Genomic DNA, 144,179 nt, shown 5'->3' with positions numbered 1-144,179 from the left:
CATGTCTCCCTTATTTCACACACCTGATTGAGATCATCAGCTCATTAGGAGAGAGATCCATGAACTGAACTAATGAGCTGATGATCTCAATCAGGTGTGTTAAATAAGAGAGACATGCAAAATGTGCAGAGCAGGGGGCCCCCAGGACCAGGATTGAGAACCACTGATTTAAAAGCTTGCCATAACATTACATAATTATAATTTTATGGATTAATAATGAACTCCTTACAATAGTTAGGTATCTCTCCTTTTTATTGAAGTGAATAGATTAAAAATCTACTTGTTACTTGAGAAAGTTTTTCAATTTACTATTCTTTGGTTTTATACAGCCAGTTTACCTTACTGAAGACCCTGTCTGTGTACAAATAAAATAAAGAAATTGATATGATATTTAAGAATGATTTAATTACACTGCCCTCCAAAAGTTTGGAAACACCCCTGGCAAAGTGTGGTTTTGGAGGATATCAGCATAAATCCTTATCATTTTTTGGTGCAAATACATTAAAGTAACTTGACTTTATCATTGAAGACCAGCAATAATAATTTTCATTTTGATTACATAATAATGGCAATATATACATGTCAAAGTCAGACATGCCCCTTTGCCAGCTGTGATGCCTGGTTACTGGTTTAAACTTGGCCCAGGTTTTTAAAAGATTTTTGGGTCAGCACACCTTAATAGCTTCAACAATTGATTGTCAATTAAGTTTAGAATACAATGAATTTAGGCCCAGATTATGCAGAGCTGTAATAGCTGCTAATGGTGGATATTTTGATTAATCGAAAATGTACGTTTTTTCTATGTATAAACTGTTTATGTAATAAAATATGTTTTCATAGTTTGTGTTGTCCCTTATCAGTGCAAAATTATCACAAATTAAAAAGGATTCATGCCAATATTGTCCAAAACCTCACTTTTCTAGGGCGTTTCCAAACTTTTGGAGGGCAGTGTACATTTTAATGAATGTTGCAACTGTCACCTGTCTATTCAAGGGTACATTGTATGTATATTATCATATGTGCACATGTTGCAGAATTGTGGGTGAGTAGCTGACAGATGTGGCTTTATTGTATAAAAATTTTGGCTTTCTAATATATACAGTCTCTGAGAAACTAAAGGAAATGCAAAAAATGCTACCATTCCCGCTCTCCCCTACTCAATACCAGCTTGGCTTTTTAACAAATACATCATTTCCTGCATAAAGGCATTTTCTACCATAACCAGCAGTTATGAGGAAGTGGTTTGAGTAAGAACATTTTCTGAGTTTTTCCTCTCCATTTCTTTGTCTTTTTTAGGAGTTTTATGGCGTGTCATCATATCATATGCAGGCAGGAGGCAGGGAGAAGACAGGCGAGACCAGGGGTGACTGGAGTGTGTGGCCACAGAGGGGTTATGTCAGACCTTTATAAACAACCTGATCAGGTGCATTTGGCAACCATAAAGGGAGAATATGTCCATTTGCTGTAACTTCTGCTGCACCTTACATGTTTTAATAAGGAACAGTGTATGTAATAATTTAGCAAATGTGTACACTTTTATATTAAATACCTGTTTACTGAATGTGTAGCTACACATTAGCAAACCAGAACCAATCAGTGTTTTTGAACTAAATATCCCATTTTATATACTCCTACAGTAAGGATCAAGTACACAGTCAACACCAAAATAGAAATGGGGTTCATTTTAATTAAATAATTTAAAATTGGATATTACTTTATTATTTGTAATTTCTGTTTTAGTAAACAATCCAATCAGAATATATATATACACTATATTCTACACCTTCTAGCAGTGACCTTCCAGAATAAAAGTAATCTTGACAAACAGAGATTTCAGTCTTTGCCTATTCAGACAGATAGGAGCTGTACTTGCATGAAACAGCTGACCAAGATGGCCGCTGAGTGAACTGACTTGCCTTTAAAGAATTTGTAAAAATGATAAATTCAGATTAGGACTTTCCTATATTTCAGAACATTTTAAAAGGTTTTGTTCTAGGAATGACTGATATCTGCTATTGTAAAATATCAGGTTTGTGTGCAAAAGCTATCTGGTAAAGTGCTCTGCAGTCATATTTGCCAATAGTCACCTTTTCGTAGATTAGGAAGTCACTAAAGCAACCACTCAAGTTTACATTGGTAACACTACAAAGTTGCAATGTTTACATTACCTTTATTATGTAATATGACAACATTCATATTCACCTTTCATTCACAACAATGGCCCTTTTTTTTTAGTTAAGTAGACATTTTTGTGAAATACCTAAAAAAAAAAAAAAATTAGATTTACAAAGCTTAATCTAAATCTTGATTAATTTTACTTAGTTTTTCAGTGATATGACAAGAGTCTGTAATTCTTAAAGAAGTCCACTTCCAGAACAAGAATTTACAAATAATTTACTCACCCACTTGTCATCCAATGCTGTTTAAATGCGGCTTCAAATGATCCCAAATGTGGTTGTAAATGATCCCAGCCGAGAAAGAAGGGTCTTATCTAGCGTAACAATTGGTTATTTTAATAAGAATAATACAATTTATATACTTTTTAATGCCAAACGCTCGTTTTGTCTTACTGTGCCTGGACTGTTTTTGTTCCAGTTTATGACAGTTAGGGTATGTCGAAAAACTCCCATCTCATGTTCTCCCTCAACTTCAAAATCGCCCTATATCGAGGTTTTACCTTTTTTGTTAAAGGTGTTTGATCTTCTTCGCATGTTCACTTTGCAAAGACTGGGTCGGAACTTCTTCAGCGATGTAAAATACAATTTTATTTTTTCGATATACCCTAACTGTCTTGAGACAGAATGCATAGGGTTCAGGGAGAGAAAGGCAAGACGAGCGTTTGAGATTAAAAAGTATTTAAATTGTATTTTTTTAATGAAAATAACCAATTGTTTCGCTAGATAAGACCCTTCTTCCTCGGCTGGGATCGTTTACAACCGCATTTGGAAACAACCTGCATTTTGGAAGTTCAATATCAGGGCATCATATCAATCCATTATATGGAGAAAAATGCAGAAATGTTTTTCTCAAAAAACATAATTTCTTTACAACTGAAGAAAGAAAGACATGAACGTGGATGACAAGAGGGTGAGTACATTATATGTGAATCTTTGTTTTGGAAGTGGATTGCTCCTTTAATGTCCAATTTTTTATCCTTACTTTTTCCAATGATATGCTTTCTTTGGGGGGGACCACTAATAAACATTCTATAGGGTGCCAAAATCCCATTATAATCACATTATGAGGGTGCATGTAAAATGCACACATTGTAACATTGTAAATGCACTCATTGAGAAAACATGCCTCTTCCTACTTTTTCGACCCCAAAAACTCCATACCTGCTGTATAAATACAATTCACTGTAGTTTCCAACAAAACTGTTTAAATAGTAACAATTTAATTACTTTTCACACAAATTTGGCAGATCATCTAATAATAAATACTTATTTTTTGCATAGTTCCTACAATATTATGACCTCAAAACACTTTTCCCACTGCACATGACTTGTAATATAATACATTTCAATGTTTTCATCATATAACCATGACTTTCTGATGTGGTAAACTTAGTCGGTAGCCCATCTGGTACAGATTGCACTTGGGATGTGGAGAGCTCGGGAATGAGCCCCATGAAATAAAAGTCAAGCTAAAGACTTAAAGCAAGCTACAATTGCATGGTTCGCTCAGCAAATGCATTTTATTAATGCATTTTATTTCACGTTTGCTTTTGTTAGCACTATCAGTTAGGTTTATGGTAGGGTATAGTTTACTTTCAAGCGTGATGAACATTTGAGTGCCACTCACTGGACATTTCATTTCCAAACTGCCATGACACATACAACAACCAACGTAAAATGTCGGATTCACGTTAATCTAATCAGATAAAACTGAATGCACTTTTAGTGCCACTCACTGGGCATTTTACCTTGAAGGTGTTGCGAAATATGTAAGAAGCAATATATAATAATAATCAACCACTGGGACCTAGGATGACAGTACATATGGGATTTGCAATTGATGCTGCTATATTTTAAATAAAAATACACATATATAATATTTAAATAAAAAATGATACATTTTAACCTGTGTCAATACATAATACTTTCTCTGCTAAATGAACCTGGTAAGCACATGTAACCTGAATATCACAGAGAAACCAAAGAATACAGACTATTTTATTTACATAACAAAATTAGACTCAGTTTCTATGGGCAGTCAGGGTCACGGCACCAACCTAAAGGCATCTTATTATTTGGAATAAAATATATTTGAGTACTCTGTGTTTTCACAATTTCTCCACACATTTGGGAATTGTCTTTAGTAAAAGCATAGTTATCATATGCCATTATTTTGTTCTCAATCATAATGACTTTTGGAATAACATCAGGCACTGTTGTTGTTTTCTTCTTAGTTTTGGTTGAACTGCAGGACAGAAGTGTCAGAAACACTGGGATGAAAATGATACTGTGAGCCAAACCAAAAACCATCACAAGGAACATGATCTTAAAGAAGGTCCTGAAGATGTGGTTCTTGGATGCAGCCAAAACAAGCACACCTATTATTGTTGAGGCAGCTCCTTGTAGCACCGGATAGCCCAGAGAAAATAATGCATCAACCACCCGCTCATTGGCAGTCAGTTTTTTGCTCGAAACAAATGCATATGAAATATGCGCAGAGAAGTCAACAGTGAAGCCAATGCACACCACCAAGATGATCATCGAAATGGAATCTAGGTTGACACCCCATAAAGCCATGAAACCAGTGACACCGGTTACAACTGAGCCGATGGAGAATGTGACCCACAGGGAACAGACCGGGTTTGGGATTAATAACAAGGAAACGACCAACATGACAGCTGTGGTGAAGCCCACATTCTGAATGGTGCCAGTCACAATGACTGAATATTGATCCAAGTAGATGAACAACGGGTGGAACACTAGCAGTTTAGCCGCACTACAGCTTTGAGCTGTATTTCTGAGTTCATTGAACATCATTATCTCCATACTGGCATTGGAAATGTCCAAAGTCTGGACAAAAAATCTTGAAGCATTGATTTTGCCTTCTGTGATATTAACGTCTAGCTTAAACTCTGGATAGAACAGGAGAAAAGGGGATAAATTCTCCATGAAGACATTTTCGTTGTCTAGATTTAGGCCTTTGTTTTGAGCAAATTGTAAGTAAGAGTCTAACCAGGAGACAGACAGTTTTTGATTGACAAAAGTCAAGTTGTGGAGTTTTTCCATGCAGTGGTTTAGTTCAGATCTGCTGTTTTTATTCCAGTATGGAAACTCTTCAGTCACTAAAACCATGACGTTTGGACCATACCTGGAGAAGAATTTCTGATCATCGTCATAATATTTCACTACATATGAATCATCAGCTGCCAGGTCCCTCATATTAATGCCCTGCTCTAAATGAAGACATCCATAAATGGCTCCAGCCAAATAACCCATATACAGCAACATCACACAGACTTTGGTCCAGGACTTGGTCAGGAATGGACCATAATAGGACCTGAAGAAGTGTGCTACGGGCTGTAGTTTCTCAGCACCGGTTTCTTTATCATAGTCGCCACCTACACAGCAGAGACGATACGCCAGAGACTTTCCTTCAGGAGTCTGTGTTGGGAGTTTGCAGCAGGTCAGCCAGTGTCGGTTACTCTTCTCTCTCTTGCCGTTTAGGGCTAGAAAACTTCCAAAGAAGAGGATGTTATAAATGTAACAGAATATAATGGATGTGCTGGTGTACAAGCAGAAGGCCTGAACTGAGCGAAATTCACTCATGAGCCCGATGTAGAAACCAAGTACGTCAGTCAGTGTAGTGATAGTTATAGACATGGCCGCTTCTTTAAAGGTTTCAGCCATTCTCTTCTCCACTGGATCCTTCACTTTAGTCTGCTGCCAGTTGGAAATCATGATGAACATGTCATCAACACCAATTCCTGTAAGAAAAGATTACTGTTAATAAACCCTAACTATTTTTAATAAACTCTAAACCAAAGGGTTAAATAATGTTTAATGTTTTAAAGTTTTATATTAAACATTTTGAAAATATTTTTAAAACAATGGTCTTAAATGTATACAAATATTTGTAATTAAACAATTTTAAGAAACAAAGTGGGGTTTATGTGTAAAGTTGAAAAATATGCCAATGCAACAAGAAAAGTTTTGGTTGGTAGAGGTTGGTAAGATTTTTCGTTTTGAAAGAAGTCTTTTATGCTCCCAATAATACAGTTGAGGTCAAAAGTTTACATACACCTTGCAGAATCTGCAAAATGTTAATTATTTTTCCTTCTGGAGCATCAGTGAGCATTTGAACCTTCTGTAATAGCTGCATATGAGTCCCTTATTTGTCCTCAGTGTGAAAAGATGGATCTCAAAATCATACAGTGTTGGAAAGGGTTCAAATCCACAAAAATGCTGAACAAATTTGTGGGACCTGAAGGATTTTTCTGAAGAACAGGCAGTTTAAGTGTTCAGGGCAAACAAGGGAATCATGCACAACTATCATTAATAAATATCACAAAAAAAAAAAAAAAAAAAACCTGTGGATCATCAATATTCTGTTAAACATCCCATTTCGTGTTACTCAAAAACAAGATAGGATTCTGCATAAAATAAGCAATGTTTTTCCACAAACACATTCTTACCCAGAATCAGGAAAGGTGAATTAGCCACTGTTATTACGAACGGTACTTGAAGATAGAGCAGAAAGCCAAAGCTGGAGAGCACAGCCAAACCCGCAGACAGAACTCCCATAAAAGAGACCCAGATCTTGTTCCTCACATTATCAAGACTGAAATTAAATTATGAAAGTTAAGTTAAACCAGTCATAACTACCAGTCTAAAATGTAGATATTTATTACAATTCTCCAAACTCTCCAAACATAGACTGAGTCCACTAGTAAAACACACACACACACACACACACACACACACACACACACACACACACACACACACATATATATATATATATATATATATATATATACACTGCCCTCCAAAAGTTTGGAATCACCCCTGGCAAAGAGTGGTTTTGGAGGATATCAGCATAAATTCTTATCATTTTTTGGTGCAAATACATTAAAGTAACTTGACATTATCATTGAAGACCAGCAATAATAATTTTCATTTTGATTACATAATAATGGCAATATATACATGTCAAAGTCAGACATGCCCCTTTGCCAGCTGTGATGCCTGGTTACTGGTTTAAACTTGGCCCAGGTTTTTAAAAGATTTTTGGGTCAGCACACCTTAATAGCTTCAACAATTGATTGTCAATTAAGTTTAGAATACAATGAATTTAGGCCCAGATTATGCAGAGCTGTAATAGCTGCTAATGGTGGATATTTTGATAAATCGAAAATTTAAGTTTTTTCTATGTATGAACTGTTTATGTAATAAAATATGTTTTCGAAGTTTGTGTTGGATTCATGCCAATATTGTCCAAAACCCCACTTTTCTAAAAATTCTAAAAAATTTTTTTTTTTAAAGAAAAACGTCAGATGGTCTCTCCATATAGATAGATAGATAGATTATTACAAAATTATAAAAACATTACATTTATTAGAATTGAAAGTAACATTTTTCTATTTTAATCTTTCTTTCTTTTTTTTTACTTAATGATTATTCCCTCTAGTGTCTGAATATGTGTGATATCTGTTGCTTACCGCATGCATGATAACACTGAGAAGGTGATTGCAAGTGAGTAAGTTATTGAAAACAGAGGAATGCCATCTGTTGTGTGTTTCTCTATCTCCTCTTGTCTGGAGAGTGAGGTAAAATAAGACACCTGCAGACAGAGAAAGTTATCTAGATATATGCTACTTACTGTAAAAATGGAAATATGTATATAATAACATACTGTTATACATTATTTGTAATAATAATAATAATAATAATAATAATAATATATTAATGTACTGATTTTACAGATTTATCTACAATATGTTTCCTTGCATGAATCAGCTTCTTTACATGGCTACTTACCTTGAGTTCTGGGCTGAGCCTTTTTGTGGAAAGAAATTTTTGGAACTGCTGAAGCCATTGAGATGCTCCAGGTTTATCCTGCAAAAAGTAGAAAAGTCTAATGGCATGTGCCAGCTGGATCTCACCTCCTCTTTCTTCAACACCTCCTACTGTAGAGCCAAGAAAGACATCTTTCTCTTTCCACTTATATATTGGAAAAGACAAATTGATGGTTTTATTATCAGTAATGTCCAGTATGGGATTTGGGACACAGTTCCCATTTTCTTTGGCACAAATATCTTTGAAGCTTATCCAAGTTTGATTGACATTGACATAAAGATTATGCACTTGGTTGTCAACGTCACGGATTTTCTTAAACAGGGCATCTGCTAGAATGTCTCCTTCCACAGAAAATAGCATCACTGCATAGTTTCCCTCAGCATAGAGTCTTTGATTTGAAAACAAAGAATCGTTACTTGGAAACGTTTCTTTTACAAAATGCCTGGCTTGCTTGGAAGGCCCATTGATAGGTGTGAACTGATTCTCAACGTCATTGTCCTCGTAGTCTTTCAGAAAGTACAGTCCTCCTCCCAGAGCAGCAGACACTATCAGAGGAATGACAAAAAACCAACCCGGATAAGAACCAACCAGATGGCCAAGTTTCTCAAAAAGCTTAGAAATGGGTTTCTCAACACAGTCTGTACGATAACACGCCATAGTCTTCGAGGAAAGAAAGAAAAAAAAAAATGAGGTAAGGTTAGACTGAAATCTGACATGTTCTGAATGATGTTATCATCTGCTCTATTTATGTCTACACACTTGCTTAAACCCTGCCCAGAGGTGTGTTCATACAGTATAAGGAGGGTGATTTTCCAATAACTATCCAGGCATAAATAGTGGCATTTTATATGTTTCCTCAAAATAGTTTTCATGACTAGGACTTTTGAAAAAAGGGAAAGGTTTTTTTTGTTTGTTTTTTTTTTTAATTATGGAATTATGGGAATCTGGAAGCTGGTGACTACAGTTATTCATTTACAATAAAAAAGGCTAAACATCTAAAAGTAAATGTAATATGAAGAAGCATGTCAAAGTGGTGTTATTCAGGTCTCTGACTGGCTGATCATTAAAAATAATGCTTCAGTTAAGTAAAAAACCTCAGAAAAACTGAGGCTGGGGTGTGCTTATTTATTTTGCAGTTTGCAGACAACTATTCAAGAGTTTATTTAAGGTTGGACACTACAGGCAAATTATTTATTTATTTAATATATTTATTTATTTATGTATGTATGTATGTATGTATGTATCTATCTATCTATCTATCTATCTATCTATCTGTCCATTTATTTATTTTTCTGAATGACATTTTCTAAATTAAGTAAAGAAATTATTGTGTAATTTGGGACATAACCAAGGAAATCGATCACTTTTTTTTTCATACACTGGTCAGTTTTGAGATTTTAGGCTAACATGTTGTTTCAGACTAGTGAAAAGAAAGCATGTAAAATATACTCTAGTGTTTATTTTTGCAATTTCTGCCTGTAGATTTAAATTACAGTACATATCAAAATGAATTTATCTTAGATGCACTGATCAAGAAATATCCACTTCAGTAGCACTTACACCAAATTTCACTGTATTATCCGTATCTGTATTTTGAAGGTTTTTGAATTTGGCTGATTTTATACATTTTATTCCTACTATTGTTGATAGTTAAAAAAGGTTTCTGATTTATGGCTGATAAAATGAGATATCTATATCTCTGTGAAAACCCTTGACTGTCAACAAAATGAAACAAGGATTTTAATCATGGCTTTGTTTCTGGAAATGTATGGAAGTTAATGCATATTTAATTTGATAATGTCTAATTTGCATATTTAAACAACATTTCTGGGGGAAAAATGCAATTCGTAATGTAATCAATAAACTAGGAAAGTATCATACAATACAGTATGTCAATCACATTACGTCAGGTAACATAGTTAAAAATGATTATATATGACGTAAGGATACATTGCATCATGCTTTTTCAATAAACCATAAACAGTTATTGCACATGCACATTGTAGAACATTACTTAAGATACTTACGGTTTACAGGCGAAGAAAATAAAGGTCACAGTTACCGTAACTCATGAATCACATAAGTTTTGACTACTTTTTTTTTTTTTTTTTTTTTTTTTTTTTACTTTTGCTTTTACTGAGTTGAATTATAATTGACTAAAATGCTTGGATAAAAATATTTTATGTTTTACTATAGTGATTTTGCCTTTACTCACCCTGGTTGGTGATATTGTGTAGTAAAGGGTTCTCTTGTAACCGATGACAGTATGAATTTTTGCATAATGTGTCACTAAAGGTATGGTTATGAGTAGATTATGAGAAGATAAGAAGGAATTGTGGAATATCTAACTTTTACAGCCTCCTACTGTATTATCAACATGAGGATAACACAAGTGTAATAAAACAAGTTTAATTAAACAAGAGTAATCAACAACTACTAAATGAAAACCATTAATGAAAAAGGGATAAAAGTACATAAAAAGCAAGTCATAAAATTGGGTATCTTATGAAAAGATACAGTATCTCAGTATCAGCAATCATTTTAGTATATCTTCTCAAGGGACAATACTATAGAAATGAAACTTGGATATATTTTAGAGTAGTCAATGTGCAGCTTGTATAGCAGTGTATAGTTACTGTCCCCTGAAAATAACTCAACATACAGTCATTATTGTCAAAACAGCTGGCAACAAAAGTGAGTACATTCCTAAGTGAATTTGTCAAAACTCTGTCCAAAGTGTCAATATTTTGTGTTAGCACCATTGTTATCTAGCACTGCCTTAATCATTCTGGGCATGGAATTCACCAGAGTTACACAGGTTGTTGCTGGGATCCTCTTCAAATCCTCTATAATGACATCATGGAGCTGGATGTTAGACACATGGTTCTTCTCCACCTTCCGCTTGATTGAAGATGCCCCATAGGTGCTCAATAGGGTTCAGGTCAGATCACCTTCACCTTCCTCAGCAAGGCAATTGTCATCTTGGTGGTGTGTTTGGGGTCATTATCATGTTGGAAAACTGCCGTTCGGCCCAGTTTCTGAAGGGAAAGCATCATGTTCTGCTTTAGAAATGTACATTACATAATGGAATCCATGTTTCCCTCAATGAACCGCAGCTCCTCAGTACCAGCAGCACTCATGCAACCCCAGGCCATGATGCTACCATCACCATGCTTGACTGTAGGAGAGACCAAACAAGTTTATCTTAGTCTCATCAGACCATAAGACATGGTTCCAGTAATTCATGCTCTTGGACAGGTTGTCTTCAGCAAACTATTTGCGGGCTTTCTTGTAAGCCAGCTTCAAAGAGTTAAGAGGCTTCCTTCTCGGATGATACCAATGAAAACTGACTTGTTGCGGTGTGCAGTGTATGGTCTGAGCACTGACAAGCGGACCTTCTACTAAAGCAATGCTGGTAGCACTCATGCATCTGTTTTTTGAAGCAAGGTTCTGCACCTGGCGCACAGAACGAGCACTCAACTTCGTTGATCGACCCTTGCGAGGCCTATTCCAAATGGAACCCATCTTGGAAAACATCTGTATGACCCCGGCCACAATACTGTAACTCAGTTTCAGGTTGTTACTGAACCTCTTACAGCCTAGACCATCTTTATGGAGACCAACAATTCTAATTCTCAAATCTTCAGAGAGTTCTTTGCCATGAGGTGCCTTGTTGAACATCCAGGGGTCAGTATGAGAGAATTGTACTCAAAGCACTAAATTTTAACTGCTCTAATACAGACACACAACTTTGTATGGTCCTGTCAAGCAGACAAAAACATGAACATGATGAATAGGACATGTGGCTTCGCATGGTTAAATGACATAGTGCTGTTATCACTTAGGGTGTACTCACTTTTGTTGCCAGCTATTTTGACAATAACGGCTGTATGTTGAGTTATTTTCAGGGGACAGTAAATATACACTGTTTCATTTCTGTAGTATTGTCCCTTGAGAAGATATACTAAAATGATTGCTGAAATGTGAGGGGTGTACTCACTTTTGTGAGATACTGTATACTGAAACTATAATGTGAAGAAACTTATTAGGCCTCAAACAAACAAATGAAAGATTATTTATTCATAACTGATCAGCTATATCATATATATATATATATATATATATAGGAATACAGGACAGAAAACTCAGTGTTGAAGCCCCGGAGGGTGGTTTATTAACAATGAAGATAAAACAATACGGTAAGTGATGCTTGTGGTAAGGCATGCTCTCAGTCTTCGTGCTCGGGGTGGATCCAGTGAACGGTGAGGAGGGTTCGGTCGTCAGCTGCTCTCTGTGTAGAAGAGGGAGAGAAAACGTTAGCATGTGAGCTCTTTGGAGACGTTTTTTTAGTGAGTCGACAGCACGCCGCTTATAAGGACGCCAGTTGATGAGTCGCAGCTGCGACCGATCCCGGTGTGATGAGCGTGAATGAGTTGAGCGTGAATGAGTTGAGATGTATGTATATATACTGATAATATACAATAATGCCTCAGTCTCTGGAACAGGTTTTCAAAAGTGACATTATGTTCTCTGTGAGCATTCGGTAAAAATGACTTCTTCCACTGGTTGTTTCAGGGTAACAATGCAGTGAGAGGAAAAAACCAGGAATCCGTTTTAACAGCCTTGAACATAAAGCGCTGTGAGATGCTGATCTCCTGGAGCACCAAAGGGTCCTAAAATCTGGAACACACAAATGAAAGTACCTTGCTTACTAGAGATTAACCTTTGTTGCGAATGTCTGTATGACTTCTGCCTCTCTGGGGTAGAGACTCAGAACTTTGTCAATCCGCATTGTCTCTCTAGAATGGAGACTCAGGACCTGCTGCATCTGTTGTTGTCTCACTGGACAAGGACTCTAAATATAGAGTATCTTTTTCTTTAGAGGCTGGAGGCTCAAAACGTGGTCGTATGTGTTGCTGCCTCAAAAGCTGGAGACTCAGTGTTATCTGTTGTTTTCTCTCCCCTTACAAGACTGAGACTCAGAACATTGACTATATCTGCTATGATCTGTCTGGACTGGAGACTCAGAACTGTTAGTGTCCCTTCCCTCTCAGAACTGAGACTCAGAACATTGACTGTATCTGATGCTGTCTCCTACCACACATGCTGGAGATTCAGAATGAAAGTGTCTGTTGCTACCTTCCTTGTAGTGGGCCACAGGCTCAGAACATGGAGTGTCTGTTCAAAGGGTACCCTTATCCTTTTCTGATGAGGAGGAGATTGCAATTTGGTGCTTATCAGTGTGGCCCACCCTTCTTTCCTCTTGTGGAACTTAATACCTGTGGAACACAGTCCAAACACAAAGTTAGAAAAGTGTCACTTAAGTTTTACAAGTGCATTTCTCACCTTCCAAATCACAACAAAAATACCCCTGGCAATATTACAAACACATTAAGTTTTACGGTGTAAAAACACAGCTCTGAATGGATTTGGATGAATCTTTGTGATCTCTCTTTGTTTTACCTACCGCTGCTCCATCTGGAGGTCCTGGGGAATTTTTATGGCAGTCACAGCCCAAAACCTTAGGAATCATTCTCTAGGTGGGTAAAGGCCAGAAATTGCATTCTTGTGGACCAATGAGAAGTCCTGTTCTTCTCGGCCTTGGTACCAGAGTTCATCTTCTTGACATCTAAGAGGTCATCTAAGAGGTGTCTGGCCATTGTCCTAGCTTCTTTATCTGATGGCGTTGGACAGTCTGCTTTTGTTAGTCCACCAAGATCCAATCAAAATGTAGCAAACCTTTGTCCACTGATGTGGTCAGAGAGGGGCCCCACCATAAACTGGCCATGGAATGTGCTATTCACCACATTACCAATGATAAAACCAACCTGGTCTCATTGCAAAAATGTACCTGTGGGATTTTTTGTTCAGGAGACATGAAATAGGTACCAATACCTGCAGTACAGAAATATTGACTGAGTGACGCTAAAAAAATGTTTTTTTTTTTTTTGTTTTTTTTTGAAGATGAATCTACATCTGATATGTTTTATGGTAAAGTCTAGATGGTATAGACCAATTATCTGTTTATAAACATTCGGGATGCGCGCGCAGAATGGTTGCACAAAAACCCAGGAGAGATAGCCTTTACGGCTAGGGAATTACAAGGATACGGCACAAAATACTTAGATTTAAAAAGAGTATAGATCAGGGGTGCCCAGCCCTGGTCCTGGAGATCGACTTTCCTGCAGAGTTCAGCTCCAACCTTGACCAAATACACCTGAACCAGCTAATTAGGATCTCAAGGAGCGCTTGCTAATTACAGACAGGTGTGTTTGATTAGGGTTGGAACTAAACTCTGCAGGAAAGTCGATCTCCAGGAACAGGGTTGGGCACCCCTGATCTATACTCTTTTTAAATCTAAGTATTTTGTGCCGTATCCTTGTAATTCCCTAGCCGTAAAGGCTATCTCTCCTGGGTTTTCTGCAACCATGCTTTAAATCAAATTTATGCTTTAAAAGTAATCATAGCAGTTTTCATCCCTAGTATGTCCGTTTAAACGTCTGCGTTTAGCTTCAAATGGCGTCTTTAACTACAGTATTGTATAAAAATTATTTGCATTCGGATTTTGACATCAAAAGGCACAAAAACATTTTTTTTTCTTATTCCATGGAGTTTACCCGTTTACCTCCACTTGCTACCAGTGTTTTCTGCAACCACTATGCGCGCGCAGCTGCAAGTGACGTCACTGTGACGTCTACTCGAAATTGGTCTATATAGATAGACAATAATTACAATAATTAACGTTTTTGCATTATTAAGGGGTACGTTTAGGGTTGGGGTAGGTGTACATGTTAATAAAACACAATCTAATAGGTAGAACATATAATTTATTGTTAGTTTCCGGCCGCAGCTGTATCAACCACATTTCACCGCAGTTCTGACTTGAAATGTCTGTTAAGTGGTGCTATAACTCTAATGACACGTGATGTTTTAAAACAACTTACCATCAACACTACACCTAAACCTACCCAATAGTATGAACAAAAGCAAATGTGATGTAAAAACCCAATCCCAAGCATGCTATTTTAGCTTGTTGTTCGATTAGTCATCATGTTTTTAATAGGATTCGTACCCAAGGACTCTGCATCTAAAGTCCAAGCCCGTGCCAGCTGAGTTACTGAGCAAGCTTGTTACATCTGGTGTTCTCACAATTTGTGTAAACCTACCCTAACCCTACCCTTACAGTAATAAAAAAAACAGTGTTGGCATAACCTTATAGGTAGCACTATTTATCAGAACACCGGAAACCGAAGCATTTGGAGCTGTAATCATAACTGTGTACAAAAATGATTACAAATAATCAGTGTTTTACCACCTCTAGTGTTTATTTCTATTAAAAATTGCAGTAATATGTACTTATTGGTAAGTATTTCACATCTTGCGAAAACGTTCCCACTGGTACTTTTTTGTCATGAGACCAGGTTGTATAAAACTGTGCTAGATGTTTTGTTTTGTGAAGAAGAGCCACTGGTTGGGAGCCTTTAAGTTGTGTTTATGATCACTACAATATAGTGGTTTTCATTTTGTATAACACTGACTGTAAAATATATATTTTAGGTATGGAAATGCCATATTTTTCTGATATATGAAAAATGGTCGAGTGGCTAGTTTTGTCATGCAAACCTAGAAACCCAGTTCACAGATTTATTGGAAAGGGTTTAAACAACATTTTCCATGCATACTCAGCATAAACAGTTATTGCACATGCTCATGTGGAACAATTTCGAAGACACTTATGGTTTAGGCAACAGGCAATTAAGGTCACAGTTACTTAAGAAAGGACGGAAAGACATCAAAGAGAGCTTTCTGCTGACTCTGGAAATCCCCAAACAAAGATGCCCAGGATTTTATGGTGCCTGTTTATCTTATGAAATCAGTGGAACATTTTGAAATGATTAAAGACATTGCAATGAAAAATGAACTAAAGACAATTGAGGTTCTTTTGTAATTCTTTGGCTTGCAGTTAAGATTTATTGCAGTTAGTGATATCATAGTATATATATACAGTCATGTGAAAAAGTTAGGACACCCTGTTGAAGTCCATGGTTTTCTGTATCAGGACATAATAAAAAATGATTTGGTCCTTGGCAGGTCTTAAAATTTGGAAAATAAATCATCACATGACATATCACACTGTGTCATTATTTATTTAACAAAAATAAGGCCAAAATGGAAAAGCCATGTGTGACAAAGTTAGGACACCCTATAATTCAACTGCCTGTAGATCCACTTTATCCACTTTTAGCAGCAATAACTTGAAGCATTCATTTTTTGTGGGAATTTATCAGTCTCTCACATCGTTCTGGAGGAATTTGGACTACTCTTCTTTTCAGTGTTGCTCCAGTTTATTGAGGTTTGTGGGCATTTGCTTATGCACAGCTCTCACCACAGCATTTGAGTCAGGATGAGCTCTGGACTTTGACTGGGCTATTGCAACACCTTGATTCTTTTCTTTTCAGCCATTCTGTTGTAGATTTGCTGGTGTGCTTGGGTTCATTGTCCTGTTGCATGACCCAATTTTGGCCCAACTTTAGATGTCGGACAGATGCCCTCGCATTTGACTCTAGAATACTTTGATATACAGAGGAGTTCATGGCCAACTCGATGATTGAGAGGTGCCCAGGTCCTGTGGCTACAAAACAAGCCCAAAATTATCAGCCCTCCTCTAGCATGCTTGTCTTTTGGTATGAGGTGTTTGTGCTGATATGCTCTTTAGGTTTTCACCAAACTTGGCGCTGTGCATTATGGCCAAACCTCTCCACTTCAGTCTTGTCTGTTCAAAGGACTTTATTATAGAAGACTTGTGTTTTGTTCAGATGCAATTTGCAGACCTAAACTGTGCTGCAATGTTTTTTTTAGATAGAAGAGGCTTTCTTCTACCAAGTCTTACAAACATGCCATTTTTGTCCCATATTTTTCTAATGGTATTGTGATGAACTTTATCATTTAACATGTTAACTGAGGCCTGTAGAGTCTAAGGTGTAATTCTTGGGTTGTCTGCCATTTCTCTGAGTTTTACACGGGCTGATCTTGGGGTGAATTTTCTGGGACGTCCACTCCTGGAAGGAGAGGTGTCTGTTTTAAATGACTTCCATTTGTGAATAAACTTCAAATTGTTGGAAATGGTCATATTACTCTTCTCAAATTAATGGCAGCAACAATTGCTTCTCCAAGATGATTGCTGATGTCGTACCTCCTTGGCATTGTGTTAACACACACCTGAAGGCTCCAGACCAGCAAACTGCCAAAGCTTATGCTTTTATAGAGGCGCTCAGACTTGCTGATGATCAGTTAATCAAAGGCATTTGATTAGCAGTGCTTGACAGTTATTTACCCTCTTAATTCCAATGTTAACAGTAAGGGTGTCCCAAAACTTTGCACACATGGTTTTTCCATTTTGGCTTTATTTTTATTCAGTAAATAATGACACAATTTTGCAGTTTGTCATGTGTTGTTGTTTATCTGAGGTTTTTAGCTCAACACTGCTGTAGCACACCTGCTGGTCATTTTCAAGCAATTATAAAGACCCCAATGAGCTGCTTCAGATGTATTTGATTAAACTGATGCTGCCTTCAAGTCATGTTACATGACTGTATTTATGATGAGTACATTAATGTCAATGCCCAATTCTTTGGAACAGATTTGAACAATTTAGCATTACATCACTTGCTCACCAGTGGATCATATGCAGTGAATGGGTGTCATCAGAATGAGAGTTCAAACAGCTGATAAAAACATCACAATTGTAACACTCAAAACACTCAACCTAAATGTAGGGGAGGCTACACAAATCAAACATACTTGACCCCTTTAAAAGTCAGTTTGGTATCATATAAATACAAATAGCCAAAAAAAAAAAAAAAAAAACTCCACTTGCCTGCAAACTCAATGTGTATTATACACAAAAGTGATTACAAATATACAGAGCAGCAACATATATACACAACATAAAAAAATTGAATGTGTGTGTGTGTGTGTGTGTTGGAAAGGTCCATTAAAGTCCAACATGTATTATACATATGTCTGATAAAAAAAAAAAAAAAAAAAAAACTGATAAATCATCCTCACTGGGAAAAGTGTTTCAGTCCAGGAGCTCTTGTAAAGCTGCCTGTACTGTGAACCAGTCTACAGAGGTAAATCCACAAACACTATAATCAACAATAGCAGACAGACACAGACTTGAAACAGGCAATGAAACCAGTGGCGATCTATCGTTATAATAATAGTGGTCATTGAGCAAAGCTGCTGCGAAATGAGGTTTTGACACCATGGTGAGAATATTTGCCACTTGCTAGAATAGTTACTTCAAGTAGAGGGTGCCTTAGAACTTTTTATTGTCCTTAGGAATCAAAGGTAGAAGAGGAAAAGCACACAACTCTTCTAGCATCTATCCCCAAGGGATCTCCCTAGTTGTTCAGGGAATACCATAGATCGCAATGAGTTGTCTCTGCTGTTGCAAACAGATTGATCTTTGCCATATCAAACTGTCTCCACTTTGTCTTTCCCACAAGTTTTACCACTAGAGGATGGAGACGTCACTCTACCGGAAGAGGTCCAGTTCAAGACAGCTGGTCTTCTGCTTTGTTTGCTACTCCAGGTATGCACACTGCTCTGAGAGACGGGACTTTCAGAAATGACCAAGAAAGTAGTTTCTTTGTCACATGGAGACATTATGCTGATCTGGTGCCACCCTGGTGTTTGATGTAGTACACTGCATACATATAGTCTGTCCTTACCAAGACATGTTTGCTCTGCAATAACTGTAGAAAAAACCTCAGAGAGAGGTAAACTGCCCTGAGCTCCAGCACACTGATGTGGTCTAAGGTCAAGGGAGGCTCCAGAAACCTCTGAAAGACCTGCCTTCCCAAACTGCTCCCCTCCCATCAAAGAGGCATCTGTTGTTATCACAGACTGCCTTGCTGGGATGTTCCATAAAATACCCCTTTGTGATAGTAACTTTTTGTTCTTCCAAGGGATAATGTCTGGATGCACCTTCGTGTAACACTTATCCTCACATGTCTGTCTAATTTGGGATGTAATTTGAAGCTGTTCACCCACCATTGTAGTGGACAGGCTCTGAGAAGTCCAAGGGGAATCACAATCTCTGCCGCTAGAATTTTTATACCTGCACACTGAAGAGGATAAAGGGCTGCTAAAACCACCCTGGTGAAGACCCTTGGAGACAACGAAAGGCCAACTGGTAGAACCCTGAACTGGAAGCCAAAGCGAAGAAATGGGTGATGGTCTTGACAGATGGGCACATGGAAATATGCAAAGAAATAGTCTTTGACTATGGTTATACAAACTCCTAATAAAGTAGGAGGGCGTCACCAGAACTGTATCCTGTATGCCTTCTTGATGATATCTAGGACCCAGGGATCTGATATGAACTTCTCCCAAATGCCCAGGTGTAGTTAGGAGCATGCCCCAACAACTCCAAGGCCATTATGCCCGACCTCCTGGGGTTTGGAACCCCTGGGAATACACTTTTTCTGACATCCTCTTCTAGCTGGAGTGTGACGCTGGTCAGTTTGGGTTACTAAGGTTCTGAACGAGGAAAGTGTGCAGGCTGAAAAGATTGAGGACCCTTATGGGCATATTTAGTATGTCCAAAATGAGAAAATGTTTGTTGGACTGATTCCCTTCTGTGTTTTGCTTGATCAACAGTATCCAAAAAAAAAAAAAATCTGAGAATATGAGTGAAATACTCTACCAGGAACCACTGGCATATTAGTCAATTCCTTCCTACTAGTTTCAGGCAAGGATGTCTAAGCTAACCAAATCTTGTGCTGTGTCAACCAGATTCACAACATCACAATCTTCTGAACTGATCGCTTTCCTCAAAGCAGCCAAGACTATCGCCAAAGTGTTTCACAATCAGGCTGCCTGAGTAGCTGCATTATACGCTTGCCACATTAGCTGATCTGTTTTTTTCAACACTCCCTACCAGGACACCTACAGTTATCTGTGAGCCAATCAGGTCCCAAAGTGGTTAAGGCTGCAATCTCTTGCTCCACTGAAGGCGCATATCTCAGGAGCATAATTTATCTTAACAAACTGCCTACACCCTGCATTAAATTGGGATGACAGTTTTGGATTATTCCAGGCTTTTCTCAACGTCCGAGAATAATCTTCAGCCACGGGAACAGATGCAGGGGGCTGAGCATGAGACATACCCTAATATTGAGACCCAAGATCTTTGCTGCGCTTAAAATGCAAGAAAATAATTTTGCATTTTAGTGTGGTTTCCCTTCTCTGAAGCACCAGACCTGAATTGATCCTTGTCACCCTCTTTAGCCTTCCTCTCACTCCCATAAAGAGAATCATTTGCTTGCAGTGAAATGATATCAGCAGAATCATCCTTTCCCTCCTGGTATGATAACTCATCACCAAAAGAGGCTGCAAGGGGGTATGTACAAGTTTGTGTGCTCACTGCAGTGGTACGTGTTTCAAGCTTACCAGCTGTAACTTAGTGTCATCCTTGGGTTCCTGGATTACTGTGGCCCTCCCACGTCTATTCTTAGGCATGTCAGAATGTGAGGACCTAGTAGAATTGTCTGGGGTATTTGGAACTGCAATCTCTCCTGTGTTTGACTTAAAATGCAATCAACCGATCTGGTCTCAGATGAGGCGATAAAGGCAAAGAGGAAGTAGTTGGTCCATCCAGATGTTATTTAACAGTCAATCCTTAAGGTTGTCACCTGACGTTGTTATTACGTCTGAAAGATAGGCAAAAGAATGGCGTCATTCAGGATAGGTTGAAATAGATATGTTTTATGTCACGTTTCAGAGAAGGTCAGAAGTGGGAACATGTCCTACTTCAAACCTTGGTGAACTCCAGTCAATCACACATCATGTTAACATATTGACCTCTTGACACAATGAAAGTTGTGTTAATATAAATATTTGCCATTTGTTTTGTAAAGCTTTTCAGTTTGTAAGTCGATAGTTCACAGGTCGGATGTCCGACTTCAAGCAGCGTTCTAGATGTTATTTCCAAATGGGAGGTGGAAAAATCCAAATTTCAAGTTGTCTGGAATGCAGCATTAGACCTTACTTTGAAGTAGGAGCTAATTTAAGCTGTGGATTGCCCACACTTGTGCTGAATATCCTGAATATCCACATTATAGGATTCTCATAAAATACTTGTCTTCTTATCTATACTCTATACTTCTTCTAACCCATTTCAACATTTTTTCCCCTGCATGGTTGAGTGCAGCTGTGACGGCTAGTGAAGAGTGCTGTTCCAGCCTTTAACAGGCCGCAGTTTTGAGCCTTCCAGGCCCCTGTCACTCAGCTGTCACTCCAGGCCCATATGGGCCCTCAGAGAACAGTCTCATATCATATTTCACACACAACTCGCTCGGGGTCAGTGATTTTCCAGATGCAATGTGAGAAATGGACTCTTCATCAAAGAGAAAGAGAAGAAAAAGAAAATGCAGCCTTAAAAATGTTCTAGGAAATTAGTATTTACTATTCTGCAATAAATTAAGAAACAAAGAAACAAAGAAACAAAAAAAAAAAAAAACAAACAAACAAAAGAAAACTCATTTCATGTTCCTTGAAAATAAAATGTGTTTGGAATTGCATGAAGATTGTATACACTTTAAGCTTTAGCTAAATTTTTCCCTCTCTAGAGAGAAACTTTTATGTTACAGAGTTTGACACTCTAATTTATAGTCCCAAATAACAATAACAAATTATTGGCAGCCACATCCAGTCCAGTCTTCTTGCCTGCAGTTTCTACTTTAATCCCACAGGTCCATATTAAAGAGCTGGAGACAGACTGGCACCTGCAATTATCCATGTTCATCCAGCCATGGGCCTATTTCCCTACACTTCTCCTTACGCACACACACACACACACACACACCTGCCAGTAAAGGCTAAATATTATGACTAGCAGACCCTTACAACGAATACACAAAACTTTTTGCATTCCCATGCAAGCCTAATATTCAAAGACAGCTTCACAATGTCATGTAGTGTTTAATTATTCATGCCAACACCTTGCGAATATAGCAAAAGTTCCCTGCATTGCTACATTGTACTTACCATGCTAAAACTGCACTGCCCTTAAACATCCAGTCAGGACACATTGTAGGAAAATAACTGGTTAAAGAATTGCTGAATATATATTCTGCTATATTTGTCTAAGTCTAACAAGGGCACATAAAAATATGAATGTGTAGTTATTTCAACAGATATTATTGCTGTCATAAGCAGTCCTGGAGATCTATGAAAGCCCTTTTCCTCTAGGTGTACAACTGCTGAGTTAGCAACCAGAATTCATATCTTTACACACGGATTCATTTCTGTTCCTGTCCCTGCTGAGCCGGAGGTGGTTTATTCATTATATCTCTTTCATTTAGTAGGAAAGGCAGATGTTCATTTATTTTATGGTTATAAATAAATGTATTACTTTTATTAAAATAAGTTTGTGGAGGGTCTAAAAAAAGAACTTGCATATAACTGTAAATGTATACCTGTTAAAAAAAATAGCATTGAAAACAATAAGAAATAAATGACGTGACATGACATCTCCCCGCTTTTTCCAAAAAAACTAAATATAGTCTGCTTGTTCTCTCCCCCCATACTATTACCACTATATAACAGCATATAAACAGACAGATAAAAAACTTTCAACAGCATAAACATGATATGAACTCTTACTGTAATTATGAATAGAACAAACATTTCAAATCTCCAGGAAAGTCTGACCATATTCCCCAGCACAAACAAGTTTCTGAGATTTCTTTACAAGTCAAGCCTAGTAAGAAGTCTACTAACTCTCAAAGATCTGGTACATATCAGTCCATTCTTAGGGCTTTAGGGTTGGCACAGTCTTTGTTGTGTCAGTGTGTGTAGGCTGGATGTCAACAGTACCTTTTGTTTGCAGTGAGTTGTTGTTGGTACCGCTTAAAGATGTCATCAGTTCCGTCGCAGTACTGCCCCTTGTTCCGTTTCAGTGTACAGTGCCTTGCGAAAGTATTCGTACCTCTTAATTTTTTTCATGTTTTATTAAATTGCTGCCTTATGTAAAACTGCTTTAAATAACTTTTTTTCCACATGAGTCTACACTCAAATGTAAGAAAAGACAGGTTTGTAACAACTTTGCAAATTTATTAGAAATAAAAAACTGAAATGATTCTACTGCATAAGTATTCATACCCTTTTCTGGGACACTTGAAATTTAGCTCAGGAGCATTCATATCACTTGTAGATGTTACTACACTTCGGGTGGGTTTACACTGTGGCAAATTCATTTGAATGAGTATGATTTGGAAAGGCACACACCTCTCAGAAAAAAATGGTTAAAATGCATATCAGAGCAAAACCAAGCCCAGAGGTCAAAATAACTGCCTGTAGAGCTCAGAAACAGGCTTGTGTCAAGGCACAGATCTGGGGAAGAGTTCAGAAAATGTTCTGCTGCATTGAAGGTTCAAAGAAGCATGTAGCCTCCATTATCCATAATGGAAGATGCTTGTAACAAGTAGGACTCTTCCTAGCGCTGGCCTCCTGGCCAAACTGAGCAATTGATGGAGAAGGGGCTTGGTTATACTGGTGACCAAGAAGCTGATGGTCACTCTAGTTGAGCTCCATGATCACATATGCAGATGGAAGAAACTTACAGAAGGGCAAACATCACTGCATCACTCCACCAATCAGTCTTCATGGTGGTGTGGCCAAACTCATTCCTCTTCTCAGTGAAACCCCATTTGGAATTTGCAAAAAAGCACCTAAAGGACTCCAGACTGAGAAACAAAATTCTCTGGTCTAATGAACCTCAATTCCAAGCATCATGTTTGAAGGAAACCAAGCACTGCTCATTACCTGGAGAGTACCATCCCAAAAGTGCTGGTAGCAGCCTCATGCTGTGAGGCTGTTTTTCAGCAGCAGGAACTGAGGGACTAGAAGGAAAGCTCAATTCACCAAAATAATGAGCCTTAATGAAAACCCAGTCCAGAGCATTCAGAACCTCAGACTGGACAGAAGATTCACATTCCAACAGGACAATGACCCTAAGCACACAGCAAGAGTGGCTTATAGACAACTCTGTGAATGTCAATACAAGCTGAACACAAACTAGAAAAAGCCATGAATGAATACAACAAAGCACATATCGATACAAAGTGAAGTCTGAAGCAGACAAATTAAGATTTTTTGACAATTTGACCAAAGAGGCCCAAAAAGCTTTAGGACACGGAAATTTGAAGGAATTCTATGACATTACAAAACATTTTGCAGGGAAATACAGCAAGCCAGAAAGGCCAGTGAAAGATAAAGAAGGAAGGCCAATATGGGGAATTGATGGACAATGAAGAAGATGGGTGGTACACTTTAAACGACTAGGCACAGATTTGAGGAAGAGCTCTGAGGAAGAGCTAAACCAACCTGTGCCATATTCTCAGTTTAAGGCTGTCAAGGCTATTGTATTCACTGTAAACATTGGATGAAGTAATTCTTTTCTTTTTAATGTTGCAGATGATGCTAAGCCATTAAAAATGAGTCATGACCATAACTATATACAATAATTTATTTTTCCATGAGTCTGTTTTGTTAATGATTATAATGTTACCTAACTTGTTCGGTGGCTTTTTAAACACCGTAGCTTGTTGGATAGTAAGTCACCTACTACCGCTAACATGCGTAATAAGCCTGGGCGTGATATTAGGCTATTGCACATCTACCGTTGTCCGTTGTATTGGGTTTTGCTCAATATGATGTTAAGTGGCAGATCAGTTGGTGGATTAATGTCTAAGTGATGTGCTCTGTCCAAGACGAAACTAAAATAATATGTGGAGGACACAAGATAATTTCATAATTCTAATATGACCGTGTGATGAACCGATGAACCTAACTTATATTTAAACAACTATCACTTTGTGTTGTTGGTCAGATAAAATAACAGAGGAAAAAAAAAACAAAAAAAAACAAACAAACAAAAAAAAAAAAAAAAAACAGGAAGATAATTTTTCAGTGCACCAAAATGCCAAGTACAAAAGTCCCCATATTAAGGCAAAACATCTTTGTGTCCATTTCAAAAACTGCTCTTGAGAAATTTTATGTTTATTGTCCCTCACCCCCAACTACTAGATGACATTTACACCCATGAGGAAATATATCACATGACAAGTAATAAGATGAGAACATAAGATTTACAAGATAAAATATAGTTAGCAAAGAATATCTTAGATAAGATATAGAAGATAAGATATGCCTATTATGACGTTTGTCATTAATTAGTAAGGTTAGTCAGGACCTGGTGTAATGCCACGCCAGCAGAGGGAGCCCTCACCCCAGTACTGCCTGCATGCTCCCTCTGCTGCTTCTACTGTCACTTCCTGTTTGGCAGTATATAAGGACTCACCATGTGCTTGCACCTTGCGAAGTACTGCCAGTTTCACCTGCCTTACCGAGCGTTTCTATATTTACTCTGTTGGATTACCTGTTGCTACCTTGCTTTGTTTATGGACTCTTGAGTTTACGGATTACCCCTATTGGATTGTTTGCTGTTTCTGGACTGACTTCACGGTATTTGACCCACTGCCTGCTTTATCTCTCTGCTGCTTGGATTACGTTTATGTGTTGTATGCTGTTGGACTGCTTTTCTGGTAATCGACCCTCTGCCTGTTTCCACGTTTATGTGTGCTGTCATTTGTAATAAACTTCCGCAATTGGATTCAAATGCCGCCTCAGCGTCCTCGTTACAGAATACTTCGCCTCCCCTGAATCCAGCGGAAGTTACAGCATACACAACACAACAAATCATGAACCCAGCAGTATCTCGTCTCATCTGCCTTCGTCAAGGCGACAGGACCATAGAGGAGTATGTTGAGGATTTTTGTGGACTGTGTCATCTAGTGGATTTTAATGATGTGGCACTAAAGGACTTTTTTCGTTTTGGGTTAAACGAGCCCATTAGTTCAATTCTGCCAGGGGGGAAAATTTGTTGGTCACTGGAGAAATATATCGATCATGCCCTGCTCTTAAGCGGATCACCATACACTGTTGGGATTGCGGACGAGGGACCCCGCAATCCCACAGTAACCACCACACCACTGCCTGTTCAAGCCACATCCATCAAGCCAAAGCCTGCTCACGCCACGCCTGCCGCTCCAGGGCCTGCTCACGCCACGCCTGCCGCTCCAGGGCCTGCTCACGCCACGCCTGCCGCTCCAGGGCCTGCTCACGCCACGCCTGCCGCTCCAGGGCCTGCTCACGCCACGCCTGCCGCTCCAGGGCCTGCTCACGCCACGCCTGCCGCCACGCCAGAGTCTGCACGCAAGATGGCTGCCATCCCCAAACCTGTTCACAGGATGGCCGCCATTCCAGAGCCAGTTCACAAGATGGCCGCCATCCCAGAGCCACTCAACAAGATGGTCGCTGTCTCCAAGCCACGCCACCTGATGGCTCACGTACTGGACTCGCCCCTCATGGCCGTAAGGGCAGCTAAAATGGCAGCTACCCTTGATTCCAGTCAAGTTGCCGCTGTGTCAAGTCAAGCTACAGCAGCTGCTCCAAAGTCCAAGGCTTCCAAGTCAAGTCCAGTTCCAGGGTCAAGTCCAGTTCCAGGGTCAAGTCTAGCTACAGAGCCCGGCCAAGCTACAGAGCCCGGCCAAGCTACAGAGCCCGGTCAAGCTACAGAGCCCGGTCAAGCTACAGAGCCCGGTCACGCAACAGAGTCAAGTCAAGCAACAGAGTCAAGCAAGGCCACAGTTGTTCCCCATGAATCAAGCCAAGTCACAGCTGTTCCCCACGAGTCAAGCCAAGTCACAGCTGTTCCCCACGAGTCAAGCCAAGTCACAGCTGTTCCCCACGAGTCAAGCCAAGTTACAGCTGTCGTTCCTGAGCCAAGCCATGTCATTCCTGAGCCAAGCCATGTTGTTCCTGAGTCAAGTTACGTTGCAGCTGTGTTTCCCGAGTCAAGTCAAGTTTCCAAGTCAAGTTGCAGCTGCGTCCCCTGAGTCAAGTCAAGTTTCCAAGTCAAGTTACAGCTGCGTTTCCTGAGTCAAGTCAAGTTTCCGAGTCCAGTCAGGTCACGGCTGTTGTTCCACAGTCAAGTCAAGCTGCAGCTGTTGTTCCAGCGTCAAGTCACGTTAAAGCTGTGTTTCCTGTGTCAAGTCAGGTCAGAGCTGCTCTTCCGAAGTCCAGTCAAGTTACAGCTATTGCTCCTGAGTCAAGTAAAGCTATAGCTGTAGCCCTCAAGTCAAGCAAAGTCACAGCCGTGGTTCCTGAGTCAAGCAAAGTAACAGTTGATCTTCACGAGCCAAGCCAAGTTCCAGCAGATCTTCATGAGCCAAGTCAAGTTGCTGCTGTTATTCCCGAACCAAGTCAAGCCACAGCTAATCTCCCTGAACCAAGCCACACCACAGTTGATCTCCATGAACCAAGTCAGGTTACTGCTGTTGCTCCTGAGTCAAGTCCGGCCACGGCAGGCCTCCCTGAGTCAAGTCATAAAACTGTTATTCTACCAGAATCTCACCAGGTCCCCTCTGACCTTCTCAAGCCACCTCACGTATCAGCTGACCCCGCAGAGCCCACGCTCCCAAGCCACGCAGAGCCCACGCTCCCAAGCCACGCAGAGCCCACGCTCCCAAGCCACAAGCCCATATCATCAGCACCCTCAAGGTCAACAGACACCCCATTATCTGCTGTGCTGCCTGTAATGGCCGTAGCCATCTTCAGTGTGTGGGCTGCACACTGTGCTCCCGAGGCCTCGCCTGTCCACGAGTCTGCTCCCGAGGCCTCGCCTGTCCACGAGTCTGCTCCCGAGGCCTCGCCTGTCCACGAGTCTGCTCCCGAGGCCTCGCCTGTCCACGAGTCTGCTCCCGAGGCCTCGCCTGTCCACGAGTCTGCTCCCGAGGCCTCGCCTGTCCACGAATCTACGCCAGAGGCCTCGCCTGTCCACGAGTCTACGCCAGAGGCCTCTTCTGTCAAAGAGTCTGCGCCAATGCCCCCAGAAGCAGCAGCTCTGGCTGCAGAACCTCCTAAAGGGGCGGCGTTTCCCCAAGGACTCTCTGCCTGTCCTGTCACGGCCAGGAAGGCCATTTATAACTTCCCTGCCACACCTGCCCAAGCATCTGCGCCCATGCCCCCAGAGGTGTCAGCGCAAGCTGTAGATCCTCCTATGGGGGCGGCGTCCCAGGATGAACTCTCTGCCCGCCAGGTCGCAATCAAGAAGACCCATATGAAGCTCTCTGCCTGTCATGCCATGGCCAAGAAAATCATGCATGAACACACCGCTCTGCTATGCATGTCATTAGTCCCACTGTGGATATCTCTGCTCCTGTTTGCTCTGCCTGTTCTGCCTGCCCTGCAATGGCTCCCTGTTATGCCTGCTCTGCCTGCCTCGCCATGGCTTCCTGTTCTGCCTGCTCTGCCTGCTGTGCCACGGCTTCCTGTTCTGCCTGCTCTGCCTGCCCCACCATGGTCCCCTACTCTGCCATTGCTCCACGGCCCAGGCCCTCCAGTACTACACGGTCTGCCACAGCTCCACGGCCCAGGTCCTCCAGTACTTCACAATCTGCTACTGCTCCACGGCCCAGGTCCTCCAAGGTTCCACTGTCTGCCACAGCTTCACGGCCCAGGCCCTCCAGTACTTCACGGTCTGCTACTGCTCCACGGCCCAGGTCCTCCAAGGTTCCACCGTCTGTCACAGCTCCATGGCCCTGGTCCTCCAAAATTCCACTGTCTGCCACAGCTCCACGGCCCAGGTCCTCCAGTGCTTCACTGTCTGCCACTGCTCCATGGTCCAGGTCCTCCAGTGCTTCACTGTCTGTCCCTGCTCCACGATCCAGGCCCACCTGCTCTACATGGACCTGGCCCTCCGTCCCACCCCGTTTTGCCTCTGTTCCCCCACCCACCTGGACTGTTGTTGTTTTGAGCGCCAGGAGTCGCTCCTGGGGGGGGTTCTGTAATGCCACGCCAGCAGAGGGAGCCCTCACCCCAGTACTGCCTGCATGCTCCCTCTGCTGCTTCTACTGTCACTTCCTGTTTGGCAGTATATAAGGACTCACCATGTGCTTGCACCTCGCGAAGTATTGCCAGTTTCACCTGCCTTACCGAGCGTTTCTATATTTACTCTGTTGGATTACCTGTTGCTACCTTGCTTTGTTTATGGACTCTTGAGTTTACGGATTACCCCTATTGGATTGTTTGCTGTTTCTGGACTGACTTCACGGTATTTGACCCACTGCCTGCTTTATCTCTCTGCTGCTTGGATTACGTTTATGTGTTGTATGCTGTTGGACTGCTTTTCTGGTAATCGACCCTCTGCCTGTTTCCACGTTTATGTGTGCTGTCATTTGTAATAAACTTCCGCAATTGGATTCAAACGCCGACTCAGCGTCCTCGTTACACCTGGAGAGGTAGTAGAATTGAACATGAGGTCAGTGTATTACCTAAGTTTGTAACATTATTACTATGTAGACACATAGGCTATATTTTATAAAAAAAAAACAAACAAAAAACCATATGGTTATGGTTTATAGCATTTCCCACACTAAACAAGAAAAAAAAAATATCTTCCCTACCGAAGCACTTGACCAGACCAGTGCCCAAAACCCTTCTAAATCAGACAGACCAGCATGAACAGCATTTTTTGTCACATTGGTTGAGTTAGTGCCCTAGCTAGCTTTGGAATGAAAATCACATGTTTGGAGTGACATGTGGGTAAATAAATGATGCCAACATTCATATTATGTAAATGTGACACTGGACCACAAAACCACAAAGTCATTAGGGTGAATTTGAAAAGTTGAAATTTGTATGCCATCTAAAAGATGAATATAGCGACTGCTACAAATATAGCCGTGCTAAGACTGGTTTTGTGGTCCAGGGTCACAAATATTAACGATTTCTGCGTTTTGCATAATTTGTTGTTTTTACTTCCCTTTACTGGCACAAGCAGGTCTGGGAATCCTGTGAAGTCATTGCTGGAACAAGACTTGTATAAACATTTGTAAATGTATAAACATTTACTAGGGATAGCAAATCATATGATTTGGGCATGGCCTTTATGACTGTTGCTTTTTTGTGTTTACGGCACAGGGTCAGCTGCACAGTAGAAATTGCATTCAAAATCTTTACAGAGCAAAATGAACTGCTCCTTCTTTCTGCATGCATAGTGCAATCTGAATACCACCTGACAAAAAAAAAAATAAATAAATAAAGAAAAATAAGAAAATAAAGAAACAGCATGCATTTTGACAGAACAACCTGTACAATAAGCTACAAGGATGGTCAATGACAACAATGGTTTTAGATATGTCATTATGATCAATGTACTGTCAACTTCATATTTAAAAACTCAAGTTTGGTGAAATACAACACTACCCAGAATCCTGCAAGTAAATTTACCAAATTATGTTAACAAGTCACAAAAAGAAAACATCATCAGAAAATTAAAACAAACAAACAAATAAATAATAAATAATATTGTGCCAAGTTTAAGGATGCCAGATCTGCCTGAATGACAGTAAATAAAATATAAAATATATTGTGTAAAAAATTATGTAATTGTAAATGATTTATGGTTTGTGTTTGTTCATACTTACCCTTAAATGCTTAAATTTTTTTTAGATTTTTTGGATTGTATGAAATTTATCTCAGAGGTAGTTTGTTTGGTTCAAGGTTTAGAGCTCTTTACTGAATATTGTTTTGAAATGCCTATGCAGAAAATGAATTTGGGAAACAAAAAAAAAACACTTCTGTTGCACAGGCAGCTGAAAAAAAGCACTTAAATTATTATATTATATGTTAGAAATGCTTGAATGACGATAAGGAAATAAAATTGCACTTTGGTATTATGCAACTTCCTTTTACTGGCACAATCAGGTCCAGGAAGCTCACAAATGACTACCCTTCATGCTTCAAATGCTCTTTAAACAGGGACAAGTAACTAGAGTTTACACAATGTTATACAATAACCACCCTACAAAGTGTTTTTGGACTTAAGCTAGTCAGATCTATAATAATACAAATAATAATAATAATAATAATAATAGTAACATTTTGTACTGCCCTACCTATAGGCCATTCTGCTTAGACAAAGAAACAAATTCCTTGCTTTGAGGCACTTATGATTGCACAATGCCCTCTTCTGTTCAGAACACGAACAACATTGAGTACCTAGAGTACATTTATATATTTCATTAATTTAATTTAACAAGCACAGTAAATGGTTTGGACTTTATCTTCTAAATTTGTTTCTCATGATCTGAGTGATTTTATGATGGCATAAATCTTTTGATCTAAAAGCTTATGCTGAAATTGGCAGAAAACTGTATCTATGAACGTCTTCACAAAACTAAAATTAAAAAGTGAAATTGAAACAGATACTGGGAAATGATAATCAGGTAAAGAAGTGCACCTTGTCCAAACTGCGTGTCTGCTATCCCTGCTATCCCTAGGGTCTACATTACATAGATTATCAATGACAATGAGAAGAAGCTGACAAAGATAATTTATTTCCAGTGTTCTTTTTTCTTTGCAGTTGGGAGTCACACATATCAGAGGTAAGATGAAATCCGCACACATAAGTATGATGTCATGCATACTCTCCCGAGGAATCACATGCTGGCTACTACACTGGTCAGCTCGGACAAAATATGTGACTTTTTGACAAAGGTAACATACACAAAAAAATATACACATTTAAGTTATTGCCTCTACAAAAGACCAGGGTCAAGACGAATCCAGTGGCAAAGCACGAGATGACTTAAGACTATGACTGATAAAGCAGTGGAAGCTCTGGGTCTGCTTTTGCATCGTTTTGTATAAAAATTTATTTTTCTTTTTTTCTTTTTTTTTTATTCTGATAAAATTCAGTCATTCATTCACAATACATTTTCCATATTAACAAACAACAAAATTAAGAAATGGCACCTTTCCTGTCACCAGAACTAGTTGAGAGGCACTTTTTTTGTAAGAAAAACTGAATTCCTTGATTTTATGACTTATTTGCTGTTAGGTTGTACTTTGCATTAAAACGGTTCAACATGACAATACCATTAAGCCTGGTACTGCTACAGATGTTCAGGCTCTGGTGCTTTCAATTTAGCACTTACTTTCACAATCCTGTAGAAATATAAAAAAAGATTTCATTCTTCTTCCACATTTATGTCTGGCTGTTATGATGCACTGTAAAAGGGATTTCCACAGCGCACAGCTCAGAAAACAGCCCATAACAAGGCTAACCTTCAAAATAATAATAATAATTAAAAAAAATACTTCAAGTACAGACATTATTTACATTTTTTTCACTAATGAAAAATGCAACAAGCAATTTACGTGTTAGTCAATATAACAGCAAGCATATTACATTCTTCATATGAGTAACATGAGGAGTTTTCTTTTTTTTTTTTGTCCTAACCTTGGACGAGATGTCTTATCTTTTCCTTTGATATTAGTATCCTTCAGTAACAGTTGCAAATGCATGTCTGTCCAAGTCAGAAAAACTGTGCTGTCGCAGCAGCAGAGGCAGTCAGTAAACATTGGTATTGTACAGCCTCTGAATATCAGGCCACTTCACTGTCATGCATATATTACTAGCTTTCAAGAAAACGGCTCCAGTACTGATCCAAAAACAATGAGTAAGATAACTCAAAGTTGTTAAAATTACTCCAGTTACTTTTTTATAAGCCTATACATATAGATATATACAATTTATATTTATAATATATATATATATATATATATTCATATTTATAGATACTTTGTTTAAAAAAAGGACATGGGGATGGAAAATAAAGATGGAGTAACCTTATGTCTAAGTACATTCATTCAACTTAAGACCTGTTCACACCAACACGTTCGACATGAAAATTCATCCTGATTTGCACATATAATTTGTCTTTTCAGACCAATACATAAAAACTGCAGATAGGTTGAGATGGTACTCAGTGCGGAACACAAGATCCAGGGGGCAAGGCTGGATCCAGATCCAACTTCTCCCACTTTACATATACCTAAACCTACCCGTCTCTAGCCCCTGATCCCTAAACTCACCAATCTCCACCCCTAAACCTACTCATCTCCACCCCTAAACCTACCATCTCCACTCCCTAGATGTGAATCCAACCCTGCCCCCTGGATCTTGCGTTCTGCAATGAGGGGCTACTAGGAAAGGTTGAGTGAAAATGGCAATTCACTCTTTGACAGGTGCTTATAGAAAAGCAGAAATACCCCAGTCACACTGGTGACGCCAATACACAAAGTACTTTGTCCTCACTGCAATTTAGCGAAATTGTCTGTTTGTGAGCACAACCAAGTCGCTTTATGTAATGGCAGCGTGAATCTTACTGGTTGCCCATTTGTCGCATGGATGGCATGCATACGTCCATGCCAGTCTAAACACTTTCTGACTGTGAAATGTGAAAATGTACTGAATTTTCACACCAAACATTCACTTTGGTGTGAACAGGCCTTGACACACACATGACACTCTTACACACATGCAGATTATTCTTTTCTTTTAAAGATATTGGTAGAATCGGGAGCGCACCACTTGGGCTCCTGACAATTTTTGTGGATGAGCATCAGCTCCAGAATTCAGACTGTTTCTGGATTTGCCCTTTGACGTGCCACCGTTTACTTGTTCAGAGCTGGACTGGGGACACGGAGAAGCAGAAGGAGTCAGTCGCTCAGCGCTCCCTGCATGGGTCTCTTCCATTTCTGCTGTCTCTATCCCATCTCGACCTTTCAACTCTAGACTGGCCTGGGAGCCCTCAGTTCGACGACGCTCACGAGCAATCCAGTTCCGGATAGATACGTCCTGAGAGTCACACTTGGGTCTGAGGCGCTCCACAGCAGACAGTTCGGCACCTTGGTCCACCCCGCCCTGTTCCCTCCAGTCATGAATGACATCTAATTCAGCAAAATCCCGCTGGCCACCCATAGTATGCCGTCGACGGATGCCCTTTTTCTTACCACGCGTCTCCGTAGAGCGGGACTTTTGCGTGCCAACACCAAACATGTCATCAGCAGAGGCACGTAGACGGGACTTGAGTCTCTCTGTGATTTTAAGATGCCACGCTGGCTCCACGCGGTCCGATTCAGTACGCAACGAGGCACTCAGGCTTCCGGTGGAACGGCCTCTCTTCATCACCTCCAGAACTCTAGACAGTCTATTTGATTCATTCTTGCTGACCCCTTGATTGCAACCAGCCCCCGCCTCCACAGATGAATCGCTGTCCGTCTTTTGTCTCAGGGATCGCCTCCTGGACAGAGAGTCGCATTCTATCAGCTTATGGGAGGGCAGCAAGCGGGAAGCTAGTTTGGGTGTGCTGCTACTGCCATCTTCTGTGGATTGTATGTCTAGTCCAGCGATGCCAGGGCTGAATATTGGGAAGTCACTCTCGCTGTCCGTTTCCATCGGTCGTCCCTCACTGATGAGCTCACTTCGCTCGTCATCTGCCTCATCTCCTCCCCGGCTTTCTGCCACGGACTGCACCTCTGGACTTAATGTGATGGATTCCACTCCTGTCAGAAAGGTGGTAGAGGAAGTGGTTGAGTAGTCCGATGTAATAGAGCTCACTTCTGCAGTTACCGAAGCTCCCCCAGGAGCGGGTAATTGCTCAAGGGCCGGTGATGTTGTTCCCCATTTCCGAGGTCTGGTTCTGGGTACAGAGGCTCCAGAGCTCATGGTGCCCAAGTCTGACGTAGTCTCGTCTAACTGTGAGGAAGGATCTGAGAGGGTGGATCTGGGAGGACCAGAGGTGCGGCGGTTGACAGGTGAATATGAGAGCTTGGGCGAGGGGGAGAAAGATGATGAGGGTTTGTCTTTCATAAAGAAAGAGTTTCTGTACTCTTTCTTGTTCTTCGGGGTGGACTCTGCACTTATGCCGTTCTTCTTCTCTCCAACAAGCAATTTTCCGCATGGGCTGGACCTGCCTGCCACCTCCTCCTGGCTTTGGCGGTTCTGCTTTTGAGTTGGGTTATCTTTCTTGGTGAATATGGTGTCAAGGTCGTCATCAGAGCTGCTGGGTTGCAGCTTCTCCTTGTGCTTCTTTCGTTTGCGGTTGGCCGCAGCAAAAATGGAGGAGACTCGTGGCTGAAGGAACTCGCGACTGCAGTGGTCCTTCCCTGATCCCCAGGAGCCCTGGACAGAAAAAGCAAGAGTGACGGACTCAGTCACAGGGAAAAGAAAACAAATTTGTAAACCAAGGAGCCATAAAGCACTGAGGCCTAGCAAGAAAACATGGAATAAAAAGCCCAACCGCTGCCCTTGCAGGTGGCTAAGCCTGAGTACTCCAACTGCTTCTCTGATAGCAGCACAAATCAGAGGTTGAAGGACTGAACATAGAAAGAAACATTAGAGACAGTCACAGAGCTCCAAATGAGGCCTCTTTTTCAGAACAGCCACATAGCACAAGCAGCACCAGCAACACCAACAGCACTGGCACATGGAAAAAGCTGCATGGGTTGCATTTTTAAAACAAAGCTGGAGCCAGATGACAGAAAAAGGGATGGGAATCTTAATCCATTTAATGATTCTTAGTATGTTTGAGAGTTAGAGGAAGTGTCTACATGAACTATTTTGCAGTAGATTTTAACTTTTGAGTTCATTACAACAACTTTTCCAAACATTTATCTTCATGTCAACCAACCTAATATAGTAAAGGTTCTTGGTTGGCAAAGTGATGACTTAATTCAGTGACTGTCAGTCAGATGTTAATTCAGTAACTAACAATGAATGTGCTATTTAAGAAGCTGATTCATTAAAACACTAGAACCAAGTTACACAGTCTGTTCGAAATTCAAGAACTATTAACCGAGCAGAGCGGCATGAAGATGGCTTTGGTTGCAGCATTTAAAAAAAAAATGGTTCTCGATTCCCACCCTTAGTCATAAATGGTCAGTACAACTTCTAGCAACATCGCATTTCCCTTTTACACTGAATGCAGTGCATGTTCAAAGCATGACATGATGGCCTCTGATCCATCTGTCCAGTTTCTTCAAGATGGCAACTGGCTCTCAGGTGCTGCTTTGGGAGTGGTGGAGCGTATCAGTCTGGCGCAAGAACTACACTCACCCACTGTACCTGCCCTATCAGAGAAGTGGCCATGGTCCAAGAGTCAAACTCACCTTAGATTTAGCAGAGTCACTGGTTGGTGAATCTATGGGGTAAAGAAAAGTAATACATGATTAGTGGCTTGCACACGTCCTTCTACCTCAGACAAACTGATTTACAGACAGAAGGTGATAAGCATTAAGAAAGGGTGTGCATGACGACGAGAGCATGGCAAACGACAGCAGAGAGGAATGGCAAGGAATATGGATCAAAAGCAGGCATGCATGCAAACCAACAAGTGAGCGCTGTTTTATTTAAACGCTCAGATACATATTCACCAGTTGGGAGCAATCTTTCACGTGTAAGACCATCCAGCAAACACAGACAATGTAGAAACATGAATCTGGTACAAAAGGAATTTTTGTGGTTGCAAAAGAGATCAGCTGGACTTGATGACCTTTTTATGAAGGAATAAATGCAACTAACAGGATGCATGGAGAGTGACACAAGACCACAGAGTACACACAAAATGATAAGGGTCTTGCAGGCAGTGTCATTGAGTGATGTGACGTCATTGAGTGACATGTATGTAATAATGACCTATATGGAAAATCTATAAACATCTGATTCTAACATACTAAGATCATAATCATTCTAATCATAACATATCATTAGAATGAACCATAGAGAAATTAAATTCTTTGTACGTTTTAAGTAGAATACAAGTATAATTTTAAGTAGTCAGCACAATACTGGGTTCAATACAAGTTAAACCCATCTGTGACATTTTATCAAATGCATCAGAAAATAATGACTCATCTCTCAGTTAAAAAAAAAGGTCAAAAGTGCATCTGTATATAACAGCAGCCCCACTAATAATACAACCATGTAGACAACTGTACAACTTAGATAAACATTTTTATAAAGTAGAATTAATATAAAAGCTTCAACAAAAATACAAGTTTCACATACCTTTAAACACTACTAAAGACTGCATTATAGTGCAATACTGTATATTTTTTTTCAAACAAGTCAAAATTATTTTCTGCGTGTCACAGATGTCCACACAGCTCAACTTGTTTTGAGTCTGGATGTTCCGTTAAGTGAATTCAGTGGGTTTTTTTGAATGGTAATTGGAAATTTTGCATTTTAACAAATAATTCTACAACCCTTTCCACTCTGAGCTCAAGTACATTGTGTATATTTCAGAAATTGGTAAAGTTAAGAAAATTCTCATCTGCATTAATTAAGGTGTGACTAAGGCGGCTGGATGTTTAATGAGAGTGCTGAGGCAGTTCTGATGTGTGCTGTCGTGACCACAATGAAGACGAGACACTCAAGGCATGAACCAAGGTCAGAAGTGACAGGGGTCAGAGAGGGGCTAGCTACGCAGAAAGGATGACACATGGGAAGACAGAATGCCAGCAAGGACAAGTTAAAGAACCGATTCACTACTGTCTTTGCTCCCATTTCATTTTCCATGGCAAAGACTACAAATTTTGGAGGCTTATTTCTTCCGTGTTGAGCCGAGCCCCCCTGCACACCCCTTGGTGGTGACAAATGGTATGACCGAGTGATATTCAGAGCCGAGTAGCATTACCATGCTGTCTCTCCATTTGGCCAGCATTCAGAGAGAGAGAGAGAGAGGGGCGAGAGACGGCGAAGAGCCTTTGAGACAGCAGCACTGCTCTATGCCAGGTAAACTCACAAACCACACCCCATAGAACCCAACACTTCTGCTGCGCTTTCCCTTTGCACTTTTTGCTCTCTTTTCTCAGTCGCCCACGTCATAAAAGGCGAGGGTGTCTGCAGACTAGGCAGCTACACTGCGGGCAACAGTCCTCCCTCTTCCTACAGTTCCAGCTGCCCATCACGGACACTACTGAGTCCATCAGTGACATCAAGGTGTGATAGACTCCGCCCACTTGTCCTGTGTCAAGATCAGTATGTGTGAATGCTGGGAAAGCCTTTAGGACACGCGACAGAGTGGCACTAGGGACAGAGGGATCAGAGATTGGCAAGCGTGTTCTGCGGTTTGGCTTTAGCTGTTTGTTTGTTCTCTCTTGGAGAAAGAACATGACGTGTTAGTGCAGCAGTTGGCAGAATTACAGAGACGACCCAGTGGAGTTTAAACGCGTAGAGAAAGAAACACACTAAATAGGTGAATCTCACAGAAACGGTTGTATTTCACCCTAAAATTAAAAGGACAAAAATAGAAATTGTATCTTGCATAGAGTAAATAAAGCCTATTCCATACACCATTAAGGTGTTTTGTATTATAATACAAAATTTTCATAAAAATTAAGGACATTCCAATCAAAGTTCTCAATACTGTAATACGTCTGAATGTCTCTCTCTCTTTTTTTTTTTTCTTTTTGCTTTGTAGTGAGGAGAATTTGGGGGAGGGAATAATTGTCTTCAAAAAATAATTGTCTTCAAAAAGATTTACTTTTGAGATTTTTTACTTATTTTTGGGTGAAATATGACCAGCCAAGTCTTTGACAGACTTTGTGAAATTCACACAAACATGACAAATGAGCAAAACAGAAATGGGATAAAGACAGTGACAAAATTTAGATAACTGAAAATAAATAGTAAACATTCAAACCAAATAATTCAATGTCACACCAAGCAAGCAAGCTTCTGCAGGTAAAAATGTCTAACATTTTGCCTCACAAACTCACACAGGCTTTGTAATTAAACCATTGCACTGTTTTTGTTTTAAAAAATGGGAGAAGCTGCTTCTATTTTAAGAAAAGCAAAGCATTTTTATCAATATTAAATTAAATGTTTAAATGTATTATTATAGCTTTAGTTTTAGCCTAATCACAAGGCGTGCTCTTAACCATAATTATACTTTACAGAAGGGTGTATAAGGTGAACCCGTGTCAGAGAGGGTCCAACCAAGGGCACATGTTACCTGACACTTCCCCTGGAGAGGTGCCAGTCCGGCCGATGTTAGTCAGCAGGTGGTCAATGTTAGGCACAGGCTGAGACTCCACAGCACTCTCCTCCTGGACCGTAGTCTGAGAAGCAACACAAAAAATAATTGAATGAAAATTCAATGAAAAGTAGCAGTGACTTAGACAATAATGAATAAAGCACAAACTAGATTTTCAGTGGTTTTTGTGCAAAATTCGCCTCAATGTGGAGGTGTTTTCAGTAATTTTACAGTAGGAGTTCTGAGTGGTTGGTAGCTGGTTACTTACTCAAATGAGCACATTCACAGTTCTGAATTAAAAGAGAAGTTCACTTCCAGAATTTTTATTTTTTTATTGATTTATTTTTTTTATAGATAATATACTCACCCGGTTGTTATCCAAGATGTTTATGCCTTTCTTTCTGTGGTCGTAAAGAAATTATGCTTTTTGATGAAAACATTTCAGGAATTATCTCCATATAGTGGACTTCAATGGTACCTGCGAGTTCAAAATGCAGTTTCAATGCAGCTTCAATGGGCTCTAAATGATCCCAGCTGAGGAATTATGGTCTTATCTAGCAAAATGAAAATAAAAAAAATAAATAAAAATGTATATACTTTTTAACCTCAAATGCTTGTCTTATCAAGCTCTACAAGACAAGATGAGCATTTGAGGTTAAAAAGTATACAAATTTTAATTTTTTTTAGAAAATGACCATTTGTTTTCCTAGATAAGACCCTTCTTCCTCGGCTGGGATCATTTAGAGCCCTTTGAAGCTGCATTTACACTGCATTTTGGACGTTCAAACTCGCGGGCACCATTGAAGTCCACTATATGGAGATAATTCCTGAAATGTTTTCCTCAAAAAACATTATTTCTTTACGACTGAAAAAACATCTTGGATGTCAACTGGGTGAGTACATTTGTAAATTTTTGTTCTGGAAGTGAACTACTCCTTTAAATACACTCAGTAGTTATATTATACTTAAGGTTAGGGGTGTGTTCAAATGTGTGTTTAGATTTAAAAAAAACAAACAAAAGAAAGTGGAATAAAGAAAGCAGCTGTACTAATACACACCGTAGGCTCCTTGTCACCATCCTCAGTAAAGAACCAGTCGTACTGCAAGAGAACACCAGACCGCATTCAGAATTATTTCACCAATGCTCAAATACCTGACACATTAGAGAGAGCTGTTTTCTTTTTACATGAGAAGATTAAAGAACTCACATGCTGAATGAGCGTTTCTACAATCTTGTACTGGTCTGGCATGTGTGTCACCATGTGAGTCATATTGTCTTCAGATGTTCTCACCAGTGTTGGGCCAAACACAATGGCCAGATTCCGTGGCTCCATCTGACACAATGGCAAATGAGAAAAATGAGACATTTCTCTTTTTTATATATAACAAAAACCAAAGGCAATGTACATACAGAACACATTCTTTTGAACACTAGTGCACCACATATTGCTGTTGTGTTTACTTTCTTTATTCATGCTCCTCTTCTGTAAAAATCATCAGTGTATAGTAACTTGCTCTGCCTATAAACACTACTTTCCTTTTGGTTGACATCACAAAGCCCTCCCCTCTAACAACACATGGCCAATCAATTTTTGATGCTTAAAATCAAGTTCCCCAACTTTTTTTTAATATCATATTTCACTCAGAAACTAAAATTAGTTGCAAACTTCATTTCGTGTTTACCTTTGAAAAAATAAATCTCTGGATCACTAAAAATCTGGCTTGAAAACACATCGAGAGCCCTGTATTATGTGTTCTGTTCCATTCTGTTGCACGTCATCTTGTTGTTTTTGAACGGAAGCGCACATTCTGTGTTTACATCCCTGTGGACTACCAGAAATGTTTTACCTTGTTCTTTTCCGAGTTTTCAGCCACAGTCTTGAGATGTGCCGAGAGGAACTTCAGTGTTTCGTAATGATGATCAGGCAACTCGTGAAGCTGAAAAATGAGAGGTTTATTTAGGGTTGCCATAACAAACAGTGAAATTATTACCACTATAAGCAAACGGTAATTAGGTGAGCAGCTTCTTACCAGTCTCTTGAGCACTTTGAGTCTCTCTACAGGATCCTCAATTCTGTTGCCATCAATAAAGTCTGCATACTTCTCTATAGAGGCCAGATCATGAAGGAAAATTACTTCAACTGTCAGGTGTTTAAAATGCATGTGTGTTTTGCTCACAGCCACTAGATGGCAAACTACACAATTAATGTTGAGCAAGTGCAGGATATATCAATAAAATATGAGTCATAAAGAGCCTCAAGCAAGGGAATTCCAACAAGAACTTTTACCGTTAGTGAAGAGGGGTTCAGGAAGTTTCCTGAAGAAGGATTTGAGTAAACTGCTGATCACATTCAAGTCTTTCCATTTCTGTCCAGGAAAAAAGAATGGATTTTAAAAAAGAAGAAGAAAAAGCACCTCGAGCAAGAAGCAGAGAAACTGTTACAGACGCCTGAATTTGATATATACTCACATCATCCTGAATATCAATGTCACCCATGCCTTTGTTATTAAGCTCTTCCTGCATGATGGAGATGGCGGCATTATTTCCTGGCACTCTGTAAATGCCAGTGTATTCCAGTCCTCGTTCTTCTACCAGCTTACAGCACACTTCAACTATCAGAGGGACAAACTAAAACATACAAAGAACAGTCACATGACAGCAGGCCAATCTAAATCTTTAAGATTGCACACCATATGAATGTGTCGTTTACATAGACAAATACGAGTCCAAAATCAGCAGTATGAAAAACATAACAAGTTCCAAATACAATTACATTCACCACAAACTAAACAATTATTCTTTAAACATTATTAAACACCTATATCTAAAAATATCAGTACTGTGGAGACCTTACTCCCTTGTGAAAAAGAAGTACGCTTAATTGTACTAAATGTGCACCTGTAGTGTACTTAAATGTATATTATAAAATGTACTTGCAGGTAATAAAGAGTAAATTCACTTTGTAATGATGTAAAATTAAACATTTTAATTTAAACTACATGTTAAATCAGTGTTTTAATAATCTTTTGTTGTGCTTTATGGACGTACATTTAATTCAAGGTGTTGAAAAACATACTAAAGCACACATAAAGTACTTAATAATTTTAACTGTAGCTTGTTGTACAATATTGCGGCTAATATATTTTAAATGCAATAAACTGCAACTTCATTATTACAAATGTGTCATGACACATTTATTAATATACAGGTTTTAATAAAAAATTATGTCACAGTATATTGTAGTTTACCTTAAATGCCTGTCAGTACATTCAAAAGTACACTTTAATCATATTTCAAAGACAACAGAATTAGAAAATCACATATAAAGGTAGTATAACAGAAAATGGGTCAAAAAGCAATATTTTATTATGCATTTATTCTAAAGTTAAACCATAATCTATATTTATTGAATTGCATTTAACATTTATATTCCATTAGTACTTAAGTATATTAAAGTATATTACACTTTTGAAGTATATTTCACTTCTTTTTTTTTACAGGGAACAGCTTTAGGATGTTGCTAAAATCAACAATGCCAAGAAAAACAGACAGAGAAAGAGAGAGGACGTTCTTTGTGGTCTTACTCTGTTGGTCTGGGCTGGAGGACAGTCATCTAGTCTTACTCCGAATGTGATTCCATGAGACGATTTCTTCTCAAATGGCTTTCTCATCAGACCAGGGATGCCCTTCCGCCATGTGCCCTTATCCTTGGGTGGGCTGGTTTCATCTATTTAGAGACAACCATGGTAAGAATTTGTCACAGACACCCTAGTCTCAAAGTTAGTGAGCTATGGTATATATATTCTAAGGCGGCACCCTACCCAAAAAGAAACTCACAAGTGACTAATTATGCAATCAACAGCACTAATGAAATGACTTGTGACTCATTTACAGGTGATTACAGTGAGTTTGACGTCAGCATGTTGCTAAGCACAAAAATACTTAACAAACACAAGCACTTGGTAAATTTTTATTGATACTTAAAATTATTGAATACAATATAAAGAGTAAGTGCCCTTGATGCTGTTACCTTTGTGCATGGCTTTCCTGTCGTGGTCCTTGTTTGGTGAGTGAGGGCTTGTGGCTTTATTCTCCCCTTTACTGCCCAATAACGTCTGCCTTATGCTTAGGGACTGACGGGACGCCCTGGGTGAGGGTTCTGTCTTGCTGCTGGGTGGACTGCAACACATATAAACCAAGTCAAGATCTAGAAGAGGATGAAGACTGCAAAAATTGATGGGAATCCTTCTCTGTTTCCTGCTTACCTCATTAGAGTGTTGTACTCCTTTATTTTTCGGTTGATGAGGTCTGTGCTAGTTACAGTTGCATTCTACAAAAGGTAGAAGAAAACAGAGAGAAAACAGACAAAAGCTGGTGTCAGACGAGTGGATGAAATATAAGAGTGGAATCCCCAAACACACCAGAGGGCTTGAGGATAACCCAGTGCTATAAGAAGACAGAAGAAGGTGTGCTTTAGTGAAGATGCAATGGTTTTCCAGAAGAGTTACTATTTATTTAAAAAAAGCCCTAGGTTATGTTCAGCTATTGTAAGAAGGTTCTTTAAATAGGGTCTTTTTCCATGATTCACGAGGAAGTCCAAAACATTAACCATATCTACATCAGGCACCAGACCTGGATAGACTTACCCCATAATTCAAAGATGCAGTGTGGTTTCTGTACCACTCATGTTACTAAACGAAACTGCAAAAAATTACTACTATTTCTTTTTTTAAAAAAACACATTTCCCATCTATCACTGGTCAGACAAACAGACTGGTCTTCCATAAAACTCATGGCACTGGCTGAGCCAAAGTTAAGTCAAATTTATTTGTATAGCGCTTTTCACAATACACACTGTTTTAAAACAGCTTTAAAATAAAGGCATACTGTTATGTTAGAGATGTTAGAGATCCTCCAGTTTTAGTGTTAGGTATATTGTATTTATATGGCTAACTAGAACATATATCAGTGTCACAGTGACTCAGCCCATGTTTGAGTGTTCAAGGCAATGAAGAGATTTATCTATTGGTTGGTTCTGTGAGAGTAAGTGACTCTTAAAATTTATTGATTAAAATATGATCAGTTGTCACAAGTGACAATTCTGAAACCGTTTGAGAAGTCTTCTGGTAGGACACATGTCTTAGCATTCAGAGGTAATTAAGGATTTAGATAATGCTCTTTTGGTCTACTCAAAAAGTTTAACATTCAATCATTTTATAACAACATTTATTTTTGTTTCTAGCTTTTTTTTTACCAACTCTAAAATTTGAAATTTGTACACACACTGGCAGCATCGCCTAAATATATTCTCTGCAGAAATATCATAATATACAGCTGAGGTCAAAAGTTTACATACACCTTGCAGAATCTGCAAATTGTTAATTATTTAACCAAAATAAGAGGGATCATGCAAAATGCATATTATTTTTTATTTAGTACTGACCTGAACAATATATTTCACATAAAATACATTTAAATACAGTATACTCCACAAGTGAAATTAATAGTTAAATTTATAAAAATATCACCGTTCAAAAGTTTACATACACTTGATTCTTAATACCGTGTTGTTACCTGAATGGTCCACAACAGAAACTGTCTTTTGAGGACTACTAAGGGACTCATATGCAACTATTACAGAAGGTTAAAATGCTCACTGATGCTTCAGATATAACACAATGCAAAAACACAGCTGTGGATCATTCAGGTAACAACACAATATTTAAAAAAACAAGCGTATGTAAACTTTTAAACGGGGTAATATTTACAGATTCAACTATTATTTCCTCTTGTGGACTATATGTAAATGTCGTTTATGTGAAATATCTTATTCATAAAAAATAACACGAGAGAGAGAGAAACAACTTTGCTAATTCTTGAAATGAAATATATAGTGATCGAATTCACTTTGGCACACAAGTACAAATGTTTCTGGAGTGCCATATCTGTGAACTGTGCCAGCCAAAGCATGACAATTCTCGTCTGGTGTGCGAGAATAGAGAAGGCTTGTATAGAGGAGACATGCAGGTGACTTGACGGGGAGAATAGGGGTTAATGGGAAGAGATCTGGAAGCAAAACTGTATAACCTGCATGAGCACCACAGCGCAACATGTAGGAGCATGAGTGCTAACAACTAGAGCTCAGCTCCAACAAAGCTCTCAACAAATATGGATTCAGTAAAAAAGAAAAAAAAAAAAAGAAAAAAAAGAAAAAAAAAAAAAACTTCCAAGAAAGAGATGAGTGAGGATATCTGTAACTGGGACAATGAAGGATTCTTTATTTGACAATGCTTCTTTATTTGTATGTAAGAACTGAAATTGTATTTGGATAAAAAAGAGTGTTTATGATTACTAATCATTCACCTCTTCATCCAAGTTGCTGTTCTCTTGAATGACTCGGATCCAGGACAGCATTTCCTCACGGTCTTCCGCCTGGAACAAGTATTCACAGTCTGACGTTGTCAGCCGCAGAACGTTCTTCCGCTTTGTGTCACTATATGAGATGTCAATCAGACAGGCTTTGATGCTGATTGGCAGAGGCTCTTCTTCGATCTGAGAGTTGGTTTGTCCATCCCTCTTGTCCTTGTACAGGTAGAGGCAGTGGCCACGAAGCACAGCATAGATCTGCTTCCATGACCGCATACCACTGCCAACACGCTGTAAAAAAGACAACCGAATTAGCTAAAATAGCAAATACAGACCACACAAGATGATAAAATGCATAACTTATAGCAGCTTAAAGGATTTCACACTCTTAACCATTGTAAAATGACTACAATCCACTTTTTGTACATTCTTTTCTAATCTTTTACTTCACCTGAGTGGTTTAAAATATGACAAGATCTCTGGCACTACTTTGGCCAACATTAAATGTTTCTGAAAGCCTGCCAGCCGTTCTCATTCATTCAGAGGTTTAAAGACTCGTTGCAACACGTTTACAATATGACAAGACTCCTACAAGCATCACAGACCAGCATGCTCTGAAAACATTTTCATTCAGCACTGGAACCCCGGACATAAATATTTGTGTGAATTTTGGTGTTTAGTGGCGTTGTACCTTTCCCTTATCTGAGTTGAGCTGCCGGAAATGAAGTGGACCCTCCTTTGTGGCATCAGTGAAGACATCTGAAGTAGAGCCTCTCCTAGAGCCAGAGTCCTCAGAGGATCTGTCAACAGCCTGAAACACATCAAACATGCATCAGCCAGGTTTCAGTTTTTGAAAACTTCCACTGAAAACCCTAAGAGATACTTATCAGTTTGGTAACCGGAAGACCACTGAGTTCAGTTCTCAGTTGTCAAACTGAACGGAATGTCAGATTATTAAATTTGATCAGAAGCAATGTTGATTAAAGAATCAAATTAATGACACATGCATCAATATTTACTGCTTTTGGCAATATTTAATGCCAATAGGACAGATCTAATGACTTTATCTAAGGTGTGAACTAATAATTTGTCATGCATTATCTTTATTATAGAAGTCTCACTCACCTTTCTAAGGCCCTTGAATCCATGGGTGTGTTTCATCGACCGCCTATACAGAGTAAATAGATAGATTATATAATGAGAGAGTCAGCAAGATAAGAGGGCTGACTATTCAACCTTGTGGTCACTATACAGTTAGCATATGACTTCCTGTCCTGAATGTAAACGTACCCTCTCTCTTCTTCTCTGTAGTTATCCAAGCCCTCATCGAAGGATCTGGAACGTTCCGTTTTAGAATCTGATTCCAAAATCGTGAGTCGCAAAGAATCTAGGTTGGAGATACGGGCGAAATCATAGTTAAAAACAACATTTTTGAAGTTGCTGAGATGTTGTATGCGTTGGCAGAGATGATCCTCACCCTGGTCGTGGGACAGCTGTCGGCGTATTATGGGAGTAGGGGAAGTTGGACTAGGTGGGATGGTGGTGATGATAGGCGTGCTGGAAATCACGGCAGATGCGGGAATGTGTGCGGTGTCATGGTCGTTACTGGAGCTTGATGGCTCGTCTAATAACAACAGACATAAAACACTCATAAGAATAATTATCTTGGTAGTACATAGCATGGAATAATGTAGTCCAGTAGAGACAATGGAATCAGACAGTCTGGAGGAAACATGCTTACTCACACAGCTAAGGAGAAGTGAGCAATCATAAAACTGATAAGCCTCCCACACCTTTTCATACACAGACAACACAGTGTAGGGCAGACAGATTGCATCACTGGGTAAAATCTTAAATTTTTTAACCACAGATTTTCTTTTTGTACAGTTTAAGTGGAAAGTCCTAGTGATTGCTCTTCCTGGAGTACCTGTATAAAACACTAATAAACTTGAAAATGCAAAAACACCAACTGGCAAAACTGCAATTTCGGAAAACCTAAGGCAGTTATGCATATGCTGTGTGCACTGGTATAATGTTTACAATTATACAACTTGACTTTATACTTAATGCATGTTAATTTTTTGAGCTCATCAGTTTAAAAGCCCAGAAATATAAAACCCAGCACTGTCAACTGGTTCTGTATTACAAAAAAACATATCAACCATAAAATACAGTCTACCAAAACAAACCCAACACAGCCTACCAAGTTCAACATAAACCATACCATAACTAAAGTAATAGTCTATACAATAAACAGGGGTGGGAATCTTCAGGCACATCACAATCTGATTCCGATTCCGAATCTGGAAGTCATGATCCGATTCCAAAACGATTCTTGATGTACATTTTTTTCCCCAATTAATTCTTCTTGCTTGCTTCTTCGGCTTGTTTCTGCTTTGACCAAAGCGTAGGTGCAGCGGAGCGCACCACTGCTGCGCAAGCCACTTCTCACAGCGCAAATTCTGTGCAATAAAGCCCACCTCGTCTCTAGCACACACATGTGCCACATGTGGGGGAAAAAAACGCTCAGAATCTATTCAGAATCGCTGAAGAGAGAATCGAGATGCATCGGAGAAACGATTTTTTCTCCCATCCCTAACAATAAAAGAGTTTATAAAACCAACCCTAAAACAAAGTATGTCAAATGATCTACAAAACAAAGTCTACCAAACAAAACATATTCCACCAATCAAACACAAAGAGATTATTTCTCAAAAGAGCAATCTTTGAGCTTTCCAATGGCATGTTCCATTACTTTGTCATATCACTTTTCTCCCCTCTTGTTTGTTTAAGGTTTCTGAGCTGTGGATGAACTGGTGTCAGGGAATGGCAGTGGAAGTGGCTTCCTCTGTCCCGCTGCCTTGGGTGGAATGTGTCAGTATGTCACATTATCTGTGCCCCTGTGGACTATGATGTCATGTCCTATCACTGTACTGGTGTACATTACAGTTTGGAGATGCTCCCAGGGACTCCGTGAACCCTTGCGCTCTATGAACACTCTTGAGCTACAACACTGTCTAGTTGTGTGCATATCAAAGCTGGTGGAGTATAGAACTGCTTTTTAATAAGCACAAACATTTGCAATGCCCACCCTATTGAAAAAACAGCATATGCTAGTTGGGAATGTTTTGAAACATGGCTGCTGGTTTAAGCTGGTCATGTGCTGGTCCTGAGTAGGAGCTAGTTGCTTAGGACCAGCTTAAACCAGCAGCCATGCTTCAAAACATACCTAACCAGCAGCATATGCTGTTTTTTTCCAACAGGGCAATCACAAATGTACCTGGGAAATTTCTATGTATGTCTGTATTGTCTAGAGATTGACCAATATTGTGAGGATGACGGATGACTTGAACAGAAAACTGCTTGTTTAAAGCTCCTCTCTCACATACAGACATTAACAGAACTCAGATTACTCATTACTTCTCTCTGCTCAACTTTGTTTACATTAGGTTGAGCTGTTCATCCTGCTGTTATTACTATTATCATCATCAAAACCCACTGCTGTACACCATTTGCTCTAAAGCTCTCTATGCAAAGCCTGGGATATTACGGGTGGAGAAACAGTGTGGCCTTTTATTTGAGTTATCTGAGCAATAAAAAGCAAATTCATCAAGTCCTGCCCTAGTTGTTGCAGCACAGTGAAGCTGAAAAAAGACTTCCTTGTGTAAAATTGGGGGATAAAGTTCAGATGTTTAGTTCACTATGAATAATATAAAACATAAAACAATATAAAACATGAAACTTGTGTCCCCTCAGCTGCTTAATATGCTCAACAAAGATCCAGCCAGAACCTTCTGACAACTGCTTTGGTAAACACATAAGCTACATTGGATAATAAAGTTGCAAGCAAAGAGCCAAGAGAAATGCAGTTTGCATATGCAAATCCACTTTGAATATGTCAAAGTCTACATTTATGTTGACATTTAAGTCTACATTTATCTGATTTTGGAATGTTGTTTATAAAGAGACTACTTATATTGCATTCATTGTATACATTTTAGCAGTTTGCACATTTCCTATGGATCAAACACATGACCTTTTGTTTTTGCAAGTACCACTAAGGAAAAAAAAAAAAAGTATACATACTGAAAACATTTTTGAACAACCTCTTAACCTTATCAAAACTCATCCCCCTTTGGGGTAGACTGAGTGGTTGCTATGGCAACAGCATCCATGGTCACATTATATAGTTGAAAAAGCTCTCACCAATGAAGGGAATGGAGTCCAGTGAGTCATCGAGGTTGCTTGAGATGGAGGTTTTACACTGGTCTCCTAGCTTTCTCATGTGCATTTCTCGCCGGGTATCGTTGGGCAGCCAGCATTCGTTGGAGTCTGCAGGTGGTTCTGGCCCTCTCTCCGTTTCATTCACTGCCAGAATGTAGGAAGGGTGGCGGATAGGTTGAGATCCAGACTTCTCCCTCCGAACCACAACTACAGTGGCATCTGGACCCTCAATGCCCTCCCCTGTCTTCTCATTGGCTTGGGGTTGCGGTTCTATGTACGTAGGTTCCTGAGGAACTGATCCGTTCCTGGTCAATATGGGCTTGTATCCACCCTGCTTTGTTCTATGGGGTTTAGAGGCGGCAGAACAAGAAGAAGAGCGACCTCCACGAACTACCTCTCTGATGGGCTCCTGAAGGCTGTCAGCCCGCCCCCTGGGCTGTAACTGCTTTGCATTGTGGGACATGTGGTTGGCAGTAAGAGGTGTTCTTTGGTCTTTGACGGGGCCTGTGCTGGAGCTACCACTGATGTGGCCTTGTATTGAGGCCAGGGCAGAAGCTATATAAGAAGCAGCAGCAGTGGAAGGGTCTGAGACATAATTTTTCGCAGGTAGCAGTGAGGGTCTGTTTATGGAAGATGCAGAGGTATTACCCAGGCTTTCAGCTCTGGAACTGAGCAAAGAATCTGTACCTCTATTAAAGAGAGGGGTGATGGGCAACCCTGGGTAACTACCCCCTCGTCTGTCTGTGTTAAACGCACCCTGTGTTCTGTGAGGCACCATGCGTAAGGAAGAGGACTGCCTGCTTGCTCTTGCCTCATCCCCTCTGTGCATGAGTAGCCACTCATCTGTCTCAGTTCTGCAGCATGCCTGCCTGTCCAAAGTGGATGTGGCATTATCATTCTGTCTGCTCAGGCAGCCGCAAGAATATGCTCTGGGTTTCGGGATACCTATAGAGGCTGATGGGAGGGCATCCTGGGAAGCACTACGAGGCCATTTCCGTGCTGGAGAAGCCCGATCGGCACCACCAAGCCTCTCCTGAGAGGCGCTACGCAGTGGCAGCACACTGGATACCTGATAACTCCGATCATGTGAGGCACTCCTCCGTCTCAGCTGTGATCCAGAGAAGCCCCGTGAGGGCGTAGCTGTTGTTGACGCGCTCTTCTGCTTGCTGTATTCACCTGTACCGGATGGGGATGCGGCTCGCAGACTGTCAAGACGCTCTTGAATAGTCCGGGAGCCATACATGTAAAGCCGTTTGTTGTCAATATACTCCTTGTAGGTGGTGTAGTTCCTCCAGTCTATGTTCTGATGAGGGGAGCAGGGGGAAGGGGTGGCAGGTGGAGGAGAGGGTGTGTAAGGGGTGGGAGATGTGGCTGACGGGATGGTTTCTGCTGTTGTGGTTAGGGCATGTCTGTGGGATGATAAAGGCTTTGTGTCTATGCAAGTCTGTGCAGTTCTGGGCGTAAGGTCGGATAATCCAGTGGACTCTGCAGTTCTGTTGGGTTTGTTTTGTGATTGTGCTGCCCCAGTTGGAGATGAAGAGATGTGGTTTTTGGACCTGTTAAAGCTTGGGTCTGCTGAATCCACATACTGACTGTCCTCCTTCCTGTGGCTGGGACCAGCCCAGGCCACATGTGTAATTCGGTCTGTAGATTCGGGCGATGCTACCATTGTCCTAATGTTCTCATTAAATACACGCACAACAGTTTGGGTGTTAGGGACCAGCGGAGTTTGGGATGCGGTAGGGGAAGATACAAGGATATTGGTGCGGCAACCTATGTCCGGCTTGTAGCAATGATTTACTCCTTGTCTAGTTCCACATGAGATCTCAGCAGAGCGTGAAGGCTCTGACACCTGTGCCATGGCCAAGGCATTGGGCTCTATCCGTGGGTAACATATTGGAGGTGGCTCTGGGATGTTCTGGGCATTTCCACTATATGCCTCGTTTCCTTTGAGGTAAGCATCTTGAGAATAGGCCTGAAAAGATGGGAGGTTTTATTAAATACAATGAATGAATCACACTAACTGCAGTAAACAAACAATGGAATGCCACATAAATTCATTACTAACATGGTTAGTGTTGTCATCAAACATCAAAAATGTTACTTCTTTACTACTTCACTAATAAAATACAGTTGACCCCCATTTCAAGTTTAAATGCATCCCAGGAAAAGTGACAGGGGGAAGGTCAAGTAGCCAGACTCAAATGCCTTTAACCTCATGGAGAGATTAGGTATCAGAGGCTTACCTACCTTTAGCTGAGGAGAGAGAGCAGTGCGCAGACAAGAGGAAAAAGCGAGAGGAGGGTAGCCATTCACAGACGCTAGTGGCTGCTCTGTTATCATCTTACGAATTCAACAGCCAAGTAATATCCTTAAGGTCTAAATACTACATTCTGCTCAGGAAATCACTTCCATTTACAATGAAGTCTCTTAATCCAGGTTAATACATAAAGTTATTTACGTCCCAGGAGTCTCGGAGTGTACAGCACAGAGCTCAGGCATTAATGTGAGTGTAGACGTGATAGCTGGACTTTTGACTCCACACCTGAGGTGTCAAGTTACACTAGCAGACATGTCCCTCCCTCTCTCTCTTCCTCTGTCTGTCTGCTCCACCCCTTCTATGAAAATAAAGATGACTCAGGAACCTCACAGCAATGGAATAAATTAAGGGCAAACATGTTTTGTGATTGGATAAGCAAACACCGTACACAAGCCTGTAGTTCTTAATATAGGTAAAGACTGTATTTTAGCAGACATTACAGGTATAAAGGGAGATGTAATACACATGCACTTTCATGCAAAGGAAACAGGGCAAAAAGCAGAAGAGATGGAGCAGGTGACAGATTTAGCTCCTTCTTACCAGAGCTGTGATATCCCTGGAGAACTGCAGCCGGAAGGTTAGATTGACAGCGGAAAAAACAGAGGAAGAAAGAACAGGAAAAAAGAGCAATGGTGAGGGAAGATGACAAGAGCTCTACAGGTACACCAGAAGCAATCAGCCCCTACTCCAGACAGCGCTGCTGTCATTCTAGTGCAGGATAAAGCATGCTATAAATACACACTGCAGCAGAAAGAGAGAGAGACTGCTGGAGGGCTGCCAGGCCAACACCAAAGATGAACTAGGCAGAGGAGGACACACTTCAGATCAGAGGGGGTGACTGCTGCTCTTTTCCGGAGTGATCCTGGAGCTTTCAACCGCATAAAATATTCAGACACACACACACCCACGCTTACGCCTATCTTGCATAGTGTGGCTTATGTGGGTCCTTTCCATCCACACAGTGACTTTCTGCACAGTTCCTGTCTTTTCAGAAGTTTGTATGCCTTTTGGATCATTTATACCTGATAGTAAGATCCACCTCAGGTGGTACAATTACAAATGGTCAGCTAAGACTTACTGCCAGGTGATAATATAGGAAGATCTATACATCAGAACAAAAAGTAAAAAATAAAATAAAATATAAAATAAAATAAAATTAAATTAAATTAAAATATACTAAATTAATAAATATACATACATAATACAAACCTGCTAAAAATGACATTGCCATGGTTTTCTTGTACAAAACAAGTTGTAAAAATACAAGTAAAACATAGTGCCTGATATTTTTGACAAAGTACACATTATCTGGCGATGTGGTTTTAAAACAAATCTAAAGCACTGCCACAGAAAAAGAGTCAGAGAATCAATCTAACCTACAAATAAGTTAAGAAAGTGTATGGAGATAAATCTATATCTGCCTTGGTGTTATTTATTTGTTATCTTTCATCTTTGCTTGTCCTTTACCTGTTTGTTTCAAGGCGTTGCAGTGTTTCAGTCAAAACATGCACTTCGCAAGGTGCTGCTTTGGATCTGATTGGCTGACTGTTTTGCATGCTGTACTTTTTGCCCTTCCCTGAAGTCCATTACATATCTTCTTCTTAAGCACACATGGTAATATGATCCTTCTATCTGCTCTTATCCAACCTATTTCCATTCTTTATACATAACTAACTACTAGTTTGTCATCAGCACTGTCACAAAGCAATTTTAGATTACAGCTTTTGTCTTTCTGCCCTAATTTAATACTCTATTTTATGTTTTACATATGAGTCATTGTCATAATGCTGGAAAAAAAACCCTCAAAGCAAAATTGCCTTGAAAATGTTCATAATAATGCTGTGTAACTGCATTAAAACTTCATGTTTAAAGGCGTTTATCCTCATGCAAGGTTACGATGGAATTGTTCTCATACAGTTCAACCCAATTACAATAACCTGAAGGAGCTGACACCATTACTCCACACCAGAAGTCATAGCTACTGGTTCCCATATACTCCAAAAACACCAAGGGCTCACAAGCATAGTACAGTTACTTTGTAAAGTGCTTTTTTTTTTTTCTCTGCCAAATTGCCAGCAATTTCACCAAATTTGATTTCAGCAAATCACCTTGGCTGAATGCAAACAGTCATTTATATTCATAGCTAACAGCATGCCAGGAATAACCACAACAGACACTGAGCTGCTGACAACATGTATTCTACCTGAGGGAAGACATGAGCAAAAAGAAAAGCCATCTCTGACAACTGTGAGTTAGGGTTCAAAAAACGGTCTCAACTTGGCTGTTTGCAGTAATTTACAGAGTGTTTTGAATTTTTTATTGTTTAATTAAATGTTACAACACTAACCATGAAATTATGAACAATTTTCTGGGAATTTAATTTTATTTGGATTTTTTTTTATGTGTATTTTTTTTATTTCTTCATCATTTAATTAAGCAAATATGCAACTTTTGGTAGAAACCTCAGCAAAAAACCCACCAGCTTTTGAACCACACTGACTGATAAAAATGACTAAATATAAAAAATATAAAGCTTATGAGGGTCAATATAATTTTAATATGCTCTTAATCTCAGTTCTGATTACTTTTTTTCACAAAAAATATATGACAAATAAAAAAGTAACAAAATAATACCTAAAAGTTATATAATAAAACTATTTAATCTAATAAAAGTTTTAAAATGTTTGTGTGGAATCAGAGATTGATGTCACATCAGAAGTGTCATAGAGAGCTTGCTGTCATGGGGAACCACTAGAACCACTTCCTGTTAGCTGAAATAACAAGCATGAATGCCATTCCTAAGTCTTAAATTCAGCACCGGATGGACTCATTATTGTCAAGACAAAAAGTGCCTGAGGGCTCCACAATGAAGTATGAGTTTATGTGGTTGGCATGTAACAGCCTGAGAATTTAGAGTTCTATCTGGAATGTGCTCAGATATGGGGGTGGCATTATGACCCTATTTCTGAGGAAAACCTCATTATAGCTGAATTCAAAATAAGCACACACAAACAGGCGCCATCATGCTTCTCTGCTCCACTGGATCACTGAACTCTGGCTGGGAGAGCATCTTGACACACAAACTGGTGCCGAGTGTTTCGACTGGTCTGCTCTCCTTCCCACAATTTCTTTTTGCTTGAGCAATTTCATTTTCAATGCAGTTTATTCATTCTCCATCCAAACTTCAAATCTTTTGACTATGACATACACACACACCACTCACTCAGCATTGAACACTTAAACGTAGTTTACTGCCCAAAACATCAAAAATAAAAGGGAAGATAAGGTAACTTGAACTTTCTCAAATAAGAATTAATTTTAACTGACCATGGTTAACCAGCCAATTAAAAAGCTTGAAGAAGAATCCATCCTTTTGTGCAAGAAATTATAATTTGTTTTGTGTAACAAGTAAACCTATGAGAAATAAAACCTACCAGCTGTAAAATGTCTTCATCTTTTGGCATCACACAGAGCTCCAGAGACGTGTCACTGCAAAGAAAAGTTTGAAAAAGGTAAAACGTAAGTCACCGATGATGTCATAACTACGGTCATGAATACAGTGTTTTTCTTTTTGGCAAATTCAAGTACAAGGAAGGACTGCTAGATGTCAATTCCAACTAAAATTACGCAATAAACAGCACATTCATTAAACTTCCTCAAGGATTAGGAGATTTATCTAGAACATGACTTAGCCGGAACAGATAATCAACTCACTAAAATACATAGAGCAAAAAAGTATTCCTGGTTTCACTATCATATAAAATCACATTTAGGTTCAAATCAAAAACTACAACTACCAGACCAGATCTTTACCATGAGACTACACCACTCCTTTGGGGCTAAAACAAGTAGCGTAAGTTGCAACATTACCTGTTCTGTATAAGGGCAATTACTTGGGAATACGTTTTTCCGATGATGCTTTCTCCATTGACTTTTACAATGCGATCCCCTGAAGGAAAAGATAAACAGGAAGAGAACCAGATGCTGTAGTTCAGTTATGTAAATATATTTTTTATAAAATGTGTTGTGAAACCTATACACAACAGAGGTGTGTGGTGGTGTTCTGAAACCTCAATGTCCCAGTCACACTTTCTTATGATCATGTTTAAAGGCCATTTAAAGTCTTATTTTGACAAAGTTTCCTAATAATGTGCTAGTCAGAAAGTTTAATGGCTAAACGTGGCTAAAGTAAACAGGCTCATCACTCCACAGCAGGGTTGCCAGGGTTTCACAACAAAACCCGCCCAATCGCTACTCAAAACTAGCCCAATCGCGTTTCGAGGTGGGTCCCCCGATAAAAATCGCGTTCTGGGGATAAAATACATGTTTTTTATTTAAGGGGCTAAATATGACGTTATTGGGGTCACTTCAACCCGCAGACATCAAAAACAACCTGTGGCAACCGTGTTAAAGTAGCCCAATTCCGCGGACTTGGCAACACTGCTCCACAGAGAGAAGAGAGGGGCGGGCGAGCAGAGCTGATTAACATTTAAAGCAACATCCACCAGAACAGGTTGATTTCTGCAGAGCTGATTTTGACAAGGTAAAAAAGGTGTTTTTTACACTACCATTGAGAAATTTTAACCCAAATATGTTATAGACTTTATGAAGACCCTAAAGAATCATATCCACTTGTGGAAAATGGGTATCTGATGACCCCTTAACTGTTTATTCAGACTGATTTGCAAATGCAGAACATGCATAAACACAGGAGGCGGGATTTATCACATGAACCAATCATAGCCGAACAAAAGTGATATCCAGTCATACTGCGATGGATGCATTTCCTCCTCTCATGTGACTTTCCCCATTCATTCTTAATTACCCCCCACCAAACTCACTGCACGCTTTAAAGTGCTCCTATTATGCCTTTTCAAATGACCTTTCATGCAGTGCGTCATGTAGCTGTATGTGAACATAAGCTATCTGTAAAGTTGTGAAACCGACAGTGCACGATAAATAAAGTTATTGTCTATCAAAAAAAAGAGTTGTCTCACAATCTCCTGAACGAGTCGTCAGGAATTAGAGTCTTATTCTGTTACAGCTATACGTCACAAAGTAACATATCTGCATAATGTCCGCCTACGTTCTATGTCACGAACAACTTGCCCGCTGTGACGAGTAGGCTGCCTCCCCCTAATTATCATCGTCACCCTGTCCGTAATCTCCGCCCTTCACCAGGCTCCCGACGGGATTGGGCGTGCGGGAGAGGAGGGGCGCCGAAACAGCCAGGTCTGGCGGCGTGTGATGAGGCACACCTGACGTGAATGAAGCCTCATCACCGCAGCTGTTGAAATGCTGAGTGTGCCTCTCCTCAGGAGACTGGTCTCTTCCCCGTGCATCCACGGTCCAGACGTGAACCGCACCTATGAGACGGCTGCGGGCCAGGATGCCGGGCCGTTTAATCCCCAGGAAGTGCCATGTTGCTGGGCAAAGCTGCTAGGAGAAGCTGCCACCCCTGACCTGGGCCCTTCCCTTCTGAACACTGCCCCTCCTTCACGGAACCCCCAGCACGACGAGGACACCAGAACCCCTCTTTGTTTTGGACACTTTTATTTCCCCCTTTGGACACTTTTGTTTATTTTATTGTTTAATAAAAACCTCTCTTGAACCTCCTGACGTCACGCCCACTGTGTCTGTCGTTTTGCTCCTCCCGCCACACCGCCCACAAACAGTAAAATTTCCATGTGGTTTATGTCATGTCAAGAAGATGCTGTATCCTATGCTGTGAGAGTAAATTTGTTTTATATTCACTTCCAGAAGATGAATCTACAAAGATTGCTTTCCGTGTTTGGTGTGAAGCCGCCTTAATGCATTATACGATGTTGAAGTTTACAACATAGAGGTGTGCCCAGTTCGCTTACATAAGCAAATTGCGAGTACTTTCCACTGTAGTCCGTGCTAACTTGTCGATCAGCCGCTTCAGCCGTTTCATCATCAGACTCCGGCTCGAATTGGTAAGGTTAAATCGATGCCATCTTTTCTATGTATTGACAAGTCTCCAGAGCTGTTACTCAGTTACGGCAATGGGCGTTTCGTTTTCCGACACGCACTCTACACAGTAAACCAATCATAAAAGACTGCGCCATCTGACCAATCACAGCAATGAGGGCTCACGGAAAGGAGGGGTTTAGAGAGACTGATTCTTCAAACTGCTTTGCACAAGTCATTTACGAATCTTTTAGAAATGAGGTAAAATTAAATCTATTTTTGGAGAAAACTAAAGTGTTTTTTGACCTTGCATACACGTAAACCTGTGTTAGGAGTCTCATAAAACAATATTAGCAAGCTTTAAAATGGCATAATAGGAGCACTTTAAGGGACTTTACCTGCTGGTGTTGATGTTGGACTGTTTCTTTAGAAAAACTAGTGGTTTATACACTTTTTATGTTATATTTAGTAATACTGGCACTGATTTATTTTTGTCATCTAATACTTTGCGTAGACACTGCTTCCCTTTCAGAGGAAATGCCCCTGATAAACAGCAAGCCTGTTTAATGATCCTCTGAGGAACTGATGACTCACATGATTCGGTGGTAGTAATTAAAGATTTGGACAGGAACCTTGGAGTACACATGTTCAGATATTTTGACTAGTGTGCTAAAGTTCAGATTCACATAAAGACATTCAGAGTTAGGCAGCAGTAAGAGATTGTAAATAAACGTAGGGACATATGTCGTGGACCCTCCCAAAAGTTGTCTGACGACACAAAGAAAGTAGTAATAACTCTAAGTTCAGACTGATCACACTTATGTAACACTTCCGCTGCGTATGACAAAGTCCTGCCAGTTTATTTTGAATGTTGGCTGGTGGTATGATGTCTTGCCTACTTTACCTTCAACCGTTTAGTAGTGATGCTTTCATGCCTTAGTGAGCCCAGATTTATGTTTTAAGGGGGCTGACCAGCAGGATGTTTACTTGCTCTGTTTGTGCTATTTTTATGGTGTATGTACACATGCATCAAATGGACATCTGCATTTTTAAGATGGCAAAATAGTTCAGATCTTCATCAAAATCTCACCTGGAGCTCAATGTCAGTTTCAAAATAATGGACTGGGGGTGCCACAATATGGTATTGATGGTAGCGGTGGTATGGTGGTTTTTAAAATAAATAAATATTAAGGAAGGAAAAGGAAAGGACGTGACTTGTGGCCAAGTATCGGTGCTTTGCTCAAAGGTCTCACCTCAGTCGTGGTATTGAGGGTGGAGAGAACAATGGTTATTCACTCCTCCCACCGACAATCCCTGTTGGACCTGGGACTCAAATCCGCAACCTTTCGGTTAGAAGTCCAACTCTCTAACCATTAGGCAATGACTTAATACTACACATGCAATCATACTGTAAATAACCCAGGGCTAGTAACTCCCTGGTTGACACTCCAATGTTACACCTTGACGCTGGTTGTCACCCAGTGTACAGCTACTACTGCCAAACAAAATCATGTTGCATGAGATGACGAATGAATACGAGACACTTGCTTTCAACACTTGGAAAAAAAAAAGATCTTGTCAGTGTGGGAATTTTTTTGGATTATAAAATAACATGGGGTATCAGACATCCAGGCTGTGGGAAGTTATGTGTACTTTTGTATCATTTTTGGTTACAAACTATCTCTCCGCTTCCCTAAAGTCATGTTTTGAGTGATTCGTTGGCCAGAAAAAGGGAAAACACAAAATATTTATATATTTCTTCATTTTTTCCCTATAAAAAATATGTAGATATTGTGATGATATCATTATTATGAATTCTTTAGGCCATACTATCATCTAGTGAAAATCTGATACCATGACAAGCCAATCAGAATGATATGGAGGAAGGACAAGCAGTTTCTGTTTACTGAGGGTCTGCTACATTGTTAGTGTCTTAATATCCTAATTATGAATAACTGATGCCAGGAATGGGTATTAAAATATATCTCCAGGCCCGTGCATTCTGTGTCTGTACCTGTGCAGAGTCCAGCTCCATGCGCGGGGCCACCCTCTTTCACCTGCTTGACAAAGATGGTGTCCATCGGCTCCAGTCTGTTCCGCTGTCTCCCTGATGGCATGAGACACAGAGCAAAGTTACTCAAGAGTCTGATAAAGCATATAAAACATACAAAATAAGCAAGAAATATCTGATTTTTCATGTTAATACATTAGAAAGGTTATGGCCTCTTTATTTTTCTCTGGCATTTCCAAAACGAAATCGGTAATGTCTTACACTAATTTTCAGACTTATATTACACAACGAGACAGCACATGTTAATCTACTTTACTCAAGTCAATCTTAGTGAATCTTCTGTGGCAATCTTTCATACTCTGATCTGAGTAAAGCATAAGATAATATAAGATATGAACATGCTTACGTGTGAGACTGTGAAATATGTGTGCACATATTTGACAGGGTTAGATCATGCTGACAACTGCATGCCTGCAGGGATACACTGAAGAAAAAGTATGTGTGCTGTCTGAAACAATGTAGCTACAAATATAACCTTTTATATATTGCATAGAGCTATCCAAATTATGACACATTGCACTGAATAGTATGCAATATTAAATGCTGATGCTGCATGCCAAATCTAACCCGATAACTCATTCACTACTTTTTTTTAGACATTTTTCTTCTAGTAAAAAAAAATAAAAAATCCTACTCCACAACACACAGAAACTGCATAACAAAGCCTTTGCAAAAGTGCATCACCTCTGGGACAACTGCCACAAGCCACATATTGAATTATCGGATACTGTAGACCAGTGAGGAATCTGTACATTTTCATCATTTTCTGTGCTTAAGGAAAATCAACAGAGCTGACTAACCAAATTATTTAATAAGCAAAAACCCAATGGGCAGGACAAAAATGCAATTGTCTTTGTTTGCTATTCATATTCTGCAGAAACCTATGATGACAGATTATGTGCTGGCCAACATATACAGTTGTCTGGGACCAGAAAAATTTAAGTCACACTAGCACAGAAAAGTGCACTGCAGAAAAAGCGCACCTACTAAACATACCAAATCACTGATGTAAACAAATAAGTCTTACATATGCTTGCACTAACATACAGACACAAAGTATTTGAATCTGTGTTACACTGATGTGTGGTGTCAGGCTCCCTCTACAGGCAAATGAGGAACTGCAGAACATTTTCCCCACGTATTGAATGATACCTCATTGACCAAATTATAGACTGAGCATGTTTTTGACATACATCTAAGTGTGTATGTACTGCACATGCACTAATTTATGACCTCATGTCATGCCAAGAAACAAAATAGACATTTGAGTACAATACAGATTGCTTTACAGAAAATTCAGTGTGAGCGTCACAAAATTCAGTTTTAGGAAAGAGTAGTTTTAAGTAGTACAACAAAGCTGCCCTACAAAGGGTAATACAGTAGTTTTAATTTCAAGCTTTAAATATGTCATTATGCCCCTGACGAGCAAGCCAAAAGTAAATGAAGTATAGTAATACTATAACTAAAATAGCATGTAGTTTGACCAGCAGTAGAAGTCTGTTTGTTGGTGTCTCCTTGTGAAAACAAAGTGTGTTTAACTGTATTGAATGTGCACTTGTAAGCCGTAAGTAGAGAAATTCTGGTATATGGTATGAACAACATCTTTTCTCAATCAATTGCCACAATGGGGGGCATTTCATTATTATTATTACTATTTAGAGTAGCCCTGGTTTATCCAGTACTGAACATTCATTCATATCCGGTAGAGGGCAGTAATTCATTCGGCCAATTGAGGGTTTTACAAAGTAATGGGATACTATCAATATAGTGGCTCGGTACCAGACCAGAAGGTTAATATTTTATTCCATTAGATTTGAATTGTGGTTCAATGTGATTAGTATTGGCATCCCGTGAGAAGGCTTGGGATAATATGATATGGCTCATCCTCATCTATTGAATAAGACTGCCAAGACTGGATATTTAATGGCTTTACTGAGAGGTAAAAATGGTTGAATGCTTCAATGGATATCCCACTGATACAGTTATACTATTACAATTATCGACTAATAGGCTGTGGATGTCAGTCATAGTATCTTTGTAATGGTCATTTCTAAGGTACTTAAATCTGCAACGCTTCAGAAAACTTCAGAACAGCATGAGTTGTACACTGATCAGCCACAACATCCAGTTAAGTAAGTCCCCCTTGTGCTCCTAAAAGAGCTCTGATGCATTGAGGCATGGACTCCACAAGACATTTGAACCTGTCCTATGTCTAGACATTAGCAGCAGATCCTTTAAGTTCTGTAACTTGCAAGATGGGGCCTCCATGGATAAGATGTTCTTTAAACCATTCCTGAAGAATTTTTGCAGTGTGTCAGGGTGCATTATCCTCAGTAATCACCATTGCCATGAATGGAGTGTACATGGTCTGCAACAATCTTTAGGTAGGTGGTATGTGTCAAAGTAACGTCCTCAACAACGCAAAACATAAAATACTGCAACTGCTGGCCTGCCTTCTACCTATAGTGCATCCTGTTGCTATCTCTTCCCCAGTAAATTAAATATGTGCACCATCCACCTGATTTAAAAGAAAACATGATTTAATAGACCAGGCACCCTTCTTCCACTGCTCTATGGTCCAGTTATGTCGCTCACTCACCCATTGTAGATGCTTTTCATTGTAGACAGGGGTCATCATGGGCACTATGACCAATCTGCGGCTACGCAGCCCCATACGCAACAAACTACAAAGTGTTTTGACACCTTTCTATCATGACCAGAATTAACTTTTTCAGCAATCTGAGCTACAGTAGCTCTTCTGTGTGATCGGACCAGGTAGGGTGAGCCTCAGAAGCCCACAACCCTGATACTAGCTCACCGAATGCCCTTCCTTGCATCACTTGGTAGGAAGGTACTAGTAACCACTACATACCATAACACCCCACAAGACTTGCCATTTTGGAGATGCTCCTACTCAGTTGTCTAGCTGTCACTATTTGGTACTTGTCCATTTTTCATTTTCTGCTTCCAACTTGTGATATTCAAGAACTGACTGTTCACTTGCTGCCTAATACACCCATGCCCTTGACAGGTGCCCCTGTAATGATATAATCAATGTTATTCACCTGTCAGAGGTTATACTGTTGTGGCTGTCAGTGTATGTACTACATGAATGTCACTTTTAATGTAGTTTCAATGTACATTCTAAAAAATGCTGGGATTTTTTTTTTACCCAAATACTGGGTTCACCCCGTTGGGTCATTTTATTGGGTTATTTGTAATATTTTTACCCAGGTACTGTTTTTTTTTTTTTTTTAACCAAATGCTGGGTTCAAATTGTTAGGTCATTTTACTGGGTAATTGTTAATATTTTATAGGTGCTGGGTAGTTTTTCTGTAGCTCAGCTGCTGGGTCATTTAACGCTGGGTTATTTTTTTCTACCCAACCGCTGGGTTGAGCCTGTCTTTGACGAAACAACCCACCTGCTGAGTAACAGTCAGAGTGCGGGCTTTTCCTCAGTGTACAGGTGAGACAGATTCTCAGTGGTGCCGATCTGGTGCACTTTAAAGGTTTGTATACATTTTATTTATAAAGTCTTTACTGTGTTGTAAATTGTATTATTTTACACAACGCAACATAAGGACAAGATATCAGTCAGCTGCGTCAGTCAGCTACGTCAGCAGCGGTTGTTTCGCAGGATGGAAACGCCTTTTGCCTTGCATAAAATAAATGGATTGTATTTGTTATTGTACTGAGTTTAATTTAGTTTGATATTAAAATATGTTCTCTAATCTCAGTACTGTTTGTTTATGGGCAGGTTTTGGAGTCAGTCACGGCATCTTTCAGCTAGGAGTTAAACCCAAGGCCGCGATCTGAAGTTCGCAGTTACCCCGCCTAACAGCAGCCTATCACCGGCTCAGATTTCGGTGACACACCAGCACGAGAATTAGTGCTATTTCAGTAAATGATTACAGAGAATGGTTGAATACACTAAAATTAAAATGCTACTTTTAAGTGTTACATTTTGTATGTCTTAAATGCATATTAACAAGTTTAAATGTATGTAATTTTGTAAACTGTATTGGCTGTATTCACCCACATAAATTCAATCTGTCTTGTATTTTGTCCACATGCTGTTGCTTATTCATAAATGTTCATCTTTTGACTATTGCTGTTGCATTTAATAATTTTCTAAGTCCATTTTAGTCCATTTTCAGTCCAATTTAAGCCAGCAATATAATATTTTTAAATAATAGTTGACTTAAATAAAATAAACCAGCATGTTTGGTAAAAATATTTAACCCAATCAGCTGGGTCAAAATAACCCAGCATGTGTTCTGTCCAATATTTACCCAGTGCTGTGTTGCCAAATGTTGGGTTGTTTTTAACCAAGCATTTTATAGAATGTACTTATTCACTTTTGCTGTATGGAAAGGTACAACATGAATTTTCAACATGCTCCTTTGTACAGTATTTCAAGAAAATCAACAACATGAAGGTGAATAAATGATGAAAAACCCTGCATTTTCAGAAGAACAATTCATTTGATTGTTTAAAGCATCTCTACAGAGTTGAGAAACTAAAGGCTGTAACTCTAGTCTGATCTGAATGTGTCCACATGTGCGATGATGTTTCACACTGGCTGGTGTGCCAAATTCTCTGCTGTCCCTCGGGTGACTCATTCAAACATGCCTTTCTTCAACACATCAATAGAGGGCAGAGGAGGGCACGCTGAAAAAACGGCTTTGTGTGGACAGGTTTGTGTAACCCCCCTAGTGCCTGGAATCTCTTTTGTTAGTCTGTGTGAGTGTGTATGAGCTTGTGCATAAAAAATAATGCTTCCACAACAAACACACAGCTTTTTCTGGACATAATTTGCTTCTCACTAGCTTGCAATACAAAACTAAAATCCCTAAAGTTTAGTTCATATCCCATATCCCAGTGTTCTCTTCTCCAGGGCTCTTTCTTCTTTCAGTGTGAGGTATATAAAGAAAATGACTGATGTTTCTAGCTTGAGCTGCACTCACCCTCAAAACCCAGCCAGTGTCAACACCCTGTATGACTTATTGTGAGAAATCAAGGCCTGTTCTGCTTTAGGCGGTCCGCACCTGCACCTCACACTGCTTGCCCCGCCGATATGTGTGGAACCAGGCAGGTATACAGTGCTCTAGGGTTTGTGAGGCAAAAGAGTTCAACCCATAAAGGCTCTTTGGGAACTGCCTGAACCTCTTGATTTGCACTAGCATACCCTATTCTGCTCTACTGTATATAGTCTAAAGTCCCTGATGTATTCACAGTACAGTTCTTCATTAATGTAAGAAGTTTTAAATAGGAGAGCAATGGTGGGGTTTTTTGCCAGATTTTGTTTAAATTTACATAATCTGCTTCACACTACCCTTTAAAATTTTTGGACAAATTGAGATATTTTTGTCTTATTAATGTAAATGAGTCTCTGATGCTCATCAAAGCTGCATGTCAAAGAAAAAACAAAACAGCAATATTGTAAAATAGTTTTTAAATAACTTCTTATTATCAATTTAAAACAAGTTTGAACATTTTGCTGCTCAATATTTTTTTTTTTTTTTTTTTTTTTTTTTTTTGTGTAAGCAGTGATACTTTTTTTCTGAATTATTTTAAGAATATCAGTATTTATTAAAAAAAAAATCTTTTGTAACATTAAAAATGTGAATTTAAATTAACAATCAATTATGTCACTTTAAAGTCTTTGCCAATAAAAATGACTTTTTTCCATTTTTTTCATTTTTTTTTTCAATGTTAGTGTATGATGGTTTCCATAAAAATATTAAACATCAAAACTGTTTTTTTTTAACAATTGATAATAATGCAAAATGTTTCTTGAGCACTAAATCAGCATATCAGAATTATTTTTTTTTAAGATTATGTGATACTAAATGGAGTTATGGCTGCTGAACATTTAGCTTTGCAATCACAGGAATAAAATACATTAAAAAATATATAAAAATAGACCATTTTTAATTGTAATAATATTTCACAATATTGCTCTTTTTACCATATTTATAAGCAAACAAATGCCACTTTTGTGCGCTTTTTTCAAAAAGCCTTTACCATAATACAATAAGTAAAAGAACTTTTGCAAACAAAAATGGTGACATTTTTAGAATATCCCCATCTTCAAATCTGATTTTGTGACTGCACAAATTCATAATGTGAAACAAAGAGCTCTGCCAAACTCTGCTCTATATTCTTTACTCTAGTATTTTCCACTCTTCTCTATTTGACCTAATCTTTCCTCCGTCTTTTTTCCGTCTCTGTGTGTGTTATTTTGGCTAAAGTCTCTCGTGCGCAGCTGGCCCTCCTGTTGTTTTGTGTTGGATAATGTTGTTTGGCAGCGGTTGGGAGGACGCCCATTCCCTTGATTCCCCTCAACATTACACAGCAGGGCCAAATTCCTGCACAACACAGCACCGACTCTTTCTCTCAGTCTCTCACTCACAGACAGCAGAGGGAGAAAGGGAATAATTAAGGAACTGGACTTGGTATGCAGCACAAGTGTAAAAGACATGAATGCCCATCATTCATCGGACTTCTCGCAAACAGAAAACCTCAGGAAATACTTTGCAAGATAGTACTATGACACTGCAGAGAAAACCCTGATGATCCAGGAATTTAAAAGAAATGGAAATAACTCAAACATTTAACAATTTCTGATTTAATTTCTCAAATTAATTACAGGAAGTCATGAATATATTTTAGATTTAATTACCAAATATACTCGTTTCTAATATGCTCTAAATAGCAAGTCATTTTATTTAAAATCCAGTATAAATAGCAAAAGCTCACTGTGTGTTATTACCATCATCACTTTGAGCTGTCAGTCACCCTGTCTGTTGCCTAGAAACCACTCCTCACACACCATACATTTCAATAAGAAAGCTGCACAAGCTGCCACCTCTATTGAACACACCACAAAACATCTGGGTAATTCATTAATCAATCCATCACAGAGATCACTGTAGTGACCTTGGTCACCCAGAGTTTTGACAGTGGTAATACCAATATCTGAAGACCATGAAGATAGATTGTAGAATCTAGGTATATAGGTTGGTATTTGAGATGATCGACATCTGCTGATAACTGTGCCTACTTATTTGACTGAGAGAACTGCACTTTCTTTTTTCTTTTCTTTTTTTTTTCATAAGGGTTTGCGGGCAAAGTTATCAGTTGAAAGCCTCATAATGGCCAAATGTCAGCTATTAGTCAGCCTTTCACTACATTAAAATGTGCTTTCACCTGATAAGACAATCACACTGGCCATATCATGAACACATGAAAGTTAACAGTAGGTATATAGTTTCTTTAGTCTGAAGGTTATAGTACATGAAACATAATGCAGTATGTAACAGTAAACACTTCAAACACTAGTATGCTACATTTCTGCCACATTACAGGAAGCACATTGCACAATTTTCTCTAATCTTGTGTAAAATGTTTTGAGCTCTGGCAGTCTCAAGAATGAATGAATCAAGAAAAAGAAATTACAACTGATATTCCTTATAATGTCCGGTCAAGCGCAATAGATAATGGCATACAGTATTCCACATGCTAAGCATTGATGTATTACTACACACAGCTTAGCAATGATAGGGGACAGATAGGGCTATTATTGTTAAATGCAAATACATTACAACACTGTTAGATTAATTCATTAAATTGATTAGACATTTTTTTTTAATGAAATAAACTTTAATTAAAAAAATATTTTTTTTAAGTAACTACACCGTTAAAAAATGACTGTGAATTTAACGGTAAAAGACTAAAAATGCTACAGTAAAAACCTGCTAAATGGTTAACAGTAAATTTCCCTACTATATACGGTGACAAATTGTATTGGACATGACTGTATGTAATGTAATTTTACAGTAACATACTGTTTTTGGAAATGAAAAAGAACTTATAATTTACACTGAATAACCGTACATTTCAAATTCGATGTTTTTTGTTTGTTTGTTTGTTTTTTAAATAACTATGTTGCTTTTTAGTTTGTTCTTATCAGTTTTGTACATTAGGGTTGTATGTTACACCCAGTGATGTTAAATGAATGTTTATTGGATTATTTCAGTTCCATGTGTGTTACCATGATGGTGTTTAGAGTTTGTGTGAATGACTGTGCACCTTCTAAATGTGTTATTATTTAAAAGCTGCTTGTGATGGGCTTTGGTTCATTATATGACTTTCTCATCACCACCTGCATTTGGTGGTTATCAGTGTATTGCAAAGGTACAAAACAGATTTCAGTATTTCAGTAGTTTGGTATGTTAACATTATTTAATTGTAAATTTAAGTTAAAACAGTAAAACCTAAAATGTTGCTGTATTTTTTACTGTGAAATTCAGTTATACACTTTTATCAGCATATGTTGAAGTAGATTTGTCTCTTGTCGTCTCTGAGAGAACATGCGCCGTTATTGCAGCATTAGAAAACTTCGTCAGTTTTTTTTTTTACTTTCGCTTTCTGTATAGTCAACTGACTGAAGTTAAGACATTCACCGGCATAACTAATGCGCAACGTTTTCACGTTTCTTGTGTGATATCCATTGACTTGCCTTTGTGGTTTAAAACAGAAATATTTCCAATACTGTGACGTAATCGCAAACCACCATGTGTATGTATCTTAAATGCAGGGAGACATGAAAGAGGAATCAACTCGGTGTGCCGTGCTGTCTGAAACATGTCTCTATGCTTGTGCGCCCTTTGGGTGTGTACAAGAACAGAGCCTAAGTAACAAATTGAGTTCTGATGCAATGTACTTATTGTGTCTACACATATACTTACATTGTACTTAGATTTTAAAAATACCTGCATGTAATTACACCTGTAATTAATTTCTGTAATTAGATTTAAAATTACACTGTTGACCCATGACCTTAACCCACCCTTAAACCTACCCATACCACCAAGTCTCTCCCTAACCCTAACCCATATCCCACCTCGATAGCAGCAGAAGTGTTTTGCAATACAATATGACCATATTATAAAGTGGAACCCTCATCTATATATACTAAGGAGTGTTGAACTTTCTTCTTCCGTGTCCTATTCTTCATGCAACCCAGAATGGCAGCACAGCTGAAAAGTTTAAGCGCTGCCCTTTACAGTACAGAAGTGAATTTGCATTTCATTCTGCCTGAGGCTTATTCATTTCACTTTAGATGTAAAAGAGCTTTTACATTTGCCCAAAGTAGAACTTTTTATAAAACAAACAAGCAAGCCCAACCCAGATAAGAAAACGTAACACAAAAGTAACGCAACACATTACTTTTCATAACAACTAAGTAACACAATTAGTTACTTTTTTAGGGAGTAACGCAATTTTGTAATGCATTACTTTTAAAAGTAACTTTCCCAAACACTGGACCTGTTCATTTGTAATCAGGTGCAGGAACACAGTGAAGGTTGAGGACAGCAGCCAAGCTTTTGTGTGACATCCGAGCCAAAAACACATTGTTTTTTGGGAACCCAGAGCTCTCTTATTTATGAGCGTCCTCCATATCTACTGCACTCAGGCAGCACTAGTGTAATAAAGCAGCAGAGACACAAGAGTCCGTGTCTGGAGCGCATCCAAATCGAGTCTGGCCAACGCGCGTAAGGTGGGGTTTTACTGGTCCTCCAAGAATCGTGTGGAATTCTATTTGCTTGTGCTATTGCTCCCATCCCTGTCCTCATGGACGCCACCCAAAACACTGGCAAGAAAATAAAATGAAATGAAATATCTCTGGCATGTATTTTCACAGAAAAGGAAAACAAATATTTGAACAGATGTTGACTTTTTTATTTTTACAGCATCTTTATTCAACTGTAGCAAAGTCTTAAAGGAAAACACAATAGGGGGAATTAGTTACAAATGAACTGTGACTGCAGAAATGCAATATTTATTTGTCCGGACTGTTTTAAGGTATAATGCAAATCACGCAACAGAGCAAACAAACTGATCACAATCGAAAATTGTGCTGATACACAGAAATGCGCCTACATATGTGACACTGGACTACAAAACCAGTCGTAAGAAGCATTTCTAGCGCTAGCCAAAAATACACTGTATGGGTCAAAATTGTCGCCAAAAATCAGATATTAAGGAAAAGGATATTAAGTAAAGATCATGTTTCATGAAGATATTTTGTAAATTTTCTACCGTAAATATATCAAAACTTTCTGATAAGTAATATGCAATGCTAAGAACTTAATTTCAACAACTTTAAAAGTGATTTTCTCATTAGTTTTTTTTTTTTTTTGCACCCTCAGATTCCAGATTTTCAAATAGTTGTATTTCGGCCTATCTTAAGTATTGTCCTATCCTAACAAACCATACATCAATAGAAAGCTTATTTTCTCAAGTTCAGATGATGTTTAAATCTCAATTTCAAAAAAATCACACTCATGACTAGTTTTGTAGTCCAGGGTCACATATTGGCAGAAACTAGGTTGTCAAATGTTCTTTAGAGGGCCTTCCTACCTTTTCCTTGTTGAACTTGTGGGACTTAAAAAAAAAATCTGATTCTACACATCCATAATTACTGTCTCCTCAAACATGTTTAAGGTTTAACATACATGACGACGGCTACCAGGCACAACACCAAAGAAACTGAAAGCATAACTAAGAGAAAAAAGTAGTGTTTCTCATTGCATCTGTGGTTGGTTAGAACAAAATGTTTGATTTTAATTCTACATAACATGTATTTTTATGTTTTATATCATACACAATTAACTTTCTGTGTTGCATCTGGATAGGACATTGTGTTCCAATAAACCTGTTTACAGCTAGCTTTTTGTTGGTGCTACAGCATCCTGTTAACTGTATCATGTAAATAGTGCTCAATTTAGTAAATTTGGTGCAATCTATAATGAGATGCAGGGTTTGCACATGCTCAACTGTTTTGTAGATTTTCCCCAATACATAAGTTCCCCCTCTTCAGCTCAACACCTTACACATCTCATATGAACATGAGAGGAAGAGTTGATGGGAACTGAGTGAAATATATTCTGGCCTGTACAGCATTAGAGCAAAAAACAACAAATACACAAAAACATAGTGTCATTCTTTCAAACACATTTTAAAGGCAGTAAGAGTGCTGATCTCATGAAGCTGTTTATACACAGCTCAAATTGGACGACATCCAACTATTCCACCCAGATTGTCTACACGTGGAGAGCAGATCTCCATCCATACACGTCACACAAATAAACATCCTAATTACTGTGAGGAAATATCTAGTCCTATGTAATGATAAGAAGCAAAGGAGGAAGAAAACATCCTAGTTTGTCTTGTTTGGTGACAAACCCAGAGGAAATTTCTCAGTGCTACTTCTTAGCAGACTCTGAAAAAAAAAAAAAAAAAAACACAGGCAAACGAGCACAAAAGCTCAAACTTGATCTCACTGTTGCATTCTGAAATGTGACAGGATGTCATTCATAAAGCAAAATAATCTGTTAAAGGGATAGTGCAGCCGAAAAATAAAAAAAATGTTGTCATCTTTTACTATAAACATCTTTTATAAGTACCCTTAAAGGAGTCCACTTCCAGAACAAAGATTTACAGATAATGTACTCACCCCTTTGTCATCCAAAATGTTCATGTCTTTCTTTCTTCAGTCCTAAAGAAATGTTTTTTGAGGAAAAAATGTCAGGATTTTTCTCCATATAATGGACTGATATGGTGCCCCGAGTTTGAACTTCCATAATGCAGTTTAAATGCGGCTTCAAACAATCCGAAATGTGGTTGTAAACGATCCCAGCTGAGAAGGAAGGGTCTTATCTAGCGAAACAATTGGTTATTTTCATAAAAGTAATACAATTTAAATACTTTTTAATCTCAAATGCTTGCCTTGTCTTGCTCTGCCTGAACTCTGTGTATTCTGGCTCAAGACAGTTAGGCTTAGTCAAAAAACTCAGATCGTATTTTCTCCCTCAACTTCAAAAATGATTTCAAAATCATCCTACATTGCTGCAGAAACAGGTAAAACAGCGATATATAAAATTTTGAAGTTGAGAACATGAGATGGGAGTTTTTCGATGTACCCTAACTGTCTTGAGCCAGAATACACGGAGTTCAGGCAGAGCAAGACAAGACGAGCGTGTGAGATTAAAAAGTATTTAAATTGTATTATTTTTATGAAAATGACCAATCGTTTCACTAGATAAGACCCTTCTTCCTCATCTGGGATCATTTACAACCGCATTTGGGATCGTTTGAAGCCACATTTAAACTGCATTTTGGAAGTTTAAACTAGGGGAAACCACAGCTGTCCATTATATGGAGAAAAATCCTGAAATGTTTTCCTTAAAAAACATAATGTCTTTACGACTGAAGAAAGAAAGACATGAACATCTTGGATGACAAAGGAGTAAGTACATTATCTGTAAATTTTTGTTCCGGAAGTGGACTTCTATGTACAATTATGGTACTATTATGCAACCTTTAGGGGTAAAGAAGGTACAAAGGATGTTGTACCCCTAAAGGTATAATTTTTGCACTTTTTTTCTGAGAGGGCAACCTTCAGCAACTATTCAGTGCACACTATTCAGTATGAAGAGTATTACTGGCCTTCAGCAGAGTAATACAAGCTGCCAAATGAAGGCGTGTGTTACACATACGGGCAGCATTTCCTTAACACTACAATAAATGTGTGTGTGTTTGTGAGAGAGAGTCTCAGGTTACACACCCCCGTCGCAGCACTCTCTGGAATGCACCATTTAAGAACGGTTACGAGAAATTTCTGCAGCTCAATTTCCTGCAGGAAAACCTCTTTACCAAATCTGTCACTGAAAGGCCAATCAATTCACTTCAGTCCTTCTGGTAAACATCCCTACTCAGTCCTCAGTTGTAATATGCCTTTAGCTTTGCCTGTCAAGGATTGTGATTAGTGCCTTAATTAACAAAGACTGTTTATCTGTGAATTAGTTTCTTTTTTATTTGGGTATGAAGGACAAACAAAACTTGTCTATAATCAAATTCATATTACAGCAAGACTGGAATGCCAACATAATTACAGAGCTACATAATAAAAGTAGAGTAGTGGAACACAAATGATAATTGAATTAAGTCAATAAGGTTAAAGGAATTCTTAGAATGGAAGGCAGAGTTGGCCAATCAGCATCCGGGTGAGAACCTGATGTGATGTACCTCATGTGTGTATTACAGACAAACTCATTGTAAGAATGCAAAACTTTACATACTGATCTCATTCTAAAGGGTTTCTATGGTAGGGAGATATGTTGAATATCGTGTGTATATGGGAGAGTGAGTATGTGCCGTAAAAATGACGAATATGTGCAGCAGATGAAAGCCAGAGCAGGTCTTCCTGCTGTCATGTTGGACGTGATTCGGATTTGAATGAGGAGAAAACTGACAAACACTGCAGCAGAACAGAGAGAGAGAGAGAGAGAGAGAGAGAGATGGCGCTGCCTTGATCAGACTGGACAAAGAGATCATTCAGACGTGCATACAGTAATCTACACTATAAATTGTCATTTCAAAATTATTCATTTTCTTGGTTTTCATCCAGCTATCTATTTTCTTGCAAATTTAGAATTTGCACTGATTGGAAAATATTTGATATGCACCAAAAATTCACATTAAAGTTAAGCACAGATGTATTTTTTGGAAGCAAAACATGCTGGAAACAGGTGATGGAAACAGTTTTTCCACATAAACTATGGCATGTTTGGACCATTTTGACACTAAAGATGAGGCGATGTACTGAGAAGTTGTTCGTACTGTTAATCCGACAATGAAGCATTTAACCCATTATCGGAGGCTTGTTCATTATGTGAGCTATTGCATTCATTCTATGTTAAAGATACACATGCGTAGATTACAGAAATATGCAATCTTTAGTTAAAATTTCAGAAATGTGCTTTATGCACCTGGAATGCATTTCCCAAAAACATTATTAGCCATTATGGTTACAAGTTACGTCCTTACTAATATACAAATTATTCAACGGTTCGTGTTTCCCAAATCATAGTTCCAATGAACATTCACAATCAGCATTACAAAGTTGTGTCTTGGAAACAGCTTTCAACCTGTTGTTAGAAGCATAGTTTCAACATTAGTACAGCATGTGGATATACAGTGCTTTGTGAAAGTATTCATACCCCTTCATTTTTTCACGTTTTATGTTAAACTGCTTTAAATGACTTTTTTTCCCACATCAATCTATACTCGATACACCATAACGACAAAGCACAAAACAGGTTAGTAACAACTTTGCAAATTTATTAGAAATAACAAACTGAAATGATTCTATTGCATAAGTATTCATACCCTTTTCTGGGACACTTGAAATTTAGCTCTGGAGCATTCATATCGCTTGTAGATGCTACTACACTTCGAGTGGCATTAACCTGTGGCAAATTAATTTGAATGAGTATGATTTGGAAAGGCACACACCTCTTAGAAAAGGTCTAACAGCTAAAAAAGTAAATCAGAGTAAAAACCAAGCCCTGAGGTCAAAATAACTGCCTGTAGAGGTCAGAAACAGGCTTGCGTCGAGGCACAGATCTAGAGAAGAGTTCCGAAAAAAATTCTGCTGCATTGAAGGTTCACAGAAGCATGTAGCCTCTATTACCCATAATGGAAGATGCTTGGAACAACCAGGACTCCTCCTAGAGCTGGCCTCCTGGCCAAACTGAGATGGAGATGGAGAAGGGGCTGTGGGGCTGTTTTTCAGTGGCAGGGACTGAGGGACTCGTCAGAGTAGAAGGAAAGCTCAGTGCACCAAAATACTGAGAAATGAAAACACAGTCCAGAGCATTCAGAACCACAGACTGGGAAGAAGGTTTACCTTTCAACAGGACAATGAGCCTAAGCACACAGCAAGAGTGGCTTATACACAACTGTGTGAATGTCTTTGAGTCGCCCAGCCAGAGCCTTGGCTTGGACGCAATCAAATACTTCTGGAGAAAATGTCTGCCAGCCCCCATCCAAGCTGACAGGGCTTGAGAGATGAAGAGGTAAGGTGAAGAATGGCAGATAATTACCAAACGCAGATGTGCAAAGCTTGTCGCATCATACCCCAAAAAGACTTGAGGCTGTAAAGGTGCTTCAACTAAGTACTGAGTTAAGGGTATGAATACTTATGCAATGTACTTATTTCAGTGTTTTATTTGTAATGTTGTCACAAATCTGTGTTTTGCTTTGCCATTATGGTGTATGGTGTGTAAATTGATGTGGGAAAAAAGAATTTTAATGCAGTTTGCAACATAAATTGTGAAAAAGAGAAGGGTTTTGAATCCTTTCGCAAAGCACTGTAGATCGTGCTCTTAAGCACAATAAGCAAGCTAACATGCAGTAAATTCTATATCTTTTATAAATATACACATTTCTAGCTATATATTTTAGTGTGTCAACAATCAGAGGCATTTTGAACGCTGCTGACTAAATGAACTGCATATATAGCCTATAGAAGTACACTAGGGGTTCAAACAACAGAGGTGTCGATCCGTTACTATAGTTTCAGAAAGCAGTTGAAACTAGCTAGGTAGTTTCCCCAGTGATATATGTCAGTCATATTATGGTAGTTAAGCAGCGAGTTACATCATTGTATGGAAAACCACTCCAGATTAGGACATGATGTTAGGGCTAACAAAGAAAGAGTGAGGAGGAAACTGCCAACATATGGATCTGGACAGATCTTACAGAAGCTCCAACAATGTGAATATCAAACATTTGCATCTCATCTCATATTCTGTACATACACATATGCACTTTGCTCTACTATGTACATTTCAGTCCCACTTCTTCATATAGTTAAATCACTTCTGTAAACCTCAGGATTACTTCATAGCTTCTGATCATTATTCTGCTGTTTTTCTACTAAAAACAGACCTATGTACTTTCTACTACCTTGTATGATTTGTAATTCCACAAACAGTCATGACACTCCTCTGCAGTAACCAAACACCAGCCCACAGCTGATCAACCGCCAGAGAGCACACTGCACTGCCAGCTGGGAGCTTTCCTGCCCCAGGCGCGAGCATTAAAGATTCCCAGCAATTCACATGGTGCAAGGTCAGACGCAGGCCACTGAAGATAACACCTCACTCTGAAGTTCATGACAGACACAGCAGATATAGACCTGAATTTCTGAGAACCTCCGACCCATTATTCTAAAGCATGAATCTGGTTTCTCCAAGAAAAGTTCTGGACCAAAATCATTAATGTGGCTATTCTTGCAGTGATTATCTTTTATTAGCTATGATCTTGTGATGTTGGAGTCAACAAGATCATAGCAACTCAGTCCAAGAAAGCCGTGGCCAATGTCTCAGAAAAAAGCCTTAAATGAACAAGCACAGTGAAGGTGGATCAAGGAATGGTTAAACTCACCTCTGCTGCTATTGTCTTCATCCTGAAAGACAGAAAAGATAAAAGAGTGTTAAAAACATTTATGACATTTATGAAATCAAGAGCTTTGTGGAACCGGAATCATGCTCCATTTGAAGTGTAATCCTATAACAAATATGATAACCTGGACCACAAAACTAGTCATAAGGGTCAGTTTTTGAAATTGAGAGCCATTATCTGAAAGCTGAATAAATAATTTGTTAGAATGAGACAATATTTGGCTGAGATACAACTATTTGAAAATCTGGAATCTGAGGGTGCAAAAAAAATCTAAATACTGAGAAAATCAACTTTACAGTTGTTCAAATGAAGTTCTTAGCAATGCATATTACTAATAAAAATTAAGTTTTGATATATTTATGCTAGGAAATTTACAAAATATCTTAACGCAACATGACTATTTAGGATAGTCATGTTCCTGATTTTTGGCATAAAAGAAAAATCGATAATTTTGTCCCATACAATGTATTGTTGGCTATTGCTACAAATACTGTATACTCGTGCTACTTATGACTGGTTTTGTGGTCCAGGGTCACATATGTTGTTAAAACCTAGTTAAACATTCCAGAAAACTACAATTTTAAAGTAACAACAATTTTAAATAAATAAGTATTTAATTAAACCAATAAAACAAATAAATAAATAAATAAATACCATACCACTGCTCAAAAGTTTGGGGTTACTAAGATTTTTAGAAGTTTTAATGTTTTTGAAAGAGTTATCTTATGTTCATCTAGGCTGCATTTATTTGATCAAAATACAGTGAAGAAAATAATACTGTGAAATATTATTACAATTTACTTTTTTTTCTATTTTAATATAAATATATAATTTATTTCTTTGATGGGGAAGCTGCATTTTCAACAGTCCTTTCTCCAGTCTTTAGTGTCACATACTCATCATGAAATCATTCATTTAAACAGTGAAAAATAGTATTAAAATAAAATCCAATCAAATCTTAATGGATGGATCAAGTCCCCCCACCCATTATTTCCATTTTTTTTTTAAACTTGGAAATTCATTACTGAAGTTAAATGTGTTACAAATGCTGTTTCGTGTTGCAGAAAAACAAATCTTATTCCTGTATATGTCATACAGATTACTGTGAACTGCATGTTTGCTAACAGTAACTAATCTGTTAGGAAGCAGTATCTGAAAGCAGCTGATGATAACAGCATTATCTAGAAGTTTCATTACCGCCGGCTGGTAATGCTGGGAGAACAGAGCTTTAATCTCTTTATGGGGATCATGTAGTCTTTTGACAATTGTAATAAAGTTGAGTTGACTTCATAGCTTAGTGTGTCCAAAAACCTGCCTTCTGACCAACATAAATCTGTCTAGGAGCAGGAAAATCTGAAACACTGAGAGATCAGGAATATATATTGTGCATGTCACCAGGTGTCTCAAACTAAATTCTGAACATTTCTGATTTGATGCCTCTAGCTTGGCAAATCTGGCAAATCCAGTGATTAGTTCCTCCTTGGTAGTGCTTATTAGCAGCCTGGGATCACTTCCAGGTAAATCTGTGCAACCAGATATACAACAGTTGTGGAAACCCTGAAGTTTTCTGCAGCTTTGCCATTTTTGTGTGCAAGATGCATCATGCAGATGCAGATGGTGTGTTAATGGTCTATAATCGTGCCATGAGAAGTGTAGACTTGGCAGCCTATTGTCCATTTTGGCTTAGACTCATCTTTCATCCCCATGCCCACAGTTCATTCACTGTTTGATGCATACTACACACAAAATGGCTGATCTGATTTATACAACCTCTAGGGGTTTGGCTCACCAGTGTGCAAGTCAAGATTAAAATGTACTAAAATGCTATTTTGAGGATCTTAGAGATAATAAACAAGATTTCAAATCAAGTATAAACATATAAACAGCAAATGATCTATCGGTAAGCTCCGTCCCCTTATTTACTGCTGGTGCCTCGGACAAACAAACAGGTTGCTAATTGTCTTACAATGACAGCTGTCAATGTGAAAACCTTGCCCTAAGATGTTTTTGATAAATTTTGGACACAGAAGGACCACCTCTCATTGAGAAGCATTCAAGTAGTACTTAAATAAGCCATGGAGGAAAATACAAATGATTTCAAAATAAATATGCTGGGTAACATGATTAATTTGTAAGCAAGGGTTTACAGATCACAATGCAAGCGGGAGAAATGTCTTGGCACGACCGACATGATTGCAGGTGACAACATCCAGGATGAACACTGTCCATGTATGGCAGATTATTTAATTTACATTTTACTAGTTTAATATAGAGAGGCACGGAAATGTAGGCCTTTGTTTACGTGTTTTTGACCTAGACTGTGAGAATAGTTAGTTTAGGTTAGGTTTGTATGTTAGCACAGATGCGCTAACTTTAACGTAAGCTAGTTTTAGCCAGAGATACTAATGATATTAACAGACATTAACGTTCTGCTTGAGCAGATGAAAATTGTCACTTAAAGGAGAAGTCCACTTCCAGAACAACAATTTACAAATAATGTACTCACCCTCTTGTCATCCAAGATGTTCATGTCTTTCTTTCCTCAGTTGTAAAGAAATTATGTTTTTTTTGAGGAAAACATTTTAGGATTTTTCTTCATATAATGGACTGCTATGGTGCCCCGAGTTTGAACTTCCAAAATACAGTTTAAATGCGGCTTCAAACAATCTCAAATGTGGTTGTACACGATCCCAGCCGAGGATGAAGGGTGTTAACTACCGAAACGATTGGTAGTTATTTTCATAAAAATAATACAATTTATACACTTTTTAATGTCAAACGCTCGTCTGGTCTTACTCTCCCTGAACTGTGTTCTAGCTCAAGACAGTCAGGGTATGTCGTAAAACACTGACCGTATTTTCTCCCTCTACTTCAAAATCGTCCTATATCGCTGTTTTACCTTTTTTGTTAAGGGTGTTTGATCTTCTTTGCATGTTTACTTTGCAAAGACTGGGTCGGAACTTCTGCAGCGATCTAGGATGATTTTGAAATGCTTTTTGAAGTTGAGGGAGAAAATACAGTCTGAGTTTTTCGCCATACCCTAACTGTCTTGAGCTAGAAAACAAAGAGTTCAGGGAAAGTAAAACAACACCAGCATTTGAGATTAAAAAGTATTAAAATTGCATTTTTTAATGAAAATAACCAATCGTTTCGCTAGATAAGACACTTCTTCCTTGGCTGGGATCATTTACAACTGCATGTGGGATTGTTTGAAGCCGCATTTAAACAGCATTTTGGAAGTTCGAACTCGGGGCACCATATCAGTCCATTATATGGAGAAAAACCCTGAAATGTTTTCCTCAAAAAACACAATTTCTTTACGATTGAAGAAAGAAAGACATGAACATCTTGGATGACAAGGGGGTGAGTACATTATCTGTAAATTGTTGTTCTGGAAGTGAACTTCTCCTTTAATGAGAATATGACAACCAGAAAATGAACACTGAACAATAAAATAAGTTCCAAATTCCATTGCCTGTCCTCATAGGGTACCTAGAATCAGTGTTACAAGCACCCCAGGCAACATTATTTTTGTAGCATGAACACTAGAGTATCAAACTGATGAGAGCTTTGGATCTTCCAATGTTTCTCTATGGTGCTGAAACCTAAAGATGTCAGAGTTCCGGCCCCCGTGCTACTGATACTCAACTGCCATTGGCTCATCTGTGTTCGAGGGGAGGAGCTTAACGATAGGTCAGTTAAAACACAAACTCTGGTTGGTCACTTTACATGTTGGTCACATGGTTTCTTTCCTAATAAGCTGCAAAGTGAACCAAAGGGAACCAAAAATATTCAGCCAAATATATATTGTTACTATTATATTATATTGTTATAAATCATACTCAACTGTTGACGTTGGGATGTGGTTGACAATACTGATTTCTTGATTTTAATTGATTTTCGTGTTGATAAACCAATGTAGATTCTTAAATCCTAAAATCAATCTTTAAATCTATTTAGTTTTCAGATGATGCATGAAAACAGCCTTCACTAAGCATTATTTGAAGTGCATGTCCCATCAAATACTTTCAATAAACTTTGTTCTGTTACTTTTGATATGAAATAGTCTCTTCAAAATAGACTTCACATTTTGTCAATTTTAATTTTTTTTTAAATGTATGTCAAAATACAAATGTATTTTAAACACTCTTTAATGTACCTTGACATTTCTACTGTATAGCCACATCAATCCACAGGAAAGCATTTCAACTAGAAATTAGTTGAAAAAAAAAAATAACGGTAGTATTTGCTAAATATATGCACTATATTGCATATTCATTATAGTTTCATTTAATCTGACAGTGATGGTGTCATTTAATGTAGTTTAAATATGTCATGAAAACAAGCTTTTATTATAGTCAGTTTAAATGTTTATATTAAATGTTGTATATTTCAACAATGAATTGGAGTAGTAAACATAATTATATCATTATATAAATTATATATAATTATATATATATATACAACTTAGTTTTATTTGAGTGTTGATTATTAAATATTTTTGATTAATTAACTTATTATTAAATTCACTTTATTTTCGATTTTGGTTTTCGACTAAATTCCGACTAATTTCAGTGCGTCACTGCTTCCAAAAATATCCCATAATGTGACATATAGTTGATAATAGGCTCGACAGCAGCTGACAAAGGTCTCCTAAAGGATCCTATAAAAAAAACTGATCAACTGACAGAAATGGCACTTTTGAGACTGGTTAGTTTTAACACTGCAGTGGAATATGTTGAGATACTACTTGTTTCCACAACCCACAGTTGAGTACATTGAGAATTCACAGCGCAAAGCAGCTCTACAAGGTGTTATGAGGCCCGGTAGAGGCCGTGTCTGACATGCAAACATAAATTTTCCAATTAGTGCATGAGGAAAAGCATTAAAGGTAATTATTTAGATTTAACCACATCTATGAGTCTCTAAAGCTAAATTATATTTAGAGAGGAAGTAAACTGACCATACCAATTGACCCAATGATCTAGATAATACTTATGTGTTTGTTTGCTGTGTGCTGACCTTGAGAGAAGACTGCACGGCTGACTCGGGTGGGTACACAATGAAGTGACGGAGCGTGAAGCCAAAGCCATGAGAGGTGCGGCGGAGGTGCAATGTTTTAGGCCCCGGCCATGAGAAGGGCTCTTCTTCAGTGGCCGGAGACAGAGCCGATGCCTCGCTGCGCTCACAACCATCCTTCTGTTTGGCCTGAGAACGAGAACAAACACTGTTAATTAGCCATTCAGAAACTTTTATCCAAAGTGGCAGTTCGCTTATTACAGAGACAATCCACACAGAGGAAACTGAGGTGAAGTTTTTGGCTCAATGGCCCTACATTCATCCTGTATCTCAATTCTAACAGTTACCATTATTCAGACATAACCACTAACATTAAAACTATAGACACTTTAGTAAAACTTATTATGCTAACATATCTGATGACATAGGGGAGGTTGGGTATAATGGTTACACTTTTTTCATTAGTGAATATTTTTCAAAGTTGGTTTATTTTTGAAAGTCACTTTCTGAGTAAACATAAACCTGCTCAAATATCAATAATGGTTTACAGATTTTGCTGCTTATTATTTTTATGGAAACTGTGATATGTTTTTTCAGGATTGTTTGATGAACAGTTTAAAAGAACAGCATTTATTTGAAATACACATATTTAAAACTTTATTTTAAATATTTATTAGTATATATTAGTCTTCACTGTCAATTTTAATCAGTTTAAGGCATCCTTGCTGAATAAAAGCATTATTTCTTTATTTTGTCTTCACGGATTTAAAATTGTAACAAAATTTCACAATACTACTATTTTACCACATTTTTTATCAAATAAATGCCAGAGACATTTTAAAGACATTTTTTTCAACTTCATTACATAGATTACTATTGTCTAAATACATGTCATTATATTATCGTGTTCACTGGTTTACAAAAAATATGAGAACAATGAAATTTTAGCCTGGAGGATATACAGTAAGTTACAAAAAATGTCCTAAGGAAAACAAGCTTTTTTACATATTTGACTACAAACTTTATAGTTACTGACCCATGTGACAACTAACCCCTGTCTCACCTATGATAAAGCACTTCTCTTTTCACAATGTACAAATGGTTCTGCACTTTATTTTGCCATGTGTGCAGTATAATACTGTTGTCAGTTCAAGAAAGGATCAAAAGAATTTAAAGAGTATGATCTCCAGAGGGTCTTTCCTAATCTCTTTGACCCAAAACCGACATGGTAATCACTAAGAGTGAAAAATAACCGAAAGAAGCCCAATATTGCACAAAGAACTCTCTGTCCCAATGCAGCAGCAAAACATTTGCCTTTTTAGCCTGGTACATCAGCACTCACATCAAGACTCTTGGCGTTCTAAATGATTTTCACAGGCACTGAACTGTATTATGAACAGGATATTGAGATAAACTGTTACTTATGAGCAAACCATGAGACTTAGGACACAAGCTACCATTAAAGGAGAAGTCCTCTTCCAAAACAAAAAAAAAATTACAGATAATGTACTCACCCCATTGTCATCCAAGATGTTCATGTCTTTCTTTCTTCAGTCGTAAAGAAATCATGTTTTTTGAGGAAAACATTTCAGGATTTTTCTCCATATAATGAACTGATATGGTGCCCTGAGTTTGAACTTCCAAAAACGCAGTTTAAATGTGGCTTCAAACGATCCCAAATGCGGTTGCAAACGCTCGTCTTGTCTTGTTTTGCCTGAACTCTGTGTATTCTGGCTCAAGACAGTTAACTCCAATCGTATTTTCTCCCTCAACTTCAAAAAATCATTTCAAAATCATCCTACATCGCTGCAGAAGTACTGACCCAGTCTTTGCAAAGTAAACATGCAAAGAAGATCAAACACCCTTAACAAAAAAGGTAAAACAGCGATATAGGTTGATTTTGAAGTTGAGGGAGAACATGAGATGGGAGTTTTTCAACATACTCTAACTGTCATGAAACGGAAAAAAACAGAGTTCAGGCAGAGCAAAACGAGACAAGCGTTTGACATTAAAAACTATATAAACTGTATTATTTTTATGAAAATAACTGATAATTTTGCTAGATAAGACCCTTCTTTCTCAGCTCGGATCGTTTACAACCGCATGTGGGATCGTTTGAAACTGCATTTAAACTACATTTTGGAAGTTCAAACTTGGGGCACCATAGAAGTCCACTATATGGAGAAAAATCCTGAAATGTTTTCCTCAAAAAACATAATTTCCTTTACGACTGAAGAAAGAAAGACATGAACATCCTGGATGACAAGGGGGTGAGTACATTATCTGCAATTTTTTGTTCTGGAAGTGGACTTTCGAAAGAGTTCGAAAGAAATTTCTGGTTGTAGCATTTACACCTCATCTGTAATGATAAAAACATTTAAATGCATTTTTACCCAGTTTTTGTGTTCACTATGTATTTTTATGCTTGTTAGTGTACTACATCATTAGCTTAGCAACATGCTAACATCTGACTCAACATGAATTAACTGTTGAGTCTCCCATGCGTTTTACTTTAGGCACGCTGCTAGATGGTTAAAATGTTGCCTTAAAAATCAGCAAGGCAGCTAACTAGATTTTGGAACAGAGCTCTTGTGTCCTGTTATCATGTCATTCATATGGTATCTGAAAACAATGGGCTTCTCTTAAGGGCAGAAGGTATTGAAACAGAGTATCCTGTGAGTGTTTATAAAGCATCACTGACATAATTTTACGCTTCTCAAATATCTGACATGACAATGGTGGTCACACAGAAAAAGCTCTGAATCATCTAAGACATTTCTTTCCTATGATCAATGACCAATACATATGTACATGCCACACACAACACAACACAGCCTGTGTTTTTTGACACCCATATCACTAACGTTCTTCTGGTTATGTCACATATAACCAGAGTCTGGGCCAATGACGTCAGTCTGTCCTCTGTATCTTTTGAGGAAACGTGTGTCATTTATATTATGAAATAATGGCAGTAGAATCCCATTCCGCCACAGGGTGTGTGTTTGTGGTGGGCTCTGACAACACCACACTGACTCTGGGTCACTCTGGCTGCCAAACAGACCAGACTGTGGTCTAGGCCTGCAGGAGATGGATGTATTATAATGGAATGGATGTATTTTAGCTTGTGGCTGGGCTCAGGTACAGACAGCTGTGGATGTCTCTAGAGTCTGGGCTGGGCTTTTACATAACTGAGCCTGAAAATGACATCACCGGGGGATTTAAATCACTTACATCCAGTGTTGGACACAGTCCACAGCAAAATCTCACAAAGAAATGGACAGAGAAATGGCAAACTAGCATGCTAGTATGCAGTGTAGTAAGCAATAAGTGATTTCTGTATGATTTTAAACAACTTTCTGACAAACAGATTTTCTGTGCGTTCACACAACATATTCTTGAGCTCAATTTCAGAACTTTCTGAGATCATTCCGTGTAATTATACCACTGTGTTAAGGATTCTCTTTCCTATCTTTGCTCTGGTCCACCTATGAACGCTACCTTGAAACATACACATGGTTTTCCAAAAACACCCACTACAACATAATGACGTTCCTCTGCCTTTCATTTTTTATTTCCCTACCATTAACCAGTCATATTCTCTGTGGCGGGCACACAACCCTGTTTCCAATGCTAAATTTAACCTGTTAAATTATACATCTGGAAAAAGCTCTCGTCTGAATGGCGGAATGTCCAGGCGAAGTGAATGGCTGCCCTGTGTGAGACTCGTCTCACCAGAAACAGCATCATACAAAACATCCAGCCCATCAGAAGCATGAATAATACACACAATCCCATTGGTCACTGGTTACCTTTAAGAACCAATTACATGCTCTGATTTTGCTAGCACGTGCATTTGTTTTTTTAATCATACCAGCTATACTGGGACTTGTAATACCAGAAAAGTTGGCATGGCAAATTCAGCCAAGATATGGTTCAGCCATCTAAATCGCTGGATCTCATTTGTTTGTCTAGAAAGCAATGACATTACATCCAGACTGTTTCAGAAGTCACCTGTTTCTGAAGTCTTATTTATTCTGAAAATAAGCTTTCCGTTGATGTATGGTTTGCTAGGATAGGACAATATTTGGCCGAGATACAACTATTTGAAAATCTGGAATCTGAAAAATTGAGAAAATTGCCTTTAAAGTCTTAGCAATGCATACACACAAATACGTTTTGATATATTTACAGTAGGAAATTTACAAAATATCTTCATGGAACATGTTCTTTACTTAATATCCTAATGATTTTCGGCATAAAAGAAAAATTGGTAATTTTGACCCATACTATTGGCTATTGCTACAAATATACCCATGCTACTTAAGGGTCAAATTCTTTGAGAAAGAAAGTTTGAAAATTGAGATATACACATTATCTGAATAAATAAGCTTTTATTGATGTATGGACAATATTTGGCCGAGATACAACTATTTGAAATAGTGAATATCCTAATGGTTTTTGTATATCCTAATGGTTTTTGGCATAAAAGAAAAATCGATCATTTTGACCCATACAATGTATTTTTGGCTATTGCTACAAAAATACCCATGCTACATAAGAATGGTTTTGTGGTCCAGGGTCAAAAATGATTAAAGGTATACTATCCACATTCGTTTTACAGCTCTATCCCCCTACCATCAACAACTGTCTCACATGTCTATTTTTTATTTCTCCTAAGGAACATAAGGAGAAACATGTGAGACAAGGTTGACAGTTAAACAAGAAAAATTAAACCCATTTCAAGGAAGTTTACTGAGGTATGACAGAGCAACCTCTAAGCAATCACATTTCTTTCTAAATGTTGTCATGACAAAATGCACAAATATGCATGTGCGTCCTGTAGTTATGGCAAGCGTGAGTCACTCTTTAGCCACAGTGGAGCTCCCTGTGAACACAGAAATATCTTCCTTTCCCAAACACACACACTTTTCCAAACACAAAAACAACTCTGCCAGAACTCTGTTCTCCAAGTGAAACAATTATCCACTGGGTTTAGGTTAAAAACGTGAGCAATTACCCAATCCGAAGTCTGTTCAACCCCAAGGTTACTCTATTGGGATGGCTGCTTACATAGGAACAATAACTGAAACGTAAAACCAGGGCACGTACACACACAATCTTCTTGCTGTGAAAAATGTGTTACATGTTGGCTCCATGTACAAGAACTAACCAACCACTCTGGACGTCAGTGACGCACAAAGCATTCCTGAGAGCCATCTCCTCGCCCCCCTCAGCTCCGCGTAACTCAATACACCACTGGGAGTCTCTGCCAATGTGAAAACACTCCATCCCGCTGCAGCACCAGACTGTCACAATGAACCCATCTTCTACTGTTTAGTTCTGCTACTCTTAACCTACAGCAGATCCAGAGATCCTTACCCAAGACCGCATGCAGTTTCTCGGAGATGTCTTCTTCAGTCTCCGCCAAGAGACGCCCTTCTGGGCCTCCCGAATCCCCAGTTCCACATCCCCCCAATATGCCCTGGCCAGGAGCTGGAACCAAACACAGGAAGTGTCCGATAAACAGCCGTCCACCCCTGTCAGACAATCCCAGGGACAGTCCCCTATTGCGCAGGTACACCCTGGTACATCCATCTGATCTGAGCCCTCCTTCCCGGGCAGAACGCAGTCGGTACACGCTCCATTCCTCTGAGTGAGCATGGCAAAGCCTGCTGGTCCCTGCTATGACTGCTTTCTTCTGCTGATCTTCTGATGATGTGATTCTTTCTCGCTCTTTGCGGTCCCTCCCTCTCTCTCTTGCTCTCTCTTTCAGAGTGGGAAGGTAGAGAGCACATGCATGAGGTTTCCATTGAGACACGGAGCACGTCAGGGAGAGAGTGAAGCAGGGAAAGAGACTGTCAGAGTGCAAACCAGCGTACCGCAAGCACACACATATGCCTGCACTCTGGGCTGGACAAGATTGCTTTCTCTTCTTACTTACTTATGTTTCTTATTTGTTTGTTCTCCACTGCCCAACTGCAAAGCTACTATACTGCCCATTTCAAAACTTCATTTAAAGGAATCATATCAAGGAAAACAGGACTTTCTTGTTTCTATTACTGTTTTTATTCCTCAAAATTATGACAGCCATCTGAACAAACCCATAATTCTAAGAATCTGGCATTTAATTCATCCTGTATCATTTGTACAACAGAACATGAATGATAATAGTGCGACTTACAATTTACAAGACCAGAAAAGACTTGTGGTGGGCTCTTTTGGCTTGGGCAAGTAAACAAACATCTAGCAACCATACAGAACACCCTAGCAACTGCTTAACAATGCACTGAAAATCACCTAGAATATACTAGCATTGCAAAAGCAATTGTTTGCACAGGCAATGCAGGCAATTGTTTGCACAGGCACAGCATGCTTCTCACCAGAAGATGGCATCCACAGTGGAATTATAAAAGTTAGGTATTGAAGGACCAGGGTTGGGAAACACTGAGACAGAAAGTAAAAAGTGGTTATAAAAAACTAACAGGGTACCTTTTTACCTTTCTTTTAGTGTGTAATATAGTTAGCTGTTTGTGCATGTACATGATCTGTAAAGTTACAAAGCACAAAATACATGCCAAAGGTAAGTCTCCAGCAGAAAACACCTGAGTAAAATGCCTCGTTTATGGTCCTGCAATTATTTATGTGACTACATCGCCATGTTACACATTTGCATAATGGTTGCCTACTAGCTATTTTGGCTCACCCTCAAAAAACAATTATATATGGTCAAAAGTTTACATGTATGTATACAACTTGCATAATCTGCTAAATGTTAATTATTTTACCAAAACAAGAGGAATCGTACAATATGCATGTTATTTTTTTATTTAGTACTGACCTGATTAAGATATTTTACATAAAATGCATTTACATATAGACCACAAGAGAAAATAATAGCTGAATTTATAAAAATTACCCTGTTCAAAAGTTTACATACGCTTGAATCTTAATACTGTGTTGTTACCTGAATGATCCACAGCTGTCATTTTTTGTTTAGTGATAGTTGTTCATGAGTCCCTTGTTTGTCCAGAACAGTTAAACTGACCGCTGTTCTTTAGAAAAACCCTTCAGGTCTCACAAATTCTATGGTTTTTCAGCATTTTTGTGTATCTAAACCCTTTCAAACAATGACTGTATTATTTTGAGATCCATTTTTCACACTGAGGACAACTGAGGGACTCAGGCAACTATTACAGAAGGTTCAAACACTCACTGATGCTCCAGAAGGAAACCCAATGCATTAAGTTAAATGAAGATCAGGGTAAATGTAACTTATTTTGTCTTCTGGGAAACATGTGATTATCTTCTGTAGCTTCTGAAGGGCAGTACAGACTGAAAAAAAAAAAAAAGGGTATTTAGGCAAAATAAGAAAAATGTACACATCTTTGTTCTGTTCAAAAGTTTTCACCCCCATTTCTCTTAATGCATTGTGTTTTCTTCTGAAGCATCAGTGAGTGTTTGAAACTTCTGTAATAGTTGCATATGAGTCCCTCAGTTGTTCTCAGTGTGAAAAGATGGATCTCAAAATCATACATTCATTGTTGGAAAGGGTTTGAATATACAAAAATGCTGAAAAAACAAAGAATTTGTGGGACCTGAAAGATTTTTCTGAAGAACAGTAAGCAGTTTAACTGTTCAGGACAAACAAGGGACTTATGAACAACTATCACTAAACAAACAACCAACCAACCAAACAAACAAACAAACAAAAAACACAGCTGTGGGTTATTCAGGTAACACAACACAGTATTAAGAATCAAGTGTATGTAAACTTTTGAAAGGGGTAATTTTTATTAATTCCACTATTATTTTCTCTTGTGGACTATATGTAAATGTCTTTTATGTGAAATATATTATTTAGTTCAGTCCTAAATAAAAAATAACATGAATATTGTATGATCCCTCTTATTTTGGTAAAACAGTTATTATTTTGCAGATTATGCAAGTTGTGTGTGTAAACTTATGACCTCAACTGTATGTTCCAAAACATGTCGTAAAAGTTTGGAATGACATAGAGGGTGAGAAAATTGCTAAATTTAATTTTTTGGTGAACTATCCCTTTAAATCAGACCATACAAACCACAGGGTCATGTCTAAGACAGTAGTGAGTGTCTCTCTGTTCATCTTCCCCTGTAGTGTTATGAAAGATGAGCACTCAGTGCCATGAGAACGGCTCATGTGACCTCCAGCACACAGACCTGCAGCAGACGCTCAGAGCTGCTTTATTTTCAGACCTGCTCTCCACAGTGGCCGATCCTGGCTAGATAGCACTCAAACAAGTGCAATGAGAGATCAGCATCCCAGCAGTAAAAAGACATACCAAAATCCTATACCACACTAACAAAACACAACTATATAAAGCTGCACTTCCTCTGAGAATCAATAATTCATTCCATAAATCACATGCACAAACACTTTCCATATCCCACAAGCATGTTCTGGGCTATTTTGTGCAAAACACACAGAGAGCCTTTAGAAATGTGAAAACAGGAAACCAATGATGGCATGCTCGTCTTCATTCCTCTGCACTGGCATGGCATCTTATTACCACACACATTCCTTTAGACACACACAAGCCCTCACTCACACTATTGCGTATGGAAAACATATCACAAAAATAACTCATCCAGCCTTCTGAGGCATCCTTGTTTGTGAGGATCAGGGTGAGAGGGAACTCAAAGAGGGCACTGTGTGATCCCCGCTGAATATACCAGCCCAAAAAAAGAAGGCATGCTGTGGTATGGGTTGGTGTTCATCCCAATGGGTTTCGCCCCACACAAAAAGCATTCCAGTTCAACTACATATGCGTCTAAAAAGAGAACGGTCATAGTTCAAAATGCATTTTAATGTGGGCGATGTTAAGAATTAAAACACATTTGGACGAGTACTGAAAGTTCCTGTCATTTATGACACATCATAAGAAATCCACATAAATAAAGACATATTCCAGCTGGCTGAAGCCATACACTGTGTGTTCACGGAGGTTATTTCATAGAAATAAAGGGGGAGGAACTCCCTGCTGCCATGGAAACAAACAGACCATCACAACAGGTTAGACTCTTGCTTTGCTGTGATGTCACCTATAATATTGGTCAAGTTTTTTTTGTTTTTTTTTAACACAAAATTCAATGTCATTACATTACGTAACCAAAACCAACGGCATTTAATTTAAAGAACGGTACAGAAAAAAAGTATATTTGTAAAGCAAAACATTTCACAAAAAGAAATTTGTAAAGTTTCAAATGAATTCAAAACATATGTGACCCTGGACCACAAAACCAGTCTTAAGTTGCTGGGGTATATTTGTAGCAATAGCCAAAAATTAATTGTATGGGTCAAAATTATTGATTTTTCTTTTATGCCAAAAATCATTAGGAAATTAAGTAAAGATCATGTTTCATGGAGTTATTTTGTAAAATTCCTACTGTAAATACATCAAAACTTAATTTTTGATTAGCAATATGCATTAATAAGAGCGTCCTTTGGAAAACTTTAAAGGTGATTTTCTCAGTATTTTGATATTTTTGCACCCTCAGATTCCATATACACAAATAGTCGTATCTCGGCCATTCTGACTTTATTTCTCATAATTGTGAGTTTATGTCTCACAATTCTGACTTTATAACGCACAATTTAAAGTTTATAAGTTTGCAAGTTTGTATCTTGCAATTCTACCTTTATAGCTTGCAATTCCCAGTTTATATCATGCAATTCTGACTTAATTTCTCAGAACTGTAAATTTATATCACAATTTTGACTATATAACTTGCCATTGTCTGATTTGCAAGTTCATATCTCACAATTCTGAGAAAAAAAAGTCAGAATTGCAAGTTTATATTACGCAATTGTGGGGAAAAAAATGTCAAAATTATAGACAGAATTACCTTTGTTGCATTTTTTATTCAGAAGAAACGGGCTTCCATAGTAATGGTGACTTTTGTTTTCACAATTCTGAGTTTGTGTCTCACAATTCTTATTTTTGTTTTACCTAAAACTTATATTCAAATTATGTGAGTGTGAACACTAAAGCTTCTTTGAGTGACTATGTTATTCCATTCCATCAGATACAATTCTGAAAATATGTATCCAAATGGATTTCATTTAAAGTCTTAAACATGTTTAATATTTACAGACTTGAATGGTAGATTGAGGATGGTGTGATTTAAAGAAATAGTTTACCCCAAACAAATCCAAATTATGTCATCATTTACTCATACTTATGTTGTTCTAATCCCTTCTGTTAATCTGCAAAACACAAATGAAGGTGTTTTTTAATGATCAAATAATCTAATTTGGTAGTCAAAATGTCACCAAAGTCAAACACAACAAGGGAGTCAACAATAGTTAGTGCATTTTGACAATGAAATGGATAAAAGCATGTTTGCACACTTTCAAAGGCTCACAAGCATCCACTTCAAAGAAACCACAATACACTGAGCATCTTTTGAAATCCAGAGTGTTAAAGCCTTGTGGCATCACAGGTGTGTCACTTTAATAGACCTGTTGACCTTTCAGCGTACTGACTGACATGTCGTTCTAAACCCATATGTCCTTTTTCTTCTGTCAAACTAAAATGGAGATGTTTAGCAACATGTTCATGCTGCTCTTTTACATACAAAAAGTGCTCCACATGACTTGAAGAAACAAGTCTTCTCTGTTAACCACTCTTGTCTTCTGTAACAGAAGCCAGTAGGATGAAACTGAGGCAAACTGAAAGTAGAGGTTATGCCAGAGCAGCTGACAGCACTGAACTAAATCATCTTCAGACAGCAGTGTTTCATTAAAGCTCTTCCTGTAGCAGGTGAGCGTTCTAACCACAGAATCACTGCCTGTAAAATTAACAGCAGTTTAAATATCCCTCTGAGCTATTGTCTGCCTGCTACCTTTATAAACCAGTAGCAGACTTTCTCTACTATGAACTGAACACATACAAAAGAAAGTAATATAATGTTACAAACTAGAGCCACATTTCTAAACTTCTGACAACTGTAACAATGGCTTTTCTGATCAGCTCAACGTGGCAGTGTGCAAAAACAACCAAAAAAGTACCTTTGTAATAGAGTAGCAGAGAATGGGGCAGCAAGGAACACATTTTCTGTGTTCATTTCATTTCATTTCTATAACTTAATATTTTGGATTCAAGACATAGCTTGGGTGTATTGTCAATTTCTTTGGATCAAATACCACCACAGTTTTGTAATGGGGGGTTCCCTTGGTTTTTACACTTACTTTGTCTGATCTGTGGTCTCCTCACACCCTCATGTCACAGCTGAGAGCAGCTTTGCCAGGGGATTGTGGGTAAATGTATTAGAAGATTCCAGGCCAAGCAGAACATGCTGTAACCATGGCAGGGTAAGAGTATTGGCGCTGTTATTTGCAGTCATGTTTGGGTTTTTTCCCCTTTATTGCTAGGTAAACTAAAACTAAATTAGTGGTAAAGAGGACATCCTAAGGGGAAAAAGTGAGCCAGCTTGTGGATTTGGACTTTCTGCGAGATGTGGACCAAGTGCCAAACACAAACACATGGCTTTCACTTTACCTCAGAACAAGTGGAAAATAAGTAAATCTTACAAAAACTGTATCATATTTCACCCTAAGAAAGATAGACAGATAGACAGACAGACAGATAGATAGATAGATATATAGATAGATAGATAGATAGATAGATAGATAGATAGATAGATAGATAGATAGATAGATAGATAGATAGATAGATAGATAGATAGATAGACAGATAGATAGACTGTGACAGCTGATCTGAGATAAGACGCTCATGTCAATCAACTATTGTGGGAGCGGCCTCTGTCAGTGTGATCTGAGAATGGCTTGATTTGAAAAAGGGGATATTATTTTTACAGATCAAATAAAAATCCACTGCATGGATTTTTTTTAGCATTATAGGGTAGATTTGCACATACACTGCCAACTCACATTAATGTTCAGACAACATGAAAAAGTGATTCTTACAAAAATGGTCAAACAATTTTTGGGTCAAATTTCACCTTAAAATCAAAGAAGAAAAATGGCTTAGTCAACGGCCTACAATAATGACCAAAAAAAAAAAAAAAATTCCACTGATTCTTACAAAAATGATCAAACAATTTTTGGGTCAAATATTACCTCAAAATCCAAAATAAATAAATAGCCTCAATAAATAAATATGGCTCACTTTAGTCAATAGACCATAATAAATAATAATAAGAAAAATTATTTTTATATTTCTTATTTCTTTTGATTTTGGGGTAAACTATTACTTTGAAATGTCTTTTAATTTTTAATTTAAATACAAAGCTTTCTGTAGTTAGACAAGTAAATCTTTGCAAACCGTTAAGGTTTATTTATTCAAATCCTGGTGCCTAAGATTTATTGGCTGATTATTAAGGTGGATTTGTGTGACAAAAGGAACAAGGGCGATGCTTCAAGACAAAAGGGATGGAGTGGATCGGCAGCAAGAGATTAGAGCCACAAGACGACCACAAAAGAGCCAGAGGAGCCCTGGGCATTCATACGGGAGCGAGGCAGAGGAAAGATTAGGCTCTATTCAGGAGGCCTGAGACACATAGAGAGGGTAAATTTAATCTGGGCAGACTGCATCTGGACTCACTGAGGTATGTCTTACAGTAACAAAAGCTGCCCTAATGAAGGCTACGGGAAGAAAACCACACTGAGACCCCATATATAGCCGCCCCCTAACCATATAAAGTTCAGTAATACGCCAGCTTTACCCAAAAAAGCCTGCCTTCTGCCCTAGTGCCACTGGCACACTCCAGTACGCTACGCAGGAAGCAAGATAGTCTGAACAGACGGGCCATTATGTGTAATAGTGACTTGTATTACTTATTTCCGAGAGGTAAGCAGTTGTGGGAAAGTCATTCCCAAGGGTACAAGGATATTTTGGCATTTCTGGTCATGAGGAAAGTTGTTCTGAACTGTTTGTGTGGCTAAAATGTGGCAAAAAAAACATGCTTGGGATAGTGTTGGGTAAGCTCTGGTAGCCTAGCGCTAAGCATGACTGAACTGAGAAGGTTTAGTCACACTGGTTTTCCCCCTTCACATGAAGAAAAGAAAACAATAACCTAATATCTTAGTCTACAGACCAAACATCAACAAAATCCATTGAGGAGTCAGTGAGTCACACTTATAGTCTGTTTTGGTAAAAATGAGGAAGAAGAAAAACTGAACACGACCACCTTTCAAAAATATATATTTTTTCAACATCAAATGTGAGTCACACTGTTACCGCATTTTAGAGAAGTTCAGTGAACCATTACTAGAAACCACATGAAAAGTTACTCTTGGGTCTACATTAAGGACACAGTGGTTTCCATTAAAGGACTACAAGTTATCGGCACCTGTGGTAAAATAACTGCCGTAACTCTTACTCATTATTGTTATATAATGTAGAGCATGAGACTAGTGTGGCAAAGTCACTCACACCCCTTATTTACATCCAATTTTCCATACCATGACCTTGTCAGTCATTTTTGACCAGGGCTGGATGATTTATCGAAAAGGAATCAAAACCGAAATTCAGAACCTCTAACTGACATAATTTTCCCATGTGGGTTATTCCGTTTTTTTAAATCTTATTAATGCTTTCCCCTTATAAACAAACTACCGCGTTGGCGTTATACGGACGTGTATGACCGTTGCACTCATTTGTTTTGTAGCATCTCACATGTGAGTGGTGCATTAAAAGAACACAAAACTGTGGACCAATCAAAAGGTAAGAAAAACATTGCAAGCTATAGTTTACAGTAGCAGGTTGACATATCACAACGAAAAAGGCATTCTGCACTGCACATTCCTGAGTGCTCCGTCTCGCGGTTTTAGACACAAAGATGTGTTCTGTGTGAACGGCCAGTAAGAACCTAGAGTAAATTCACATATAGGGTGACAGGACAAGATCAATGAGATGGTGCCATGCTCTTTCTCCTAATCAGCAGTGTTCTACACTGTTAAAAAAAAAAAAAAAATTGTTGAGCGAACTTAAAATAATTTGTTACCCAGCTGCTTTAAAATGTTAAGTTCAGTCAACTCAAAAAAGTTTAGCTTGAAATGTTAAGTTGTACTAAATGACAACTTTGATATTTGAGTTGACTAAACAAAAAATTTGGTTTGTTAAACTTTAAAGCTGAGCTTGTTACTCAGCTGCCTTAACATTTTAAGTTAACTTAGTACAACTTAACATTTCAAGTTGACTTTTTGAGTTGACTGAACTTAAAATTTTAAGGCAGCCGGGTTACAAATTATTTTACTTAACTAATTGTTTTTACAGTGTATTTGCATACATTCATTATTTAAAACATTTGTTTACAGGAGATGCAAGTTATTATTTTTTCCTTTTCATATTGCTTTATTTAAAATAATAGCCTATTAATTTACAAGAGATACAAGTTATTTTCTACTTTTTTGAATAACAGTATTTAAAATGCATTTTGTTTGCAAGAGATGCTGGTCATTTTCTATATTTGACTTGGCAATATTAATTTATTTTGTTTGCAAAAATTGAAAGTTATTTTCTATTTTTTAGGACACTTGCTTTTTACAATAAAACTGAAATGTGACTTTTTTTTCATAAGATATCTTTATTTCAAGCAAGCTTTGATTTCAATTGTTTGAAATATTCCACAAATTACCATAAATCGTTTGTTTCCTTTAATTACTTTAAAATCACAAAGACAAGAAATGCATTCTTTCATTAGAAAAAAAAAAATCCCACATTTAATAGTGGAGTATTTGTACATTACAACCCCTTAATGAACTATGAGGGCAAAGCAAATAATAATAATAAAAAAAATAATAATAATAATAATTACAAAATAAAAAAAAAAAAAGAAAAAAAAAAGAATCAAGGTTTTGATTTTAGGTCAAATCGCCCAGCCCTAGAAGTGACACTATTCATAAAACACTTTGTTTGGAATAGAATACTAGAGCAGTGTACAGTGTAACTGTACTTAGAAGTACAGAATAGAAGTACACTTATTATTTGATGTGTTGAATGCTGAATAAGAAAGATACAAAATCACATGTACTTGATTATAATTTTAACCGTAGTGTTACTCAATATTCTATTTAAAGTGAATATATTTTACATATACTACATTGCAACTTTATTTACAAATTTGTAACTACAAATACTATATATTTAAAGGGACAGTTCACCCAAAAATTCAAATTCTGTCATTACTTACTCTCATGTTGTTACAACCCCTTAAGACCTTAGTTCATCTTCGGAACACAAATTAAGATATTTTTGATGAAATCTGAGAGCTTTCTGACCCTGAATAGACAGCATCGCAACTACCATTCAAGGCCCAGAAAGATTAATACATTGTTAAAATAGGCCATGTGACATCAGTGGTTTAAGCTTTTTTTTAAGCTATTTTACGAAGCTACGAGAATACTTTTTGTGTGCAAAGAAAACAAAATTAACAAATTTATTCAACAATTCCTTCTCTTCCCTGTCAGTCTTCTACTTCTCAAAAGGCCAGCAGAAGCCAGTGTCAGAAAATCTGCATATTGTGCACTGCATGAATATTATTTGTTCACTGTGTAGTACAAACAGTATTTTAATATACACCATTTCAAACATAGCCACTGTTTACTTGGAGCAAACTCCACTGTTAATGCAAAACCAGATGTTCATGCACCTAGAAAGGTAGTCTCAGCTCAAAAGCATGATTTAGACAACTTTGCAGCTCAAATAACAATGAATTAGGCATGTACTAAAAAAAACGCTTAAAAAAGCTCCTCATTTCTGCTTTTACACCTCCAGTACAACTTTCCCATATACAGAATCTCACAAAAGTACACCCCTCACATTTCAGTATAACATTTTAGTATATCTTCTCAAGGGACAATACTATAGAAATGAAACTTGTATATATTTTGGAGTAGTCAATGTACGGCATGTATAGCAGTGTATATTTACTGTCCCCTGAAAATAACTCAACATGCAGCCATTATTGTCAAAAGAGCTGGCAACAAAAGTGAGTACACCCTAAGTAATAACAGCACTATGACAGTTAACCATGCAAAACCATATGTCCTATTCATCATGTTCATGTTTTTGTCTGCTTGACAGGACCAAACAAAGTTGTGTATATCAGTTAAAATTTAGTGCTTTGAGTACAGTTCTCTCATACTGACCCCTGGATGTTCAACAAGGCACTTCATAGCAAAAAACTCTCTGAAGATTTGAGAATTAGAATTGTTGCTCTCCACAAAGATGGCCTAGGCTATAAGAGGTTCAGTAACAACCTAAAACTGAGTTACATTACTGTGGCCAGGGTCATACAGAGGTTTTCCAAGACGGGTTCCATTCAGAATAGGTCTCGCAAGGGTCGATCAACGAAGTTGAGTACTTGTTCTGTGCATCAGGTGCAAAACCTGGCTTCAAAAAACAGATGCATGAGTGCTGCCAGCATTGCTTTAGAGGTTGCAGAAGTAGAATGTCCGCTTATCAGTTCTCAGGAAGCCTCTTCTGTAGCTGGCTTACAAAAAAGCCTGCAAACAGTTTGCTGAAGACAACCTGTCCAAGAGCATGAATTACTGGAACCATGTCCTATGGTCTGATGAGACTAAGATAAACTTGTTTGGCTCAGATGGTGTCCAGCATGTGTGGTGATGCCCTGGTGAGGAGTACCAAGACAATTGTGTCTCTCCTACAGTCAAGCATGGTGGTGGTAGCATCATGGTCTGGGGCTGCATAAGTGCTGCTGGTACTGGGAAGCTGCAGTTCATTGAGCGAAACATGGATTCCATTATGTACTGTACATTTCTAAAGCAGAACATGATGCCTTCCCTTCAGAAACTGGGCCGAACGACATGATAATGACCCCAAACATAACACTAAGATGACAACTGTCTTGCTGAGGAAGGTGTAGGTGAGGGTTATCCGATCTAAACCCTATTGAGCACCTATGGGGCATCCTCAAGTGGAAGGTGGAGAAGCACCATGTGTCTAGCAGCTCCATGATGTCATTATAGAGGATTTTAACAGGATCCCAGCAACAACCTGTGCAACAGGGTTGTGCCGATAGACAATAGTATTGTATAGTATTGTGCAGTGTAAATAAGGGGTAAGAGATTTATTCATCATACAGTCACTCTGATAAAAACGGAGCAAGCCGAAGGAGAGAGAGAGATTTATTCATCATACAGTGATGCAACTATTGTATTAACCTATGGTACTGGGAGAGTGCATAAACTCGCGCTAGGCTAGGCTAGTCATTATGTTAATGTTTCTATTAAATTGTTATCATGTTAAACACAAATTAAGTCATATTGAAAACATTAGGCTGCTTTTTGCCTTATGCTGGTGTTGGTTCACTTTCCGTGCATGATTATAATTAGCACAATAATATCGTGTATCGGCGATCTCACGATAGGACGATATGAAAATTGAGCATATCGCCCCAACACTACTGTGCAGCTCTGGTGAACTCCATGCGCAGAATGATTAAGGCAGTGCTAGATAACAATGGTTTGACACAAAATATTGACACTTTGGACAGTTTTGACAAGTTCACTTAGGGTGTACTCACTTTTGTTGCCAGCTGTTTTGACAATAATGGCTGTATGTTGAGTTATTTTTAGGGGACAGTAAATATACACTGCTATACAAGCTGCACATTGACTACTCTAAAATATATCCAAGTTTAATTTCTATAGTATTGTCCCTTGAGAAGATATACTAAAATGACTGCTGAAACGTGAGGGGTGTACTCACTTTTGTAAGATACTGTACTTCCATAATAAGTGAATTACTGTAAATAAATGTTTTTTGATTTATAAACTGAGGGACGATTCAAAATTATTGACTGTGGTAACTGCCAGCACTCCACAGATGTTGTTAATCAACTTTTTGTTATAAATAACGCTATATTAATAGGACTATTATTTTAAGCCAAGCCTGCAACTACAGACGTGGAGAAGAGTCCTAGTTCCCTATAGAGAATGCTAACAAAGGGTCTAATGGTGGGGGTGCAGGGTCTGAGGTGTGGTAGCTATTGCTCAGTGAAGGGCCCTGCCATTGTCCCCGCGGGTCCCCAGACACTTACAGACAAATGCTGCTGTCAATCACACACCCTTTCATTCGTTTAACAGCAGCTGCTCCCGTGCAGAAAAGAAGGCAAAATATGTTTGTGACAAAGAAAGAGTGTGGCGATAATTTGAATATTTGCATTCAGACAGATTCTGCCTGAGGGATTAAAGCAAATCTGACAAACAAAACCTATGAAAAATGAAAAGGGCTGTGAATGGAATACTATCAAAAGAGAAAATAACAATATACACAATCCAGATAACATTCATAATATAATAATAATTCTTACATTTACATATATTACACACACACACACACACATATATATATATATATATATATATATATTTTTAAGAGTAAGCAATTCTTCCTCCAAGAAAAATTATTCATTAATGGAAATATATGCTTTTATGGACAACGTTGATTTTAAATAATGCAATAGTTTCAAGTTTGGATTGGAATTTCTAAATTGGAATTGGAATTTACTCCCTTGCTCGTGTCTAGACACTCAACACAGACAGATTTATCATTCACACAAGCACCTGATTCATGCATAAACCGACAGAGACATAAACACTTGGAAATATAAGGAACATGTGAAGGTATAGACTAGCCATGTGGTGTGTCTAATGACTCAAGCGTTCCAGTGGGCTGAAAGAAGCCTTTAATATGCAGCACTGGAAAAAAACTCTGACACAAAATGGGCTGTACAGCAGCAGGGCCAGTGTAACTACATGCTGAAATATTTCTCTCAAAAATGGATATTCTGTCATCATTTAATTATTAGATGCCAAAAGTTGTGCCAAAAACCCTAAAGTTGTGCCATACTTTTCATTCACTGAATATAAGAAACAGATATTTTGATAAATGTTCAAGCTGCTCTTTGTGACTGAAATGATCAGGGACTGAAATGGGACTATCAAGCTCCAAAAAAGCCCAAAAGGCACTACCAAAGTAGTCAATATGACTTATGACTTATGACTTAAGTCATATGACAGCATTGTGTGAGGAAATATCCAAAATTTAAAAGAATAGTTCACTCAAAAGTGAAAATGATGTCTTTGTTTACTCACTCTGTTTCAAGTCTGTATGACTTTCTTTCTGTGGAAAATAAAATGTGACCCTGGACCACAAAACCAAAAGTTTTAAGTAGCACAGGTATATCTGTAGCAATAGCCAAAAACACATTGTATAGGTCAAAGTTATCGATTTTTCTTTTATGCCAAAAATCATTAGGATATTAAGTAAAGATCATGTTCCATGAAGATATTTTGTAAATTTCCTAACGTAAATATATCAAAACTTAATTTTGGATTAGTAATATGCATTGTTAAGAAATTCATTTGGACAACTTTAAAGGCGATCTTCTCAATATTTAGTTTTTTTTTTTCTGCAGACTTAGATTCCAGATTTTCAAATAGTTGTATCTTGGCCAAATATTGTCAACCATATATCAATGGAAAGCTTATTTAAAAAAACTTTTTAAAAATGTACCCTTATGACTGGTTTTGTGGTCCTGGGTCACAAATATATTTATGTTATTACTGTTTTGTTTTGTTTTGGGTTTTTTTAGATTTATTTTTGGTCTTTTTGCTTTTATTATGATAGGACAGATCATAGCTGACAGGAAGCGAAGTGGGAGAGAGAGAGAAAAGGGCGAGATCAGGAAAGTCCTTGAGCCAGGATTCGAACTTGGGATGCCCGTAGCGCAATGATGCTGTATGTCGTCACGCTGCGCACAAGGCTATCAGCGCTGACAATGTTATTACTGTTTCCTAAAACTATTGGCTCTAAAGTATTTAAAAATCATTTTCATTAAAAGAAATAAAGCCCAAAAAAAATCTAATACATTTTTGATGAAAAAAAAAAATACTGAAACAAATAAAATTAAAGCTAAATATAAAATGTACAAATAAGTAGTATTAAAAAATAAATGAAATAACAAATAAAAGCTAATAAAAACACTAAAAGCAAATAACAAAATTACTAAAACTATTAAGACAGTGTCACCGATTTACTCAAAGGAAACAGAAAGAGACAGACAAATAATATGACAGGGCTAATGAACAAAGTAGAACAGACCCTTCACAGCTGTTTATGAAACTGAAATCCACCATGATCCTGCCATGAGAAACTGATTTGCAATTTGACTTTCCGAGCACAACCGTAGCTAAGACATGCCACACATGTTATCAGCTGCATCTGCCATGTCTATTTATGTGACTGGTGAAATATTCACAACCGGGATCCAAAATTCAATGGTGCTTTGAAAGACATGCCTAAATCTAAAAATACCCTGCCTGCACATGAAAGATTCAGATCCATACAACTCTTGTAAGCATCCACCATGAGCGCAAGCTCAGGTCTTTCTCGCCATTGGTTGGTCCCCTGGTTGACATCAACATTTGGATTCAAAGAGTTTCCAGCATGATGACTTCATATCGAAAGTGCCGAGTGGCTGGGCTTGGACTGGAGAAAACAAGACTTTGGCCAGTTTAGTTGTTTTTTAAGAGCAGTTGCTGTGGGCTTTGGTGGAGTTTATTGCACGATAGTCCTGACTGCTGGAAACAGGATCTTCTAAAGAACGCTGGAGCCATTAGTGTGACAGAAGCGGTCCACACCCTTAACGCTGAACCTAGAGTTATAAATTAAAGGGGGAGTTTTAAACGGGAAAGAAAATAAACTCGAAATAGGGGGGAGTCATGATCACATAAATTGAGCGATATGAACTGTCCACACCATCTGCGAGTGAAATTTGCATGCTTAGAACCTGCACTGGTGTTTTTCCCCATGTAAACAGGCCCAGGGCCACAGCACAATGGAAGAACACTGGGTCTTCACCTCCATCAGCTGATGGGTGTGTACCACTCTCCTCTCACACTGCTAATGTTGCAGAGCTCCAGCCAACCTGCCAGTTATGGTCATTCTGGTGTTTTAAAGGAGTAGTTCACCCAAAAATGGAAATTCTTTTTTATTTACCTTACTTATGTACAAACCTCTATGATTTTACTTTATTTGTACTTTTTTCTATACAATTAAATGACAAAGTATACTAGAGGAAAAAATGCTCTAAATTCTCTCTAGTCTGCTCTAAAGTTTTTTAAAGCCATGTAATAGCTTTGTGCAAGACTGATTTTTAAGTTATTCACTGCCAACATTCCACAGAAACACAACCAGTTGTGTTTAAAGTAATTCATTCTAATTTAGTATTAGTTTAGTATTATTTATATACTACTATATGTATTTTAATTTTACTTCAACTTCATGATAATTCTAAAGATTTTAGCATAGTAATGGATATGATAATGTTAATGTATTTGGTCTTGGCAGAATAGATCTGCTGCGCTGCTGAATTGCTGTTGCTGTTGGTTTTTGCTGTTGTTGTAGATTATTGCCGCTGTTTCTGCAAAACAAGTACAGAAACTTGCTACTGCCAATACATACGTCGATACGATGCTGTGAGTATTTAAGACATACTGCTGCTGCACAAATAGCATATATAATAACCCATAGCAGATCTATACAGGTGGAGCTGGGGAAGGTGAAGGGTTTCAGAGTAACTCTGAAAGCATGCTGCCAACTGCTCTAGTGAATGTAAACCAGCCATTTTAAATTTAAGCAGCAATCTCATTGGCTATATATGCAACATGAATCAATCAGCTTGTGCCAAGTAGTTTAATGCCGTAAATATCATCAGTTTGCATTAACAACCCATCAGCCTGCATCATCTAGAGATTTTAATGACAAAACTTGGCATTTTATATAAAATGTGAAAACAGTAGACTTTATTTATATGCATTTATGGTGTGATCACCACATTTCCGTGCCAATCCATGTTAATTTTTACCACAAACAATGCGGTCACTTTAATTCAGCGCATGCAGCACAGTAAAAAAAGACTTCGGGGCAGAAACAATCGCTGCACTGCTGCAGACGCACCACTCCTGTGAACTGCATACAGTGTAACCGCTCTAATCCGTTAACATGGGTGCGAAGAAAAATATGCACTGCAAACAGAGTATGTGTGAAACTGGCGTAACAATAACACAACAACATAAAGGGACAGTTGAACCACAAATGAAAACTCTGCCCCCACATTCACAACCCCATGTTGTTGCAAAATTGACTTATTGTTCCATGAAACTGTGAATCTTTTTTTTTTTTAGACAGTGAAACATCTAGACCAGGGGCCACCAGACCTCGTCCTGGAGGGCCGGTGTCCCTGCAAATTTTGGTTCCAACCCTAATCAAACACACCTGAACCAGCTAATCAAGGTCTTACTGGGTATACTTGAAACTTCCAGGCAGGTGTGTTGAGGAAAGTTGGAGGTAAACTCTGCAGGACTCCGGCCCTCCAGGAACAAGTTTGGTGACCCCTGATATAGACGGTGAAAGTCAATTGTAATCAAAAAAAAAAAAAGATCATACCGTTTGGAACAACATAACGGTGAATAAAAAAGGATAGATTTCTTTCACTTTGAGCTATTTTGAGCTACCCCTTTAAATTTCTGTCTGTTTACCAAACAAATATGTGCATTGCTCTGTGTACTGCACAAATATAATATGGTTTCAGAGGACAATTTGTATGAACTAATCTTACAGTATAATCTTTTTTGGAGCTCAGCAACTCTTTTGGGGCTCAACAACTTTTGCAGTATGGAAAACCATGACTAATGTCTCCTTTTGAGGGAGAAGAAAAAAAAAATCATACAAGTTTAGAACAAACATGAACAACATGGTAAGTAAATGAACACAGAATTTCCTTTTTGGGTTCCTAACTATTCCTTTAAACTAATAAAAATTACAAACATTGTCAAATATATCATCAAGCACATTGCCAAAGCCTGTGTTCGCCACTTGTCACCTTGTTTGGTCTGAAGATATGACTGTTCCTGTGATCTTTCAGACCACAGAAGGGTGATATCACCCATCTGAAATATCAGGGTTCTCTGAGGACAGCGGAGAAGGCTGTAGGGGAAATCCCAACTTTGAACAAGCCCATCTGTCCTAACACTGGTCTTTTGAGCTGTCTGTCCAACTGTCTCCTCCGAGGCATTCCTCTAGAGTTGAGTAGAGTGATCCCAAGCTGTATTTGCTTTGATTTACTATCTGCTATGTTGTAGTGCTGTAATCGGTCGCTTTGCGTAATGTCTGTGCTCAGCTTGAAAGTCAGAGGCTGGAGTTTACCACGAGGATAGGGCTGAGGTCAGGTCAGGTGACTCGGGAGGAGAAAGAGGTGGAGCCAGCAAGATGACGTAAGCCTAGAAAAATGCCCTTTAAGGTGGAGTAGTTTCTAAATTACTTAAATGCAAAGATGATGACTTAACAGCAATTTTAAGATGTTTTAATAATGCTTTAATGGTTGATAAAGATTACATGAAGAAAATATTTAGACTGCATTATTCAATAAAATTACACTCACTGACAGAGATTTGAATGAAAACTCCTAGAAGTTATTCAATCATGACCCTAACATTAACCCTGGTCAAGCTCACCTACCTGTGATTTCCTAGTAATCCTGAAGACCTTAATTAGGTTGTTCCAGTGGGTTTGATCAGGCTTGGAACTAAACTCTGCAGGGCAAGACTATAACCCTTCTATCGTGTGTCCAATATTTGGGCATCACACATGAACTATCAAAGAAGCAGAACACACTGAAAATGTAGGTTCAGGGTCCTGGTCCTCGAAAGCCACAATCCTGCAGAGTTTAGCTCCAAGCCCAATACAACACTATACTATACCAGGTAATCAAGGTCTGCAGGGTCGCTAAAAAACTTCAAGGCACATGTGTCTACATGACGTTGGAGAAAGACTCTCAGAACCGGACTGGACATTCCAGTCCAAGTTCTTGGTAAAACCCATCACTGTGACTCCATTGTGTTAATATCCGAACGGGGAATACCAAGGAACAAAGAATCTGGATAAACATAGTGTTATCTTTTCCACTTTCTCATAGTCCTCAAAAACGTCTTTAGACGTTTGTAGCATTTATCAAAACACAGGGTCTCTCTATGGTGCTGTTCCTGATTTGTTTTAAAGTTCTGCTTATGCAATCAGGACCAAAGCCAGATGACGGTTGGAACAGGCCATTAAACCCTCCACACCTCCATCCCAGCAGCCATCCAGCTGCAGAAAATACTTCACCGTGAGCTCTACTTTCTCACACAACACCACAGATTATAGTTACAGGCTACTGAGTGATACATATATTTGAAAGCTGTCATTTGACATCTTGTACATTCGAATAGCTGTATGTTTGCAAGTGTCTTCTGGACTGAGACAAAGACTTGTAAATGTGTTCACTGGATTTGATGTAACAGATATGTTCTGTTTTCTTACTTTTCTTATGAAACAGCACTGATGTTGTGTAATAAAACAAAAGGCGTTTAGAATGCAGAGAATGTCTACAATAAGAGCATGACCAAGGATGTTGAAAGAGGGGGTCACTTGCTGAAAACATTACTCACCTGGGTACAATTACAGTTTTCACAAGATGAAATCTCTGTTGCAAGAAAGCTTATCTCTTTCATTTTCTGTTTGCTTGTGGAAAAGCATTGCTTGACATTTAATCAATATTTCATTCATCTTCTGCTGCCATATATAATCGATTTATGGCAAAGCTGCACTTTGCCTGACACTTTGCAGTGTAGAGATAACCAAGACTTAATCAAGCCAGATGAATCAATCTGTCAATCCCCAGTAGGGACCAGAATCAGCAAAGCTTTACTTTAGGATCTCAAGCTCTCAAACAGGCTGATCTTGTTAAATCTAGTTCTTTATGCACCACGACAACATCATCAATCTCCTTCAGTCATGTAGTAGAAGACAGTGATGTTTGGCACAAGCATTTCACTTGGAAATAATGAGGTGGTTTGCATTCTGTTAGAAATTGTTGTTGTTGATTTTTATGTCCAATATATTGTTTAGACTATTGAGCATACATTTAATGAGGGCACTGACACCTTTTCATATTTATACATTTTTTAATAAACCACTGTTTATTTTGTTTATTTTGTTTAAATACAGGGACAGTTGACCCAAATACAAATTATCTGGTCTGTCCTATAAGAGTCATCATGGACTTTGGCAGGGTGGACTTAGACTCGGTAGACTGTGGAGAGGGCAGCTCTCGGTTCCGGAGCAGTCCCAGATTGACGGCCAGATGGCCCCACCAGCTAAGACCACCATCAGCCACTCGTGCTGGGTGGGGGGTTGGTTAAGCTTGAGCAACTGATTAAGAATCAGCCTTTAATCTGGACACAGGGAAGAGTGAATCAGTGTAGGCAGCAGGCAAAGCCCGTGCTTCCGTCATGGACACACTCAGATCAGTTGGTCTCTATTTTATTTTTAATTTTGAATGGAGAAATAGTGGATTAAGGTAAGATGGAGAAAAAAGTAAACCGCTGTACTGTAGTGTACAAATTAATGCCAAGGATCACTGTCTAAAAGGATTGCAGGTGCATTTAGAGACATAATTGTCTTGTTTAAAAGCATTTAAAAGATCACTGAAGATGTTTAATGGACCTTGCCCGGATGCTGCCTTCAGCATTTGTGATCTTCATCTGAGCCATAACTTTGATGACATGCCAGATAGGCTGTCAGATAATCGTCCTATGAAGATCATCCTATGAAGACCGAAGTCCAAGCTTGGCAAAAGAACAGATTGAGGGTGAGCACCCTTCTGAATTCCACACTTCATGGGAACATCAAGTCCACATCAAGTGAAACATTTTGGACAGAGCTAAAGATGGGATAAACCCCTGTGGATAAACCGTCCAATGAGAACAGATGGACACAAGTCAAGGGCCATGGTGATGCGCTGTCCTAAAGACAAAGTCTGTCGGTGGGAGCAGACTCCTTGTTGGCAGCAAGTGCAAGTCATGCAACACATTTTCAGTAAAAGTGAAGGTAACTGAATAAAGATAGGACACAGAGCAGCAAATCTTCCAGTCTAAAAATCTGCTCCCCAAAACTTCATCTCAAACCCCCCTGAGCTTGGCAGCAAGCATGTGCCCTGAAGTTTTTAAGGCTTTAAAAAAATAAAGCAATCCTTTAAGCCTTTTAAGAGGAACTGGAATCTGTCCGAGGGTTCCATGATGAAATCCTGATAGATTGAGAGTATGCTGTATGTGTAACATAAGCTCTCAGAAGAGGCCAAATGGTTCAACTACAGTAACCAGGTAACCTGCAAAACAGTGCCCAAGCTTACATTTCGAAAAACAAATCCAGAGTCCTGTATGAGCAACTCAGGAAATTACATAATACAGAAAAACCTACAATAACGATCGGAAAAAAAAGCAAGAACAAAACTTTATTTCTTTGAGAAGGCTCAGATCTAGGGTTGGGTATCGTTAGAATTTTATCAATTCCGATTGCGATTCTGCTTATCGATTCCGATTCTTTTCTATTCCCAGTTTCGATTCCAATGTGAATAAAAGGTGATATTAAGCATATTTATTCTGTTTCTTTTTTTGCTAAACATTTAGTTGCAGCTGAACACCATGAACAAAAATCAACAGGCTACATAAAAACAAGATTTACTTAAGAGCTGTTTGCAAAACAAAATAATGAACTGTGTGGTTGAAAAGACTGAAACTGTTTCATTTATGTACATGATAGTGGCTCTCTTTAGGTCCGTGGCAGCACAAATGTAGATTTGAATGTTCAAATCACACTGGTTTGATCGTATGCTGCACGAAAGAAAGGTTGAGGAATCAAACAGATGAATTACTGTAATTTAGGAATAAAATCACGTTGGTATTTGAATCATGTTTGTGATCTTTAACGACCTGTTACATTAAAATGCTTTCTCATATTGGTGGTGACACCTCTATTGCAACATGTTTAGCTTATCACAAATATTATACTTTGGTTTTTCAACTTCTGATCGGAAGTGTAGCCATACTTTGGAACGCTATGCGCTTAGATTAGCGAGCAAGGTCCTGGCAGATCGCTAGGTCAGGTCCTCACAGAAGAAAAAAAAAAAAGAACCGCACATAGGAATCGATAGGCGGAATCAAAATTTTAATTTCACAAGAAGTATCCGATTCCTGACCTTAAGTATCCGATTCTGGAATCGGAATCGATTTTCGATACCCAACCCTACTCAGATCCTTCACTGTATGTTGCAAGACGCTTCACATTTTCTTTCAGGCTGCTGTTGACAGTGGCTTGATCTATGCTGAAGCATGCTGCAGCACTTGGATTAGAGTTGGAGATTCCAACAGGATAATATCAACTCATCAGGAAGGCAGGTTCTATCACTGGAGTGGAACCTCTGGAGTTTGTTTCTGAGAAGAATGATGTGAATGAAGAATGAAGAATCATTCTGAGAAGAATGATGACAAACTGCCGACCATCATGGACAATATGTCCCAACCTCTCTTTGACAGAATGAGGAACCTGTTCAGCAGAAGACCTTGCAAAGCCACCCACTCCCATAAGACTGTACAATACATCTATCGCATGCAGGGCCACCATGGACTTGAAGGTTAACTTTGGTCTTTTTGAAGACCAATGCATTGCTCATTATGGGTAGCTTGTTGCAGTTATAGCTGACAAAAACATAAACAGTGGAGAGATTTATAGTAGGGATGAGTATTCAAGTGGAGAAAGCCGTGGTCTATCATGAAAATGAAGATGGTATGACTTCTTGTTTTCTGGTTATGCTGACACTGGCAGTATATTGCGGTCTGACTAGTTAGGGTTGGGTCAGCATGTGGTCTAGACCAGAGAACTAAAGTGAAACTGAGTGCACAGTGATGCCTGGAATTATTTTGATAATGAAACCCCAGTAGATGTTAGAGGCAGATCTTTTGCAGAGGGGCTGTCCACTCCATGATGTTGCAATGATGAGGTTTAAGACCTTAGTAAATGAGGCTCCCCTACATTTTTGGAAACATCTATGTTGTTTGCACTGATGGTAGAGCTTCCCATGACAGTGATTAGCATATAGAAGACACCCATTATCATAACAGTCAAATATCATTTCTCAGTGACCTAAAGAGTCCTTTACATCAACGCTTAAAATGGTCTGAGTGAAAAACAGACCTGTTTGAGGCAAACTCTCTTTTTCTTGACAGCGCTCAGGCCTGGTCTCAGTGGAGGGTGAAGTCATACGGAGAAGAGGGCCGGGCCTAGAGAAATATGTTCGCTATTAGAGTTTAGGGTCTCCCCCCTCCCTCCGCTGTCCCACCCAAACCTAAAGCAGCTGGGCCGCCTCGTGACCCACATGATTAAAAGCAGTTGGGGCCCTTAGTGAGATATGCCGAGTGGAATGTAGCGACTGGATATGTGCGTGTGTGTTTGTGTGTGTGTGTGTGTACTGTAAGCTTAAAGTGATCCGTCAGGAAAAGTTTCACTTCACAAGAGGACGTACATTCCCACACCTGCGTCACACCTGATGCATGCCATTACTTCAGTTTCTGTAATTCCCCTTATAAACAGTCCAGGATGAAAAGCTAAACATAACTGCACAGGTGGAAGAACAATATGCAAGAAAATCTTTTAAGGGAGCTCAAAAGTCATGAGACCACCAGGTTGATTTTAGGAAACACACTTCACACAGTTCCGACCACATTAGAGGAACAGGAAATGAGGGACAAAAAATGCTGTGTGAATGACAGGGAATACAAATGGTTCCTTTACACACACACACAGACCAAAACACACAACTTTTACTCACTCCCTGATGACCCAATACACCCAATAATTGCTTTTAAAACTACTAATTCAGGAAATAATTCAGGGAGGAATGTACCTGTGAGGGGAAGCAATACATCTGTTATAAGGGAGTGTGCATACTGTGTGTGCGCAGACACATTCTTCTAACAGTGTGTACTTTGCACAATCTGTTTTGCACTAATTAGTTCATTAAGTAGTTCGTCCATGAGGTGGCAACAATGACCCCGCTCATTGCGGGGGGTATCACCAACTTGATCATTTTGATCAAATTGGTCATAATTACGATTAACTTTGTAGTGCACACTTGTCAAGTGCCTATGTTCATTGCAATCAGATGACACATTTTTAAAGGCTATGCATTCGATTGCTAATGTTTGCATCAAAACTGAAGTACAGATGAAGTCAAAAGTTTACATACACCTTGCAGAAACTGCAAAATGTTCATTAATTTAAATTTGAGGGATCATACAAAATACGTGTTATTTGGTACTTATCTGAATAAGATATTTTATAGAAAAGATGTTTAAATAGAGTCCACAAGAGAAAATAGTAGTTTATATAATATAATTTATAAAAATGACCCAGTTCAAAAGTGTACATATGCTTGATTCTTAATACTGTGTTGTTACCTGAATGACCACAGCTGTGTTTTTTTTTTTTTTTTTTTTATTTTTTGGTGATAGTTGTTCATGAGTCACTTGTTGTTTGTCCTGAATATTTAAACTGGTCGTTGTTCTTTAGAAAAAAATTCTTCAGGTCCAACAATTTCTTTGGTTTTTCAGCATTTTTGTGTATTTGAACCATTTACAACAATGACTGTATGATTTGGAGATCCATCTTTTCACACTGAGGACAACTGAGGAACTCATATGCAACTATTTCAGAAGGTTCAAATGCTCACTGATGTGGGACCTGAAGGATTTTTCTGAAGAATAGCGGGCAGTTCAGTAACTGTTTAGAAAAAAAAAACAAAAAAACACACAGCTGTGGATCATTCAGGTAACAACACAGTATTAAAAATCACATGTATGTAAATTTTTGAACAGGCTCATTTTTATAAATTAAGCTATTATTTATCTCCTGTGGACTATATGAAAATGTCTTTTATGTGAAATTTCTTATTCCATTCAGTGCTAAATAAAAAATAATGTGCATTTTGTATGATCCGTCTTATATTGGTAAAATAATTAACATTTTGCAGATTCTGTAAGGTGTATGTAAACTTTTGACTTTTTTGCCAACTGTATACCTTGAGTTTTAATGCTGTGTGATGCTTTTCCCTAATGCTAATACAAATGAAAAATGATAAAACGATACAAATTTGGTTCTTAGGGAATGATATAAACCCATAGGCAACTATGGGCCACATAACATTAATATATTCCAACATAAACCACTAAGCTTAACTTTTGGGACAGATGTGGTTATGTCTGTGATGTATAATTCAATCTTAAAGCCCGTCATGGCTGTGACGTCGTGGTTCACAGATGTGCTACAGAAATTGAATCACTGTGCTAATGTGGGTGATACAGGCTCAATCCTGAATTCCCCTCTCTTGACAAATCATTTCCTGATGCTCTCTGCAAGGTTTGTTAAATAAAAAGTAGCAAAAGGCAAAACTCCAAGAATAAAACATAGAATAAACCAAAAACAGGTACAAGTACGCTGTAAAATACGGAATGAAAAGGGATATTCCACCCAAAAATGAAAATTATCATCCTTTACTCATACTCATGCCATCCCATATGAGCATAATTATCTTCAGTTGAACAGAAACTAAATATTTTAGAAAAATACTCTGACTCATATTCACATGTGAATAGGTAAAAAAAAGTTGAAAAGCGCATACAGTCATCATTATGGTAATCCATACTGTCTCAGTGAATGAATCAATGTTTTCTGAAGTAAAAATGCCAATATATTACAATTTTTATACCAACTATACACAATCACTTCTAACAATTTCTTTCAATTCTCAAGTGTGTTAAAACCGAATTGGCAACAAGAAGTTGAACTAGAATTTGAACTGGAGTGACAGGAAGTGAATTTTACTAAATTAAACACAGATAATGCTATCTGGGAGAGGAAGTGCTCTCCCTGGGCTACAAAAGTTAATCTATACATCATTCTCTCTGCCTAAAAAAGACTATGTCCGTTCAAACCTCAATGTTTTTTTTTTTGTTGTTTTTTTTTTCCAAACAAAGTTTGTCTTAAATATTTGCTTTTCTAATAAAATAAAATAAAATAAAATAAAATAAAATAAAATAAAATAATAAAATAAAATAAAATAAAATAAAATAAAATAAAATAAAATAAAATAAAATAAAATAAAATAAAAAATAAAATAAAATAAAATAAAATAAAACAAAACAAAACAAAACAAAACACAGGTGTGGATTTATTTTAATTTCAAATCTGAATGGAAGTTCAGGACGCTGTTTTCTACCTCAATTCAAAGTTCAAAATAGTACAAAACCCTGTTACACTGAGACATAAAAAGGCTTTTTACACTTGAAATAAACCTGGGTCATTCTAAACCGATGGTAAACATAATCCTGGGTTATCTTCCTTCAGCTTCACAATTCACACTGCTCACAGTTTATCCGGGGTAACAAACAACGCTGGGTACTCATAAGCTGATGGTTCACACTGTACGTTCTCGAAACATTGGTTAAGCATGTGAATATGTGACACGTGATTGCTAAGCATGTAGCCATAACATTGTTTTACACTCTACAAGTTTGGCATCACAATGCAGGGTTAACATCGCAAAAGAAGACTAACCCTGCTCCAGAATAAGGTCTCTTAACCCCAGGTAAAAAGCAATGATAAGCTGTGTGAAAAGCCCTAAAACGTCCAGTTAAAATATATTTAATCATGAATAAGAAAAGATTATAAAAACTATAGATAAGCTTAAAAATACATAGCATGCTCAAGTAAAAATATCAAGTGAGAGCCTCAACACAAAAAAACAGACCTAAAACCAAGCCAATTAAACAAATTAATTAACCTAGAAAAAGCCAGTTACAGTGCAAGATCAGCAGTGTTAGAAACAACAAACGCGCAAGTAGCAATTTACTGAGGCACAGCAGACAGGGTGGGACACTGCAGGCCCAAGGCAGCCAAATAACACAACAGGACGTGCCGTATGACAGCTGACCTGCCTGCCCAGAGTATGTCATAATACTCCCACCACACCAGCGACCATTATAAGGGACATGTTCAGACGTGTCAGTACTGGCATTAGTGCAGACGCCATTATGCCGCACAGCATTATAGGACAGTAAAGTGGCTTATTCTGTGTAAATAAATGCCACTGCATTTTTTGCCCTCTTGTGCAGTCAAGCCAGCACACACACACACAAACTCACTGGTGTACGACGGGCCGTTTGGCAGCGGGCTCAGAAACTCTGACTGTAGCTCCATTCTGAGCTCTGCGGGTCTCTCGGCCGATGACCACACCCCAGCCCAGCTGGACCCAATAAAGACGCTATTATACACTCCCACATTCAATCTGTCTATCTTTATATGGTTATCTCTCTCTGATAATACTTTCTTCCTCTATCAACTTTCATTTCTGTCTCTATCTCGCTCTATTACATTGTTTCGCTGTGCAGTTCTTTGTATCTGTGTGTGTATGTGTGTGTGTTAGGGAGGGTCAAACGGCTCACAGACAGGAAATACTCCAGCTCTGAGAACTCATCTCTGGCATGCATGTGCTCTCTCAAATGAAAGCAGCACAGATCACTCACTAACATATGGATGAGGCCTGCTAACCGCACTCAAAACCAAAAACACGCTGTCAACCCATCGTATATCAATACTAGATCTCTAAGCAATTGACATATTTTCAAATGAGCCATAAAGAGTGTTTTTGAAATAAAATCAGCTTCATATCTTGCATGTTGTGCACTTTTGATGTGTTGAACAAACTTCAGCGCTCAGCACATGTTAAATTAACAGCAGCTTTATTGCAGAGAGACTCACTGGGAGCAAAACAGACAACCAATCACAGCAAAAACATGCAGTCTATAAAACATAAGCAGGCTTGTCAGCTTTACCAGAGTGTTTCTCTTACAGAAAGTACCATGGTATGACCATAAGAATATGCTTTTGAAAAACATTGTGTGTGTGTGTGTGTATGGGTAGTTGACAAATAGCCAGCACTTTTTTTTTTTTTTTTGTAAAAGACCATTTTTGTAGAAGAAATGCATATACTTATGTAGTGTGATGTCTGATATTTGAGAAAACATAAAGGGTCCTGAACTTCTTCAATTCTTTCTTTTTTTTTTTTTTTTTTTTTTTTTTTTTTTACATTTTTACCTGCCTATACTAAAAGACAGAAATGTCTTTCTAAAAAAGTATTTCTGTTTAATTTTGAACATTTCAAATGAGAAAGAAAGTTTAATTTTGATACAAACAATATCAACATGTTTGTTGTAAACAAAACAAAAAATCATTTTCATAAACAAAATTCAATCTCGCAGTCAATCAGTATGTTACTGAAACTCTTCTAGCCTCCCTGCTGCATGTGTGGCACAGCTAAATATGACTGATATTTATGGTACAGCTAAATATTGTCCTTGTCCTCTGGTGTGACATCTTTGTCCTGGTGTCCTTTGGTGTGACAGTACGAACGTCAACATTTTCAGGACGTTTTAGCCTTTTGTGTCAATTAATGACCTTGCTATTCTGAGCTAACCTGTCATTAGCGGTTTGCAAGACACATTTGCATAATTTTCCATGATTATGTAGTTTAACATAAATTTTTTAATTACATTTGAACAATTCTGAGACAAAAATTGACCATTTGCACACGTCATGGGCTTGACAAAAGGGTTCAGTAACAACGACCATGAATATGGTCCTTCAACTAATAAAAGTTTTTTTCTGGAATTGGCCAATTTATCAGGATATGGTGTCACACCATAGGACATAGTTTTTACAGACAAAATGTATCAAGTTCCTACACTTTCAGAAATATATGGATTAAAAAAATGATAGCCATTTACTAAAATAGACACTTGTACAATCATTCCAGAAGGTACTTATTAACATTTTTATGCTTTTCTTTCTAATTTATAAAAGCTGTGATTTATCGAACCACGCTTTAGAGAGTCACACCATAGGACAATTTTAAATTTTGACATTTGGCTCAAAAAAAAAAACAAAAAGAAAAAAAATTTCAAATAACACCAGTTCCATGTAGGACAAAGAAATATTTAATAATTTACATCATTTTAAATAACAACAATATTAATTAAAGTTTACGTTGTGTACATTTTTATGTTGTGGGACAGTGAAAATGCCATGCCACGTCAACAACCACGTCAATATATATATATATATATATATATATATATATATATATGTGTGTGTGTGTGTATATATAATGAAATTATTTTATTTATTCTGCAATGATAATCAGTGACAGTATTGCATTGTTTGGATGTCCTGTTTATCAAAAGATAAATAAAGAGAAGAGAAATGCAGTGGGAGGAGAAGAGGACCCGCCGGCAACAAAGCGCTCAGCCTGCCCCCACTGACTCCACCACTGCTTACATCTGCAGCAAGTGCCAGCGGTGCTGTCGCTCCCGTATCGGACTCTACAGTCATAGCAGAGTCTGCAACCAAACCACAGACTGACCTGGGTGCAGATTCTAACCCATTGTCTCTTGAAGACGGAAGGATGCCAACAAATGTGTGTGTGTATATATAATGAAATTATTTTATTTATTCTGCAATGATAATCAGTGACAGTATTGCATTGTTTGAATGTCCTGTTTATCAAAAGATAAATAAAAATATTTTTAAATATAATAAAATAGGAAACAGGTTGATTTAAGTTTGCAGTAATATTTCACAATTTAACATTATGCTTTACTATAATTTTTATTTTAAAAATGCATATTTTGTCAGTGTACTAATTTGAAATGCAATGTATAGCTGCAGTAGTGTGTTCTACTGTGTGGTTTCCCTCCACTGCAGGTGGAGTGGGTGGAGCTACAGCGATACACCACTGATGCTCTGATTCTCTGCCCTTCATGCTGCATGTTACATTACCACACACTGTTACCATGGTAACCGCCTCCTCTTTGACCTGTGGTTGTGATGTGTACGTTAAGAGAGAGTGATTCAGTACCTATAAATGCGTGTGATTTGTGTTTTATAAGTGAGTGGGGGTGGGGTTTGAGGAGCACAGTCATAAAACAACCCCTCCCACCCTGAACCTGCCCCTCTGATGACTCCTCTAGCTCCACCTCCTCCTGCCTGCATTGCACCAAAAGACCTGTGTCGTTTAACAGAAGACGTCTCACACACTCTCTCTCTCTCCTGTTTCACATTCAGAGCATGTTAAACCCCGGATAACAGCACACAGCAGAGGAACTCACACTCCAGAGAGACAGAAAACAAGTGCATTTCCAGCATTAACGTCACTCACGTGTTTTAATTAGAAAAGACACTGATTCAGTTTGAATCAAAACAAATGTTTTTTAATTTTTTGATGCATGCATGGTGACGTGTGTAAATCTGCAAAAATATGGAAATCATTTAGTAGCATCATACATATCGACATATCATTATATTTGGGGTTGTGCATCACCAATTCCTCATGTTACAATATGCATTATAATGCATGTATATTGTGATGCATCACAATTTCATAAATGTATAAAGCTTGTTGCATTATATGATTGTGAAGTGGAGTGTTTTTGAAAGGTATTTTTGGAGGCAGCAGTTCCATGTCATGATAGTACTGGCACAATATATGGAGAGAGTATTTGTGCTGTATTAGCATATATTGATTTTCACTGCATATGGTAATGTACTGTGCTATATAATGTCAATATGAGTAAAAGTATCAGGACTAACTAACTGCACAGACACTTCTATACAGAAAACATGACTCAGATGTTGCCTGGTGCCTGTATTGTTGGTCACAGTAGGCTCTCCAACTGCAACAAGTTTTTCTACTTGGAATGAATATTTTTTTTCCCCCACTAAAATGTAAGATTATGCAATGAAAGTATTGTAGCGTTTGCCTTTTTATTATTAAACTGAAAACACATTTCTGACTATAGCCAGTTTCCGAAACTTATTAACTAAAAAGGAAAAACTTATCAGTTATTGCCAGTAACTAAAAATGCAAAATTTAAGCCGATACATAGGTCAAACTCTACTCTTTGCATAAAGTTAAACTTAACTGCTCAGCTTTGTTTTGCTAACAGTTAATGTAGCTCATTTTGTCACTCTCATTGAATGAGATCCACTCGCATCCAATTGCAATTCCTGTCAGTACGAAAACCCCTTGTAGTACAAAATGAGTAGATCTAATAATGTTTAACCACAAATCCATTTTTCAGTTTATTATTTATTTATTTGTATAATGTAGGGTTATTGTAGTTTCTTTACACATACTAAGCACATATCTGCTCAACTACTGCATTAGAATCAGTTGCACTGCACGTACACAGATAGCTGTAGTTCTCAAACCCTCAAAAAGGAAATGACATATAACACAGGCCTGCAAAACCGGTCATATTTGAAGCGACCTCTATACAGTGTGAAATACTGGCAACCAAACTAAAGTGTCTTAGCCGAAAGCTCTATGCAGCTGATCTGGTTTAGGTTACCCTTTCTCATGTCAATGGAGGCGATTGTGTGGTCCTGAATTCCTCTTTATCAGAGCAGCAAAGTCGCTTCTCTCGCTATCACTCTTCCCAGGAATCAGGGTGAAATAAACGGATAGAGAATTCTCTCCTGGGATCGGGTGGAGTAAAATTAAGTCAGAAAATGTTGGTTATCCATGCACAATCTGCCTTTGATACCGTAATCCCTCTCATGTCTCTTCCTTACACAGATTTCTATCAGTCCTCTCTGAGTGGACACTGCTAGCGGGCTTTTCCGGTTTTCCCATCACAGATCAAATTAAAGTTAAAGTCAGCTGGTTTGTAATTACTTTGAAAACAAAGAATATTAGATGTCTCAAACAAAACTGTGTGAATATCTCAAAGATTCAGTGCTACGAACCTGCAAAGCTGCAAGTTATACACATTTTTACTAATGCTATATATATATATATATATATATTTTTTTTTTTTTTTTTAATATGTACATACGTAATGTTTTATTGTGACCCTGGACCACAAAACTAGTCGTAAGTAGCACAGGTATAGTTGCAGCACTAGCTGCAACTATACCTATACTATAACTATACTATAACTACAACTATACATTGTATGGGTCAAAATTATCAATTTTTCTTTTATGCCAAAAATCATTAGGATATTAAGTAAAGATCAAGCTCCATAAAGATATTTTGTCAATTTCCTTCTGTAAATATATCAAACCTTATTTTTGATTAGTAGTATGCATTACTAAGAACTTCATTTGGACAACTTTAAAGGCGATTTCGAATAGCTGCATCTCAGGCAAATATCCTATCCTAACAAACCATGCATCAAAGGAAAGCTTATTTATACAGCTTTCTGAATCTCAATTTCAAAAAACTGACCCTTATGACTGGTTTTGTGGTCCAGGGTCACTTTTTTTCTCTGAAATTATTTCATTTATTCTGCAGTGATAATCAGTGACAGTACACTATTGCATTGTTTAATGCAATATGGATGTCATGTTTATCAAAAGAAAAATGTTATACCATTCCAAAATGCTCCTATACCAAAATCAATACTGGGCAGCATGATTCATTTCGGTGTCAAAAATTATGCAAAATACTTTAAATGCATAAGGCAGCAAAAGGCAAATAAAATACACTGGGCCTCATTCATAAGACATAACAAATTGCTTTGTTAATCATTCCTAAAACCATTCTTTTTAAACAGTCATATTATGTCAAATGTCTTTAATTTTACTAACAGCTTTAAGCATAATTTTACCAGATTTATTTAAGGTTAATGTCACTTATAAAACTAGGAAAAAACTCTATCAATTACATAAGTGAGTCAAAAACATACTGAGGACAAGCAAATATTAGATTATTTGGTAAAATTGATTTATACATTACATTAAATGGCATTACATAAAAGATGCCATGGAGATGTGAGCCCAGGGACAGAACAGAATCATCCATCTTGAGCCAAAATATCTAAATTAACAAACCAAATGAATTGCTTCACTAAAATAAATCAAACTTCTATTGCTTTGTGTGAGAATTTAAATGTGTCCAAAATGGCATACTGCCTGAGAAGGTACTACATTTCACAAACTTTGGGACTATATAGCATGAATGTGTATAAAATCAATTTATTCCAGACGTATTTCATCTGCCATGTTGTAACTGTCATGTGACTTACACAGTATTCAGTTGGCTTTACTGCCATTCACAACTGTGTCCAATAGCCTCATGGGATAGTAATGTGTCATCAGATGCACACTTCAGAATCCCGCCAGGAGTAGTAGGTCATTTCTGGTACTTTCTGCCTGCTGTTTTATGAATACTATTAATTTGGACATACTACTCATTTTATGAACTGTTTTTCACCTGCTATATAGTAGGGCAGTAGGCACTTTCGTGTTTGTGTGTTCATAGTGTGTTTGATTATTACATCAGTCCACTCGGCTAAAAAGCAAAACAGTACTATAAAAACAGCAATGTACAGTCTACAGTCACACTACTAAGAAACGCAGTTAAGTTAGTAGCGTTGCTATTCTTAGTTAGTTACTCCCTAGGACTGTGTGCAATGCACATCAGACGTTCTGTGAATGGGCTGGAAGCCAGAAGCAGGACTGATCTTAAAAATATAGAAGGTGAAGCCCACAGGCAGTATCATTAGTACAGATATACAGCCCCAGTGAAAGTAAACCAGCTCAGTCTGGAGTCTTTCTCTAATGCTTTAATTCCCTTCAGATCCTCTTCACATGCTCTATACATTTCTCCAGGGTGTATTGTCAGGGCGGGTGTGATGTGAGCGTGAGCTGGGGCCATAGTCACACAAAGAGCCAGGGCCCCTCACCCTCAGCGGAGCAGGTGGGCCAATTAGAGTCCCCTGGGCCTCCACAGATGCTCCCAAAGACCAATATAATTGGGATCTTCACTGCTGGGTCGCTATGAATTATTAATACGCTTTATAAGGGATGTGATCGGTCGTCGTAATGATGAGACTAGCAGACATGCTCATTTAACCACAATGAACTGAGTTAAGACAAAAACAACACAACGGGACGCTCTTCTAACAGATTTTGGCCCTTCTGGAAGGTTAAGGATTTACTCAGCGTGGGACAGTCATTTTTTCCACCAGATGACCAGGTGCTGGAGTGTGAATACTGAATATCATACCACAGGCTTTAGCACAAAGACTGTGTTCACGGCCTCAAACAGAGGCCCGTCAGTCCTGCATGCTTGCAAACAGTTTCAGCAGAGCTAAAATTAAATTAGTTCAAGGGGCAAAGCAAGAAGGCACTGCTGAGTTAGAGCCGACGCAGCACGACCCGCGTCTCAGATCACACAGAAAAGACAGAGCTGGACAATGATTACAGTCTCTCGCTTGTCTGTCTATGAGTTGCGTGCCAAATGAACTTTGAAAAGAAGCCAGAGATATATGCACACACACACACAAGAAAGCGGCACCAGCTGTGTGCTAGGGTTTTGCATTTTACTAGTACCAAAGAAGATAGTGAAAATTTGTACAATACCAACCATCATTATGTCAGTACTGAATGATAATGGGCTGCTTTTCTGGAATGTAAAAAAGCACTGCTATTGATTATAATCACTAAAATAATATGCTAAATTTTAAATATGTAGTCTCCTATTTAATCTGCACACCTACAGCAGGCAAAAGCGTGCAAGGACTGAATAAAACAGCATGCTTTATATTAAGATCACATTACATGTTATTGTGCAGATATGCATATTCATATTAGTCTTCTCGTTTATTATGCATCAAGTCGTGCAGTGTTAAAACAGCTGTATTTAGGTTTTTTGTTTCCTCAAATACATCAAAGCATGAATGTGCTCCTTTTAACTCACATTACACTAAATCTCATTCAGTATCATAAACATAAACCAAAAAACAACATATTATGCCCTAAATGTAAATTCTAAAATAGTACGCATATTATACAGATTGCTGGAAAATATACAAATAACAGTAATATTTCAGTCAAACCTGTTTCATAGGTTTTTCATACGTTTTTTTTTTTTTAGACGTCGAGCCAACACTACCAAGTGCACATAATAAAAACATTCACCTAAATGGAAAAAAATGCATAAAAAAAAAAAAAAAAAAAAAAAAATCTGCAAAACACCACAGATCAGTTGCGAGTGCTCTGTGAAATCAGACATCCCTGTGCAACTAGTTCTGCATTCCCACGCTGCAGGAATACACCAAGTTATTCTTGGTATCAGACAAGCATTTCCATGAGATAAGACATAGAGAGGGCTGCCAGGGTCAGAACGAGCATCTATGAATATCTGCAGAACAATGCGACTCTTTGACTGGTGATACTGTGCATTTTAAAGACATGCACGCTACAATTTATTTCATGCGCACTGCAGTAGATATGAAGAAAAGCTGCACAGACCTGACTGTTAAAAGCACAGTAAAGGTCACATATCCGACTCCATTTGTGGCTGACCATGCAGTCCAGAACTCTTAGATGAGCCATGTCATTAGTCCTGACTCAGACGGCACCCCCGCGCCCACCTGTGCCCCAAGATCTTTTATCACCGGGCTCTCCGGTTGATCCCTTGGAGACTGCTCCTGGCACAAAGGTGATGGGGGGCGTGAGGAAGTGAGAGCGTCGCGTCTGAGCCCATCTGTGTGCCCAGCAGGTGCTCCATCAGCTAACCACATCCTTTCCACAGCTCATTAGCGCTGGATTAATAATGCATACGAACACCAAAACACAAGAAATCCTCCAAGACGTCCACAACTTCAATACTCCAAAGAGAGGTCTTCAAATAAGAGGAAGGTGATGACACCAACAAGGAGGCTTGTATCCCCTCTGGTGCTCAGTATTTAAGAGTAATCAGTCTCTCCCTCTTCGCTCTACAACTCGATCGCTCCATCTGTTCGTCTTCTTGCAGTGCTGAGTCAGGTAGCACTGCTGCAGCAGGCTTAACCCCTGGATGAGACAGACAGGACTGCAAAAGACAAATCACATCCTGGCGAAGTCTAAATTCCCTACTGCTTCAAAGAAACCCTGCAATCCTCTCACGCATTGCAGAAACAGAAGAATGAGGCTGAAACAAAATGGGAGATTTGCGTCACAGAACATGTCACGGGACTACGGCAAGTGTGTGAAGATGCTTTCAGGATGGAGCGGGCTGAACTGTGTACAACATGTGCTACCCGAGGCATTAATTAATGTCCTTACATGGGGTTAGTAATTTGAACAAACCTTAAGAGTTGAAAATATCCTAGAAGAAAAAAAACTTTCAGATTTATGAGAAGAGATCAAATTCACATCTTGGGGGAACTGGACCAGTAAATTGCTATATAGCAATGAACTGAAAAACCATTGCAACCACCTAGCAACTCTAGAAAATACTCTAGCAATGTACTTACAACCTCTCAGAACACCCTAGCCCAGGGGTATCTAATTTTGCTCCTTGATGGCCAACATCCTGGAAAGTTTAGCTCCAACTTGCCCACTTGTCTGGAAGTCTCCAGTAAGCAGGTGTGTTTACTTGGGCCTGAGCTAAACTCTGCAGGACAGTGGCCTTCCAGGAGCAGGACTGGTCACCCCTGCCTTCAGCACATGCATCGGCATTACCGGCAAACACCACTCACATTTTTCTTATTTGACTAAATCTACAGTAGTTACTTTATCTTGCATGAATCTTGAGAATGTTGCTTCTTAGAAACACATGGTTGCCAAACGCTATGATGAAGGGGCATCTACACATCTGACAGATACTGTAAACATTATATCTGTTATATCCGAAGTACTGGTATAGCAAAGCAGTCCCAAGGTCAATCTGGCTGGACCTTGCAGATCTTGGCTCAGAAATGCACCAACCACAAAAGGAATCCAACTGTCAGCGGATTGGTTCCACACATGCAATTTTAATAACATCCAAATGCCAACTGTCAATCAGACAGAGAGAGTTGGCAGCCAGAACCACATCAGAGTCTGAGGCAAAATGAAAAGTGCTGAATAGATGCTATTTAGAAGGACAGGTTCAGTGGACAGGCATGACCATGGAGATGTTTTTTTTTTCTTTTTTTTTTCAGGGAAGCTTTGGGATACTAGGTCAAACCTGAGCGAGTTAAACCAGAGCAATGCACCAGAGACCGACAACTGTGTTAGGTTATTCTTGGCTCTGCATAAGATTTATGCTGGATTGCAATAAAAGGCTGCAGCAACATGAAATTCAAAGCGTAGATGGGGAAGATTACATGAAGATATTGAGCAGATTGATGAAGCCACACATGAAGGATCTCTGAGCAGGTCAGGGCTATATACACACTCGCGTTGTGCAGGTCATTTGGGCCAAACTCCCAAAGTGCAGACTTGGAACACCAGGGCCTCATCCGTAGTGCTGTATAAACACATGCTGAAGAAACACATCATTCTTGTACACTCAAAAACCTCCATCTCTTGGGTATGGTGTTTCCTCTAAGCAATGCGAGAACCAACACAAACATTGAAACATACCCCAAAGTGTTGCAACCTTCTTGGAGGTGACATAACAGGCAGAGGAACAATCAACTAAAGAAACTAAACACAGTCAATTCCAATCTCATTGCATTGCAAATCATTGCCAGATCTGTAAAAAGACCAATAGATCGACCCTAATAGTTCTTTCATTAATGAACTGTGGATCTCCCCTTTTACAGTGAATGGATAAGTCCAGGGTTCACAGCCTCATATTCTGACCCATTTCAACCAGCCCAGGGGCCAATCAGATGAAATCAATACTGGTAGTGAAGCTCTCGCTCTGTCACTGCACACATCAAAAGAACAAATCAATGATGGGCTGCTAAACCACCGGATAAAAAAAAAAGCACACACATGATGTGTGGGTAGCCCATTCAGGCGCTGATTGGTGCGACACCAATTCATCACATGACTCGAGTTCAGATGGAAAACAATTTAGCCGATGAGATATAGCTATTAATGCGTCCTGAGATGACACAAATACTTAGAGCCTACAAACACTAGGACTGAACTGGAGTCAGCTATACCTACCTATAGCCAGAATATACTGCAGATAATCAGAATTTCCCAAAGCGATAGTCCATCCAGTACTTTAGGAAATTCTGGTTATCTGCAGTATGTGATTGTGATATGTTTCTTGATATTTTGTTGAAACTGGCAGAATATTTATGTCAAACAAACAGTTCTAACCTTAACCCCCAAGACTTTTGTCCATATGTTTGGTTCACTTTTCACTGATTTTCTCTGAAACAAGCCACTTAGACGGTAAGAGATCTGGCAAACTTAAATCCACTAATACGTTCTTCCCCAAACACTCAGTGGTCCAGACCAGAATCTTGTAAACACAATTTTTGTTTCTAGGTAGACTAAACCTGCCAATTAGATTGGAACAAGCATTTTCAACAAGCTGTTGCCCTTTTGATAACCTACAGTTGAGGTCAAAAGTTTGCATACACCTTACAGAATCTGCAAAATGTTAATTATTTTACCAAAGTAAGAGGGATCATACAAAATGCATGCTATTTTTTTATTTAGTACTGACCTGAATAAGATATTTCACATAACAGACATTTACATATAGTCCACAAGACTATATAAATAATAGTTGAAATTATTAAGCCGACATTTGATTCTTAATTCCGCGTTGTTACCTGAATGATCCACAGATTTTTGTTGTTGTTGTTGTTGTTTAGTGATAGTTGTTCATGAGTCCCATGTTTGTCCTGAACAGTTAAACTGCCCGCTATTCTTCAGAAAATCCTTCAGGTCCCACAAATTCTTTGGTTTTCCACCATTCATATGCAACTATTGCAGAAGGTTCAAACACACACTGATGCTCCAGAAAAAAAACTAAAATCGTAAACTTTTGAAGAGGGTCATTTTTTATAAATTCAACAAATACTTTCTCTTGTGGACTATATGTAAATCTCTTTTATTTGAAATATCTTATTCAGCTCAGCACTAAATGAAAAAAAAAAAATAATAACATGCCATTTCTATAATCCCTCTTATTGGTTAAATAATTAACATTTTGCAGATTCTGCAAGGTGTATGTAAACTTTTGACTGTATATGCTCCCTACACTAAATTAACAGACTGCTGGCATGTGTTCTGAGGCCAAGACTACTCCCAACCCCAACCCTAAAGCATTAGTAACCCCTAAAATTAGTTCAAGCCTGTCCCAGTCCTAATTCAAACCCCCTCTAAAATCTAAAATCTAACTGGTTGATCATAATCTTGCACCAGCAACACATATATACTCCAGAAATATGTACTTGGCAAAATCAGTCAAAAGTTCATTTAACCATTATGCATTATGCATTATGCTTGCTATGAGTTAACACTAACAGGAAAGAGTGAGATTTCCTATATCAATCGGAAAGTGTCCATGCAGATGTAGATATAACCACAAAAAACTGAGTCATTGAAATAACAAAATAATCTGTTAATGATGCCGACAAAAACTATGTGTGAAACGTGCACAGGCAAACAATTCTAATGTACGGTGACGGCTGTGGTCAGGACATGAATGCTAAAGCTATGCAGAGCACTCAGATACTATCAAGACTGAATTCAGCTGGCCAAATGAAAACTCATGAAAATGAAAGTGACATAGGAATGTGGCATCCATTCGCTGACAGGAAGTCTCATTGTAACAGACAGCATTCCATAGATTTTGTGTGGAGAAAAAAACTGCTAACAAGAGTCTCTTCATTCATATAAAATGTTGGTTAAATTACTTCTACCTAGTGAAGAGAAATGCATACTTCAAACGATTTCTTAACTTTTGCATTGTAAAAACTGAATGTACTCAGTAAAAAATTTACAATCTACCACATTAATTACTACAGTTGTTCTTCTTGAAACATTGATATTTTTTGGAAGTATGATGACCGTGCTATTTTTTTTAATAAGGCCTGAGCTTAAGATAACAAGAGGTTCTGTAAGAGTCACAGTGTGTGTGACAGTGTAAGCGGCATCCATGCGTTCGACCCACTGCAGATAGAGCAGGTGGCAGCATCTTAAAACAGATGTGCTCTGGGCATGTGTAATATACACCAACACTGCCTCGCTGAGCACTATTCCCACTGAGAAACAAGCTCACTCTGCCCATCCACCCAGTGTTAATGAGAAAGAGTGGTGATTTAGACTGGAGTAATTTATACCAAATCATCAGTCACCTTTCAGTCTGCAGACCTATACAACAAACGTCCCTCTGGTGGGTTGCTTTCTTCTTTGTCTACACATTATGACATAGAAAAATGGAGCAATACTGCAGGAAAGCACCTAGTGTTAAACCACTGTGAATTCAACCTACAGTTGTTGGGATTCCAGATTAATTTTCCCATTTCTAATGATACACAAAAGAAATTTATCCAGATAATGAGAGCAAATGCAAATGCACAAGCAATCCAGAGGAATGACTGAATGATGATAACTTGAAATCGGATAAGTGGCTGTCGTGTTTGCTTTGGGGAAACCCTTAAATGAGACACTTCTGATGTTTTCCTGAGTGGTTTATATAGAGAAAGGTCCATCTCTATAATGGTTTCAGGTCAGGAACTGGAACACTTGGTTTACGGAAATCTTTTGGATTAGAGATTTCAAATTACTGCATTTCCCTGCTAAATGAGCCAGACTTGACCAGCAAGACATTTCCAGCCTGAACCAGGATGCTGACATGAAGTCAGTTGACCAGTGAAGTCTGGCAGAGATACCAACATCCAAACCACAATGGCAGAACTGCTCTGTGCATATTGTGCTTGGCAGCAATTTTGTTGGGTGTTTACGGCATTACCTAATTTGCATAATTCCTTTGAACCAGGTTCTAAAACAGGATGCAAGACAAATACATTACACTATCAATGGGTACAGTCTAGTTTTAGTAAAACCACATACATTTCGCGCAAAGCATCAAACAGAGCATTTCCCAAATATATTAGAACAGAGGGCAAGCCAAAGGCAAGCATACAGAAACACATTCACATGAGAGGGAGAGACTATAGACTGAAAACAGGGGTGAATCCACAAACACGCACATAATGAGAGCCAGCATCTAACACTCTCTCTCAGCCTGTTTTTCTGAACAGACAACAGAAATCAATACATATGAAAACAGAATGAGTGGGTGAAGGGCTGAAGTGGCAACTCAAAGCTCTGATCCGAGAAGGTATACAGAAACAGCCCTGTCAACACTGGACTATGGTTTGGTCCTTTGGATTCAATGAGACAACGGTCAGATCTAAAATGAGAGTTTGTAAAGGGCGTCTCCACAATATCTACAAAGGCATAAAGCTCAATTGCTTAATCATTTAAGCAAACAAATGACAGATAAACAGGGTTTCATTCAGTCTGTAATCTGACGTACAGTATTTCTGAATGAAATAGGATATTCAAAACAAAGAAATGTAGGGCTGGAATTGATTTTATCCATCAGGAATTTACTAAATCATGAAAAGTGAGTAATACCAGAGCCATGTGTTTGAGAGTATTGGTGATGTTAGCTAAAATATCATTTTAGAGGTGGTGCAAGTTATTATATGGATGTAGATATTGGTCGATTGATATGTTATTTTTGTAATGGCCAATGCCAGACAGCCTATGACCAACATAATGCTAATATAAACTGTATAAGCCACAATTTAATTAAGCTGACTGAGACATTGAAATTAACCAAGATGCACAGTTATCAGTTCGTAGAGATAATCACAATATGACCAAATAATGATTGATTTATTTGGCTTCTCATAAACAGTACGTTTTTTTTTCTATTGAAACGGAAACTTTTATTTATCAAAGACGCATTACATTTATCAAAAGCAACAGTAAAGAAAATTAGATAACACTTTATTTTAAGTGCCAATTATCACTATTAAGTAGTTGTTTATTAGCACATATACTAGCATTCACTCTTTAAAAATAAAGTTTAAAAATAAAGTTTCTTTGTTGGTATCAGTGGTTCTATAAACAAACTTAAACATCCATGGAAACTTTCAAATGCAGAAAAGGCACGTTTTTAGTTAAAAAAGGTTCTTTAGATTTTTTTTAATGTTCTTCAAAATGGCTCTGTTCACTGAAAGGTTCTTTGGGGACCCAAAAATGGTTCTTCTATGGTTCTTCTATCATCACTGCAAAAACAGCCTTTCGAAACCTTTATTTTTAGAGTGTACTGGTTTATTAGTACTTACAAAGCATATATGTGACCGTGGACCACAAAACCAGTCGTAAGGGTACATTTTTTTAAAGTGAGATTTATACATCATCTGAAAGCTGAATAAATAAGCTTTCCATTGGCGTACGGTATTTTGATGGTAGTAATATATGGCAGAGATACAACTATTTGAAAATCTGGAATCTGAGGGTGCAAAAAAATCTAAATATTGAGAAACTCGCCTTTAAAATGGTCCAAATGAAGTTCTTAGCAATGCAAATTAAGTTTTGATATATTTACCTTAGGAAATTCACAAAATATCTTCATGGAACATAATCTTTACTTAATTTCCTAATGATTTTTGGCATAAAAGAAAAATCGATCATTTTGACCCATACAATGTATTTTTGGCTATTGCTACAAATACACCCATGCTACTTAAGACTGGTTTTGTGGTCCAGGGTCACATATTATTCTGTATGACCATATTTTAGATCCCTAACAACTACTTATAAACTATTTTACTAACTATTAATAAGCAACAAATTAGGAGTTTGCTGAGGGAAAAAAATTCATAGTGAAGTAGTGTTACCGACAGTTATAATGTTGCAATAATGTTCTATTTTATTTATTTAATAAATGCTGTCCTTTTTAACATTCTATGCATCAAAAAAACCTGAAAAAACATCATGGTTTCCACAAAAATATTAAGCAGCAAATCTGTTTTCAACATTGATAAGAATAAGACATTTCTTGCATTCTAAATTAATATTAGAATGATTTCTGAAGGATCATGTGACACTGATAACTGGAGTAATGGCTACTAAAAAAAAATCAGCTTTGTCATTGCAGTAATAAATTATATTTTAAAATACATTAAAATAAAAACAGTTATCTTACATTATAGTAATATTTCACAATATTACTCTTTTTTTACAGAAATTACTTTTAAAATTTTTGATAGCTTAAACACAGCGTTGGTGAGCATAAGAGACTTCTTAAAAAAAACTAAGAAATCTTAATCTTATCCCTAAACTTTTGAATTGTCAGATTTACTTTCCAACAAGGTTTATAAGAGATATAGAATTCTGAGCCTCCACAAGGTGACCTCATCTGGTGAACACCAGATATATGTGTGTGCGAGAGAGAGAGAGAGAGAGAGAGTGGAGGTGTTAAAGCGAGGAGCAGCTGGGCTTTAATTACCCTCCATGGCGCTGGCGTTCCTCACAGGGGGCAGGGCGACCGAGGGAGGGAGACACAAAGAGAGAGAGACAGACAGGGAGAGACGCCCTCATTAGGCATGGAGAACTAGATGGGACAGAATATCAGGCCCACCTGAGACCACCGAGCACAATAAACCCCTAGGGGCATCTAATAAGTGTCAGGAGAGACCGGAGCAGGTACAGTCCTGCACCCCTCCATGCTGTACAAGGAAGAACTTAAGAAAAGCTCAATGACCTCACTGATGCATATACTATACGTGAGTTTTATGTGTGTCTTGGGAGTGATGTTACTGAAGTAGAACACTGGTTTAACTCATGTTAAAGAGGAAGTGGCAGACTCTAGGGTGATAATGAATTAAACAAGCTTCATCACAGGCGTGAACACAACTGGACCCCACAATTAACCATGAGGGACACCAAATGTCTAGATAATGGATCACATCACACTTTCATGCATATAAACAAAGCAATTACACACTGTAATGTTTAGGTTTGCCAGTGGCACTATATAGAATGACCAGACAGGCATAATACCACTGCATTTCTTTTTCACCCTACTTTGCAAAGACAAAATGACAGCAAAACTTAGTAGGTTCTCTACCAAGACCGAATTTTAAAAGAGATGTCCACTTCCAGAACAACAATTTACAAATAATTTACTAACCCCCTTGTCATCCAAGATGTTCATGTATTTCTGTCTTCAGTCGTAAAGAAATTATGTTTTTTGAGGAAAGCGTTTTAGGATTTTTCTCCATGTAATGGACTTCATTGGTCCCCCGATTTTGAACTTTCAAAATGTAGTTTAAACGCAGCTTCAAAGGGCTCTAAACGATCCCAGCCGAGGAAGAAGGGTCTTATCTAGGGAAACTATTCACTTTTTTCAAAAAATAAAAATTTGTATACTTTTTAAACACAAAGTCTTGTGTAGTGCTAGCTCTGGGATCCACGTCCACGAAGCTACGAATCACGTTTAAGTTAAAAAAAGGTAGAGGCGAAAAACTCCATCTCAACATCGTTGTACCTTTTTGTTTGTAAACAGCGTTTGACTTACTTGCACTTCCTCAGTCTTTGCGCGTTTGCTTTGTAAACACTGGGTCTGTAGTTCCGCGTTACCTTTCAACGTCATTCCATAGTACGTAGCATTGTGGACACGCATCCCATAGCTAGTGCTACACAAGCTTTTGTGCTTAAAATGTATACAAATATTTATTTTTCAATAAAATGACTGATCGTTTTGCTAGATAAGACCCTTCTTCCCCGGCTGGGATCGTTTAGAGACCTTTGAAGCTGCATTTAAACTACATTTTGGAAGTTCAAAATCGGGGCAGCAATGAAGTCCATTATATGGAGAAAAATCCTGAAACGCATTCCTCAAAAACCACAACTACTTTACGACTGAAGACAGAAAGACATAAACATCTTGGATGACAAGGGGGTGAGTAAATTATTTGTAAATTGTTGTTCTGGAAGTGGAGTTCTCCTTTAAGGCAGCATACTATAGGTATGAAACGGTATAAAACATAAGATAAAAGCAACATGCTAACATCAGACTAATCCTAACTCTGTCTCCCAAGTGATTCACAATTAGTTCTGCATATCTAGAGGGGTTGCTGTCAGAATCAGTCAGTTGTGAGTTTTCAGGATGGTTAGGACGCTGCTTTAAAAGAAAGCTGGCTCTGTAGGCAGCTCACTAAGTTTTTATACAGAGCTACTGTCTGTGTAACACATTAATATAACAAATATTACTGTACTGTACTGTACTGATGGTAGTGCAATGATGCTTACTGAAGCTCACATGCCGTTAACTCAAGAAGGCATCATTTAATGGTTGTGGATAAAAGCTTTTTTATGAGTCTGCTGGGGACTTTTCACACACCTGCTGAGCACTTCAGTTACTGTTTAACTTTATAACTAGGTAGCAGTGAGGAACACTGGACTGAGACATCCAGGGCCCAAAAATGTGTTTTTCTAAAAATAGTGATTCAAGGGCATGTGTTTGTGAAAAATGTGCAAAGTAGTGTCTCACTTTTTATGTGTGTGTTTTACATTTAAAAACATGACACGCAAGGTAGTGAAATAAAAAAGACACGCTACTGTATAGAAAAGCAAATATATACTTTTAACCTTAGCACCACTTTTTTTGAATGCCAAGAAGTGAGCGCAGCAGTCAAACACCTCCACCTAGCATATGCCCACATACAAAAACAATGGAAATGCAACAAAGTGGAATGCAAAAATCACCTTAATGTTGTTAAAAGTTTCAGAACACATTATTTAAATCAGCCTATTGATTTAAACTCTCAACCATATCAATGATGTTTTCATTAAACAGCTAAATCACTGTTCTTTTAAAGTAATGCACATTCCTTCAAAACAATGCAACATTTTTTCAAAATAACGTATTGCACTTCTGAAGAAATGCACCGATCCTTCAAAGTAATGTTCTGTTTTCTTTACAATAAACAATATCTTTCGAGAACTGGCTGTGTTTAAGAAACAAACACATTATTTAAATACTGAATCCCTCTGGACACATAGTGAGTGATCTGTTGACGTGTTTGCAAACTACTGTGCCCACCAACCTTCTGTACCCACAGACCCTGAGCCTAGTCTGTAAGGAGATTACACACACACTGGTATTGCCATTACTGATGGGTTAATCCAAGCATGCGTTTGCGCTGCGTTATGTTCTCAGTGATGATGTAACGCCACATGTCAGAGTGGACACGCAAAATCCAATGCTACTCTAGTATTCTGAAGAGTGACATTATGCATTGGCAGCCCTACAACATTACTACGATTAGATAAGTAAGGGCTTTGCTTGCCAAATAAAATAAATAGGCTACTTCATTTAATGATTGCAGTCTCAGTGTAAACAGTCACCGGCTGCTTCTAGCAAGATAATACTATGCCATGAGGTCTCCATCTCTAACATTTTATTTTATGAGATTTATATAATGTTGTAAGGTATAAAATGTGCGATACAATTCTTTTTTTTTTTTTTTAACTGAACTGCATGAAAAAAAAATGTTTGAACAGATTACAATCCAAACACTATCAAGATGCACAAAAAAAAAAAAAAATCAATACAAGTTCTAACCATCCTGTTCAGTTTTACGGACGTCCCACCTTCACTGCAAGAGTGTCTGATTGAAACACTTGTCCTGTCATGAGCCGTTAAAGGTAAAGGCCTAAATGCTTTTTAAATTACGCTTTCACATTTCTCTTAAAACAAACAAAATGATTTACCTCACAAACTGATGACCCAGCTGGATTTTTCTTATCATCTTGGTGCTTTGACGCAGGCCAATGTGTTGCCATTATTTCATTTCAGAGCACAAAGGCAGAGGTCCTCTGGAGCCCAACATTGAGATGAGAGAAATCAAAGTGCTATATTCCCAATGATCTAATCCACACCGTCCGATCTCTTCATGCCCGTCCACTGCAAGATCCTGCGAACCAGAGAGAGGTTACTGAAGAGGACACAAAGTAGGACAAAAATAAATGTGTTACACTGTCCCCTGTTAGACAGGAGATCTACCCCAGTCAATAGCTACCAACAGGCCTCCCTAAAATCCCCATTAGTACAGTACTTAACTGTAGAATAGAGTTGAACACATTTTTTAAAAATTCTGAACACGTTTGTAAAGTGGCATAACAATGAATAGTAAAGAGAGAGTACAGCAAGATAGAACATAGTGAAATAGATTTGAATATGTTTACACTTTATTCAAAGCTCTCCACTGTTTACTAATAGATAAAGCTAAATATAGAGTGGAGTATAAAGTAGAGTACAGTAAGTTCAACTACCGAGTAGAATAATACAACAAAGTATACAACTGTACAGGAGAGAAAGGTGAACTATAGAGCAGAGTAACAGCAGGATAGAAAACAAAACATATTCGCTATGTAAATACTCGTAAATATTTGTAAATACGCAGTATTCCGATATTCAGGTAATGTCAGACTATATTAAGATAATAAAGCAGAATTATTATTTGACCTGCTTAGAACGACAAAGTGAACCAACACAAGCTTGTCATCTGACATACTGCCCTAACTACCATTTCATTTCGAGTCCAGTGCTCTGCACACCATGTGTTTCTATGGCGCGATCTGTGGTATTTGAGAGACATTTCTAAATTTGTAGAGAGCTAGTCCCGACTTAACATCAAGCGCTGTCAAGAGCTGAAAATCTGCCGTTTGAAAACAAGCAGGGTGTTTGAAAACAAAGACTGTTTACTATTATTGTTTATTATTGTGGGTGGTAAACAATCATAAAACCATCACCTCGATTTGAATGTCCTGCGCTCATCTAACCATCATCCACACTTCCCTGCGTGTTTCCTTTATTTCTGACATGGCAACAATATCTAACAATAGTATGACAGAGAGGGTCAGTAAAACACCTACCTGTTCCAGTTATTAGATGACCATGAATCATAATGCATCGTTTCTTTACCAAACACGCGATTAATATCCAAATATCCGATGCGTTGCAATCGATTTTCAGTCTATCGACCAAAGATTATTTACAGTATTCCATAGCCAAATGAGCAGCTTCATAGTGAAAGAAAAACCCACAGAAATCACAGAATGTAGCTCATACTGACGCGAAGAATGACTAGCGTTTAAAACGCAGCGCACGTATGTATCAACGAATTGTACGCGAACAGTTTGATCTCGGTTACTTCCAGTTGGCGGCGCGACAGATACTAGTGATGTCCGATTCGCGCAGCGAGTCGTTCTTTTGAATCGGTTCTTTTTGATTCATTCGAACAGATTTTGAAAGCCTTTGTAAATCACTTAATTCACTCCACTGTTGAATCTTGGAAGGAATCTGAAGATAGGTGGCTGTTACAAAAGCTTACCATGGTAACCATAGTCTTCGCCAAAATGCTAGTTACTATAGTTATGGTTACTACAACAAAACGGTAACTTGGTATTAGCCACACCACCAAAAATTTATTTATTTATTTAAAGTCCTAATAACTGTTAATCCTAAAAACTGAAGATGTCATATGAGTTTACAGCAGTAGTCTAGCAATGAATGTAACAATTAATAAAAACAAAGTAATTTGGACATTTGGAAACATAAACAACAGACACTGGACACAAACTTAACCATATATATCATAGTGACAATTATTAGTATTAACTAAAACCTAACTAAAAGCCTATTTACATTTACTATAGACAATAAATGTAATACATTGGTGAATTGACGAGTCGGTTCCTTTGAATTAGCTCAAGAATCGTTCTAAAGAACCGATTCGCCTACAGACTCGGACTTCCCAATGCTGAATACATTTGCTACATTGGCAGGCGTTCGGTCGCTTCGAAACCCCGCCCCCTCTGACTGCCCGCCGGCCTGTTGTCCAATGGTATGCGATATTCAAATATGCTTGTCGACTACAACCAACCGGATGTCTTCTTACATAAGAGGCACATGCGTATGTATTCTCTGCTCAATTACTTACAGTCACTATTTATTAATGCGGATTGTGAGTGCTTGTGTAATTCACTAGTGGCTCAGAGACCTGTTTTTAAAACCTGAAATGCAATTTTGTTATTTATGTTCTATTGCCAGCAGTAAATGAGATATGCTAGATATGCTATCAAGATCATGCTGTAAATATTTTGTTCTGTTGAAAACTTTTTTTTTTAATTGACATTTCCAATCAGTCAAATTATCTTCTTTTTTTCCTGTTGGGTTTAATTAAAGTAATCAGATCCTCTTCCAAGAGTTTAACCAAACACTAGTTCTTGGCAGTATTTTATGTAATCATGATTAAACAAATCCAGTTCTTCAAAGCAGTGCCGGCACTATCACTGGCTAGAATCTTTTCACATGTCACGAGCAGAGGACTCTTGAAAACCTGATATTATAATAGCTGAATTTACCTGGAATTAAATTATGCCGTTTTAGCAAGCTTTGTGTGCTGTCTAAGCCTTCATAGTGTACACACACCCTTCCAAAATAAATCTTACACATTTGCTATAACCAGCTGGTCATGCATCTGTTCAAAGAAAATGGCTGCCCACGGTACTACAACAATATTTCTAACATTCCAACGCAATCTTTTTGGGTTTCCAGTCTCAAACTCCATTATAGTGACACAGAGCATGGATGCAGCATGGAGCTTTAGGGACAAAGGCAATGGAGGGCAGTGTTTTGTTTGCCTCTTTCCACCACAATGCATCATGAACAATAGGACAACTCTTGTGACCCATTCTGAAATAAAAGGCTGCTGAATCTCAAAGAGCAGCTTTTCTCCTTTTGTTTGAAGGCCTGGTGCACTATTGACCAAGACAATATAAGGTTTAGTAGCATTTGGTTCGATATCCTAGTTGATAAAACAACAACAGCAACAATACTAATACATTTATATTAATAATGTGAATAATAAAAGTTTTCGTCTGTTGCTCTCCAGGATTAACCGACAGTAATTAGATTAGCTGCAGTATTGCAATTGGCCCACCACTTATAATCATAGAATTAACATTCAAATCCTGCTTTTTCTACATTCATGAGTAAAACTGATTGAGGGGTATTTTTAATGAGAGGACGAAGAATTTCTTTTTTTTTTTGTTTTGTATAATAATGAATAAAATTCAACATAAATAAAATTAAAACAAACCTTTTGCAACCACATATAGTGCCTTGTAAAAGTATTCATATGCCTTTCATTTGTTTCATGTTTTATGTTGCATCCTTATGTTAAACTGCTTTATATTACTTATTTTCCACATTAATTTACACTTCATACACCATAATGACAAAGCAAAAAATGAAATAAGTACATTGTATGTACATTCTTAATAATAAGTACACTGAAATAAGTACACTGCATAAGTATTCATACCCTTAACTCAGTACTTAGTTGAAGCACCTTTACAGCCTCAAGTCTTTTTGGGTATAATGCGACAAGCTTTGCACATCAGTATTTGGCAATTATCTGCCATTCTTCGCCTCACCTCTTCACCTCTCAAGCTCTGTCAGCTTGGATGAGGGCTGGCAGACATTTTCAGGTTTCTCCAGAAATATTTGCTTGCATTTAAACCAAGGCTCTGGTTGGGCCACTCAAGGACATTTACAGAGTTGTCTATAAGCCACTTTTGCTGTGTGCTTAGGGTCATTGTCCTGTTGGAAGGTGAACCTTCTGCCAGTCTGAGAATCTGAATGCTTCGGACTGGGTTTTCATTAAGGCTATCTCAATATTTTGGCGCATTGAGCTTTTCTTCTACTCTGATGAGTCCCTCAGTCCCTGCTGCTGAAAAACAGCCTCTACCAGCACATTTTAGTTTTGGGATGGGACTCTGCGGTTAATGAGCAGTGCTTGGTTTCCTTCAAAACTGATGTTTGGAATTGAGGTTCATCAGACCAGAAAATCTTGTTTCTCACAATCTGAGGGTATTTTAGTTGTTTTTTTTTTTTGCAAATTCCATGTGGGTTTTCATGTGTCCTCACTGAGAATAGGATTGAGTTTCGCCACACTGCCATAAAGACTGCATTGATGGAGTGTTGCAGTGATGTTTGTCCTTGTGTAAGTTTCTTCTATCTGCATATATGATCATGGAGCTCAACTAGAGTGACCATGAACTTTTTGGTCACCAGTATAACCAAGCCCCTTCTCCATCAACTCTAGGAAGAGTCCAAGCATCTTCCATTATGGATAATGGAGGCTATGTGCTCCTGTGAACCTTCAATGCAGCAGAGTTTTTTTCTGAACTCTTCCCCAGATCTGTGCATTGAATGCAAGCCTGTTTCGGAGCTCTAAAGGCAGTGGTTTTTGCTCTGATATGCATTTTCAGCTGTTAGACCTTTTCTGAGAGGTGTGTGCCTTTCCAAATCATACTCATTCAAATAAATTTGCCACAGTTAAACACCACTCGAAGTGTAGTGACATCTGCAGGTGAAATGAGTGCTCCTGAGTTACATTTCAACTGTCTCAGAAAAGGGTATGAATACTTATGCAATGGAATAATTTCACTTTTTTTAATTCTAATAAATTTGCAAAGTTCTTAGAAACCTGTTTTGCGCTTGGCCATTATGGTGTATGGAGTGTAGACTAATGTGAGAAAAAAAAGTCATTTAAAGCAGTTTAACATAAGGCTGCAACATGACAAAACATGGAAAAAAAATGAAGGGGTATGAATACATTTGCAAGACACTGTAAATGGCTAAACAACATCCTAAACAACAACCCACAACAGCTTAGCATTGCGGCACAAGTTTGTCTGTAAGTGACCAAAAATATATTCATTAATAATAATATTAATATTTATATACTGTATAATTGGTAACTCGGGTTCCTTTTAATTTTTTTCTTTTTAAAGTTTTGCTAAAAGACTCAGACATCCCATAGCTAAACACATTCATTGCATTTACCCATGTCAGTAGTTAAATCATTTTATAGTTGACAAAACTGTGATTTGTGTTCATTAATGGTTGTTTATTCTACAAAAATGTACTTTCATGAAAAACTAGAATGAAGTTTATGAAATATGAACACGAATCATTTGGTTCAACCCACAAATCCAGGCCATTTGCACCTACTGAGAAATGAAACTGTATCCTCTGTCCCATGGCATACATGTGAAGGTGCAGTGTTTCATTATTGTGTCCTTTGTACTTAGTCTCTTTCTTACTATGCTCCTCTGGTGATGTTGTACCTCAGAGACCGGCATGAGAAACTCACCCATCTCTTTGTCTGTCATTCAGCAGATCTTGTTGTAGGCTGGTGGGAGAGAAGCTGCCAGGTTCCCACAGAGGTGTGGAGCGTTTATCGGCTAGGTAAGTTAACCATTCCTAAGTGCTGATGTTTGATAAGAGCAAGCGAGTCACAGCCAAGCCAACAAAGAGTGACTTTGTCAGTTCTGTCACATTGACCAAAAATGCCTCTTTATTCGGGGGGACAAGAGGCGGATTTTCCTCCTCTGTAATCTGTAGCTATACATTGGATACTCTAGCTGGAACTAAGAGCGCTCTGTTAGTCCTTCACTTACATAAGGGGCATTTAGCCCATAACACCTATACTGAAGCCAGTAAGGTTGTACTGTGTAGAAAAGCAACATGATACATTGTGTGCTTAAGATTTTAGTTTTTTTCCTTCTTTTTTTAGTTAGCACCAAACTGCATGTTAAACCCTTTTAAAATCTACAAACCAGTCCTAGTGTATTGTTTCTGTGAGTGGAATAATATATTGTGTTAATAATATATTACAGTACATTTAGTAATACATGGAGAATTGCCACTTTATTTTAGATGGCCATTATATATTGTGAATATATTCAAAGCTAATTGCTATAACACACAGTAGGATTTTAGAAAGGAAAATTTTAAAGAGAAAAAAAAGAAGAATTAGGGAGAATTAATAAATTATGAGTGATTTACTGCCACTGTGTGAATAATATGTAATCATGTAATCCATAAAAAAGTAACTGTAATCTGATTATGAGCATTATATAATGTAATATATTCTAATTTGTAGTACTTGATTTTTGGAACCCAATTATGTAATCTAGATTACATGTAATCAGATACTACCCTGCTCTGTCTATGTATATTGCAGTGAACTGAAAGATAAAAACACTAGTTTCCCATATATGGAAAGGTTTGTTTAATAAATCGTAATTCGTAAATTATATTTTCAAGTATATTTCCATATATGTAAATTAATGCTCTTACAGAAAAAAGAAGAGTAAGGTAGAATCACCCGGGCCTGCAAATTGTCTGCAGAAGGAGTTAGCATTTGGAAATACACAACAGAAACTTGCTTTCATCAGACCATTTAATGGGATCCTTAAACACAAATAAGCCTCACAGTCTTCTGTAAGACAAATAATCTTCATGTATTGTCATGACCCACTGACTGATCTAATGAAATAAAACGTTTTGTGTCTCCAGTGCAGCATTGCATTCTCCAGTCATGAGGTGCAGTAACTGATGGCAGATGGCGGCTGTTGGCATTTGTACCCGGCTGGCGCCCAGACTGACTCATGGAAAGCTCGGTGTGAGGCACAAACAGCTCTCACTCCACACTTTAAACCAACCATGCAGAGCAATATCATAACCAGACTCAAAAAATCATTTTTTGACAGTGGATTAGTGCATATAGTTTCAGATATAATGTCATGTATAAGAAGAATCATTATAAGGTCGCCTTGGGTTGTGTTATCTAATGCCCTTGGAGGTGTTAGCGTCCTTATTTGCTTACTTATTACTTGAATTCAAGAGCCAGATTTTCAAGCGGATTGCCTGTAAGACAGCAGATCCAAAGCAGATGAGCAGAAATGAGTTTTTTCGGGATTCTCGGGGGAACATCAGCTTTGAGTTCTGTATTAAGCGCAGTAAATTTCTGTGAATTCATTGCTTGTCTGAGATGTGAGATAACCACAGCAGGTTGTAAAGTAAATTAAACCCTCATGTTGATTTTGTCTGGTTGTACACTGACAAAGAGGTCAAACCCCAGGCAAAACACTGGGAAAGTAGCACCATCCAAAGTTTCAATAGAAATTTCTAATAAATCATCTTTGTTCAGGGCTGTTCAGATGTTCTTTATTTAGCACCCCTTTATAGCAAATATATCCTTCTGGAACCCAACAATAAAGCTGAAGGCATGTATTTATGTATTTATAGTGCTTTGAAAATATAAAATATATGATTTTTTTTTTCATATTTTATTGGATGTCCTTCATAGAAGACATCAGGACTCATTTATTAAGAAAAAAAGGCAAGAAAACCAGGGTATTTATCAGTTTTTTGACTTGCGACATACTATACGATTTCCACTCAATAATGGTTTCGTAATGGTATTCGTATCGTAATTTTGAGACGACAACATGTGATGTTCTACTCGCAGCTGTTCACATCCTCAGATTCGGAATTATGCTTTTCTATGGCCACACTATCAACGCCTAAACAGAGCCTACGTTGGTCAAGTGGTACAGCTGTCATGTGGTACAAGTCATAGCTCTCAGAAGACTCCCAGTTCACAAGTTTAATTACAAGTTCTATGAGGATGTGAATGCTTTTTACAAGTTGGAATCTCCTAATTACGGGAATTCCCATATGGCGTGAATGCACGTTAAGTAATGGTGATGGGCGTTCCATTTATGAAAAGCACTGGACGCAGTAGACCAATCACAACAGATTGGGTCATCGGACCAATCACTGCAAATTAGCTTCACGCAAAGTAGGAAATTAATAGTTGCGCAAACCGTTTGGAAGTCTTTGAGCAGATAAGGTAAAAATAAATGCATATTATAAGACAATGAAAATTTTTTTAAGTGCCCCTATTATGGATTATGAAAGGCTCATAGTTTGGTTTTGGGAGTCCCCAACAACAGGTTGACATGCACTTCTGTTGTTTTATAATATGCATTTTTACCTTATTTGCTCAAACGGTTCACTCAACGATTCAATTCCTCCTTTGTTTGAAGCTAATCTGCGGAGATTGGTCTGATGACCCAATCTGTTGTGATTGGTCTACTGCCTGCAGCGTTTTTCGGAAACAGAATGCCCATCACCATTACTCTAACCCACAGCTCGGTGGTAAGCACCCAAACAGCCATGGTATATGCATTACCCCAATGCAGAAACGTATTAATAAAGCAGTGCAGATTGTACACCAACGTACTGCTCTATTCTTTATCAGAACTCTAAATAATAACAACGACAAACATTCAATTTTAATCGACGCATTTTTAGACAATTGCGAGTGAATAGATATTGGTGTTAGCCAGTTAGCCAGAGACCTACAAGCTCTGACACACACACACACACAACTAAATATGGATTCTGCATGCTACGAAGTACATGAGAACAATTTTTTAAAAATTAATCCACTTATAAATAAAATAATCCTGATAAATAAAAATAATCCTGATAAATAAAAATTTCCTGATAATTTACTTACCCCATGTCATCCAAGATGTTCATGTTTCTCTTTCTTCAGCTGCAAAGAATTTAAAGTTTTTGAGGAAAACATTTCAGGATTTTGCCCCATATAGTGGAATGCTCAATAGTGGTGCTCAATGGATTGAAGGTTAAAAATGCAGTTTCAATGCAGCTTCAAAGGGCTCTAAACGATCCCAGCCAAAATGATTGTTGATTTTCTTAAAAAACATAATACGTATATATGTTTTAACCAAAACTGCTCGTCTACTCTAGCTGTGATGCACATACATACTCTGTGGACTCCTGAGAGTTAGGGTGTGTCTAAAAACTCCCATCTCATTTTCTCCTCCAACTTCAAAATCGTCCTACATCACTGTTTTCCCCCCTTTTTTTTTTTTTTTTTTGTAAAAGGCATTTGACCCTCTCTGCATGTTCACTTTATAAACACTGGGTCAGTACTTCAACTTGAAACAGCTTAATTTTCATTTTAAAAATGACTTGTTTTTATGATTTGGAATTGACTTTTTCTTTATACAATAAAATAACAATAACTTTATACACGAAGCACTTTCAGATGTAAAACTTTGCAGGATGTTTTCATTTTCTTAGAGCTACGTAACACACTGCATGAAAAGTCATTTGCATAACCTTGCATGCATGTCAACCTGTTGTTGTGGACTCCCAAAACCAAAATATGTACCTTTCATAATCCATAATAGGGGCACTTTAAAATTTTTCAGCAGTTTGAAGTACAATAGTTCTCCTGTGTGAATGGACCAGACAGGCTTGCCTTTGCTGCCCATGTGCATCAGTAAGCCTTGGGCACCCATGACCCTAACACCGGTTCACCAGTTGTCCTTCCTTGCACCAAGTACTAACAACTATTGCACACTGACTAGTGTGATTGGTATGATTTAATCAATGTTATTCACTTCACCTGTCAGTGGTTGCAACATTGTGGATTATGAGTGTATATACTGTCACACAGTTTTTATATGAACATGTTTTTTAAGCCCAAGATGCTGGGAAAGACAACAGTATCCATGCAACACTACACTGTAAAAAACAATTTGTTGAGTCAAATTAAAATAATTTGTAACCTGGCTGCCTTAAAATTTTAAGTTCAGTCAACTCAAAAAAAAATTTTATTCAACTTGAAATGTTAAATTATACTAAGTGACAACTTAGATATTTGAGTTGAATCAACTTAAAATTTTAAGGCAACTGGGTTACTTACCCATCTGTTAAGTTTAGCAAACACAAATATCTAAGTTGTTACTTAGTACAACTTAACATTTCAAGTTGACTAAACTTATTTTAGTTGACTGAACTTAACATTTTAAGGCAGCAGGGTAACAAATTATTTTAAGCTAACTCAACAAATTGTTTTTTTTTTTTTTTAACCGTGTACATACTGTAGGACAAGTGGTTTAGAGAATGGATGGAAGGATATAAAACTTGTTTATACTATTAATCTGTAATGTCTCCTCAACAGATGAAATATGTCTGCTACACCCTGATCACAAGTACAAAAATTTTATTTACAAGGAATTATTGCAATATCAGACATTTTTTAAAACAATGAAGAGGAAAAGAGTTGTCATCACCAAACCCTCAAGCATTTGGTATGCTTGAAAACATGCGAAATCCTCAACAGCATGGATGGACTCTTAAACAAATATCTTCTAAACAGGACAAAAATGAACAGCTGGGCTCCTAAACTGATACGGCATATAAAATAGGACACAGTAAGTCTGTTTTCCACATCATATCATGTTAGTATTGCGATGTGACTTTACCCAATACATGCAAAACTTATTATATAATATTTCAAACATAATTTAGCATGTCAGTTACAGATATTGGATCTCTGACTTGAGAACACAGTAATCTTGTGTCAAAACGAGGTTTTCATCTGTTATGGTAATATAAATGTCCATTCCTCTTGAAAGGAGTTTTGTCACACTTTATATTTCTGTTTCCCCATCTCACTGATGACGCAGATATGCTGTGAAGGGGAAGAAAATCGCTTACGTGAGTCAAGCGATAAATAAAGCAGAAAATAAAGCTGTAGAAGTAAAGGAGCAGTATGTTTGCTTCTGCTTGTCTGCAGTGTGACAGAAAGATGTTTTCCATCACATTTACAGCTGTAGGAGGGGCATGTACATATGATGTGCGAGGCTGATTAGAGTTTTCTAGGAAAGATGAATGTTGTGCTGCATGCCAGATTTCATTTGGATGTTCACCAAGTCCTGCTCAACACTCAGTGATGACATTAAAGCTGCAGGTTCAGATGACTGTGAGATTCATCTCTTATATAATGTGGTATGATGAGCTTTAAAGTTGGTAGGCCTTTTTATGCAGCTTTAAACCTTTTCCAGTCCAGGTTTTCAGGATGTCAGTAGTGCTGTGTTTTGATGTACTTGAATCTAGTCCTGCTTCAGACTCAGCCAATGTTGTTAGGTTTGGCTACTCCAAGGGGAAAAAATTTGGTCCTGCTGGTAAATGCCATAACTGTAACATTTGGAACTATTTTATGAGGGGGCAATTTTGTGCGAATTCGTACAATGCGATTGGTACTGAAAGGGCGATTTGTAGAAAAAAATAATCATGAAGGACCATCCCTCAACCTGTAGTGGGGCTCAAGCTGATGGTACAAAAAGCATGAATAAAATTGTACAAATTCATATAAAATAACCACCAATTTGCCAAACTGCAAATATATTTCAACGTTTATAGCTGTTATAGTGCCAGCTGTAATCCAATCCCCTTAACTTTGCATGCTTGTTTTGAATCACCTGTCGCAT

General features: G+C 38.2%; 3 protein-coding genes across 8 annotated transcripts in view; all 3 read right to left on the bottom strand.

Moving 5' to 3' along the window:
* Window positions 1-4,205: 4,205 nt before the first annotated feature.
* On the bottom strand, window positions 4,206-8,690 carry LOC127156161 (patched domain-containing protein 3). The gene is made up of 4 exons (XM_051098900.1): window positions 7,995-8,690; window positions 7,676-7,797; window positions 6,650-6,795; window positions 4,206-5,941 (listed from the first exon to the last, which is right to left on the bottom strand). The coding sequence occupies exons 1-4, from the start codon at window positions 8,688-8,690 to the stop codon at window positions 4,206-4,208; spliced, it is 2,700 nt and encodes an 899-aa protein (XP_050954857.1).
* Window positions 8,691-31,488: 22,798 nt separating this feature from the next.
* Window positions 31,489-134,172, bottom strand: LOC127155508 (rho GTPase-activating protein 21). Of its 6 annotated transcripts, XM_051097749.1 has the most exons (26): window positions 133,884-134,172; window positions 132,720-132,922; window positions 81,242-81,427; window positions 76,202-76,223; window positions 59,846-59,938; window positions 55,771-55,849; window positions 55,335-55,389; window positions 52,441-52,464; window positions 49,563-51,555; window positions 46,834-46,980; window positions 46,647-46,743; window positions 46,482-46,524; window positions 46,048-46,167; window positions 45,354-45,647; window positions 43,256-43,320; window positions 43,021-43,169; window positions 42,575-42,717; window positions 41,460-41,618; window positions 41,278-41,356; window positions 41,021-41,094; window positions 40,838-40,927; window positions 40,198-40,323; window positions 40,048-40,089; window positions 38,969-39,074; window positions 36,123-36,154; window positions 31,489-35,136 (listed from the first exon to the last, which is right to left on the bottom strand). In XM_051097749.1, the coding sequence occupies exons 2-26, from the start codon at window positions 132,789-132,791 to the stop codon at window positions 33,511-33,513; spliced, it is 5,916 nt and encodes a 1,971-aa protein (XP_050953706.1). In that variant the 5' UTR covers window positions 132,792-132,922; window positions 133,884-134,172; the 3' UTR covers window positions 31,489-33,510. The 6 variants fall into 6 exon arrangements, with proteins under 6 accessions (XP_050953706.1, XP_050953707.1, XP_050953705.1 ...); XM_051097750.1 differs by lacking the exons at window positions 132,720-132,922; window positions 133,884-134,172 and adding an exon at window positions 129,451-129,600; XM_051097748.1 differs by lacking the exons at window positions 132,720-132,922; window positions 133,884-134,172 and adding an exon at window positions 121,515-122,300.
* An 8,746-nt stretch (window positions 134,173-142,918) lies between these two features.
* prtfdc1a (phosphoribosyl transferase domain containing 1a) overlaps window positions 142,919-144,179 on the bottom strand; it is a 20,460-nt gene continuing 19,199 nt past the window's right edge. Inside the window, exon 9 of the mRNA XM_051097540.1 lies at window positions 142,919-143,380. Coding sequence (XP_050953497.1) covers window positions 143,333-143,380 — 48 coding nt within the window. The 3' untranslated portion in view covers window positions 142,919-143,332. The remainder of the gene's footprint in view (window positions 143,381-144,179) is intronic.

Source organism: Labeo rohita, chromosome 24 (assembly GCF_022985175.1).
Source record: "Labeo rohita strain BAU-BD-2019 chromosome 24, IGBB_LRoh.1.0, whole genome shotgun sequence".
In the NCBI taxonomy this organism is placed as follows: Eukaryota; Metazoa; Chordata; class Actinopteri; order Cypriniformes; family Cyprinidae; genus Labeo; species Labeo rohita.
Note: the sequence above shows the minus strand (reverse complement) of the source record. Positions and strands in the feature narration are given on the sequence as shown.

Excerpts from the sequence above, each read along its gene's own strand:
- LOC127156161 (XM_051098900.1), bottom strand. The coding sequence starts at position 8,690 with ATGGCGTGTTATCGTACAGACTGTGTTGAGAAACCCATTTCTAAGCTT. Across the intron at positions 7,798-7,994 it reads GGCTCAGCCCAGAACTCAAG|GTGTCTTATTTTACCTCACT; the intron begins GTAAGTAGCCAT and ends CTCTGTCTGCAG. Across the intron at positions 6,796-7,675 it reads TCAGTGTTATCATGCATGCG|TCTTGATAATGTGAGGAACA; the intron begins GTAAGCAACAGA and ends ATTTAATTTCAG.
- LOC127155508 (XM_051097746.1), bottom strand. The coding sequence starts at position 86,899 with ATGCTCACTCAGAGGAATGGAGCGTGTACCGACTGCGTTCTGCCCGGG. Across the intron at positions 52,465-55,334 it reads ATGAAGACATTTTACAGCTG|TTCTCCAGGGATATCACAGC; the intron begins GTAGGTTTTATT and ends TTCCGGCTGCAG. Across the intron at positions 41,357-41,459 it reads ACATTGATATTCAGGATGAT|AAATGGAAAGACTTGAATGT; the intron begins GTGAGTATATAT and ends TTTCCTGGACAG.